General features: G+C 62.0%; 5 protein-coding genes and 1 pseudogene across 5 annotated transcripts in view; 3 read left to right on the top strand and 3 right to left on the bottom strand.

Annotated features, from left to right (window-relative positions):
• The window catches only part of GIGYF1 (GRB10 interacting GYF protein 1), a gene marked incomplete at its 3' end in the record, with an annotated part of 12,337 nt that extends 5,596 nt beyond the window's left edge, over positions 1–6,741 (bottom strand). Inside the window, 13 exon segments of the mRNA XM_065417350.1 lie at positions 1–68; positions 257–416; positions 818–963; positions 1,348–1,542; positions 1,675–1,798; positions 2,129–2,349; positions 2,635–2,847; positions 3,165–3,205; positions 3,291–3,399; positions 3,655–3,766; positions 4,559–4,654; positions 6,091–6,220; positions 6,698–6,741. The exon segment at positions 1–68 is cut by the window's left edge and continues 99 nt beyond it. Coding sequence (XP_065273422.1) covers positions 1–68; positions 257–416; positions 818–963; positions 1,348–1,542; positions 1,675–1,798; positions 2,129–2,349; positions 2,635–2,847; positions 3,165–3,205; positions 3,291–3,399; positions 3,655–3,766; positions 4,559–4,654; positions 6,091–6,220; positions 6,698–6,732 — 1,650 coding nt within the window.
• Positions 6,742–20,697: 13,956 nt separating this feature from the next.
• Positions 20,698–39,074, bottom strand: LOC135889481 (chloride channel protein ClC-Kb-like; annotated as a pseudogene).
• Positions 39,075–42,043: 2,969 nt separating this feature from the next.
• Positions 42,044–42,438, top strand: POP7 (POP7 homolog, ribonuclease P/MRP subunit). The gene is given in 2 exon segments (XM_065417397.1): positions 42,044–42,091; positions 42,094–42,438. Coding segments are annotated over 2 exon segments (393 nt in total).
• Positions 42,439–46,720: 4,282 nt separating this feature from the next.
• Positions 46,721–53,695, top strand: EPO (erythropoietin). The gene is made up of 5 exons (XM_065416908.1): positions 46,721–46,733; positions 50,457–50,587; positions 50,917–51,003; positions 51,169–51,333; positions 53,555–53,695. Exons 1-5 carry the CDS (start codon positions 46,721–46,723, stop codon positions 53,693–53,695), a joined length of 537 nt encoding a protein of 178 aa, XP_065272980.1.
• An 8,446-nt stretch (positions 53,696–62,141) lies between these two features.
• TFR2 (transferrin receptor 2) lies at positions 62,142–71,996 on the top strand. Its single transcript, XM_065417194.1, is given in 19 exon segments — positions 62,142–62,174; positions 62,768–62,861; positions 62,864–62,980; positions 63,484–63,703; positions 64,321–64,461; positions 64,579–64,690; positions 65,454–65,576; positions 65,688–65,804; positions 66,344–66,483; positions 66,861–67,033; positions 67,358–67,477; positions 67,771–67,853; positions 68,551–68,614; positions 69,204–69,271; positions 69,521–69,597; positions 70,240–70,324; positions 70,619–70,846; positions 71,204–71,344; positions 71,754–71,996. Coding segments are annotated over 19 exon segments (2,379 nt in total).
• A 2,156-nt stretch (positions 71,997–74,152) lies between these two features.
• Positions 74,153–99,664, bottom strand: LOC135889480 (phosphatidylinositol 4,5-bisphosphate 3-kinase catalytic subunit alpha isoform-like). The gene is made up of 21 exons (XM_065417348.1): positions 99,476–99,664; positions 99,085–99,247; positions 98,792–99,001; positions 97,769–98,019; positions 96,278–96,520; positions 95,817–95,902; positions 95,562–95,667; positions 95,157–95,309; positions 94,394–94,528; positions 93,986–94,110; positions 93,732–93,813; positions 93,427–93,591; positions 87,441–87,544; positions 87,036–87,207; positions 83,888–83,994; positions 83,560–83,681; positions 83,166–83,244; positions 76,690–76,860; positions 76,459–76,576; positions 76,171–76,322; positions 74,153–74,438 (listed from the first exon to the last, which is right to left on the bottom strand). The coding sequence occupies exons 1-21, from the start codon at positions 99,662–99,664 to the stop codon at positions 74,153–74,155; spliced, it is 3,219 nt and encodes a 1,072-aa protein (XP_065273420.1).
• Between the last annotated feature and the right edge of the window lie 40,381 nt (positions 99,665–140,045).

Genomic DNA, 140,045 nt, shown 5'->3' with positions numbered 1-140,045 from the left:
CACCAGGAGCGACATGGTGAAATAGCCGGCCTGGAACCACTCCGCCATCTCCTGCGTGGTGAAGGGCCCTGGGGGGGGGGGCACAAACAAGGGTGTTCATGCAGGGACCCCTCACCCGGCGCTGAAATGCAGCCACCTCTGGGGCGGGGCGGCCGGTTACCCAGGGACCCCTCGCCCCGCGGCCTCCTCTGGGGCGAGGCGGCCAGTTACCGAGGGACTCCCTGCCCTGATCCCCACACCCCAATCGGCCCCACACCTTGGATCTCCCCCTGAGGGTCCTTGTAGAACCACTTCATGGCGGCCTCGTGGGAGAGGGGCAGGGCGGCGGCCGTGTTGCGCGGCTCCTGGATGGCCTGGGTGAAGCACTCCTCGTCCATGGAGCTCTCCTGGAGCGAGGCCACCATCTTCTCTGCTTCCTGGGAGGGGGGGGGGGGGAAAACCGAGGTGAGACCGGGCCCTGGCCCCCCAAATCCAGGGCCACAGCCGGAGGGAGGGGGGGGGGCGGCAGATTGATGTCTGTGTGGCTCCCACCTTGAGCACAGGCCAGGAGTGGGGGGGGAGAGAACCCAGGAGTCCTGGCTCCCAGCCCCCCCTGCTCTAACCACCAGCCCCTACTCCCCTCCTAGAGCCAGGGAGAGAACCCAGGAGTCCTGGCTCCCAGCCCCGCTGCTCTAACCCACCAGCCCCAACTCCCCTCCCAGAGCCAGGGAGAGAACCCAGGAGTCCTGGCTCCCAGCCCCCCTGCTCGAACCCACCAGCTCCCACTCCCCTCCCAGAGCCGGGGAGAGAACCCAGGCGTACGGGCTCCCCCGCTCACCTGCTGAAGATGTTTCATCCCGTCGTCGTCCTCGGTGTCTCCGATGGAAAACTCAGTAGCAGCATTGGTGGTGGAGGAAGGGGAGGAGAGGGTGGAGACCGCGCCCGTGCTGAGCTGTGACGGGAGGCCCAGGATGCCTGAGTCCCCTGGAGAAGGAGGGAGGGGGTCACTACATGAATTCGTTACCCCTTTCCCCACCCCCCCAGGGCTCAGATCCCCCCCCCCCATAATACCACCCCCGCCTTGGTAGCCTTCGTGACGGCTCTGGGAGCTGTCATTTCAGGCTCTTGGCAGACACAGGTAGTCGGGCAGACGTTAGTAGGTTTCAGAGTGAACACCCTTCATGAAGGTACCCAGGAAGCGATTGTTTCAGGCTCTCAGCAGACTCAGGCAGCGCTCAGCTCCAGAGAAGCATTGCAGAGGGAACAATGCATTCTGGGATGGGGGAGACACAACCACCAGCCCACCCCCGCTGGTGGCTCAGGCCACGGGAGGGGGACCCCGCCCCCATCCCCCCGCCCGCTTGATACCTTCTGCAGCAGGCTTCGGCTCCTTGTCGCAGGTGCCGAGGGGCACGGTGGGGTCCGAGCCCCCCAGGAGGGCGCTCTCACATTCACTAGTGGCAGTGGCAACAGTAGCAGCAAAGGGGGGGCCCGACAGCCAGGGGGCGCCGGGCGGGGAACATCGCTTCTCCTCCGGGGCCATCGAGGGATCCTTCCAGGCCTCTGGAGAGAGAGAGAGAGAGAGAGAGAGAGAGAGAGAGAGAGAACGGGTTACCATCTGGGGGGTTGCCCCAATCCCCCCGCCCCCCCCACACCCAGGTGCAGTGGGGTCCCAAAGCCCCCTGCCCGCCTTACCTTTCTCGGGGGCCTCCTTCGAGCCGGGCTCGGCGTCCTCCTTCCCTTCCAACCTCTCGTCGTCTTCCTGCAACGGATGGAAGTCGAACACGTGCTCCTCAGGGATTGGCTCCTTGGGGCTCTTCTGTCAGAGAGGAAGAGGGGCTTGGGGGTCAGAGGTCAAGCCAGGACCCCCAAGTACATGGGGGGGGGGAAGCATCCCACCGTTCTGCCCACTCCCCCGCCCAGCTGACAGCAGGAGCTACCCCGGGGACAGGACTGGGAGCCAGGACTCCTGGGTTCTCTCCCTGGCTCTGGGAAGCGGATGGGGGCTGGTGGGTTAGAGCAGGGGGGGCTGGGAGCCAGGACTCCTGGGTTCTCTCCCCGGCTCTGGGAGGGGAGTGGGGGCTGGGAGCCAGGACTCCTGGGGTCTCTCCCCGGCTCTGGGAGGTTGGGGGTTCCGGGAGCCGGGTACCTTGAGGGGCATGAAGGCGCCGGAGGAGTCGAAGGTGCCCATCTCCTCGTCCTCGTCGTCCATGCACCACTCGGGCAGCCCGTCCTTGTCGTCCTCGAAGCTGTCGCTGCCCCGGTGCCGCCGCCCGCCCCGCTCCTCCTCCCGCTCCCGGAAGTCGAAGTCGAACTTGCGGCGCCGGCCCTCGGGGTGCTCCCGCCAGCCGGCCGAGCGGGGCGCACCATCTGGGGGGGGGCACATGCTGAGCGGGGGGAGCCGGGCTGCCTCGAGGCGTGCTCCCGGCCCAACCCACAGACTCACAACGGGGGCAGAACCTGCCCATGACCCGCCCCCAGCCTGCCCTCCTATGGTCCCGCCTACCACCCCACCATGGGGAGGGTCCCACGACAGGCCCCGCCCCCAGCCTGTCCTATGGCCCCACCTACCACCCCGTCATGAGGAGGTCCCCCACAGGCCCTGCCCACAATCCCCAGTGTCCCCCCCCTCACTCTGCCCATGGGGGGCCTCACCTGGGCTGGCCGACCGCCAGCGCTCACTCTCGCGCCGGGCCCCACTCAGCCGCCAGCTGCCCCCCGCGGCCGCCCCGGCGGGAGTGGGGCCGGCGCCCCCGCCCCCCTCCTCCTCCTCCTCCTGCTCCTCCCGCAGCGTCCGCCAGTTGTTGCTGTCCGAGCGGGCGTAGTCCTTGCGGGGGAGTGGAGCCCCCTCCTCGAAGGGAGCCCGGGCTGCGGGGGAGAGGCAATCAGTGGGGGGCCGGATCACGTGTCCGCTCCCCCCCCCCCCATCCAACCAGCAGGGGGTCAGCCCCGCCTACAGGGCAGCTGCTAAGGGAAGGGGAAGCCCCTCCGCCCACCAGCAGAGTACCTGGAAGAAGGGTAGCTCCCTGGGGGGGGGGGCAGAGCCCCCTCTTCCTCAAGGTGTCGGTGTTCTTGGGCATGACTGTGGGGACCCCCTCCTCCTCCAGTCCTAGGGTCCCCCAGGGTGTCCCCCTTACAGCCCCCCCCCCCAAATCTCTCCCCACAGGCAACCAGGAGCCACCTACTTCCGTCCCGCCGGGTCGGCTTCTCGAACCGCCGCTCGCCCCTGCCGGAGAGAGAAGGGGAGAGGTCAGAGCCTGGCCCCCCAGTCCCCACGGGTCCCCCCCCCAGCCCACGCCCCCCACACTCACCGGTCGTCCCAGCTCTGGCTGCGGTGGATCTCCCGGGCCCCGCGCCCGAACGCCCCCTCTGGCTCCTCCGGACTTCTTTGGTAAAACCCGCTCTCGCCTCGGCCCCGGCCTAGGGGAAATGAGCGCTGAGACCCTGGCTTGAAAATGGGGGGCTTCTCTGCCCCCCGCCCACGATCCCCCTGCCAGCGGGGGGGGGGGGGGGGGAAGAGCCAGGAACAGCCCCCCCGCCCCCAGTCCCCATTCACCCACCTGTGCCCCCCCCCAGTCCCCATTCACGGCCCCCCCTTATCGGTTCCTATTATCCCCGCGTCCCCATCCCCCACCAGATCTTGGGCCCCGGACCCCCAAATCTCCTCCTAGATACCTCGGCTCCGGGTACTGCCCCTCCCCCGGGAGACTCCAGCGGGAGCGGCTCCGCCTCCTTTTCCCATCAGCCTCAGCACCGCCACGCTGTTCACAGACATGGAGAAATTCCTCTGGAACAGAGCCGGGGGGCGGGTTAGCACACAGACATCACTAGATCCTGCCCCAGATCGGGGCTGGTACCCCCATGCCCCACCCCCCTGAGCCAGCCAGTCCCCGCCCTGGGGCTGGGTGGGAGCCGGCGCCCCCTAGAGGGGACAGACCCCTGCCCCATTCCCCGCCCCCCTGAGCCAGCCAGTCCCTGCCCTGGGGCCGGGTGGGAGCCAGCGCCCCCCAGAGGGGACAGGCCCCTGCCCCATTCCCCGCCCCCCTGAGCCAGCCAGTCCCCGCCCTGGGGCCGGGTGGGAGCCGACGCCCCCTAGAGGGGACAGGCCCCTGCCCCATTCCCCACCCCCCTGAGCCAGCCAGTCCCCGCCCTGGGGCCGGGTGGGAGCCGGTGCTCCCCAGAGGGGACAGGCCCCCTCCCCCCTGAGCCAGCCAGTGCCCGCCCTGGGGCCGGGTGGGAGCTGGCGCCCCCTAGAGGGGACAGGCCCCTGCCCCATTCCCCGCCCACCTGAGCCAGCCAGTCCCTGCCCTGGGGCTGGGTGGGAGCCGGCGCCCCCTAGAGGGGACAGGCCCCTGCCCCATTCCCTGCCCCCCGGAGACAGCCAGTCCCTGCCCTGGGGCTGGGTGGGAGCCGGCGCCCCCTAGAGGGAAAAGACTCCATGCCCCATCCCCAGGACTGCCCCTGGGGATCTCAGTCATAAGGGGGTGCTTTGTCTCTGCAGCCCCCCAATCTCTGTTGGGGGGGTGGGTTTGTGCAGCCCCTGGCACAAGCAGTGGGTGCCCCCACCCCACCCCACTACCTGCTCCTCCTCCGTTAGTGGGACCAGGGCCAGCGGCTGCAGTGGCTCTTCCTGGAGAATGGCAGCGAATTCCTTATCCTGGAGCTCCTCCGGGACCTGGGCGGGTGCGAAGAGAGCAGCTGGGGGGTGCGGCTGGGAGTGAACTTCCCCTGCCCTCCCTCCCCAACGGCAGGGTCACCCCCCCACCCTCCCAAGACACAAGGCTTTCACTTGGGGCACGCATACCCCTGCGAACCTCGAAGGGGGACCCCAGGGTCACACCAGGCGCCCTCATCCCGACCCATTCCGGGTCACCCCATTGGGCAGCCATAACCCCGCCCCCTGGTCACCTGACATCCCATGGGCCCTGGTGTATTTTACTCCGGAGGGAATTTCGCACCCCTGCGCATGCGCAGAATTTATGTCCCCCGCAGATTTCTTTGATTCCCTGCAGAAAAATGACTTTGACGGGGAAGCAAAGGGATGCCACAAGAGTGGTCATGTGACACACACACACACACCCCCAGCAGTACATTTCGGGTGCCCAGGGCAGGTGGCAGAGAGGCAAATCACTGTGGGGCAGGGGGCAGGACTGGGGACCCGGCTGGTGGCTCCTATCCTGCGCCATCTCAGCTGCTAGTCCTGGCTGGGCTAGTGAGGACGGGACTTCCTCTTTCCCTGCACGGCATCCGGGGCCGGGTCAGACCCACCTCAGATTTCTCCCCCGGCTGCAGGAAGCTCTGCAAACTCCCCACCCCCCCACTTCCTGCACCCATCGCTCCTCAACTGCAGGGGGAGGGATCCCTGTACAGGGAGCTGCTCCCCCGTCCGCCCAACCCCCGTGAATCCAGACCCCCTCATAGCCAGACCCTCACGGCGAGCCTCATCACCCCCCTACACTCAGAAACCCCGCCCGGATGAGCCCCACTCCCTCTGCATCTGGACCCCCCACTAAGCCCCCCACACCCAGACTCCCACACACACTCAGCCCCAACCACCTTCACCTGAACCCCCCCTGCAGAGCCCCATTACCACTGCACCCAGAACCCCCAACAAGCCCCTGTGCATCCAGATCCCCCACTGAGCCGCCCAGACTGCCCCACACAGAACCCTCTCAACCCCCATGCATCCCCCCCCCACTTGGCTCCTGCCTTGCTGAGCCTGCCTGCCCACACCTGACACAGAGGGGCAGGGCCCCGGGGTGTTTCTGGGGCCGGGCCGGTCCTTGCGCTGTGGCAGGGTCAGGTGCAGCCTCACCGCCGAGTCCGTGTCCCGGGGGGCGTGGGAGCTGCAGAGGGATCTCCCACCTCTGTGCAGCAAGTGGCCTGTGTTCCCCACTGCCAGGTTGGAGCCTCCACATTTATTTGCCAAATAAAATTTGCAGACTTTTTAAATATTGTGCGCAGAATTTTGATTTCTGGGGGCGCAGAATTTTTAATTTTTTGGGCGCAGAATGCCCTCAGGAGCAATACTCTGCAGCACCCCACTGGGCAGCCTTGCTCCGCCCCGTTGCCCGGCGTGCGGGAAGCCTCGGGGCATGGACACACACGCACCTTGTTCTCTTTGACATAAAGTGCTAGCATCTCTTCTCTGCCGTAGCGATAGTCCGCGAGCTTGTACTTTGGCATGGCAGGAGAGGGCGGGGGGGAGGCCACGCTGCCCCCACTGGACAGCGCGCGGAGCCTGGGGCGGGCGGGACAGACTGAGAGTCAGCGACGGGGCCAGGCTCCGCGGACACACGGCCACATACACAGAGCGAGGCCGCAAGGAGCCTTCAAGGGGGGCTTCAGGGTTAAGTTAGAATGAGCTAGAGTAGGGGGTGCGGGGAGCCAGGATTCCTGGGTTCTCTCCCCGGCTCTGGGAGGGGGGTGGGGGCTGGTGGGTTAGAGCAGGGGGGGCTGGGAGCCAGGACTCCTGGGTTCTCTCCCCGGCTCTGGGAGGGGAGTGGGGGCTGGTGGGTTAGAGCAGGGGGGGCTGGGAGCCAGGACTCCTGGGTTCTCTCCCAGTTTGGGGAGAGGGGTCTAGTAGCTTCATTATCACCTTCTTTGCCCCGAAGTTAAGGGCCAACCGGTGTTTGTGGATCTCTCTAGGGATCCCCGGCTTCCCGCCCCCCCAGGTCCCCCATTCTCTGGGCCCCGCCCCCCACCTCCTCACGCTCACCATTCCGGTCCAAAATTGAGTGTCTCGGCGGCCATCGCCCTCTGCGTGTGCGTTGGGTTTAGCTTCTGTTGTCCTATGACCTGGACGGCGAGGAAGGAAACCGGGCGATGAAAGGTGGGGTGTTCCCATCCCGTCGCTCTGGGCTCCCTGCCCCCCTGCCCTGACCTCTCACAGCCCCCCACTCCCCTTCCTTACCTGCTGGCTACCGCCCCACGCCCCTCACCGTGGGAGGCTCAGCCCACGGCGCTGAACCTGCAGCCAGGAGACAGAACCCGAGGGGCGCAGGGTTAGGATCAAGGACTATTCCCCCGCCCCCACTGTCTCTCCCTCCCCAGGCCTTCCCAGTGCAGATCAACTGTGGGTGGGGGCTCAGAAGGGGTGAGCCCCCCCCCTGCAGGAGGGGGAGTGCTGGAGGGGAAAAGGTAGGGGGGACTGTCAGCCACTCCCCATTGGCCCCCCAAAACACTGCTCCATTTCAGACATCTACCATTACCTAACCGATAAATAATTCTAGCCCATCCCCCCACTCCCCAACGTTACCCCCCAAATCCTCCATATGCCTCCCCCGGGAACCAGCTCCACAGTCTAGGCGATTGGGAGGGGTGGGGGGGCTGAGAGCCTGGATGCCTGGGTTCTCTCCCCTGCTCTGGGAGGGGAGTGGGGCTGGTGGGTTAGAGCAGGGGGGGCTGGGAGCCAGGACTCCTGGGTTCTCTCCCTGGCTGTGGGAGGGGAGTGGGGGCCGGTGGCTCAGAGCACGGGCGGCTGGGAGCCAGGACTCCTGGGTACTCTCCCCCCACACCCCAAGCATTTCTCACCCAGACGGCAGCGGCTTGTGGGTCCGAGCACGCTGGGGGCTGGGGGATTTCCGAGGGTGGGGGATCTGCAGGCACCCGTCTGTCCGGATTGCTAGCTGAGCACGGGTGCTGATGAGGCTGCTGGGCCTTTCTCCCCCCACGACAGAGTCGGAAGCCGGATTCACATTGGGAAGAGCTGCTGGGGGGAAGAGAGGGGGAGCATTAGTCCACACGGTGACGGATTGGGGGAGAACTGGCTTCAGACCCCTGTACCCTGCAGAGCGTGGCCCCCAGCACGTGGGATGGAGGCGATTCTCCAGTCAGCAGTATAGGGTATAGGACACACAGGGGAGCAATTCCCATCACAGCCACTGGAGGGCACAGGAACATAGAGCTTCCATAGTGCTGTCCTTTATGCAGGAAGTAAGGCAACGGGACTTTCCCCATCATCACCAATGGCTGGAGAGAGAACCCAGGAGTCCTGGTTCCTAGGACCCCTTGCTCTAACCCACCAGACCCCAAACCAGAACTGGGACTGGAAGCCAGGACTCCTGACTCCCTGCCACATGCTGATGCGGGTGCTGAGAGTTCCACAGGCTCTTTGGGACCAGAATGCCACGTCCGCCTCCCCCGGTGCCGTCAGAGACTCAGCTGGGCCCAGCCAGTCCAGCCCCGGGGGGGGAGAGGGGCGGGGGGGGGGGGGGGAAGGTTGCATAACACCCATGTCAAGATTGTGAGAAACCACAAAGGGCAAAGCAGCCAATCCTCTGGCAGGGCCACCGCCGAGAGCTAACGGACAAATGCCAAACCGTGGGGCGCTTAGGCAGAGCCGGGGAGAGAACACAGGAGTCCCGGCTCCCAGCCCCGCCCTGCTCTAACCACTACACTTCGCTCCACAACTCACAAACATCAGGTTCCTACCCCTTAGGCCAAGGCCTTTCGGAGGCAAAGCCCCCGGAGCGAGAACCCGACAGGAAACTGCCGCATCATTTTGAACCAGGGCGCCCCTCCCAACCACAGGCCTGGGGGGGCGATTTACCAGCCGGGGGGGTTGTAACCCAGCCAGGCGTTTGTGATACTTCAGCGAGGGGCCCCACCCCAGCCGAGAGCAAGGGATCTGCATTATTCCAGGCACCACGCAGACCCGCCAGACCAAAACAGAGAGAAGAAGCCTGCCTTTGCCTCCTTTGACTTGGGACAGGGTCTGTCTCTCGCCGTGTGTCTGGGCAGCGCCCGGCACGACGGGCCCTGATCCCAGCTGGGGCAGGGTCTGTCTCTCGCCGTGTGTCTGGGCAGCGCCTGGCACGATGGGGCCCTGATCCCAGCAGGGGCAGGGTCTGTCTCTCGCCGTGTGTCTGGGCAGCGCCCGGCACGACGGGGCCCTGATCCCAGCTGGGGCAGGGTCTGTCTCTCGCCGTGTGTCTGGGCAGCGCCCGGCACGACGGGCCCTGATCCCAGCTGGGGCAGGGTCTGTCTCTCGCCGTGTGTCTGGGCAGCGCCCGGCACGACGGGCCCTGATCCCAGCTGGGGCAGGGTCTGTCTCTCGCCGTGTGTCTGGGCAGCGCCTGGCACGACGGGGCCCTGATCCCAGCTGGGGCAGGGTCTGTCTCTCGCCTTGTGTCTGGGCAGCGCCCGGCACGACGGGCCCTGATCCCAGCTGGGGCAGGGTCTGTCTCTCGCCGTGTGTCTGGGCAGCGCCCGGCATGATGGGCCCTGATCCCAGCTGGGGCAGGGTCTGTCTCTCGCCCTGTCTCTGGGCAGTGCCCGGCACGACGGGCCCTAATCCCAGCTGGGGCAGGGTCTGTCTCTCGCCATGTGTCTGGGCAGCGCCCGGCACGACGGGGCCTGATCTCAGCTGGGGCAGGGTCTGTCTCTCGCCGTGTGTCTGGGCAGCACCCGGCACGACGGGCCCTGATCCCAGCTGGGGCAGGGTCTGTCTCTTGCCCTGTCTCTGGGCAGTGCCCGGCCCTATGGGGATTTGATTGGCTGGGGGTTCTAGGCACAACGGAGCACACAGAAATAATCCCAGAGCAGGGGCGTTCATGAGAATCGGACGCTGACCAAGAGGCCATTTCCGATCCCCATCAGGCTCAGATGCAAATAAAGCAGAGCACGGTTCCCAGTGACAGCTAAGCCGTATCAGACCATCCAAGTTGCATCAACTTCATTCTTCCCCAGCGAGATCTCAGGCCTGGTCTACACTACCCGCCTGAATCGGCGGGTAGAAATCGACCTCTCGGGGATCGATTTATCGCGTCCCGTCAGGACGCGACAATCGATCCCCGAATCGACGCTCTTACTCCACCAGCGAAGGTGGGAGTAAGAGCCGTCGACGGGAAGCCACGGAGGTCGATTTTGCCGCCGTCCTCACAGCGGGGTAAGTCGGCTACGATACGTCGAATTCAGCTACGCTATTCGCGTAGCTGAATTTGCGTATCTTAAATCAACCCCCCCCGTAGTGTAGATGTAGCCTCAGACTCGTCAACCCAAAGCCAGCGGCGCTCTGACTCTTTCCAGGAAGCTATTCTCCCAGGCACGCTGAAGTTACCCATGCTCAGCTCCCTCTCATCCAGCCCCGAAAGCCCCCTCTGACTTTTACTCACATTTAACAAACAGATTGTAATCTCCTGGGGGCAGGGACCTGGCACAATCGGGGCCACAGTCCCTGAGGTTAGCTGTGATACAGCCCCCAAACACACGAAACTTATCACAGTTAGAGGTCGTACCGGCTCCTTCTACAAAACGTGAAGACAGATACCCCCCGTCATCCCTCCCCGGCTCCAACCACCAGCCCCCACTCCCCTCCCAGAGCCGGGGAGAGAACCCACGAGTCCTGGCTCCCAGCCCCCACTGCTCTGATCCACCAACACCCACTCCTCTCCCAGAGCCGGGGAGAGAACCCAGGAGTCCTGGCTCCCAGCCCCCCCTGCTCTAACCACCAGCCCCCACTCCTCTCCCAGAGCCGGGGAGAGAACCCAGGAGTCCTGGCTCCCAGCCCCCCCTGCTCTAACCACCAGCCCCCACTCCCCTCCCAGAGCCGGGGAGAGAACCCACGAGTCCTGGCTCCCAGCCCCCACTGCTCTGATCCACCAACACCCACTCCTCTCCCAGAGCCGGGGAGAGAACCCAGGAGTCCTGGCTCCCAGCCCCCCCTGCTCTAACCACCAGCCCCCACTCCTCTCCCAGAGCCGGGGAGAGAATCCAGGAGTCCCGGCTCCCAGCCCCCCCTCCTCTGATCCACCAACCCCCACTCCTCTCCCAGAGCCGGGGAGAGAACCCAGGAGTCCCGGCTCCCAGCCCCCCCTGCTCTAACCCACCAGCCCCCACTCCCCTCCCAGAGCCGGGGAGAGAACCCAGGAGTCCTGGCTCCCAGCCCCCCCTGCTCTGACCCACCAGCCCCCACTCCCCTCCCAGAGCCGGGGAGAGAACCCAGGAGTCCTGGCTCACAGCCCCCCCTGCTCTGACCCACCAGTCCCCACTCCTCTCCCAGAGCCGGGGAGAGAACCCAGGAGTCCTGGCTCCCAGCCCCCCCTGCTCTAACCCACCAGCCCCCACTCCCCTCCCAGAGCCGGGGAGAAAACCCAGGAGTCCTGCCTCCCCGCCCTGCCCTAATGCAGTATGGCCCCCTCTCCATCTCGGTACAAGCTACAAAATAGATAGCCGAAGTTGTGAAAAGCAAGCGACGATTTTGGACCCCCCGACTTGTCTGATTTTCAGGGGATCAGTGCTCAGTGCCTTCAATCCAACTCCCACCCCCCCTTCCGATGTCTCAAGTCTGAAACAAACACACACACCCTTCCAAAAAAAATTCAGTCCCCAACAATCACCACATGGCTTTGGGGGACTCTGACATGTAACAGCTGCGTTAAACTCACGGAGACGTGAAGCCCAAGCATTATGCCCATCGCTGGCTGTTTTTAAATCAAGATGGGATGGTTTTGCTACACCTCAGACAGACAACGGACTCCGGGCCTTGGAGATGCTATTAATCTAGGCTGAGCTCCCAGAGAAGTGGGGAGGCAGATTTTTCTCCCCCCGCGTACAGCTTCGGTGAGACCAATCCTGCAATAATGTGTCCCGTCCTGGGGTCCACGTTTTGAAAAGGATGCGAAAGAACTGGGGACTTAATAGAGTCTATAAGGCCATGAATAATATACTCCCCACCACACACCAGTCAAGAGTCACGGGTCATAGACTCATAGACTTTAAGGTCAGAAGGGACCATTATGATCATCTAGTCTGACCTCCCGCATGATGCAGGCCACAAAATCTGACCCACCCACTCCTGGAATAATTCTCTCCCTTGACTCAGCTGCTGAAGTCCCCAAATCATGATTTAAAGACTTCAAGTCGCAGAGAATCCTCCAGCAAGCGACCCCTGCCCCATGCTGCGGAGGAAGGCGAAAAACCTCCAGGGCCTCTGCCAATCTACCCTGGAGGAAAATTCCTTCCCGACCCCAAATATGGCGATCAGCAGAACCCCGAACATGCGGGCAAGATTCTCCAGCCAGACCCACATTGACCATTGATACGAATTACCAGCGATGGCACGTTATTGACCTATTGACTAAAATCACGTTATCCCATCAAACCATCCCCTCCATAAACTTATCAAGCTTAATCTTAAAGCCAGAGAGGTCTTTCGCCCCCACTGTTTCCCTCGGAAGGCTATTCCAGAACTTCACCCCTCTGACGGTTAGAAACCGTCGTCTAATTTCAAGCCTAAACTTCCCGACGGCCAGTTTATATCCATTTGTTCTCGTGTCCTAGCCACGCAGATCGCAATATGGGGTGTACCTCCTCCAGCGCCTCGAACGCCCCAGTAACAGCTACGTGGGTGAAACCAGACAATCACTACGCTCTCCAAAGAGCTCACGGCAAAACATGAGAAAGGACAGCACCAGCCAGCCGTCACTCCGCATCTGACCACTCGGTCCCCTTCGGAAGACATGCCCGGGCACTTGAGTGGAGTTACGAATTTGATGCTAAAAACCATCGCCTCAGACACTGGTTTTAAGTCTCAATTTCCTCGCATCCCCGGCCGCCGGCTAACCCTTAATCCCATTTTAAGTGGCCTCTCGCAACATGGGTTAACCACTATTGCTCAACAATCTACCCCAAAACTCGGATGGAGCTCAGACGCTCCGGTTTCCTTCCCGGCCCAAAGTTGGTCCGATAAAAGATAGTCCAATCAAAGACGCTGTCTCACTCACCTTGACTCAATCGACGAACGCCCCCAAACTAGAGAATTTCAACCAGCCGCAAACCCAGAACTTTGGGCTGAATTAGAGTGGGTTTGGAAAGAAACCCAAGTTTTGGTTTCAAAGATCATAGACTCGTAGGACTGGAAGGGACCTCGAGAAGTCTCCAGTCCAGTCCCCTGCACTCAAGGCAGGACTAGGTATTATCTAGACCATCCCCCACAGGCATTTGTCCAGCCTGCTCTTAAAAATCCCCAATGATGGAGATTCTACAACCTCCCTGGGCAATTTATTCCAGTGCTTAACCCCCCTGACAGTTAGGAAGTTTTTCCTAATATCCAACCTAAACCGCCCTTGCTGCAATTTAAGCCCATTGCTTCTTGTCCTATCCTCAGAGGTTAAGGAGAACAATTTTTCTCCCTCCTCCTAGTAACAACCTTTTATGTTCTTGAAAACGGTGATCATGTCCCCTCCCAGTCTTCTCTTCTCCAGACTAAACAAACCCACGTTTTTCAATCTTCCCCTATCGCTCAAGTTTTCTAGACCATTCATCATTTTTGTTGCTCTTCTCTGCTCCAAGTAACGAAGGATCCCACCCCCCAGGTCTTTGGAATCATCTAGTCCGGAGAAACTCGGAGTTACGACACACCTCGTTTGGAACAGATTTGACAAAGTAGGAAATTGTTTCTGCGCTTGTTTCATTTAAATTAAGATGGTTAAAAGCACCACTTTTCTTCTGCACAGTAAAGTTTCAAAGCCGCAGGAAGGCAATGTTCCGTTGTAAACTTTTAAGAACAACCGGAACGTTTTGTTCAGAGTTACGAACAACCTCCGTTCCCCGAGGTGTTTGTAATCCTCATGTTCTCCTGTCCTCAGAGAGCCAAATTAGCGATCAACATTACCCAAACGAGCCACAGCGGTATGAATATATCATTTCATTTACTACAGTGCTATAGATTCATATTTAAACAGTATGATGGGGAAATCATGTTTATATATTCTCACAGCAAAACAGCTGACCAAGTATTATTTTATCAACTACCATTGGTCAACAACGTAGTAAAAAAGCATCCTGATTGGATAATAATTATATCACATCACATGCTGCAAAGAGGAGACACGTTATAAAGCCACTTGCAGCTCACGAGCGTCAGCCGGAGTATCACTGATTTAGTCTGACCATCTGGGTGACGCTGCCCGGAGAGTTAATTTCTGCTTGAGCAGAGCTCTACTAAAAATGTCCAAAGTAGCAATACAAACCAGGTAGTGATCCCAAGTCTAGCAAGACCTAAAGGCTGCCTAAACTCTAAGCTAACGGCAGCTCTGTAAAGTTAAAGCGCAAATCTATTCACCAGACCATAAAAACAACCCCGACTCCTCGTTCTATGTACGCAGGCTTGGATTTTTATCAGTAAATGCTGGTAAACATCAATTTCACCAGACACACGCAAACCTGAGAAAAAAAATATTTCCACTGATAACAGAAACGTACAGCCTGGCAAAGGAAGAAAAACGCTGCTTGAAAACTTACTAGAATTTGTCTGTTTTGACACGGGACGTCGACAATGTGTTCTAACGGTTAGAAACCTTTAACTTTTTGAATCTCGACATCTACTGTCATTAAATAACAATTTAATAATTTCCCCTCAACTGTGAATTTAAAAAAAAAAAAAAAAAAAAAAAATCAATAAAAATATTTTAAAATGCCCTAATATAAAAATCAATATTATCCATCAAAATTATAAAATAAAGTAAAAATTGAATTCTGCTCAGCCTATACAAACACCAAACGGTACAGACAAAGAGCACAGATGTGAATAGGTTCCAGGAAAGCAGATACACATTCAAATATACCCAATAGTTAATAAACAGGCTTGGATTTTTTAAAATAATTTTGACGGATGGTTTATTTTTAAGCATTATTTTGATTGCACAGTTGTGGTTTTAATCAATTTAAATGTTCACATTGGCAGGAAATTCAGAGGGGCCAGTCAGTCATTATTTAATTACCGCAGAGGGATATTCAAAAAGTTAAAGCTTTAGAACCGTTAAAACACATCATCAACGTCACACGTCAAACCCAACGTCAATTTCACAGGAGACACCCAACCCGCGGGAAAAAATATTTCCATGGAGAATTGAAATTCATGGACAAAGTAAGAAAAATGCTGCTTGAGAACTTCTTAGTTTGATTTAAGGACAAGTTCTCAAGCAGCGTTATCCTTACTTTGCCTGTCTGGAAATGTCAACTATCCATGGAAATATTTTTTCTATGGGTTGCGTGTGTCCCGTGAAATAGACAATGACAGATATTTATAATAGAAATTGAACTTTCCAAGCCTCTTAATAATAGTGCACGAACCTCTTGGCACGTTTAAAAAAAATAAACAGCCTTAACGCCAACCTATATCCCTGGCCCAATTCAAATACTCAGTTCACACAAGCGTACATAAGAACGGCCAGACTGGGTCAGACCAAAGGTCCGTCTAGCCAGTATCCAATGCCAGGTGCCCCAGAGGGAATGAACAGAACAGGGAATCATCAAGTGACCCATTGATGGACATATCCTCCATGAACTTCTCTAGTTCTTTTTTGAACCCTGTTATAATCTTGGCCTTCGCAACGTCCTCTGGCGAGGAGTCCCACAGGTTGACTGGTCGTCGCGTGAAGAAATACTACTTTGGTTTGTTTTCAACCCGCTGCCTGTTCATTTCATTGGGTGACCCCTAGTTCTTGTGTTATGAGAAGGAGTAAATAACACTTCCTTATCTACTTTCTCCACACCAGTCATGATTATATAGACCTCCATCATATCCACATCTGTGCTCCAAACCCAGCCTTCACTTTATCCCATCTCTGCTTCCCCCCACAACTGCCCCATCCAGCTCCCTCCCCCCCGCAACTAAACCCACCTCACTGTGGCACTACCATGACATTTTCAGCCATCACTTTGTTGACTCTGCCTACGTCAGTCGGGACCATCTACTACTCGGTGTTTGTACAGCACCACACGCAGAGTACCCAGGGCCAAGAGCGGGACCCTCTGAATAAAGACTAATTATGACGACCTATTCAATTTTACACCTCCATGAACTGAGGGTAAATTTCTTGACAACTTTAACTCAGAGCCCCCGACCCTTTTCACCCCCACCATCCCGCGTAAATTTCCACCACCCGAGCGAACACACGGACGCAGTTATAACACACGCGCCTCACGCCAACTCCACAGAGCATGAACTTTCAGGCACCTTAAAGCCGGGAGGGGTCATTACATCGTCTCGTCCGACCGGCCGCCTAGCACGGAGCAAAGAACGTTCGCCCCAGGAATCCTGCACCAAACCCACCATTTCCGCTTGAGATGCTGAGCGTATCTTTTAAAAAGACACACACACATCCCCCGATCCTGATTCAGACTCCAGGAGGTGGGTCATTGGGTCAGTTGCTCCAGTGAGTTAAATTTCCCGCCCCGGGACAAACCCACAACTTGTTTTGAGTCTGAATGTCTCTCCCCACATTAGAGCCCGGGATCAAGGAACCTCTTAAGCGTCTCTTGGATAACCCCGAACCCAGCCCCGATTCGGATTTGAAAATTGCATTTCCGGCCTCTCTGAGGGCAGCGAGATGACGACACTGAAATGCGGCGCCCGGAGCTGGGAGACCGAGCGCCAAGATCCAACCCCGACATTCTCCTGGTGGCCATGTCTGGATCCCCCCGGCTGTACAGAGCGGGAACAGAGCTAGCAGACCAGGCTGGCAGTTTTCAGGTGCCCCACTGGGGTCTGGTGGTTACACCCCCCTTGGACCATGCGTTGCTAGGAGACAGGCAGACGCTACGGCAGCAAAGCAGAGGCAGCATGAGCACAAGACCTCACACCGGCCAGGACTTCATCGGCTTTTTCAATCAACAGGACACAGGACCCTTCTGGCGCAGGTTTGTCCAGCGCCCGGTACAGAGGAAGTCAGGACCCCTGGGTCCCAGCTCCGCTGTCACCATCAACTATGTGATTGCTTTCCCATCACCGTGCCTCGGTTCCCCCCCCACACACACACACCCTTCATCTAGGCCAAGCTCTATGGGGCAGGGAACGGCGCTTTGCGCTCACGCAGCATCTGACACAACACCCTGCGTGTGTGTCCAGACAGTTACCTAGCACCGCTGTGGCCCGGAGGCTGCCCGCCCCAGACGCCGGAGTAGTGGGCGTAGTCAGACGGCAAGGGCACGAGGGACTACTGCAAACATCTAGGGAGAGCCCCTGCACACCCAGGCCTGAGAACTGCCCCAGCAGGCAGCCCTACAGTGGGCCTTTTAGGGGAATCCACGCCGATCCTGGGTCCGCTGTCCCAACACTTCATTACCTGCCCTGTCAAAAATTGACACCTTATTTCCAACGTGTGTTTCCCAACAATGAACCACCGCCGACCTGCCCGTCTGCACCCACAGCCAGACGCTTCTTTGACATCTTTCATTCCCTCCCGCAGCACCCACACCAGTGGGGGGTGTCTGTGCAGCGCCCGGCACAACAGGGGTGGGGGGGGCCCGATGTCTGATGCTTGGGTTATTTCAACTCCATTCGCGCCGCCATATTTTTTCAGTGCACCCCGCAACTATCGGGGGGGGGGGGGGAGGGGAGGCTGGAAATTCATCCAGGAGACAACACAGATCGAGGCAAAAAGGCTGAGGCCGGCTGGACCACCAGCTGTACAAGACGGGGAAAGAGCTCGACAACCCAGCCCACACACCTCCCATACATCCCCCCCCCCACACACACACACGCACACCCCATACATCCCTCCCCACACATCCCCCCCACACCCACACCCCCCACACATCCCCCCACACATCCCCCCACACCCACCCCATACATCCCCCCCACACCCCCACACCCCCCACACACACACCCACACATCCCCCACACACACACCCCGCACACACACACCCATACATTCCCCCCCCCACACACACACCCCATACATTCCCCCCCACACACACACACCCCATACATCCCCCCCCACATCCCCCGCACACACACACACACACACACCCCCATACATCCCCCCCCACACACACACCCCATACATCCCCCCCCACACACACACACACTGGGGTGTACCCCCCCCCCAGGGGGTAGCTAGAGAAAGCCCCCAATGCAGCCTGGGAAGGGGGCCTGGACAGCAAGAAATAAGAGGGCTTCAGAGGCACCCGCAATGAGCCCCTCTCCCAAGCTGCCCCCCACCCCCAGTTCTGGGGCAAGTGGGGTAACCAGAGAGGTCCGACAGAGCCACGCGGGGGACCCAAGCGGGGACAGGGGGAGGGGGGTCCAGGGGACCAACGCACATCGACAGGGGCGCGGGGAAGGGGGGGGGTCTCCGCAGCTCACCAGGGGGTGCAGAAAAGCGGGCTCCTGGGCAGAGCAAACCCCCCCACACCCCCACTTCCAAGGGGCATTTCCCCGGGGGGGGGGAGCAGCTGCATGTGCCCAAACAGCCCCACCCCAGGATTCACACCCTGCTCCCCAGCTGCACCCCCCCACCCGCAGGGTCTTGTGGGGGGGCCAGGGAGCATTCAGTGTGTGGTGGGGGGGGCTGCCCCCCAAAAAGCCACCCCCACCTCTTCCAGGGGCCTCCCCACCACGGGGGACCCCCCCACACACACAGACCCCGAGGGGGGGTCACACCGAGGGCTGAGCCCCCCATACCCGGGGGGAGGAGGCTTTTCTGTGGGGGGAGGGGAGAGAAGCTGGGGACCCCCTGGGGGCAATGGGGGGGGCGAACTCCCCCTCCCCCCACCAGCGCTGGGCAGGGAGAGGGAGGGGCTGTTGGGCCTACGGGGCGCCCCGCGACGTCTCCATGGCAACGGGGCGCCGGGCCCGGCGCGCGGGAGTGGGGGAGGGGGGATCCCGCGGGGGGGGAGGGGCCCGGCTCGCGGGGGGGTCTCACCGCGGCGCCCGGCTCGGGGGGGCGGGGCCTGGCGGGGGGCGGGGCCGGGGGGGCCCTGGCCGCGGGGGGGGGCTCCGGGTCTCTCGCCGCTTCCGCCGCCGCCGCCGCCGCCTCCTCTCGCCGCTTGTTTGTGTTTGTACCAAGATGGCGGCGCTGCGCCGCGTCACGTGACGGGGGAGCCCGGGGACCGCGGGGGGAGGCCGCGGCGGAGGGGTCACATGACGGGGGAGAAACCACCGCCCGGCTCGCGTGACGCACGCACGCGCGCGCGTCTCCAAAGCGAGGCTGCGGCAGGACGGGGGGCGGGGCCGCCCTCACACACACACCCCCAACCGCCGCCTGTCGCGCGCGTGCGCCCTTCCGCGTGAGGTGTCCCCGCCCCGCGCCGCCACGACCACGTGACGGGGAACGGCCTTCGCCCTCCCGCGAGAGCCTCCCTCACTGCGGGGCTCGGGTCACGTGACATCCCCCCGCTCCCCACAAAATGGTGGTTCCCGCCTCCTGGGCTGCGGGAGACCGCGACGTCATTGCCCCCATACGGGTGACGTCACCGCCTCGCACGGTGATGCCATTGTCACACTGTGATGTCACCGCAGGAACAGATGATGTCACCATCTGGCCCTGTGCTGCCACCGTGTCACGCTGCAAGGCCATTGCATCAGCAGATGATGTCGCCATACGGCCCTGTGATGTCATAATGTCACTCCATAATGTCAGGGCATTGAGCTGGTCCTCCAGCCCCAATAGCCCTCACCACCCCCCATGATGCCATCATAATGACATTAGGGCGCAGTGTGAGGCCATGATGTCACCATGATCTCATTAGGTTCCTCAGTGACAACACAGCCTTACATCTTCTGCCATGTTGTCACCACATGCAGCAGCGATGTCATTGCAACACAAAATGACATCACCGGCCCCTTCTGACCAGGGACAGCCCCCAGCAGGACATCAATAGGCTGTGATGTCACCGCGCTATGCTGTCAGGTCATGGCCTCAGCCCACAGCATCACTGTGTGCCCTATGATGTCATCAGGGAACAACGTGAATTCCCATGATGCACCAGTGACTTGGCATATCACGCAAGGATGTCATCATCATACATCCGGGCACCGTGATGACCACGTGCTTCACCACGACGCTGCGGCCTCGCCTGCTGGCAGAGGGGAACTGGCTCCTGCCATCACAGCTCCACGTTCACCTCCTCCCGAGACAGCCCACTCCCCTCCCAGAGCCGGGGAGAGAACCCAGGAGTCCTGGCTCCCAGCCCCCCTGCTCTAACCCACCAGCCCCCACTCCCCTCCCAGAGCTGGGGAGAGAACCCAGGAGTCCTGGCTCCCAGCCCCCCCTGCTCTAACCCACCAGCCCCCACTCCCCTCCCAGAGCCGGGGAGAGAACCCAGGAGTCCTGGCTCCCAGCCCCCCTGCTCTAACCACCAGCCCCCACTCCCTTCCCAGAGCCGGGGAGAGAACCCAAGCGTCCTGGCTCCCAGCCCCCCCTGCTCTAACCCATCAGCCCCCACTCCCCTCCCAGAGCCAGGAGAGAACCCAGGCATCCTGGCTCCCACCACCCCCTGCTCTAACCCACCAGCCCCCACTCCCCTCCCAGAGCCAGGAGAGAACCCAGGCGTCCTGGCTCCCACCACCCCCTGCTCTAACCACCAGCCCCCACTCCCCTCCCAGAGCCAGGAGAGAACCCAAGCGTCCTGGCTCCCAGCCCCCCCTGCTCTAACCCACCAGCCCCCACTCCCCTCCCAGAGCCGGGGAGAGAACCCAGGCGTCCTGGCTCCCAGCCCCCCCTGCTCTAACCCACCAGCCCCCTAGAAAAATGGGAGAGGGGAATAAAAAACACAGACACAAAATGTAACCCGTTTTTTACTGGGTGATTGGGAGGGTTCAGGGGGGGCAGCTCCAGAAAACGGGGTTAATAATTTAGGGGTCACTGGGGGGGTATTGGAGCTGGGACGCGGGGGGTGAGAGAGAAAAGACGGGGCACTGGGGGGGGCTTTCTCTCCCCTGCCCCCCCTCACGATCCGGGTTTGGGGGGAGGCCGGATGCTCCGATCCCTGCTAGGCCGAGGCTCCGTTGGGGTCTGGGTCCCCCTCGCGTTGCCCCCCGTTGTGGGGCTGGCGCCTGACGAAGGTGCCCTTGACCGACCCCTCCACCGCGGCTTTGAGCTGTGTGGGGGGGGCAGAGATAGCGCGTGAGGAACACCCCCGCCCCCAAATCTCTGAGCCCGCCCGCCCCCAATTTGATCCGCGACCCCCACCTGCTGCCCCCGCCTCCTTCCTCAACTTCCCTGAACCCCAATGCTCCCCCTGTGACCCCTACATCCTCCCTGACCCCAGATCCCCCAGGATCTCCCCACACGCCCTCTCTGACGCCACTGTGACCCCCATGTCTTCCCTGACCCCCCCCCCGATTCCCGGCATGACCCCCCTGATCCCCGGCATGACCCCACGAGCTCCCTGCCCCCCGACCCCGTGACCCCTCTGATCTGCTTGATGACCTGTGCACCCCATCCCACGCCCCCCCATGCGCCCCATCTCCCCCCCACCCTACCTCTCGGAGGCTCACCACCCCGACCAGCCGGCCCACATTGGTGACATAGGCCGTCCGCAGGCCCAGCAAGTTGAAAAGGTCGTAGCACTGTGTGTGGGGGGGGGGCAGAGAAACGGGGGGGCAGACGTCAAACCAAGGGGGGCGGATATTGGGGGGAGCGGCTCAGAATCAGGGTTGGGGCTCAGGGGTCGGGACATGGCCATGGAGGGCACCCAGGAGTGGGGGGGGCGGGACATGGACCATAATGATATGCAAATGAGCCCCACCCCATTGCAGCCGCTAATTGAGGTGCAAAGGTCTTGTTACCACATTGCATATGCAAACATATGCAAACCCGGGCTGCAAATGAGCAGGTCGGGCTAATTGCATATTCAAATTCATCTGCAACTCCTCCCGCGCTAATTCTATATGCAAATTACCCTACCAGCCCCTCTGCCCCTAATTGCACATGCAAACTGATGTGCCAACGCCTCGCACTCTAATTGCCCATGCAAATTTACCCAAACCCCTTAATTGCATATGCAAATCTCTATCAACATGAAGAAGGAATTACCCCCAAGCGAATGCAAATGAGCGGCTGGCAGATTTGCAGACGTCATTTTACCTAATTGCTCTGCCCCGAGTGTGCTGCTGATGCCAGCAATGGCCCTATTTGCATATGCAAATTCATGCCAATCAGAGGTCTGCTCAAGCCCGCCCAGCCAGTCCAGAGGTGGCACCCAGACTCGGGTCCTGGCAGGAGATTCCCGGGTCCCAGAATCCCTTGCGCCACCTCCGGCCCTGCGCTGGCTGCAAAGCATGCTGGGAAGAAGCTCCCCTGCAGCTACCTCCCAGCATCCTTTGCGCCCGCCGCCGGCATGCAAAGCATGCTGGGAAGGCAGAGCGAAGGGCGAACGAGCGATATGGGGGGACCCCCCCCGCACCCCGAGGCACCCACCTGGTAGAGGGTCTCCTTCTCCAGCAGGCGGTAGGGGGCCGGGTCAATGGGCAGCTCCTCCAGCCGGACCGGCTCCTGCAGCTGCTGGCACTCCCAGTCCTCCACCTGCAGCCGGAGCAAAGCATCCTGGGAAAGATCCACCCGGCTTGGGTCCTCCTAGAGTCATCGGCGCCAGCCCCCACCAGGCAGCAGGCGCAAAGCATCCTGGGAAATATCCGCCCTGCTCTGGCCCCCTCCCCGGGGGTCCCTCCCAGAATCCTAAGGGCCAGCCCCCGCCAAGCAGCTGGCGCAAAGCATCCTGGGAAATATCCGCCCTGCTCTGCTCCCGCCCTCAGGGTTCCTCCCAGAGTCCTTTGCATCAGCTCATGCCAAGCAGCTGGCGCAAAGCATTCTGGGAACACCCCAACAAGGACATGGGATGGGAAGCTGCCTCCCAGTCTGACCCTCGATAGTCTGGAGGGGGGGCCACTCTGAACCCCAATAGCCTGGGGCCGCCGCCCCCCATATGGGGGAGATTGGAGACACCCCCCGGCCCCTTCAATCGCCCTGCAGACTGGGGGATGGCTGGGGGGGTCACGGCCCCCCCACCCGGGCACCTAGCCCTGACATACCAAGTGACGCACGTCCTTCATCTTGACAGACAGCTGGGTGCCTCGCTCCTGGGGAAGGGGGGGGGGCACAGATCAGCTCCCGCAGCATCACCATTGGGGGGTCCCCCAGTCCCCCCCGCCACAATCCATGGACCTCCCCTTCCCTGACCCCCACTCCCAGCCACATGCCTCCACCAATGGGTCCCCCTGCTCCCCTCCAGCCCCCCATCAATGCATCCTCCCAGCCCCCACTGCACCCTCCCAAACGGGGGCCCCCCTCCCCGCCACCCCTGCCCCCGGCACCTCCTCCTTGGATGTCTCCCAGTCGCCCGGCTCAGCAGAAACCTTCGGCGCTTCTGGGAAAGAGAGAGACACACGGGGTGGGGGCAAGTCAGATCGCGCCCCCCCCCAGCCTCTCACGCTCCCCCGCCATCCCAGACCGTCCCCCCCAGACTCCATGTGCCCCCCGCCCCATAACGCCCCCGTCCTGCTCACCTGGTTTCTCCTCTGGGGTCCCCGGAGCTCCGTCTTCCCCCAGCAGCTGCAAGGGAAAGTCACCAAGTCAACCCCCCGGCCCCTCGCCTGGCACTGAGATGAGCCACCTCTGGGGGGGGGCGGCCGGTTACCCGGGGACCCCTCGCCCGGTGCTGAGATGCGCCCACCTCTGGGGCGGGGCGGCTGGTGACCCGGGGACCCCTCGCCCAGCGCTGAGATGCAGCCACCTCTGGGGCGGGGCGGCTGGTTACATAGGGACCCCTCGCCCAGCGCTGAGATGCGCCCACCTCTGGGGCGGGCGGCAGATGAGACTCGGGTTGGGTGGGGCTGTTCGCCTCGGACTGGCTGAGCAGATACTGGAATCGCTTCTCCGTGCTCAGCTGCTCAGACAGCAGCTTGGCCAGATGCTTCCTCCGGATGGAGCCCAGCAAGATCCTGGACTCCTGCAAACAAGACGGGGGGGTTAATGGGGCAGGGACCTGTCCCCTCTAGGGGGGCGCCGGCTCCCACCCAGCCCCAGGGCAGGCACTGGCTGGCTCGGGGGGCGGGGAATGGGGCAGGGACCTGTCCCCTCTAGGGGGCGCCGGCTCCCACCCAGCCCCAGGGCGGGGACTGGCTGGCTCAGGGGGGCGGGGAATGGGGCAGGGGCCTGTCCCCTCTAGGGGGCGCCGGCTCCCACCCAGCCCCAGGGCAGGCACTGGCTGGCTCGGGGGGCGGGGAATGGGGCAGGGGCCTGTCCCCTCTAGGGGGCGCCGGCTCCCACCCGGCCCCAGGGCGGGGACTGGCTGGCTCAGGGGGGCAGGGAATGGGGCAGGGGCCTGTCTCCTCTAGGGGGCGCCGGCTCCCACCCGGCCCCCAGGGCGGGGCACTGGCTGGCTCAGGGGGGCGGGGAATGGGGCAGCGGCCTGTCCCCTGTAGGGGGCGCCGGCTCCCACCCGGCCCCAGGGCGGGGACTGGCTGGCTCAGGGGGGCGGGGAATGGGGCAGCGGCCTGTCCCCTGTAGGGGGCACTGGCTCCCACCCGGCCCCAGGGCGGGGACTGGCTGGCTCAGGGGGGCCACACTGACCTTGGGAATCCACCAGGGGGAACTGTTTGAGGCTGGAGGCCTTCAGCAGGACCCCGCACGTCCTTGAACCTGCAGCCCCGGGGGCAGGTATTTGAGGTCCGTGACCATGAAATCCTCCGCGTAGATGTCATGGGCCCTGGTGTGAGGTGGGGGGGAGGGTTAAAGCCGGAGAGAGAACCCAGGAGTCCTGGCTTCCAGCCCCCCAACTCTAACCCACCAGCCCCCACTCCCCTCCCAGAGCCGGGGAGAGAACCCAGGAGTCCTGGCTCCCAGCCCCCTTGCTCTAACCCACCAGCCCCCACTCCCCTCCCAGAGCCGGGAGAGAACCCAGGAGTCCTGGCTCCCAGCCCCCCCTGCTCTGACCCACCAGTCCCCCCCTCCCCTCCCAGAGCCGGGGAGAGAAACCAGGAGTCCTCGCTCCCAGCCCCCCCTGCTCTGACCCACCAGTCCCCCCTCCCCTCCCCGGAGCCGGGGAGAGAACCCAGGCATCCTGGCTTCCTGTCCCCCCGTCTTGGGCGGGACCCCATCGTCCGGGGCGCACCCGCTCTGCCCCACGCCCAGCTTGGGGAGGTAGGGCAGCTGCTTAGCGATGATGATGCCGTCAAAGAAGGAGGCCTGGAGCCGCTGGCTCAGCCCGTTGGCCACCAGCACCGCGATGAGCACGGGCAGGACGTGGGACATCTGCCCGGTCAGCTCGAACACCAGCAGTGCCGTCGACAGCGTGTGGGTCACCGCGCCCGAGTAGGCTGCCGCGCCTGGGGGGAGGGGACGGAGGGGTAAGTCCCTCGGAGCCGTAACGCCCCCCCGCCGAGCCCCCCGGCCTCCTACGACAAAGTGGGAATGCCCCCCGAGTCCTGACTGGCTTTGCAGGGAGCAGTTCCAGAGCATCTCCCTGGGGACCCTGTGACAACTGGTGGCAGCCGTGGGATAAAACTGCACAGTCGGGGTTCCTCCGGGAAACCGTGGGGAGCCGAGAGCAGACAGGCCCACTTCGTCACCCCGCCTGCCGAGCCCCCCCGGTCCCCGCCGAGCCCCCCGATGCCCCCCACAGTGGCTCGTACCGGCCAGGGCGTAGGCCGCGGGGCCGATGGCGATACGGGTCCCATCGGAGACGATCCCCTCGGGAAAAACCTTGGCCATGATCTCCCCATAGAGCCGGCCCAGCCCCGCACCTGTGGACAGAGAGCCCCCCCCCCCCGGGGTTAGACGGAGACCCCGGCCAGACCCCCCAAGCCCATCCCGGGATATGGCCAGGGGCTGGGAGCCAGGACTCCTGGGTTCTCTCCCCGGCTCTGGGAGGGGAGTGGGGGCTGGTGGGTTAGAGTGGGGGGGGGGGGCTGGGAGCCCGGACGCCTGGGTTCTCTCCCCGGCTCTATCAGGGAAGTGGGGGCTGGTGGGTTAGAGCGGGGGGGGGGGGCTGGGAGCCCGGACGCCTGGGGTCTCTCCCCGGCTCTAGCAGGGAAGTGGGGGCTGGTGGGTTAGAGCGGGGGGGGGGGGGGGACACTGGGAGCCCGACGCCTGGGTTCTCACCGTAGACGAAGACGGGCAGGAAGTAGCCGGCGGGGACGACCATGGTGGTGGCGAGGAGCAGCATGAAGAACTGGGGAGGAGGGATGAGCGAATGAAACAGCCCCCTCTCTCCGGCCCCCCCTCACCTCCCCGACACCTGGTCCCCCCGCCAGGGCCCGGCAGCCAGCAGCGGGCGCCAGACACCAGCTGCACCCCCCCGGCCCCCCCACCTTGGCGAGCAGGAAGAAGCTGAGGAGGAGAGGCGGGGGTGGGTCCACTGGAGCCAGGGATCCGCGTAGGAGGGGTGGGGGGGCTGGCGGGGTGGCGTTCAGCCCCCCCAGCTCCGCCCGCCCCCAGGTGCAGTTGTTGAAGAAAGTCTCCAGCAGCTCCTTCATGGTCAGCTTGGGAGGGGAACACAGAGCAAGGGGGGGTGAGATGGGGAAGTGGGGGGGGATCCCGGCCGGGGGGGGGATGAGACAGGGAAGCGGGGGGGGGCTCCCAGACGGGGGGATCCAGATGGGGGGGTTGGGGGGGAGGTGGGGAAGTGGGGGGGGGGGAGGGGGGGGAGACGGGGAAGTGGGGGGGGGATCCCGGCCGGGGGGGGCGGGGGAGGGGAGGCGAGGGGAGGGGGGATCATGGCCAGGGGAGGGGAGGGAAGGGGGGGTGAGATGGGGAAGTGGGGGGAATCCCGGCCGGGATCCCCCCTCCCCTCCCCTCCCCTCCCGCAGCTCACCCCGGCCAGGATCCCTTTGTATCAAAGCCTCATGTAGACACTTTGCATGGCCCTTGGTATAATGTTATAGCCCCTAAGGATAGAATAAGAGAGAAGAAAAATGTCTTTTTGCTGGAGTAGAACAAGATCCCCCTCCCTCTCAATCAATTGCCGCGTTGAATGACGGAGGGGTGGATGAGCCAGGCGGGGAAGCAGCACCTCCAGACAGCCTCAGCCGGTGGAGGGGGCTGGGAGCCGGAGCCAAGGACAATCAAGTGGGCTCACTCTATCAAAGAAACGGAGGAACCACCCGCTCAGCATCCTATACAGCAAACAGGAGAACATCAGAAAGGAGCTCTCCAACCTGGCGCCTCTCATAAACAACCAGCCCTCCACACAAACGGACTTCGCTAAAACCAGGCAGGAGATCTACATTCCACACTTCACCGCTCTACACAGGAGAAAGGACCGTAAGCTGTCTAAACTCCTACCTGCCACATGGGGCCACAACAGCGGTACCCCTAACTCACCCAGCAATATCGTCAATTTATCCAGCTACACTCAGCCCGGCAGAAGAGTCTGTCCTATCTCGGGGACTCTCTTTCTGCCCCAGCACCCCCACAAACATGATACAGTTCTGCGGTGATCTGGAAGCCTACTTTCGCCGCCTCCGACTCAAAGAATACTTTCAGGATAACACTGAACAGCGCACTGATACACAGATACCCTCCCACCAACAGCACAGGAAGCACATGGACTCCTCCTGGGGGTCGAAATGACAGTCTAGACCTATACATAGAATGCTTCCGCCGACGTGCACGGGCAGAAATTGTGGAAAAACAACATCGCTTGCCTCATAACCTAAGTCGTGCAGAATGCAATGCCATCCACAGCCTCAGAGACAACCCTGACATTATCATCAAAGAGGCTGATAAAGGAGGTGCTGTTGTCATCATGAACAGGTCTGACTACCAGAAGGAGGCTGCCAGACAACTCTCCAATACCAAATTCTACAGGCCACTTTCCTCAGATCCCACTGAGGAATACACTAAGGGCAGGTCTACACTAACCCCCCAATTCGAACTAAGGTACACAACTTCAGCTACGTGAATAACGTAGCTGAAGTTCGAAGTACCTTAGTTCGATCTTACCTCGGTCCACACGCGGCAGGCAGGCTCCCCCGTCGACTCCGCGGTACTCCTCTCGCCAAGAAGGAGTACCGCAGTCGACGGCGAGCACTTCCGGGTTCGACTTATCGCGTCCAGACAAGACGCGATAAGTCGAACCCAGAAGTTCGATCGCTCGCTGCCGAACTACCGGGTAAGTGTAGGCCTACCCTTAGAAACTGCACCATCTACTCAGGACACTCCCTACACTAACACCAGGACAAATCAACATACCCTTAGAGCCCCGACCGGGGTTATTCTATCTACTACCCAAGATCCACAAACCCAGAAACCCTGGACGCTCCATCATCTCGGGCATTGGCACTCTCACTGAAGGACTGTCTGGATATGTGGACTCCCTACTCAGACGCTACGCCACCAGCACTCCCAGCTATCTTCGTGACACCACAGATTTCCTGAGAAAACTACAATGCATTGGTGACCTCCCAGGAAACACCATCCTAGCCACCATGGATGTAGAGGCTCTCTACACAAACATCCCACACACAGATGGAATACAAGCTGTCAGGAACAGTATCCCTGATGATGCCACAGCACAACTGGCTGCTGAGCTCTGTGACTTTATCCTCACGCACAATTATTTCAAATTTGGTGACAATATATACCTCCAGACCAGTGCACCGCTATGGGCACCCGCATGGCCCCACAATATGCCAACATCTTTATGGCTGACCTGGAACAACGCTTCCTCAGCTCTCGTCCACTCACGCCCCTTCTCTACCTACGCTACATTGATGACATCTTCATCATCTGGACCCATGGGAAGGAGACCCTAGAAGAATTCCACCACGATTTCAACAGCTTCCACCCCACCGTCAACCTCAGCCTGGACCAATCTACACGGGAGGTCCACTTCCTAGACACCACCGTACAAATAAGCGATGGCCACGTTAACACCATCCTATACCGAAAACCCACCAACCCGCTACGCCTACCTTCATGCCTCCAGCTTCCACCCCGGACACACCACACGATCCATCGTCTACAGCCAAGCACTGAGGTACAATCGCATCTGCTCCAACCCCTCAGATAGAGACCAACGCCTACAAAATCTTCACCAAGCATTCTCAAAACTACGATAACCGCATGAGGCAATAAGGAAACAGATCAACAGAGCCAGACGTGTACCCAGAAGCCTCCTGCTGCAAGACAAGCCCAAAAAAGAAACCAACAGAACTCCACTGGCCATCACCTACAGTCCTCAGCTTAAACCTCTCCAACGCATCATCAGTGATCTACAACCCATCCTGGACAATGATACCCCTCGAACTCTTTCACAGACCTTGGGAGGCTAGGCCAGTCCTCGCCCACAGACAAACCCGCCAACCTTAAGCATATTCTCACCAGTAACTCCACACCGCACCATAACAACTCTAACTCAGGAACCAATCCATGCAACAAACCTCGATGCCAACTCTGCCCACATATCTACACCAGCAACACCATCCACAGGACCTAACCAGATCAGCTACACCATCACCGGTTCATTCACCTGCACGTCCACCAATGTTATATATGCCATCATGTGCCAGCAATGCCCCTCTGCTATGTACATTGGCCAAACTGGACAGTCACTACGCAAGAGGATAAATGGACACAAGTCAGATATCAGGAATGGCAATATACAAAAACCTGTAGGAGAACACTTCAACCTCCCTGGCCACACAATAGCAGATGTAAAGGTAGCCATCTTACAGCAAAAAACTTCAGGACCAGACTCCAAAGAGAAACTGCTGAGCTCCAGTTCATTTGCAAATTTGACACCATCAGATCAGGATTAAACAAAGACTGTGAATGGCTATCCAACTACAGAAGCAGTTTCTCCTCCCTTGGTGTTCACACCTCAACTGCTAGCAGAGCACCTCACCCTCCCTGATTGAACTAACCTCGTTATCTCTAGCCTGACTCACTCTTGCTTGCATATTTATACCTGCCTCTGGAAATTTCCACTACATGCATCCGACGAAGTGGGTATTCACCCCACGAAAGCTCATGCTCCAATACGTCTGTTAGTCTATAAGGTGCCACAGGACTCTTTGCTGCTTTTACAGATCCAGACTAACACGGCTGCCCCTCTGATGCATAAAGACAAGCAGACATACTGACGGCCTCGGGGGTTAGGAGCCAGCACCTTCTTTTGGAAACACCCTCTTTGCAGCAGTGGGACAACACCCAGAGACAAGCAGCACAAAGGACCAACGGACACAGACGCAGAGTTTGGAGCTGGTGCAGATTTGCAGGAGAGGGAAGCTGCTATAAAAGTGAGGTGTCTCGCACAGGACCCCGGGTCTCGTCTTGTCAACATGGAGCATTGATCCGGATCGGCAGAAGCCCGGCTCCACCCCTCCCCATCTAACTCACCTGGCCAGTGCAGTTAAGGGAGCAGCTAGTTGGTAACAACAAGAAGACGGAGTGTGCTTGTGTGTGTATGTGTGTGTGAGTGTACTATATATAGATATCATATGCATATGATACAGTGTTAATGAATACATGTATTACTAATAAATGTGGCGTTTTGCCTTATTCCCCCGAAAAGATCCTGTGCAGTACTTTAAGTACAACAGAGGGGAGGGGAGGCGGGATCCTGAGCCGGGGGGCGGGGGGTGTGAGATGGGGAAGTGGCGGGGGGGATCCTGGCCGGGGGGAGGGGAGGGGGGGGAGATGGGGAAGTGGGGGAGATCCCGGCCGGGGGGATCCTGCCGGGGGGCGGGGGAGGGGAGGGGGGACTCACCCGCGCCCCCAGGTACTGCCCCAGCCCGTGGGGGAAGGTGACGCTTGCCAGCACCAGGGAGACCAGCCCAGCATGGAGGATTTTGCTGCCGGGGGGGGGGGGAGAAAATGGGGGAGATGGTAACTGAAGGGGGGGGCGAAGGGGGAGTAAGGGGAGATGGAGGGCTGGGGAGGGGCCTGGCACTGGGAGATGGGGGGGCTGGGGGAGGGGGGCTCTGGGGGAGACAGGGTGAGATGGGGGGCCTGGCTTTGGGGGGGCTGGGGGAGAGATGGGGGGCTGGGGGAGGCAGGGGACTCTGGGGGGGAGATGGGGGGCTGGGGGAGGCGGGGGACTCTGGGGGGGCTCTGGGGGAGACGGAGGACTGGGGGGAGGCGGGGGACTCTGGGGAGGCTCTGGGGGAGATGGGGGGCTGGGGGAGATGGGGGGCTCTGGGGGGCTGGGGGGGAGATGGGGGGCTGGGGGCTCTGGGGGGCTGGGGGGTGAGCCAGAGGAGCCAGGGGTGGGGGTCAAGCCAGTGGGTCTGTAAGGGCCGGGGGCCCAGCAGGTCCGACTAGGGACCGGGGGGGGGGGGGCAGAGGGAGCTCTGGTCTTCAGGAGGCTTGAGCGTGGGGGGCGGGGATCTGGGGGGTGCCGTGGGGGGCTCAGGGTGCCCCCCGCCAGCGGGGCAGGGGTCTCCGAGGGTTGAGGCCAGGCTGCCGGCTCTGGGCCGCCCAATGGAGGGCGCCGGGGAGGGCCCCGGGGGGCAGGAGCCAGGGCAGGCTTTGGAGGGTCCGGGGGGGTCACTCACTTGCGGCCCAGCAGGCGCCGGGGCAGTGGCCGGTTCTGCAGGGCCAGCAGCAGGTTGCGGTGGCAGAAGAGGTAGACGCAGCAGAGAGCCCCACACAGTGCCCTGCGGGGACAGCGTCAGGCAAACCCAGGCGTCCGGGCCCCACCCCCAACCACGACACCCCCCTCCCAGAGCTGGGAGAGAACCCAGGAGTCCGGGCCCCACTCCCACCCACGACACCCCCCTCCCAGAGCCGGGAGAGAACCCAGGAGTCCGGGCCCCGCCCTCACCCACGACACCCCCCTCCCAGAGCCGGGGAGAGAACCCAGGAGTCCTGGCTCCCAGCCCCCCCTGCTCTAACCGCCAGCCCCCACTCGCCTCCCACAGCCGGGGAGAGAACCCAGGAGTCCTGGCTCCCAACCCCCCCTGCTCTGACCCACCAGCCTCCACTCCCCTCCCAGAGCCGGGGAGAGAACCCAGGAGTCCTGGCTCCCAGCCCCCCCTGCTCTAACCGCCAGCCCCCACTCGCCTCCCACAGCCGGGGAGAGAACCCAGGAGTCCTGGCTCCCAGGCCCCCTGCTCTGACCCACCAGCCTCCACTCCCCTCCCAGAGCCGGGGAGAGAACCCAGGAGTCCTGGCTCCCAGCCCCACCTGCTCTAACCGCCAGCCCCCACTCGCCTCCCACAGCCGGGGAGAGAACCCAGGAGTCCTGGCTCCCACCCACCCTGCTCTAACCGCCAGCCCCCACTCGCCTCCCAGAGCCGGGGAGAGAACCCAGGAGTCCTGGCTCCCAGCCCCCCCGGCTCTAACCCACCAGCCCCCGACTCCCCTCCCAGAGCCGGGGAGAGAACCCAGGAGTCCTGGCTCCCAGCCCTCTGCCTATCCCCGGCTACCTGGGCTGGGGCGGAGCTAGCAGGCGGGGGCGGAGCCTGGCCGGCGGGGGCGGAGCCAGCAGGCGGGGGATCTCGGGGTCCCCCCACTCACCCCAGCAGGGCGAACGAGAGCAGCTCGGGCAGGTCGAAGGGGAACTCGACGCGCCAGCTGGTGCTGAAGAGAACGGCCACCGTCTCTGGGAGGCACCAGGGGGGGACGGTTAGTCTGGGGGGCCGGGTCCCCCATCTTCCCCGCCCGGCCCTCAGCCCCTAAAGCCCTGCGATGCGGGGCCTGCCCTCATCCCCCATTTCCCACCCCCCCAACCCTCTGCCCCCAGATCTCCCCCCACTGCCCTCCCCTGCACCCCATTTCCCCAGCCCCCCCAACCCTCTGCCCCCAGATCTCCCCCCACTGCCCTCCCCTGCACCCCATTTCCCCAGCCCCCCAACCCTCTGCCCCCAGATCTCCCCCCACTGCCCCTCCCCATCCCCCATTTCCCCAGCCCCCCCAACCCTCTGCCCCCAGATCTCCCCCTGCCCTCTGCCCTCATCCCCATTTCCCCAGCCCCCCAACCCTCTGCCCCCAGATCTCCCCCCACTGCCCCTCCCCATCCCCCATTTCCCCAGCCCCCCCAACCCTCTGCCCCCAGATCTCCCCCCACTGCCCTCCCCTGCACCCCATTTCCCCAGCCCCCCAACCCTCTGCCCCCAGATCTCCCCCCACTGCCCCTCCCCATCCCCATTTCCCCAGCCCCCCCAACCCTCTGCCCCCAGATCTCCCCCCACTGCCCTCCCCATCCCCCATTTCCCCAGCCCCCCCAACCCTCTGCCCCCAGATCTCCCCCCACTGCCCTCGCCCTGCACCCCATTTCCCCAGCCCCCCACAACCCTCTAACCCCATATCTCCCCCACACTGCCCCCTGTCCTCATCCCCCATTTCCTCAGCCCCCCCCAACCCTCTCCCCCCAGATCTCCCCCCACTGCCCTCCCCTGCACCCCATTTCCCCAGCCCCCCAAAACCCTCTTACTCCAGATCTCCCCCCACTGCCCTCCCCTGCACCCCATTTCCCCAGCCCCCCACAACCCTCTCCCCCCAGATCTCCCCCTCCCCATCCCCCATTTCCCCAGCCCCCCCAACCCTCTGCCCCCAGATCTCCCCCCACTGCCCTCCCCTGCACCCCATTTCCCAGCCCCCCAACCCTCTCCCCCCAGATCTCCCCCCACTGCCCTCCCCTGCACCCCATTTCCCCAGCCCCCCAAAACCCTCTTACTCCAGATCTCCCCCTCCCCATCCCCCATATCTCCAGCCCCCCCAACCCTCTGCCCCCAGATCTCCCCCCACTGCCCTCCCCTGCACCCCATTTCCCCAGCCCCCCAACCCTCTCCCCCCAGATCTCCCCCTCCCCATCCCCCATTTCCCCAGCCCCCCAACCCTCTGGCCCCCAGATCTCCCCCACTGCCCTCCCCTGCACCCCATTTCCCAGCCCCCCAACCCTCTCCCCCCAGATCTCCCCCCACTGCCCTCCCCTGCACCCCATTTCCCCAGCCCCCCCAACCCTCTGCCCCAGATCTCCCCCTCCCCATCCCCCATATCTCCAGCCCCCCCCAACCCTCTGCCCCAGATCTCCCCCCACTGCCCTCCCCTGCACCCCATTCCCAGCCCCCCCAACCCTCTCCCCCCAGATCTCCCCTCCCCATCCCCCATTTCCCCAGCCCCCCCAACCCTTCTGCCCCCAGATCTCCCCTCCCCATCCCCCATATCTCCAGCCCCCCAACCCTCTGACCCCAGATCTCCCCCACTGCCCCCTGCCCTCATCCCCCATTTCCCCAGCCCCCCCAACCCTCTCACTCCAGATCTCCCCCCACTGCCCTCCCCTGCACCCCATTTCCCCAGCCCCCCCAAACCCTCTCCCCCCAGATCTCCCCCTCCCCATCCCCCATTTCTCCAGCCCCCCCAACCCTCTGCCCCCAGATCTCCCCCCACTGCCCCTCCCCTGCACCCCATTTCCCCAGCCCCCCCAACCCTCTCACTCCAGATCTCCCCCACTGCCCTCCCCTTGCACCCCATTTCCCCAGCCCCCCCAAACCCTCTCCCCCAGATCTCCCCCTCCCCATCCCCCATTTCTCCAGCCCCCCCAACCCTCTGCCCCCAGATCTCCCCCCACTGCCCTCCCCTGCACCCCATTTCCCCAGCCCCCCCAACCCTCTCCCCCCAGATCTCCCCCCACTGCCCCTCCCCTGCACCCCATTTCCCCAGCCCCCCCAACCCTCTCACTCCAGCTCTCCCCCTCCCCAGCCCCCATTTCTCCAGCCCCCCCAAACCCTCTAACCCCATATCTCCCCCTCCCATCCCCCATTTCTCCAGCCCTCCACAACCCCCTGCCCCCAGATCTCCCCCCACTGCCCTCCCCTGCACCCCATTTCCCCAGCCCCCCAACCCTCTCCCCCCAGATCTCCCCCTCCCCATCCCCCATTTCTCCAGCCCCCCCAACCCTCTGCCCCCAGATCTCCCCCCACTGCCCTCCCCTGCACCCCCATTTCCCCAGCCCCCCCAACCCTCTCCCCCCAGATCTCCCCCTCCCCATCCCCCATTTCTCCAGCCCTCCACAACCCTCTCACTCCAGATCTCCCCCCACTGCCCCTCCCCTGCACCCCATTTTCCCAGCCCCCCAAAACCCTCTTACTCCAGCTCTCCCCCTCCCCATCCCCCATTTCTCCAGCCCCCCACAACCCTCTGCCCCCAGATCTCCCCCCACTGCCCCTCCCCTGCACCCCATTTCCCCAGCCCCCCCAACCCTCTCACTCCAGATCTCCCCATCCCCCATTTCTCCAGCCCCCCAACCCTCTCCCCCCAGATCTCCCCCTCCCCATCCCCCATTTCCCCAGCCCCCCAACCCTCTCACTCCAGATCTCCCCCCACTGCCCCTCCCTGCACCCCATTTCCCCAGCCCCCCCAACCCTCTCACTCCAGATCTCCCCCTCCCCATCCCCCATTTCCCCAGCCCCCCCAACCCTCTCACTCCAGATCTCCCCCCACTGCCCTCCCCTGCACCCCCCATTTCTCCAGCCCCCCCAAACCCTCTAACCCCATATCTCCCCCACTGCCCCCTCCCCTGCACCCCATATCTCCAGCCCCCCACAACCCTCTCCCCCCAGATCTCCCCCCACTGCCCCTCCCCTGCACCCCATTTCCCCAGCCCCCCAACCCTCTCCCCCCAGATCTCCCCCTCCCCATCCCCCATTTCCCAGCCCCCCAACCCTCTCCCCCAGATCTCCCCTTCCCCATCCCCCATTTCCCAGCCCCCCAGCCCTCTCCCCCAGCGCTCCCGGCCCCCCGTACCGCTCTCGCCGTGGTAGCAGGGGCAGCAGCCGGAAGGTGAGGGCGGCGCAGGTGGCGGAGAAGAAGCCGCGCCAGTAATCGCGCAGCGCGAAGTGCGTCCCGGTCGCCTCCACGGAGAACAGCACCCCTGGGGGGCGGGGGAATCAGCCGGGAACCGGGCCCCCTGCAAGCCCCCCACACGCCCTCCTCGGGCCCCCCTCCCCTGAGCCCCCCACGTGCCCCACACCGACCACCCACGGGCCCATCATGCATCCCCAGTCCTCCCCATGTGCCCCGAGGTCCCCCCCATGCACCCCCGTCCTCCCCCCATGCCCCCGGGTTCCCCATGCCCCCGGGTCCCCCATGCACCCCCAGATCTCCACCTGCGCCCCCCGATTCCCCATGCACCCCAGACCTGCCCCCGGGTCCCCCCCATGCACCCCCGTCCTCCCCCCATGCCCCCGGGTCCCCCCGTGCACTCCCCAGACCTCCCCCTGTGCCCCCCCAACCACCATCTGCCCCCAGTCATCTCTGGGGAGAACAGCACCCCTGGGCGGCGTGGGGGGCGCCGGGAACCAGCCCCCCCGATCCCCTTCCCCCCCCTGCGGTGCCCCCCGAACCGTCTCCCTCCCCACCCCCCCTTTCTCTGCCCCTCCCCCTGGCCCCGCGAGCGCTTTGGGGTCACTCACCCCCCACGGGGCCACGAAGCAGCAGGCCACCCCCACGGCCGCCCCAGCCACCAACATCTCGTACTTGCGGGCCGGGTTCTGGGGGGCAGAGATCTGGGGGTGAGCGGTGGGGGGGTGCTGGGGGCCGGGGTGGGGATTGGGGCAGTTTGGGGGCTGGAGAGGAGGAGGGGGCAGCTCGGGAGTGGGGGAGGGGCCAGGGGAAGTTCGGGGGGGCGCAGGGGAAGTTCGGGGGGGGCGGGGACAGCTCGGAGGTGGGGGAGGGGCCGGGGAGGGGGAGGGGCCAGGGGAAGTTCGGGGGGGGGCAGGGGCAGCTCGGGGTGGGGGCGGGACCGGGGAGGGGGAGGGGCCAGGGGGAGTTGGGGGGGCTGGGGACACCCCCAGACTCACCTCCTTGGTCCCAGCGACTCGAACCATCACGCGGCAAGCTGGGTGGCCAGGATCGTGGCCATGTGAACGAAGGGGCCCTGGGGAGAGAGCCGGGGTCACCGCGGCCACCCCAGATCCCCCCCAATCCCCAGCCCCCCCGATCTGCCCAACTCCCCCCAGATCCCCAGCCCCCCCGATCACCCCAGATCCCCCAATCCCCAGCCCCCCAGATCCCCCCAGATCTCCCTGATCCCCAGCCCTCCAGATCCCCCTAACACACCCAGCCCCCACCTCCCAGATCCCTACCCCCCCAATGACCCAACCCAGAGATCCCAGCCCCCCAAATACCCCCAGACCCTGACCCCCAGCTCCCCACCTCCACGCACACTCCCCATCCCCCAGATCCCCCTAAAACACCCACCTCCCAGATCTCCGCCCCCTCAATCCCCCATCCCCAGAGACCTAATCCCCCCAACTCCCCCAAATACCCCCAGCCTCTGACCCCCAGCCCCTCCCAAAGGACCCCCCCACTCACCACTTTGCCCAGGAAGATGGTGCTGCCTGCTCCCAGGGTGCAGATCACCCCGACCAGCTTGGCCAGGCCAGTTCGCAGGGTGAAGAACTCGCTCAGCACGACTCCCCGGAGCGTCACCTTCAGCTCGGGGATCCCGGAGCCTGGGAGGGGGGACGCGTGAGAGCCCCCCACAGCCCTGGGATGGGGGACCCCGCAGTCACACACCCCACGGCCCCAAGGACCCCAAGTTCCCAGCCCCCCACGGCCCGGGGATGGGGGATCCCGCGTTTACATCCCCCCACGGCCCTGGGGATTGGGAACCCCATGTTCCCAGACCCCCACAGCCCAGGAGATGGGGGATCCCACGTTCACAGCCCCCCAAATCCCCCTTCCCCCAGGATCTCGGGGCTGTGGCGGGGTAGGGGGACCCGGGCCCTACCTGCAGCCTGCGGCGAGATGTATTTGGCGACTCCGGCCGAGACCATCATGAGCCCCGTGTGGTAGAGGACCCAGGAGAAATACTGCAGGGCCCGGTACCCCTCCAGCGCGTCGTACACCCACAGGTTGGCTGGGGGGCGACAGGGGGGGTTAGGGCAGGGATCCCGCCCCCTGCGTCCCCCCTTGGACCGGCGCCGTATGTGGGGTTCTATGGAGGGCTGGGGATCTGGGGTGGGGGGGCGTGACTGGGGGGGGCAAATGCAGCGGGGCGTTTAGCGTCTCACAGGGGACCTCAAATCCTGTCTCCCTTGGGCTGCCCCTGCCAGCAATTCCCAGGGCTCTGGGACCCTGGGGGGAGGGAGACTGGGGATCGGGGGGGCTGGGGATCGGGGGGTTGTGGGGGCACCTCGCTGGAACTTGGAGATGATGACGTCGAGGCCGAAGCTGATGGTCGCCATGCAGATGCCCAAGAGGAAGAGGAAGATCCAATCCTCGCCCAGCTTCAGGATCTGGGAGCGGACGGACAGACCCAGCGCTGCAAGAGAGACGGACGGAGGGTGCCCCTCAATCCCGACCCACAGCCCCTGCCAGCCCAGCCCCCCGCCCCAGCTCTGCCGGTGCCCCTCACTCCCGACCCGCAGCCCCTGCCAGCCCAGCCCCCCCCCGCCCCAGCTCTGCCGGTGCCCCTCACTCCCGACCCGCAGTCCCCTGCTAGCCCGGCCCTGCCCCCCCCAGCTCTGCCGGGGCCCCTCACTCCCGACCCGCAGCCCCTGCTAGCCCAGCCCTGCCCCCCCCAGCTCTGCCGGTGCCCCTCACTCCCGACCCGCAGCCCCTGCTAGCCCGGCCCTGCCCCCCAGCTCTGCCAGTGCCCCTCACTCCCGACCCGCAGCCCCTGCCAGCCCAGCCCTGCCCCCCCCCCAGCTCTGCCGGTGCCCCTCACTCCCGACCCGCAGCCCCCTGCTAGCCCGGCCCTGCCCCCCCCAGCCCAGCCGGTGCCCCTCACTCCCGACCCGCAGCCCCTGCCAGCCCAGCCCTGCCCCCCCAGCCCAGCCGGTGCCCCTCACTCCCGACCCGCAGCCCACTTGCTGCGGGATCCCCTCCCTCTCCCTGCCCCCCCCCCCCCCCCAGTCATGTCCAGGTGCGGAAAATCCTTGAGGCAGCTGCTGTCCTTGACCCCGGGGCCGATCCGTGTTCGTGTCACACGCTCACCGTGTGATGAGAGGACCGGGGGGTGGGGGGGGAGGTGAAGGGAACCCAAACCCCAACCGGCCCCAGCCTGAATCCCAGGCCCTGTCCATGAACAACCAGCCCTGTTTATACCCCAAACACAGACTGTAACAATGTGATTCCCTCCCGGCCCGGAGCCCTGGGCTCCCCCTTCCCCCAGCCCTGCCGGTGCCCCTCACTCCCAACCCACAGCCCCTGCTAGCCCAGCCCTGCCGGTGCCCCTCACTCCCGACCCACAGCCCCCCCCAGCTCTGCCGGTGCCCCTCACTCCCGACCCGCAGCCCCCTTACGTTTCAGCGCCTGTATCACTCTTTGCACAGCCTTGCGCCCCCTCGGCCGCTGGTCTCTGCCGAACAGCTTCTGGTACGTCTCCCCGAGCAGCTCACTGTCCAGCTGCTGCCCCTGGGGCCCCGGCCCCCCAACTCCCTCCTTGGGCTCCCCCTTCCTTGAGTTGCACAGCCCCATGGCCCTGCCTGGCTCCACTGGCTGGCCCCCATCCCCTCTCCCTAGGGTTTATAGCCCCCATCAGCCCTGCCCCACCCTGGGGGGAGCGGAACCAGCTGCCTGGAGCCAGGGACACCGGTCTGGGCCGGGCAAAGACAGGCGGGGGGCGGGGGCAGGCAGAAAGAGAGAGTGTGGGGAGATTAGAGGGTGGGTGTGGGGCCAGACAGACAGGTAGACAGGTAGATAGATGGGGGATGGGTGTGGGGGGAGAGGGGGGGGAACAGGGTTGGGGATAGATAGATAGATAGATAGATAGATAGATAGATAGATAGATAGAGGGGGTGGATATAGATAGATAGATAGAGGGGGTGGATATAGATAGATGGATAGATAGATAGAGGGGGTGGATGGGGATAGATAGATAGATAGATAGATAGATAGATAGATAGATAGATAGATAGATAGATAGATAGATGTGGTGGATGGGGATAGATAGATAGATAGATAGATAGATAGATAGATAGATAGATAGAGGGGGTGGATGGGGATAGAGAGAGAGAGAGAGAGAGAGAGAGAGAGAGAGAGAGAGATGGGGTGGATGGGGATAGATAGATAGAGAGAGAGATAGATAGAGGGGGGTGGATGGGGATAGATAGATAGATAGATAGATGGGGTGGATGGGGACGGATAGATCACAGGGTGGGGGTGGCAATGGATGGCTAGACACCTGTGTCTAGGGACGTGCAGTGTCACTGTAGCCAGGTGGGTCCCCGGGGTGAGATAAGATCTTTTCTTGGACCAACGTCTGTTGGCCTGGGGACGGAGAGACAGAGGCAGATTCTCTGCCAAGGCTACCGGCTCCGATCTGGCCCGAGGGCCGGGCACTGGCGGCTCTGCTCCGGGGAGCGAGGCGGGGGTGGGGGAGTTAGGGGCTCGTGCCTGGGCTTTGCAAAGCTTCAGGGCGTCCCCCTCCCCAGTCCCCACCCTGCTGTTGTGACAACAAACCCAGGGGAAGGGCCCCCAGATGTCCGGAGCCTGTGGGAGACACCTCTCCCTGGGGCACCAGATACCAGGCGGGGGCTGGGAGCCAGGACTCCTGGGTTCTCTCCCCAGCTCTGGGAGGGGAGTGGGGGCTGGTGGGTTAGAGAAGGGGGGGCTGGGAGCCAGGACTCCTGGGTTCTCTCCCCGGCTCTGGGTTATGGATTAACATGGGGGGGGGGGGTAGGTGAAGGGCTGGGCTGGGTCCAAGGCGAACTTTGACTCCCGGGAGCGAAGGCATCCCCAACAGGTGGAAAAATAAACTGGGCATGAAACTTCCAGGTGTCTCTGTCCTTGCGGGGGTGTGGAAACTGGAAAGTGCCCCCCCACACACACACTCTATAGGATGGAAAGAATGTCAAGGCCCCTCCTCAGCCCTGGAATTCGGGGTGGGCGGGGGACAGACAGACACTGCCTGGGGCTGGGGGCTGGAATAGTCCAGGGAGGGACCCGTGGGGCAGGGGCTTCGTTCCCTTACTGACCTTTTCCCCCAGGTCCCCTTTCTCCTGCCCCCAGCCCCATTTCCCCCTCCCCCTCAACCTCCCTGTGGCCCATCTCCCCTCAACCTGCTGGGACCCCAACCCCTGGGGCTCCCCCTCTTCTGGGCCCCCCTCTTCCCAGTAGCCCCCCAATTTCCCCAGTCTTCTCCCCCTAACCTCCCTTGCCCCCATCTCCCTCTAACCCCCCAGGCTCCCCCATTCTCCTGTAACCCCCCAGGGCCCCATCTCTCCCCTTAGCTCACCCTACTGCCTCCAGGGCCCCCCATCTCCCCCTAACCCCTGGACTCCTCCCCCTCTGCTCCCTCCGGGGCCCCCCCATCCCTCCCTAACCCCCAGGCTCCCCCCCTCCGCACATTCTCCCTTAGCTCCTCCTTCCTCCGGGGACCCCCATCTTGCCTAACCCTCCCGTGGGGCCCCGTCCCCATAACCCATCCACGCGCGCTCCAGGCGGGTTGTATGAACGTTCCATGCGCGCTCCGGGCGGGCTGTATGAACGTTCCACGCGCGCTCCGGGCGGAGCGGGGGAAGTTGTATGAACGTTCCACGCGCGCTCCGGGCGGGGCGGGGGAAGTTGCATGAACGTTCCACGCGCGCTCTCGGCGGGTTGTATTAACGTTGCATGCGCGCTCCGGGCGGGGGCGGAGTCGGAAGCGGAAGCGGCGGCTCGGCCTGCGCTGGGGACACGGGGAGGTGAGTGCGGGGCCGGGGAGCGGGGTCACAAGGGGATCCTCGGTGGGGGCGGGGTGTCCTTCGGAGCGCTGTGGGGTAAGGGGGGGAGTTGGGGGCAGGAGGGGAGGGGGGCCTCGTGGGGCTAAGGGAGGGGACTCTGGGTGGGGGTGGGTGATTGGGGGGCAGGGGGATGATTGGCCTGGAGGGGAGTCCGGGGGGGGGGGCTGGTGATGTTCTGGGGGGGCTGGAGGGAGGTCTGGGGGGGCTGGTGATGTTCTGGGGGGGCTGGAGGGAGGTCTGGGGGGGCTGGAGGGAGGTCTGGGGGGGCTGGTGATGTTCTGGGGGGGCTGGAGGAGGGGGGCTGGTGATGTTCTGGGGGGCTGGAGGGAGGTCTGGGGGGGCTGGTGATGTTCTGGGGGGCTGGAGGGAGGTCCATGGGGGGCTGGTGATGTTCTGGGGGGCTGGAGGGAGGTCTGGGGGGGCTGGTGATGTTCTGGGGGGCTGGAGGGAGGTCCATGGGGGGCTGGTGATGTTCTGGGGGGCTGGAGGGGGGTCCGGGGGGGCTGGAGGGAGGTCCATGGGGGGCTGGTGATGTTCCGGGGGGCTGGAGGGGGGGTCCAGGGGGGCTGGTGATGTTCCGGGGGGGGCTGGGGGACGTCGGGAGCAGGGGGAGGTGGGGGCAGCTGAGAGGGGCGGTGGCTCAGGCGCCCGGGAGGCCGGATTCGGGGGACCGTGGGGGGCAGGCGGCCCTGGACTCCCCCCTCTCTCCCCCCCCCCAGACCCATGGCGGAGCCGGCGCCCCCCGCGGCGGAGCTGGCCCTGCGGCGCCGCCCTGCCCCCCCCGCCTGCCGCGGCGCCCGGGCGACGTCTACGTCAACATGCAGACGGATTTCAAGGCGCAGCTGAGCCGGTGCCAGAAGCTGCTGGGCCCCGGCGGCGGCTGCGCCGAGATCTGCATCCACGGGCTGGGCCTGGCCATCAACCGGGCCATCAACATCGCCCTGCAGCTCCAGGCGGGCGGCGCCGGCGCCCTGCGGCTCGCCGCCAACACTTCCACCGTGCCGCTGGCCGATGGGCTGGAGCCCCAGGGCGACGAGGACGGGCGCCCGCCCCTCGCCCGGGCCCGCAACAACTCTGCCATCCACATCCGGGTGTGCCGGGCTGCGCCCCCGCCCTGAGGGAGCCTGGCCCCGGACACCCCTGTCCCAGCGCGGAGCCGGTCCCCAGAGCTTGGTCCCCGAGCACGGAGCCGGTCCCTGGAGCCTGGCCCCCCAGCATGGAGCCTGTTCCCAGAAACACCTGTCCCAGCACGGAGCCAGTCCCTGGACCCTGGTCCCCTGGTACGGAGCCTGCTTTGGCGCCCCAGGACAGAGCCGTGGCACGTAGACACCCCCGGAGCCTGCCCCCACTGGCACAGAGCTGACCCCCCGGATCCCCTCCACTGGCACAGAGCCACCCCCAAGCACACCTGTCTGGCTATGTTTATATGGGGGGGGACGGGACTTGGACCTTTAACCCCTTTCTGGACCACTGCCCACCCATCCGCTCCTCTCCTCCCCACACCCAACGAAGACTGAACACCTCCCCGAATTGGACGCTGGAGCCCGAGGGGACGCAGATGGGGGGGTGGGATTCTGACTTTGGGGTGATGGGGGGCTGGGGAAAGGGCCCCCCCCCGTCCTTGCCGGAACCTGGCTCATGGCCTCCATCTGTTGGATTGAACAATAAAAGTGACCAGCGGCTCGGTCAGCATGGACTTGTCCCATGGGCCCCCGTGTGACATCACTTGGGGGGCACTGGCTTGCTGAGGGGGGCAGGAAATGGGGCAGGGGCCTGTCCCCTCTAGGGGGCGCCAGTTCCCACACAGCCCCAGCGCGGGGACTGGCTGGCTCAGGGGGGCCGGGAATGGGGGAGGGGCCTGTCCCTCCTAGAGGCTGGTGGCTCTAGCAATTGCCGGGGGGGCGGGCCGGGCCCTTCCTAACCACATGAAACGAGCCTCTGAACCCACATCCCCCGCGGCGGGGTATAAAGCGGGGTGTCCTGACAGCAGCTCTCTCTAATCGGCCGCCCTGCCCCAGAGGTGGGCGCATCTCAGCGCCGAGCGAGGGGTCCCTGTGTAAAACCCCCCAGACTCGGGCAATGAGGTAGAAATTCCCAGAGTAACAATCTAGATACAGTGACAGATCTGAGCACAGAACCCAGGAGTCCCGGCTCCCAGCCCCCCCTGCTCTGACCCACCAGCCCCCACTCCCTTCCCAGAGCCGGGGAGAGAACCCAGGAGTCCTAGCTCCGTGCCCCCCCCTGCTCTAACCCAGCAGCCCCCACTCCCCTCCCAGAGCCGGGGAGAGAACCCAGGAGTCCTAGCTCCGTGCCCCCCCTGCTCTAACCCACCAGCCCCGCACTCCCCTCCCAGAGCCGGGCAGAGAACCCAGGCGTCCTGGCTCCCAGCCCGACCCCCCCGGGCGCTGGCTGCGCGTGCCAGTCACACCTGGCGCGGGCTCTGCCCGTCTCTCCAGGCTGATCTTGGCAGCCCATGTGGGGCCGTGGGCTCCCTGTCCGGTGCTGGATCGTGGGCAGAGTGGGGATCAGGGGGGCTGGGCTGGGGGGGCCCAGGCAGGGCCGGCGCTTGCCCTCTCTGCCCTTTGCCCCGCTGCCCCCCGGTTGATGAATGACCGGCTCTGGCGCCGGGGCCCGGCTCTGTTTGCCGACAGCTCCGGGGTCGATGGCCCTGGCAGCCCCGCGGCCTCGCTCCCTGCAGCCCAGCACGTATCACCCGCTGTTATCCTTGGCCCGGGCCCAGCGCGGGACAGCGCCTGCAGCCGCTGGGGGGGTCCTGCCACGGCCTCCCCTGGCCCCCACCCCACGCATGAGACGAGCTTCACGGGGGCTCAGCCCAGCCAGGATTCCTGGGTTCTCTCCCCGGCTCTGGGAGGGGAGGGGGGGCTGGTGGGTTAGAGCAGGGGGGGCTGGGAGCCAGGACTCCTGGGTTCTCTCCCCGGCTCTGGGAGGGGAGTGGGGGCTGGTGGGTCAGAGCAGGGGGGGCTGGGAGCCAGGACTCCTGGGTTCTCTCCCCGGCTCTGGGAGGGGAGTGGGGGCTGGTGGGTTAGAGCAACGGGGGCTGGGAGCCAGGACTCCTGGGTTCTCTCCCCGGCTCTGGGAGGGGAGGGGGCTCTGGTGGGTTGGAGCAGGGGGGACTGGGAGCCAGAACTCCTGGGTTCTCTCCCCCGTTCTGGGAGGGGAGTGGGGGCTGGTGGGTCAGAGCAGGGGGGGTTCGGAGCCAGGACTCCTGGGTTCTCCCCGAGCTGGGGGAGCAGTGTCCAGGGGGTACTACACCATCCAAGCTGCGGTGATGGGTCCCTGCCTCCCCAAATGCTCAGAGCGACCCCCACGTGGGGCTGTGGGGAGCTGGATGGGGGGCGTTTCTAGGGGTCGCTCTCCCCATCCGTGCCATTCCGACTTGGTAGGTTCTGTTCCACCTCTCGAAATATCCCGGCGGGAATTTCCCATCCTGTCCTAAGCTGTTACGCACGGCTCTGTCCCACCAGCCCTCCGCCCCGCCCCAGAGGTGGCTGCATCTCAGCGCCGGGCGAGGCGTCCCTGTATAACGGGCCACCCCGCCCCAGAGGTGGCTGCGTCTCAGCGCCGGGCGAGGGCTCACGCACCCGGCCGGTGAGACAGACGCCTGGAGCCGCTGGACAGCGTCAGAGTCTCGCAGACAATCAGGTCCCCATTGTTAGCGGCTTCCTCCCGCCTGGACATGATGGAAAATGAAGCGCTTGGTCCCTGCGGCTTCTCCAGGCAGCCCGACGCCTCCGCAGCCCGAACCCCGGGTCGGAGACGCTCCCCAGGGCGGGGACGGACGAACATCTGCCCCTGCGGGGACCCCCAGCCCCGGCCTACGTGTAGCCTTCCAGGTCATCTGAACCAGGGCCTGAGAGTGAACCCAGGAGTCCTGGCTCCCAGCTCCCCTGCTCCAACCCACCAGCCCCCACTGCCGTCCCAGAGCCGGGGAGAGAACCCAGGAGTCCGATGATTTTAAGATCTATATTCCTTGCCCCGCCGCCCAGCCCCAGCTCTGCCGGTGCCGCTCACTCCCGACCCGCAGCCCCTGCCAGCCCAGCCCAGCGGAAGTCCTCAGAAGCCGGACAGGTGTTTGTTCCAGAGGCTTCTCGGCAGCTCGTCGGGGTTGTGTTTTCACATGGCCCAAGAGCTGGGAACAAAGCACCCATGCCAGAGAGATGTCGGGGAGCCCGCTGGCCATGTGCCGAGCTCGGCCCTGCCACACCCTGCATGGCACTCGGCCCCACCCCGCCCCCACCCGACTGGGGCAGAGAACCCAGGAGTCCTGGCTCCCATCCCCCCTGCTCTAACCCACCAGCCCCCACTCCCCTCCCAGAGCCAGGGAGAGAACCCAGGAGTCCTGGCTCCCAGCCCCCCCTGCTCTAACCCACCAGCCCCCACTCCCCTCCCAGAGACGGGGAGAGAACCAGGAGTCCTGGCTCCCAGCCCCCCCTGCTCTAACCACCAGCCCCCACTCCCCTCCCAGAGCTGGGGAGAGAACCCAGGAGTCCTCGCTCCCAGCCCCCCCTGCTCTAACCCACCAGCCCCCACTTCCCTCCCAGAGCCGGGGAGAGAACCCAGGAGTCCTGGATCCAAGCCCCCCCTGCTCTAACCACCAGCCCCCACTCCCCTCCCAGAGACGGGGAGAGAACCAAGGAGTCCTGGCTCCAAGCCCCCCCTGCTCTAACCCACCAGCCCCCACTCCCTGCCCAGAGGGCTGGGAGCCCGGACTCCTGGGTTCTCTCCCCGGCTCTGGGAGGGGAGTGGGGGATGGTGGTTAGAGGACGGGGGGAACCAGGACTCCTGGCTTCTCCCCCACTCTCACAAACCACACCCTAGCTCCTGACACCCGGGGGGGGGACGGGACTGACAGCTGTCACTCCAAGCCCAGGGGCGGGGGATGGGTCAGGCCTTTGGCCTCCCCCCCATGCGCCAGGCGACCTCGGGCCTCTAACCTGTCGCTGCCTCGTGGCGCCGGGCCAGGAGCCGACGTGCGGCCGCCCGCATGGCGCTTTCCTCGAAGACGCTGCCTCTGGCGGGGGCCTGAGGAAACCCCCCGGCTTCCTGCCCTCCCCCCGCCCCCCCCAAGCCCGGTCTGTAAAGCGCCCGGCTCGGGCCACAGCCCCCCGGCACATTCCTGGAGCCGGCCAGGCTCCCGCGACCTCGGGACGCAGAGTTCGGATGAAACATTAACTCCCAGCTGCGCTGCCTGGCCCTGCGGAGACACAGAGCGGCCGGGAGCCGGCCAGGGGCCGGGGGGCGCTTGGCCTGGGGCCGGATCTGCGCTGGCGATGCCCCCTCCGGAGTAGCCGGGACGGCCGGGGCCCGCGGCCTCGTCGATTTCACGCCGGGATGGGAGCCCGGGGCCCCCACTAGGCCGTGAGGCGATGCAGACTGGATATGGGGAGATCTGGTGAGTAACCGTGACCTGGACGCCTGGGTCCTGCCCCACAGCAAGGGAGACGGGGACGGGGGGGGTCTCATTCACTGGAGGTTCACTAAAGATGCACCCTCCCCCCCCCAAAAAAAAGGGATAACGGGGAAAGGCCCCAGATCCCAGATCCCCGAGCCAGCCGGGACCCCCGTTCTGAGGCTGGATAGGAGGCAGCGCCCCCTAGAGGGGACCGTTCCCGTGCCCCATTCCCCTCCGGCCCACCTCACTCACTTTGGGTCAGGCTGCAGAGTGCCAGGACTAACATGTATGGGGTCGGGGACTGGGATACAGAGCCGGGGAGAGAACCCAGGAGTCCTGGCTCCCAGCCCCCCCTGCTCTAACCCACCAGCCCCCACTCCCCTCCCAGAGCCGGGGAGAGAACCCAGGAGTCCTGGCTCCCAGCCCACCCGCTCTAACCCACCAGCCCCCACTCCCCTCCCAGAGCCAGGGAGAGAACCCAGGAGTCCTGGCTCCCAGCCCCCCCTGCTCTAACCTGCCAGCCCCCACTCCCCTCCCAGAGCCAGGGAAAGAACCCAGGAGTCCTGATTCACCCTACATACCCCTGTGTGTAGATCTGTGCGATGCAATGGACCGGGCGGGGAGGGGGCTGTGGGGCAGGGTTGGAGGATTGTGGATGGAGACAGATGCATGGAAAGAGGTGGGGGCCACGCGGACCGTGGAGAGCTATAGGAGAACGTCAGGGGTCCACGCCCCCGACCCACAGCCAGGGCCCCACTCCGGGTAGCCGCCTGGGGGGGTCCAGCCACAGAGCTGGGGGCGCCTAGTGGCTGACGCCGCTCGATGAGCAGAAGCTCTCCGAAAAGCGGCTAACGCAGGAGCATTTCAGACACGTCACCCGGTCCAGCCGCGGGCACAGGACCCTTTACTGGCAGCGCCGGCTGGGAAATCTGAGTCAGAAGGAGTAGCCGGAGGAGCTCGGCAATGGTCAGGGAGGCGAGGCCGTTTCAGGAAGACGTGGGGCTCTGAAGCGGGAGAGGTCTTGCCCGCCCGTCCCGGAGATCTTTAAGTAAAGACCAAACAGGAGGCGATTTGAGAGATGAGAGATCGGGGAAGGGGTCTCCCCGCGAGCTCCCCAACGCGTGCTGGCTCTGAGCGCCGGATCCGAGAGCCTCCTTTGATCTACGGGGCAACCGTATTCCTCCGTCCATCCGGCGTGAAGCTGAAACAGGCGTCTTTCTGCGGCCGATGACCAAAGACGGAGGCCTGCGGGATACAGGAAGTCAGAGCTGATGGTCTCGGCGGTTCCTTCTCCAACCAGCAACGCCGGGGAGGTTCAAACCAGCCACCAATAACCACCACCCCTGATTTTGCTGCCGAATTAGCTGGCGTCCAGAACAGAGATAAACCTCATCCTACCACGGAGGCGGACGCTTGGGATGGAAAAATACATGACAGAAGGCAGAGAAGGGAGCTCATCCCGATTCTGGACACTGTGTCCTGCAGATGCTCCTGTCAACTATTACCGGCTTTTGGGGAGCCGTCCCCCAATGCCCCCTGCTGGTCTGACAATCCACACGCGCGCTCCTGGTGAGGACCCGCAACGCCGACGCAAGCAGCAAGGTGTAGAAGCACGCTGAAGAGACGTAATTACTGCCACAGCTGTAGGTCGACGTAAGTTAGGTCAACCTCATTTGGTAGCGTAGACATGGCCCAAGACAGTAGAAGACTTCTCCCTCTCCAAAGCCTATATCACGAGAAGACCTCTTGGGACTTCAGTTACGGCTAATATTCGTCTTGTCTTTGCGAGCCAAACCCAACAACCAAGAGGAAGCAGCAGGATGCGGGTTAGATCTCCGCCCTTATGCGGGAATTGGTCGCGTTGGGAGAATGGTGGAAGACGTCAATGGGAAAACCAAGTGACGAGACAAACGGGGATGACAAGAGGCAAGCCTACCAGGAGCGCCATGAAGAGATGGAAGATCTAGAAAGCACAGTGAGGAGCCAGTCTTGGGGGGGGGGCGGTTCTGTTGGCAAAGAGGGACGTTAAAGGGTTTGCCACTAGAGCCTACGGGAGTACCCTCACCAACCTACCGGAGATCCTCTGCGAGGTTCATTTGAGCTTGAATCAAGAGCGAAGGACGTCTTCTCTAGGATTGTCCAAGTCTATCCTACCACCAAGAGCCATCGATGCTCATAACCCCGCGGGAAAAGATCTGCTCCTGCACCAAAAGCGTCCTCAAAAACCCACCGCTCGTGGGACGAATCAGGGAGCAGAAAGCGCATGAGGGAGGTGACCGAGAACTTGTTCAGAGACAGAAGAGACAAGTTACACCTCCTCTTGGGAGGATACAATAAGTGCAGGACTTGAAAAACAAGGAGACAGGCCCATCATGAAAGGAGATGGGTTCCGGCTATGGATTTTGCTCCACATCAAGTGTTTCATAGTTGTGGAGAATTTTCACCTTACGTTCGTTTCACGGGCGGGTTTGTCTGAATTCGCTCTCCCCCGATCGCGGCACCGCCACTGATCGGCTCCTCGGGAATATCCGAGCTGGCGGTTCGGTGGGGCCCGATTGAAGGTCTCCTCCCCGCATCACGGGGGCAGGAGCTGGGAAGGGGGGATGCTGGAGTTTCCACTGGGACCGCGGGGAAGAGGCAATGCCTCTGGCCCGTGGCGAGCTGGTAGAATTAGCAGGTGGCTGATGGCGACTGAGACGGACGGGGCGAGTTACAGGGAACAGTGGGAGGAGACAGCACTGCCGGGAGGGAGCGGAGCTCATAGACAGGGGGGTGGGGGATGGATGGATGGATAGAGGGGTGGGGGGTTGATGGATGGATGGATGGATGGAGGAAATGTAGAGGGATGGAGGAGATGGATGGTGGGGTGTGTGGGTGTGGGGGGGGATGGATGGATGGTTGGAGGGATGGATGGATAGAGGGAGGGTGGATGGATGGAAGGATGGAGGAGTGCGGGGTGGACGAATGGATGGATAGAGGGAGGGAGTGTAGAGGGATGGAGGGGTGTGGGGGGGATGGATGGATGGAGGATGGAAGGAGGGTGTGTGTAGGGATGGAGGGTGGGACGGATGAGTGTGGGATTGACAGATGGAGGGTGGATGGAGGGAGTGTGTAGGGATGGAGGATAGGGATGCTGGGGTGTGGGGGAAATGGATGGATGGATGGATGGATAGTGGGGTGGGAGATGGATGTATAGAGAAGTGGGGGGATGGATGGATGGAGGGAGTGTAGAGGGATGGAGGAGATGGATAGAGGGGTGTGTAGGGATGGAGGAGAGGGATGGTGCGGTGTGGGGGAAATGGATGGATGGATAGTGGGGTGGGGGATGGATGGATGGATAGAGAAGTGGGGGGATGGATGGATGGAGGGGTGTGTAGGGATGGAGGAGAGGGATGGTGCGGTGTGGGGGAAATGGATGGATGCATGGATGGATAGTGGGGTGGGGGATGGATGGATAGAGAAGTGGGGGGATGGATGGATGGAGGGGTGTGTAGGGATGGAGGAGAGGGATTGTGCAGTGTGGGGGAAATGGCTGGATGGATGGATAGTGGGGTGGGGGATGGATGGATAGAGAAGTGGGGGGATGGATGGATGGATAGAGAAGTGGGGGGATGGATGGATGGAGCGGTGTGTAGGGATGGAGGAGAGGGATGGTGCGGTGTGGGGGAAATGGCTGGATGGTTGGAGGGGTCCCTCTGGCTCACAACCCTCTCCCCACCCCAGAGCTGTGTGCTTTGCTGTTGTTACTGCTGGGACTCGCTGCACTAACTCGCCCCTCCCCACTGCACCCCATCTGCGACACCCGAGTCATGGAGAAATTCATCAAGGAGGCCAGAGACACTGAGAACGCCGTGGTATGTCCCCAACCACGCCAGCCCCTAGCGCCGGGTGAAGGGTCCCTGGGTAACCAGCCGTCCCGCCCCAGAGATGGGCGCATCTCAGCACTGGGCGAGGGGTCCCCGTGTAACCGGCTGCCCCGCCTCAGAGGTGGCTGCATCTCAGTGCCGGGCGTGGGGTCCCTGTAACCAGCCGCCCTGCCCCAGAGGTGGGCGCATCTCAGTGCCGGGCGAGGGGTCCCTGGGTAACCAGCCGCCCCGCCCCAGAGGTGGGCGCATCTCAGCGCCGGGCGAGGGGTCCCCAGAGAACCAGCTCCAGGGTGTCAGGTGATTTGGTCTCTTTACAGGAAGGTTGTACAAATTCTTGCAACTTATCAGAAGTTCTCACGGTGCCCGACACGAAGGTTAATTTTAATGAGTGGAAGAAAATGGACGTAAGTCTGAACGGGGCCTGGGGGAGGTCTGACCCGGGAGGTGGCTGGGGGGGGAGGGTCCGGGGGTCTGACCTGGGGGGGACCTGGGGTTGAGGGGCCAGGGGACTGACCTGGGGGTGCTGGGCTGGGGGAGCCCGGGGGTCTGACCCTGCCCTCCCTCCCCAGAGACAGACGCAGGCGGCGGAGGTGTGGGGGGGGCAGGCCCTCCTCTCAGCCGCGGTGCTCCGGGCCCGGGACCTGGTCCCCGACCCCTCCCTGAACCAGCAGCTCGGGCGCACCTACAGCAACCTGCGCAGCGTCACCCAGATCCTGCGCAGCCACAACGCCCAGGTGAGGGGCACCGGGGGCAGGGACGGGACAAGGGCGGGGAGGACACAATGACGGATGGATGCTGTGGGTGATGGAGAGATGGACAGATGGATGGACGGATTCATTGGGTGGGACGGACAGATGGATGGACGGATAGGCAGATGGATGTATGGGGTGGGATTATTGGATGGATGGATGGATGGATGGATGGATGGATGGATGGATGGATAGTTGTGTACAGGGATGGATGGACGGACAGATGGATGGATGGATGAGTGGGTAGGACGATGGAAGAACGGATGGATGGATGGCTGTGTTTGGGGATGGATGGATGGACGGACGGACGGATGGATGGATGGCTGTGTTTGGGGATGGATGGATGGACGGACGGACGGATGGATGGCTGTGTTTGGGGATGGATGCATGGACGGACAGATGGATGGATGGACGGGTGGATAGCTGTGTTTGGGGATGGATGGATGGACGGATGGATAGCTGTGTATGGGGATGGATGGATGGATGGATGGATGGATGGCTGTGTTTGGGGATGGATGGATGGATGGATGGATGGATGGATGGATGGATGGATGGATGGATGGATAGCTGTGTTTGGGGATGGATAGATGGATGGATGGATGTGTTTGGGGATGGATAGATGGATGGATGGCTGTGTTTGGGGATGGATGGATGGATGGATGGATGGATGGATGTGTTTGGGGATGGATGGATGGATGGATGGATGGACGGATGGCTGTGTTTGGGGATGGATGGATGGATGGATGGATGGATGGATGGATGGATGTGTTTGGGGATGGATGGATGGATGGATGTGTTTGGGGATGGATGGATGGATGGATAGCTGTGTTTGGGGATGGATGGATGGATGGATGGATGGATAGCTGTGTTTGGGGATGGATAGATGGATGGATGGATGTGTTTGGGGATGGATAGATGGATGGATGGCTGTGTTTGGGGATGGATGGATGGACGGACGGACGGATGGATGGATGGCTGTGTTTGGGGATGGATGGATGGACGGACGGACGGATGGATGGCTGGCTGTGTTTGGGGATGGATGCATGGACGGACAGATGGATGGATGGACGGGTGGATAGCTGTGTTTGGGGATGGATGGATGGACGGATGGATAGCTGTGTATGGGGATGGATGAATGGATGTGTATGGGGATGGATGGATGGATGGATGGATGGATGGATGGATGGATGGACGGATGGCTGTGTTTGGGGATGGATGGATGGATGGATGTGTTTGGGGATCGATGGATGGATGGATGGATGGATGGATAGCTGTGTTTGGGGATGGATGGATGGATGGATGGATGGATGGATAGCTGTGTTTGGGGATGGATAGATGGATGGATGGATGTGTTTGGGGATGGATAGATGGATGGATGGCTGTGTTTGGGGATGGATGGATGGATGGATGGATGTGTTTGGGGATGGATGGATGGATGGATGGATGGATGGATAGCTGTGCATGGGGATAGATGGATGGATGTGTATGGGGATGGATGGATGGATGGATGGATGGACGGATGGCTATGTTTGGGGATGGATGGATGGATGGATGGATAGATGTGTTTGGGGATGGATGGATGGATGGATAGCTGTGTTTGGGGATGGATGGATGGATGGATGGATGGATGGATGGATGGATAGCTGTGTTTGGGGATGGATAGATGGATGGATGGCTGTGTTTGGGGATGGATGGATGGATGGATGGATGTGTTTGGGGATGGATGGATGGATGGATGGATGGATAGCTGTGTTTGGGGATGGATGGATGGATGGATGGATAGCTGTGTTTGGGGATGGATAGATGGATGGATGGCTGTGTTTGGGGATGGATGGATGGATGGATGGATGGATGTGTTTGGGGATGGATGGCTGTGCATGGGGATAGATGGATGGATGGATGGATGGATGGATGGCTGTGTTTGGGGATGGATGGATGGATGGATGGATGGATGTGTTTGGGGATGGATGGATGGATGGATGGATAGCTGTGTTTGGGGATGGATGGAGGAATGGATGGATGGATGGATGTGTGGATGGACGGATGGAGGGATGGATGGACAGATGGAGGGACGGATGGATGGGTGGATGGACGGACAGACGAATTTGTGGAGCGGGACAGAGCAGTGTGGGGGGATTGGGGGACAGAGGGGTAAATATCCCCCGTAAAAGTGCCCCCTCTAACCACACACCCCTGTCTCCCCCAGGTGGAGCCGGCCCTGCCCCCTGCCCCGCCCCCCACCCTCAGCATCCGGACTCTGGCCAAACTCCTCAACGTCCACTCCAACTTCCTGCGGGGGCGGGTCAAGCTGTTCCTGACGGACGCCTGCCGACCCAATGCCAGGTGAGGGGCTCCTGCCCCGCCCCGACCGCCACAGCACTCCGCCCCTCCCCCCTTGGAACCTTCATGGCGGCAGATGATTGACAGCCGCCAATCATCCACCCACCGGACAGCAGACATGGAGCCTCGGGAAAACCTCGCTTGGTGATTGACAGCTGTCAATCATCCTGGAGTCATGGAAGAAAACCTGATCCTCTTGGCAGCGACGGGGGGTTTAAACATTGATGGGTGACTGACAGCTGTCAATCACCCCAAGCCAGAATGCCTGGACTGTCGCCAGCACATCAGCGGAGAAATACGGGGATGATTGACAGCTGCCAATCATCCTGCGTTTGGTTTTTGGACTCCCGCATGAATAAAGTGGTGGAGGACGAGAATATTGCCACAGGGCAGCTAATGGAAGATTGACAGCTGTCAATCATCCTAGACTGCGCGGAGACAGAGCAGCTGTCCTGGAAGAGGAGAGAGAACTAACGGATTGACGCACGTCACCCGGCCCCGAGCCTGGCACAGACTTCGCTGCCGCTCCAGACACGCATCTCAGCACCAGGCGAGGGGTCCCTTGGTAACCGGCCGCTCCGTCCCAGAGGTGGCCGCATCCCAGCGCCGGGCGAGGGGTCCCCGTGTAACCGGCCGCCCCGCCCCAGAGGTGGCCGCATCCCAGCGCCGGGCGAGGGGTCCCCGTGTAACCGGCCGCCCCGCCCCAGAGGTGGGCGCATCCCAGCGCCGGGCGAGGGGTCCCCGTGTAACCGGCTGCCCCTCCCCAGAGGTGGCCGCATCTCAGCGCCGGGCGAGGGGTCCCTGGGTAACCAGCCGCCCCGCCCCAGAGGTGGCCACGTCTCAGTGCCGGGCGAGGGGTCCCTGGGTAACCGGCCGCCCCGCCCCAGAGGTGGCCGCATCTCAGGGCCGGGAGAGGGGTCCCTGAGTAACCGGCCACCCCGCCCCAGAGGTGGGCGCATCCCAGCGCCGGGCGAGGGGTCCCCGTGTAACCGGCTGCCCCTCCCCAGAGGTGGCCGCATCTCAGCGCCGGGCGAGGGGTCCCTGGGTAACCAGCCGCCCCGCCCCAGAGGTGGCCACGTCTCAGCGCCGGGCGAGGGGTCCCTGGGTAACCGGCCGCCCCGCCCCAGAGGAGGCCACATCTCAGCGCCGGGCGAGGGGTCCCTGAGTAACCAGCCGCCCCGCCCCAGAGGAGGCCACATCTCAGCGCCGGGCGAGGGGTCCCTGGGTAACCAGCCGCCCCGCCCCAGAGGTGGCCACGTCTCAGCGCCGGGCGAGGGGTCCCTGGGTAACCGGCCGCCCCGCCCCAGAGGTGGGCGCATCTCAGGGCCGGGCGAGGGGTCCCTGGGTAACCGGCCGCCCCGCCCCAGAGGAGGCCACATCTCAGCGCCGGGCGAGGGGTCCGTGAGTAACCAGCCGCCCCGCCCCAGAGGAGGCCACATCTCAGCGCCGGGCGAGGGGTCCCTGGGTAACCAGCCGCCCTGCCCCAGAGGTGGCCACGTCTCAGCGCCGGGCGAGGGGTCCCTGGGTAACCGGCCGCCCCGCCCCAGAGGTGGGCGCATCTCAGCGCCGGGTGAGGGGACCATGGGGACTGGACTTGCAGGCAGGCATCGCTGATGGCTGCCGATCCCCCGGATGCAAATCTCCGCTGCAGTGTTTGAAAGGGCGACGCGGCCAGAGACTCAGAGGCGGCCGACGCGCTGGGGGCCCGGGCCACAGAGTTTATATTTGATATTAAGTTAAGGTGGAAACGATTTTGTGTCTCTCTCATCTCTGCTAAGGGAGGGAGAGGATGGGGCAGGGGCCTGTCCCCTCTAGGGGGCGCCAGCTCCCACCTGGCCCCAGGGCGGGGACTGCCTGGGAGCCAGGACTCCTGGGTTCTCTCCCTGGCTCTGGGAGGGGAGTGGGGGCTGGTGGGTTAGAGCAGGGGGGCTGGGAGCCAGGACTCCTGGGTTCTCTCCCCGGCGCTGGGAGGGGAGTGGGGGCTGGTGGGTTAGAGCAGGGGGGGCTGGGAGCCAGGACTCCTGGGTTCTCTCCCCGGCTCTGGGAGGGGAGTGGGGGCTGGTGGGTTAGAGCAGGGGGGCTGGGAGCCAGGACTCCTGGGTTCTCTCCCCGGCGCTGGGAGGGGAGTGGGGGCTGGTGGGTTAGAGCAGGGGGGGCTGGGAGCCAGGACTCCTGGGTTCTCTCCCCGGCTCTGGGAGGGGAGTGGGGGCTGGTGGGTCAGAGCAGGGGGCTGGGAGCCAGGACGCCTGGGTTCTGTCCCATGGTATGACCCATTGTATTGACACAGGAACGGTTTCAGTTTCAATTCCCCCACATACACATAGGATCAAAGCTAAGGACTTGGGGTAGCGGTAGGATTTTGGGGGGTGGCTAGAAACTGCCGAGACCCTGGACCATGAACAACGCAGGGGAGGGAGTGTTAATGGGGCGGGAGACCTTGGGGGCGGCAGCCCTCCCCTCCCCCCATCCCCAAGCTAGGGAGGGGGAATTCGGGGCAAGGAATGAAAACTGGGGCTGTCTCCAAAACACAGGCCCCTCCCCCACAGCGCCCCCTAGCGCCGCCCTGGGGCCAGCCCCGTCTGCCAGGGGAGAGCGCCCCCTGCTGAGCCCCCCGCCCCGCTCCCTGCCCCACAGCGCCCCCTAGCGCCGCATCAGGCCAGGATCCAGGCCCTGTTTGTTTTTCACAAGGCAGAGCCTTTATAAGACCCCAGACTTGGTGGCACCTGGCGGGGGTGGGGGGGGAGGGTCTGCCAGGAAACCCTCACCCTTGTCTCAGGCCCCGCCCCTCTTAACCCTTCCCTGCCTGAGCCCCCTGCATGAGCAGTGACAATCGGAGAGGGCAAAGTACGAGTCCTAAGGGGGGGATTAATAAAAACTGCCCCCCCCACATACACACCCCAGAGGTGGCTGCATCTCAGCGCCAGGCGAGGGGACCCTGGGTAACCAGCCGCCCCACCCCAGAGGTGGGCGCATCTCAGCGCCGGGCAAGGGGTCCCCGTGTAACCGGCCACCCCGCCCCAGAGGTGGCCGCATCTCAGCGCCGGGCGAGGGGTCCCCGTGTAACCGGCCGCTCCGCCCCAGAGGTGGCCGCATCTCAGCGCCGGGCGAGGGGTCCCCGTGTAACCGGCCACCCCGCCCCAGAGGTGGCCGCATCTCAGCGCCGGGCGAGGGGACCCTGGGTAACCAGCCGCCCCACCCCAGAGGTGGGCGCATCTCATCGCCGGGCAAGGAGTCCCCGTGTAACCGGCCACCCCGCCCCAGAGGTGGCCGCATCTAAGTGCCGGGCGAGGGGTCCCCTTGTAACCGGCTGCCCCGCCCCAGAGGTGGCCACATATCAGCGCCGGGCGAGGGGTCCCTGTGTAACCAGTCGTCCCGCCCCAGAGGTGGGCGCATCCCAGCGCCGGGCGAGGGGTCCCCGTGTAACCGGCTGCCCCGCCCCAGAGGTGGCCGCATCTCAGCGCCGGGCGAGGGGTCCCTGGGTAACCAGCCGCCCCGCCCCAGAGGTGGCCACATCTCAGCGCCGGGCGAGGGGTCCCTGGGTAACTGGCTGCCCCACCCCAGAGGTGGCCACATCTCAGCGCCAGGCGAGGGGTCCCTGGGTAACCGGCCGCCCCGCCCCAGAGGTGGCCACGTCTCAGTGCCGGGCGAGGGGTCGCTGGGTAACCGGCCGCCCCGCCCCAGAGGTGGGCGCATCTCAGCGCCGGGCGAGGGGACCATGGGGACTGGACTTGCAGGCAGGCATCGCTGATGGCTGCCGATCCCCCGGATGCAAATCTCCGCTGCAGTGTTTGAAAGGGCGACGCGGCCAGAGACTCAGAGGCGGCCGACGCGCTGGGGGCCCGGGCCACAGAGTTTATATTTGATATTAAGTTAAGGTGGAAACGATTTTGTGTCTCTCTCATCTCTGCTAAGGGAGGGAGAGGATGGGGCAGGGGCCTGTCCCCTCTAGGGGGCGCCAGCTCCCACCTGGCCCCAGGGCGGGGACTGCCTGGGAGCCAGGACTCCTGGGTTCTCTCCCTGGCTCTGGGAGGGGAGCGGGGGCTGGTGGGTCAGAGCAGGGGGGGCTGGGAGCCAGGACTCCTGGGTTCTCTCCCCGGCTCGGGGAGGGGAGTGGGGGCTGGTGGGTTAGAGCGGGGGGGCTGGGAGCCAGGACTCCTGGGTTCTCTCCCCGGCTCTGGGAGGGGAGTGGGCGCTGGTGGGTTAGAGCAGGGGGGGCTGGGAGCCAGGACTCCTGGGTTCTCTCCCCGGCTCTGGGAGGGGAGTGGGGGCTGGTGGGTCAGAGCAGGGGGCTGGGAGCCAGGACGCCTGGGTTCTGACCCATGGTATGACCCATTGTATTGACACAGGAACGGTTTCAGTTTCAATTCCCCCACATACACATAGGATCAAAGCTAAGGACTTGGGGTAGCGGTAGGATTTTGGGGGGTGGCTAGAAACTGCCGAGACCCTGGACCATGAACAACGCAGGGGAGGGAGTGCTAATGGGGCGGGAGACCTTGGGGGGGGCAGCCCTCCCCTCCCCCCATCCCCAAGCTAGGGAGGGGTTCGGGACAAGGAATGAAAACTGGGGCTGTCTCCAAAACACAGGCCCCTCCCCCACAGCGCCCCCTAGCGCTGCCCTGGGGCCAGCCCCGTCTGCCAGGGGAGAGCGCCCCCTGCTGAGCCCCCCGCCCCGCTCCCTGCCCCACAGCGCCCCCTAGCGCCGCATCAGGCCAGGATCCAGGCCCTGTTTGTTTTTCACAAGGCAGAGCCTTTATAAGACCCCAGACTTGGTGGCACCTGGCGGGGGTGGGGGGGGGAGGGTCTGCCAGGAAACCCTCACCCTTGTCTCAGGCCCCGCCCCTCTTAACCCTTCCCTGCCTGAGCCCCCTGCATGAGCAGTGACAATCGGAGAGGGCAAAGTACGAGTCCTAAGGGGGGGATTAATAAAAACTGCCCCCCCCACATACACACCCCAGAGGTGGCTGCATCTCAACGCCGGGCGAGGGGTCCCCGTGTAACCGGCCGCCCCACCCCAGAGGTGGCCGCATCTCAGCCATGGGATTTTATTCCGTGCTCCGATGCCCTCTACAGGCCACAGACAGGAACATAGAGAGCGACAACCGGAAACTTCCTTCATCCTTCTCCTTTTCCCACAGCACGGAGCCCCAAAGTACCCCCCAGCCTGCCAGTCCTTGCCTGATGCCGCTTAGAGGGGACAGGCCTCCCGCCCCATTCCCCGCCCCCCTGAGCCAGCCAGTCCCCGCCCTGGGGCCGGGTGGGAGCCGGCGCCCCCTAGAGGGGACAGGTCCCTGCCCCATTCCCCGCCCCCCTGAGCCAGCCAGTCCCCGCCCTGGGGCCGGGTGGGAGCCGGCGCCCCCTAGAGGGGACAGGTCCCTGCCCCATTCCCCGCCCCCCTGAGCCAGCCAGTCCCTGCCCTGGGGCCGGGTGGGAGCCGGCGCCCCCTAGAGGGGACAGACCCCTGCCCCCCTGAGCCAGCCAGTCCCCGTCCTGGGGCCGGGTGGGAGCCGGCGCCCCCTAGAGGGGACAGGCCCCTGCCCCATTCCCCGCCCCCCTGAGCCAGCCAGTCCCCTGAGCTGGACAGCTGCTGGGGCCACAGCACCCCCTAGGCCCGGTGAGCGTTGGGGCTGCGAGGGGAGATCCCCACCCCGTTCCCGGCAGCACAGGGCCCCCTGGCGTCACGCTGGCGGGGCCCAGGCAGGGCGGGGGGGGGCTGGACGTGGGTCCTGGCGGGGGAGGGGGGCTGGGTGTCACCGGCGGGTGGGTGGGAGCCCGGATTTGTATCAGACACAAACAGCAGCTTGTCAGCACCCGGCACCGGCTCCGTGAGTGTCCCTGGGGGGAGGGGGAGGGGGGGGCCTGTGAGAACCCCATAAACCCCCCACAGCGGCCGGTCCTAGCCCAGCCAGGGGACTTATGTTTTTCAATGGGCTGTGGGTTGAGAGTGAGGGGCCCCGGCGGGAATAGGGGGGGCTGTGGGTCTGGAGTGACGGGCACTGGCAGAGCTGGGGGGGGGACAGGTGCTGCGGGTCGGGAGTGAGGGGCACCGGCAGAGCTGGGTGGGAGGGGCAGGGCCGGGCTAGCAGGGGCTGTGGGTCTGGAGTGAGGGGCACCGGCAGAGCTGGGGGGGGGCAGGGCCGGGCTGGCAGGGGCTGTGGGTCGGGAGTGAGGGGCACCGGCAGAGCTGGGGGGGGGCAGGGCTGGGCTAGCAGGGGCTGCAGGTCGGGAGTGAGGGGCACCGGCAGAGCTGGGGGGGGCAGGGCCGGGCTGGCAGGGGCTGTGGGTCGGGAGTGAGGGGCACCGGCAGAGCTGGGGGGGCAGGGCTGGGCTAGCAGGGGCTGCGGGTCGGGAGTGAGGGGCACCGGCAGAGCTGGGGGGGGGGCAGGGCTGGGCTAGCGGGGGCTGTGGGTCGGGAGTGAGGGGCACCGGCAGAGCTGGGGGGGGCAGGGCTGGGCTGGCAGGGGCTGTGGGTCGGGAGTGAGGGGCACCGGCAGAGCTGGGGGGGGGCAGGGCTGGGCTGGCAGGGGCTGTGGGTCGGGAGTGAGGGGCACCGGCAGAGCTGGGGGGGCAGGGCTGGGCTGGCAGGGGCTGGGGGTCGGGAGTGAGGGGCACTGGCGGAGCTGGGGGGGGGGCAGGGCCGGGCTGGCAGGGGCTGGGGGTCGGGAGTGAGGGGCACTGGCGGAGCTGGGGGGGGGGGCAGGGCCGGGCTGGCAGGGGCTGGGGGTCGGGAGTGAGGGGCCCTGGCGGAGCCGGGGGGGGGCAGGGCCGGGCTGTCAGGGGCTGGGGGTCGGGAGTGAGGGGCCCTGGCGGAGCTGGGGGGGGGGGCAGGGCCGGGCTGGCAGGGGCTGGGGGTCGGGAGTGAGGGGCCCTGGCGGAGCCGGGGGGGGGGCGGTGTGTACGTGACTCTGGGGGACGCGCTATCAGTCCCAGCCCCGCCCTTATCACCCCAGCCAGACTCTGGCCCATCCCAGCCCTGGGGCCCCCCGAGCCAGCACTCAGGGCCTGGGACCTTCTGGTCCAGCCTCCCCTCCCCTGTGCTCCCCTGGGGGGACAGAGGTTGTGGATTCCCCCCCCCCCCCCGCCAATTCCAGGTGCCCTCCCCACCCAATCGCCCCCAAGCTCCCCCCCAGCCCCCTTTCTGTCCGTCCCCCCCCATATCTCAGCTTGTGTGATCTGGGTGTGGGGGCGGGGGGGGGGCTAAGCCGAGGGGCTCTGCCCCCTGGCCATGGGGCCCGGCCCCCGCTCTGCCCCTTAGTGACCCCGGCAGCCCGGCGCCAGGCAGGCAAATCAATACGTGCCAGCAGCCTTTGCCCCCGGGCCGCCGGGACAAACATTTGGTAACCACGCCCCCCCCCGCCCCCCAGCCTTGCCGGTGCCCCTCACTCCCGACCCGCAGCCCCTGCCAGCCCAGCCCTGCCCCCCCCCCAGCTCTGCCGGTGCCCCTCACTCCCAACCCGCAGCCCCTGCTAGCCCAGTCCTGCCCCCCCAGCTCTGCCGGTGCCCCTCACTCCCGACCCGCAGCCCCTGCTAGCCCAGTCTGCCCCCCCAGCTCTGCCGGTGCCCCTCACTCCCGACCCGCAGCCCCTGCTAGCCCAGTCCTGCCCCCCTCCCCAGCTCTGCCGGTGCCCCTCACTCCCGACCCGCAGCCCCTGCTAGCCCAGCCCTGCCCCCCCCCCAGCTCTGCCGGTGCCCCTCACTCCCGACCCGCAGCCCCCTGCTAGCCCAGCCCTGCCCCCCCCCCAGCCTTGCCGGTGCCCCTCACTCCCGACCCGCAGCCCCTGCTAGCCCAGCCCTGCCCCCCCCCCAGCTCTGCCGGTGCCCCTCACTCCCGACCCGCAGCCCCAGCTAGCCCAGTCCTGCCCCCCCCCCCCCAGCTCTGCCGGTGCCCCTCACTCCCGACCCGCAGCCCCTGCTAGCCCAGCCCTGCCCCCCCCCCAGCTCTGCCGGTGCCCCTCACTCCCGACCCGCAGCCCCTGCCAGCCCAGCCCTGCCCCCCCCCCAGCCTTGCCGGTGCCCCTCACTCCCGACCCGCAGCCCCTGCTAGCCCAGCCCTGCCCCCCCCCCAGCTCTGCCGGTGCCCCTCACTCCCGACCCGCAGCCCCTGCCAGCCCTGCCCCCCCCCCCAGCTCTGCCGGTGCCCCTCACTCCCGACCCGCAGCCCCTGCTAGCCCAGCCCTGCCCCCCCCAGCTCTGCCGGTGCCCCTCACTCCCGACCCGCAGCCCCTGCTAGCCCAGTCCTGCCCCCCTCCCAGCTCTGCCGGTGCCCCTCACTCCCGACCCGCAGCCCCTGCTAGCCCAGTCCTGCCCCCCTCCCCAGCTCTGCCGGTGCCCCTCACTCCTGACTCACGGCCCCCTGCTGTTCGGGGGGGGGGCAGATAAAGGGGAACCCTCCTGGCTCCTCTCTGACCGGCCCCCGGGGCCCATCTCTCTCCCCAGGACGCGAGGAGGCTGCAATGGAGACGCTGAGATCCCTGCTCCGCCGTGCGGTAAGGCCGGGGTTCGAATCCTCCCCAACCGTCCACACCCCCCGGCACCCCCCACTCCCGACCCGCAGCCCCCAGCTCTGCCGGTGCCCTCACTCCCGATCCGCAGCCCCCCAGCCCAGCCCCGCCCCCCCCAGCCCTGCCGGTGCCCCTCACTCCCGACCCGCAGCCCCCCAGCCCAGCCCTGCCCCCCCCAGCCCAGCCGGTGCCCCTCACTCCCGACCCGCAGCCCCTGCTAGCCCAGCCCTGCCCCCCCCAGCTCAGCCGGTGCCCCTCACTCCCGACCCACAGCCCCTGCTAGCCCAGCCCTGCCCCCCCAGCTCAGCCGGTACCCCTCACTCCCGACCCGCAGTCCCCCAGCCCAGCCCTGCCCCCGCCAGCCCTTCCGGTGCCCCTCACTCCTGACCCGCAGCCCCTACTAGCCCGGCCCTGCCCCCCCCAGCTCTGCCGGTGCCCCTCACTCCCAACCCGCAGCCCCCCCCAGCTCTGCCGGTGCCCCTCACTCCCGACCCGCAGCCCCCCCAGCCCAGTCCTGCCCCCCCCAGCTCTGCCGGTGCCCCTCACTCTCAACCCACAGCCCCCCGTCTCTCCCGCAGGGCAGCAAGCGGCCCGGCCGACGCTCCTACACCATCTACCGGAACGTGGAGGGGCCGGGCGGGGAGGGGGCCGGGGGCCTGGAGCTGAAGATGGCCGAGGGGAGGAGCAGACGCTGGCCGGGGACATGGCCGCCCTGGTGACCCCCGGCCCGCGGGACCGGACCAAGGCCCTGACCTATGTGGTGCTCAGCGCCCTGCTCATCTTCACCGTGGGTAAGCTCCGCCCCCCGGCCCGACAGCCCCACCCCCTGACCCAGAGCCCCGCCCCCTGCCTGACAGTCCTGCCCCCTGGACAGATAGCCTCGCCTCTGGCTCAGAGCTCTGCCCCCTGGCCCAACAGCTCCGCCCCCTGCTCTGCTGTCCCACCCCCTGGCCCAGAGCTCCGCCGCCTTCCCGACAGCCCCGCCCTCTGACCTGACCGCCCTGCCCCCTGGACAGACAGCCCCGCCCCTGGCTCAGAACCCCGCCCCCTGGCCCAACAGCTCCGCCCCCTGGCCTGACAGCCCTGCCCTCTGGGCCGGAGCCCCGCCCTCTGGACTGAAAACCCCTGAAGCCCCCCTCGGCTCATGGCCCCGCCTCATGGGCTCACGGCGCTGTCTCCCGGACTGACAGGCCCCGCCCCTTCACAGACAGCTCCGCCTACTGCCCGCTAGCCCCGCCGCCTCCCCCGTGCCCATGCCCCCCTGACATGCCCACACCCGTCTCCCCCCGTGCAGCGTTCCTGCTGGGCTACGTGGCCCTGCGGGGCAGCTGCCCATCGTGCGCGGGGCTACGGGGCGACCTGCTGGCCGTGGTGAGCGACGAGGGGGTGGCTGAGGAGTTGCCGGGCCCGGGGCCCCCCCAGTTGCCGGGCCCGGGGCCCCCCCTCTACTGGGGCGACCTGAAGGAAATGTTCCAGAAATACCTGCGGGAGGAGAGCATCGAGAGCACCCTCCGGTGAGCCCCCCGAGAGCCCCCCAGAACTCCCCCAGAGCCCCCGAGAACCCCCCGGCCCCCAGAGCCCCCCGAGAGCTCCCCAGACCCCCCAGCCCGAGCCCCCCAGAGCCTCCAGAGAGCCCCCCACACACCCCCAGAGATCCCCCTCCCCATGGGGACCCCAGCCCCCCCCCGAGAACCCCCAGCCCCCTGGAGTCCCCCCGGCCCACCCAGAGCCCCCCGAGAGCCCCCTGGCCCCCCAGAGCTCTGCTGAGAGCCCCCCGGTCCCCCAGATCCTCCTGCCCCCCAGAGATCCTCCTCCCTACAGGGACCCCCCTGCCCCACGGGGCTCCCCCCGCACCCCATCAGAAGCCCGCCCCACAGATTTCCCCCCCAACACCCAGAGCCACCCTTCACCCCCCCTTCTCTGAGCCCCCCACAGAGACCCCAAATCCCCCTCTGCCATCCTAGCCCCCCGCATCTGCCATCCCTCCTCAGAGACCCCCCCCTTCAAAAACACCGGGGACCCCCCTCCCCAATTCACCCAGCACGGCTAGAGGGGTGGAGGTTCGGGGGGGGGTCGTGTGGCCCCAGCTGCCGCCTGACCCCTCCCCTCTGCTCTTCCCCCCCCCGCCCAGGTGGGTGAGCGAGGGCCCCCACCGCCCCGGCTCGCCCCGCATGGACGCCCTGACCCACAGGGTGCTGGAGAGTTTCACGTCCTACGGGCTGGACCGGGCCTGGACCGACACCCACTACGTGGGGCTGCAGCGTCCGGACAGGTCTGACCGGGGGGTCGGGGGGGGGGGGGGAGATGGGGCGTGAGGAGGGGGGAGGAGGCGCCCAGGGGCAAAGGGGGGGCCGGGCTGGCTGATCTCTGACCCCCCCCTCGCCCCCAGGCTGAACCCCAACTTCCTGCATCAGCTGGACCTGCAAGGGGGGGTCCTGGAGAAACTGCTCCTGGAGGACCCCGAGATATACTGCCCCTACAGCGCCCCCGGCAACGCCACGGTAACGCCCCCGGCAATGCCCCGCCTCCCCCGGGTCCTGCCCCTACAGCGCCCCCGGCAACGCCATGGTAACGCCCCCAGGTCCTGCCCCTACAGCGCCCCCGGCAACGCCACGGTAAACGCCCTCCGGCAACGCCCCTTCTCCCCCGGGTCCTGCCCTTACAGCGCCCCCGGCAACGCCACGGTAACGTCCCCCGGCAACGCCCCGCCTCCCCCGGGTACTACCCCTACAGCGCCCCCGGCAACGCCACGGTAACACCCCCCGGCAATGCCATGGTAAAGCCCCCAGGTCCTGCCCCTACAGCGCCTCCGGCAACGCCACGGTAACGCTCCCCGGCAACGCCATGGTAATGCCCCCGGGTCCTGCCCCTACAGCACCCCCGGCAACGCCACAGTAACGCCCCCCGGCAACGCCTCTCCTCCCTCAGTCCTGCCCCTACAGCGCCCCCGGCAACGCCACAGTAACGCCCCCCGGCAACGCCCCTTCTCACCCGGGTCTTGCCCCTACAGCGCCCCCGGCAACGCCACGGTAACGCCCCCCGGCAACGCCCCGCCTCCCCCGGGTACTACCCCTACAGCGCCCCCGGCAACGCCATGGTAACGCTCCCCAGCAACACCACGGTAATGCCTCCGCCCCCCCTCCTCCCATCCTGCCCCCCATCCCCACTTTGGAGCCTCCCCAGCCCTCTCCCTGCTCCTGGGGGTGCTGCTTTCGGGGGGCGTCTGCCCCCGCCCACGCTCTCCCCACCTATCTGTCTCCCCAGGGGGGGCTGGTCTACGCCAACTACGGGCGCCAGGAGGATTTCAACATCCTGGGACAGCAGGGAGTGAACCCCCGGGGCCACCTCGTCATCGTCAGGGTGGGAGAGATCAGCTACGCGGAGAAGGTGAGCCCGGATGCCTGGGTTCTCTCCCCGGCTCTGGGAGTGGAGTGGGGGCTGGTGGGTGAGAGCAGGGGGCTGGGAGCCAGGACTCCTGGGTTCTCTCCTTTCCTCCAGGTGGCGAACGCAGATGCTGCCCAGGCCCGGGGGGTGCTGATCTACCCTGACCCCTGGGACATCCCCCAGGATCCGCGGAAAGCGGGGCTGTCCCAGAACCGGGCGGTTTATGGACACGTGAGTGCCGGCGCGGGGGGGAGGGCGAGGGGGGATCTGCATGGGACGTGGTGGGTGAGGGGATGGGGGGGCCGCTTGCCCTGGGACATCGATCCCCGTTAAGCTAACGGAGCGACTGATTCAGGCCCCGATTAATAACGAATTGAAGGGGTGTTTCACGTAGTTCAGGCCCGTCCCGGTGTTTGCGCCACAGGGATCCCTTCACGCTAAGAAGCTCTCTCTCTAACGAGCTGACTGAGCCGCCGTTCACGGGCCTCGGACTCCCGCCCGCGTCCAAATCGGTCCCGCCCCGGTGAGCTCGAACGTTAACCCGGGCTTCAACCAAACGAAAGGGCTTCAAAACTGGCTAGCTGATAGATGTCCAGACGTACCTGGAGCCGGGCACGCTCTGCAGCGGGTGGGGGGTCGGTTCCTGGGGGGCGCGTCTTCCCCGTCTCTCTCCACGACCTGGAAGCAAAGGAATCGAGCTCAGTGGGGCAGGGAGCAGATGGGGAAGGCCTGACCTCCGTCCCTCACCCGCTGTCTCTGCCCCCCCACAGGTTCACATGGGGACCGGCGACCCCTACACCCCCGGCTTCCCTTCCTTCAACCACACCCAGTTCCCCCCAATCCAGTCCTCAGGGCTGCCCCGCATCCCGGTCCACCCCATCAGCGCCAGCACGGCCGCCCGCCTCCTCGGGTAAGCGGGGAGCCAGGACGCCTGGGTTCCCTCCCCAGCTCTGGGAAGGGAGTGGGGGCTGGTGGGTCGGAGCAGGGGGGGCTGGGAGACAGGACTCCTGGGTTCTCTCCTCGGCTCTGGGAGGGGAGTGGGGGCTGGTGGGCTAGAGCGGGGGGGGCTGGGAGCCAGGACTCCTGGGTTCTCTCCCCGGCTCTGGGAGGGGAGTGGGGGCTGGTGGGTTAGAGCAGGGGGGGCTGGGAGCCAGGACTCCTGGGTTCTCTCCCCGGTTCTGGGAGGGGAGTGGGGGCTGGTGGGCTAGAGCGGGGGGGCTGGGAGCCAGGACTCCTGGGTTCTCTCCCCGGCTCTGGGAGGGTCTGATCCCCTCTCCCCTCCGCTAGTAAGCTGACAGGGCTGGCCGCCCCACGGGACTGGAAGGGCCGCCTGGCAGACATCCCGTATCACCTTGGGCCCGGGGACCCAGGCGTCCGGGTGCACCTCCAGGTGAACAACGTGAAGACTCCGACCATGATCAGTAATGTCTTCGGCTGCATCGAGGGGCGATTTGAACCGGGTGAGGCTGGGAGAGGGGACGGAGTGAGAGGGGGGTGTCTCTGTGGGGTGGGGTGGAGAGCGGGGGGGAGAATTGATGGGGGGGACAGGAAGGGGGCTGGGTTGGGTGTGTGGGTTGTAGTGGGGTGGGCGCCTGGGAATGGGGGGGCCACAGAGAGGTGGGGGGATGGGGTGGGGGCAGTGGGGCAGAGAGAGAGGTGGGGGGTGTGGGCCTGGGGGAGCTGTGTGGGGACTAGGAGGGGAGGCGTGTGGGATGGGGGGATGGGGCTGTCGAGGCGGGGTCTCCTTTCCCCCTAATCTTGACTCCTCCCCCCCCGCCCCACAGATCACTACGTGATCATCGGGGCTCAGCGGGACTCTCTGGGCCCGGGGGCGGCCGGCTCGGGCGTGGGCACGGCCCTCCTGCTCGAGTTAGCCCGGACCTTCTCCGCCATGGTGCGCAACGGTAAGGGGGCGGGGCTGTCACCAGGTGGGGCAGGGGGCGGGGTTAGCTGAGGGGGGCGGGGCCGGTCCCTCCCTGGAACACCCCTCCCCTGTCATTCCCTCAGTGGCCACTGGGTGGGGACCTCGCTCCCGCCAAGAGCAGAGAGGGGAATATTCATCAGCTTGTCGAAAAAGATGGCCGCCTTAAAGGGGTGAGATCAAAGTTCCCCAGGGACCTCAGGACTCCTGGGTTCTCGGGACTGGAGGGGGGCGGGAGCTGCCCCCCGTCCCACATCCGTCCATTTCCCTTCCCAGGCTTCCAGCTCCGACGCACCCTGCTCTTCGCTAGCTGGGACGCGGAAGACTTTGGCCGGGTCGGCTCCACCGAATGGCTAGAGGTAACCCGGACGCCTGGGTCCCCGCTGCGGGGCTGTGGGGGGGAGGGGGTTCTACCTACAGGGGCCCACCAGTCCCGTCCCCTCCCCCAGCCAAGAGCTCTAGGAGGGGAATGGGGGGGGTTAGAGCAGGGGGGGCTGGGAGCCAGGACTCCTGGGTTCTCTCCCCGGCTCTGGGAGGGGAGTGGGGGCTGGTGGGTTAGAGCGGGGGGCTGGGAGACAGGACGCCTGGGTTCTCTCCCCGGCGCTGGGAGGGGAGCGGGAGCAGGTGGGTTAGAGCAGGGGGGGCTGGGAGACAGGACTCCTGGGTTCTCTCCCCGGCGCTGGGAGGGGAGCGGGAGCAGGTGGGTTAGAGCAGGGGGGGCTGGGAGACAGGACTCCTGGGTTCTCTCCCCGGCTCTGGGAGGGGAGTGGGGGCTGGTGGGTTAGAGCAGGGGGGGCTGGGAGACAGGACTCCTGGGTTCTCTCCCCGGCTCTGGGAGGGGAGTGGGGGCTGGTGGGTTAGAGCCGGGGGGGGGGAGGGGGGGGGCTGGGAGCCAGGACTCCTGGGTTCTCTCCCTGGCCGTCAGGAGGCTCTGGGCTCCCCCTGGTGGTAAGAGTGGGGAATAGCAGCTACCGTCACTGATGAAATGGGGGGGCTGCTTACTTTGGACCCCCCACAACTTACCCCCCCTCCCCCCAAACCTCCCGTCCTGACCAGGGGTATCTCAGCATGCTGCACCTCAAAGCCGTGGCCTACATCAGTCTGGACAACGCTGTGCTAGGTACGTGACTGGGGGCCCGCACTCCTGGGTTCTCTCCCCGGCTTTGGGAGGGGAGTGGGGGCTGGTGGGTTAGCGCAGGGGGGGCTGGGAGCCCGGACACCTGGGTTCTCTCCCCGGCTCTGGGAGGGGAGTGGGGGCTGGTGGGTCAGAGCAGGGGGGCTGGGAGCCCGGACTCCTGGGTTCTCTCCCCGGCTCTGGAGTGCAGTGGGGGCTGGTGGGTTAGAGGACGGGGGGCTGGGAGCCAGGACGCCTGGGTTCTCTCCCGGGCTCTGGGAGGGGAGTGGGGGCTGGTGGGTTAGAGCAGGGGGGGCCGGGAGCCTGGACACCTGGGTTCTCTCCCCGGCTCTCGGAGAGGAGTGGGGGCTGGTGGGTTAGAGGAGGCACTGTCTGCCTCAGTTTCCCCCTCTCTATTATAAACCTAACTCTATGAAGGTCCATGGGAGGGGGTCACTCTGAGCTTGGGGCTCAGCCCTCAGTGGATGGGGGAAGGGCATGTCAGCCCCCCCAAATTGGGGGGAATCGAGATTCCACCACTGGACCCCCGCCACCCCCACCCTGACCGGTTTCTCTCCCCTCCGCTGAACCTCAGGCGATGACAAATTCTACGCCAAGACCAGCCCCTTGCTGACCAGCCTCATTGAGAGTGTTCTCAAACAGGTGAGGGGCAGCCCCGGATGCCTGGGTTCTCTCTCCGGCTCTGGGAGGGGAGTGGGGGCTGGTGGGTCAGAGCAGGGGGGGCTGGGAGCCAGGATGCCTGGGTTCTCTCCCTGGCTCTGGGAGGGGAGTGGGGGCTGGGGGGGGTTCAGAGCAGGGGTCAAAGGTCATCAGGCCATATTGGCCCCTCTGAGGGTGGAAGGTCGTGGGTTAGAGTTCAAAGGTCACCTGTGACTCCTCCCCCCCCGGCAGGTTGACAGCCCGAACCGCAGCAGCCAGACCCTCTACGAGCAGGTGACGTTCCCGGATCGGCGCTGGGCCAGCGAGGTGTAAGTGGGGCACAGCCTGTGGGGCAACGGCGACCCTTCACCTCTGACCTGTCACCTCCGACCCCTTCCCGTACCCAGCAGTGACCCTTCACCTCTGATCCCTGCCCTTTCAGTCTTGACCCTCCCCAGTGGTGACCCTTCACCTCTGACCTTAAATACTCTCTACCTTTGCTGACCCCCTCACCTTTGACTCTGGTCCCACCCCCTTTTCACGCTGACCCCGCCCACGCGCCGGAGCCGCCCCGGAGCCTCTGCCCCCCGTAACGGCGCAGGACTCACCCCGCTGGTCGCTCTGGGGATTGGCTCCGTTGGGCTCCGGGGCGCCCCCTGGGGGTCGTGTCTTGCGCGTTGGCCAGGGACCAGGCAGCAAGGGTGCAAAATCGGGCCGGGGGTGGAAGACAAAGCCCCGAATATCTGGACCTCCGGTCACCCCACCTGGGCCTGCCCCACACTGCTCCCTGGGTGCCGTCCGCCTCCCCTGCTGGGCCGCTCCGTCTAGCTGGGCTGCCCCCGCCCGTCTGGCCCCTAACGAGCTCTGGGGAAGGTTTTGGGGGGGCAGGCCTGGGTGGGACAATGGGGGAACGCCCAATCTCAGCACCCCCCCTTCTCCCTGACTCTGATCCTGCCTCCTGCCCCCCCCAGGATCCGGCCCCTCTCCATGGACAGCAGCGCCTACCCCTTTACTGCCTTCGCGGGGGTCCCGGCCGTGGAGTTCTCCTTCGTCGAGGTGAGAGCCCCTGGCAGGGTGCCCCCCAGCCGGGTCAGCGCCCCTCACTCCCGACCCGCAGCCCCCTGCCAGCCCAGCCCTGCCGGTGCCCCTCACTCCCGACCCGCAGCCCCTGCTAGCCCGGCCCTGCCCCCCCCAGCTCTGCCGGTGCCCCTCACTCCCGACCCGCAGCCCCCTGCCAGCCCAGCCCTGCCGGTGCCCCTCACTCCCGACCCACAGCCCCCTGCCAACCCAGCCCTGCCGGTGCCCCTCACTCCCGACCCGCAGCCCTCCCGGTTTACCCTGTCCCCGCAGGACGCCCGCCCCTACCCGTTCCTGCACACCCAGGACGACACCTACGAGAACCTGAACGGGATGCTCTTCGGGCGGCTGCCAGCCGTGGCTAAGTCCGTGGCCGAGGTCGTGGGGCAGCTGCTGATCCGCCTGACCCACGACCACCTGGTGCCGCTGGACTTCGGTGCCTACGGAGACGTCCTGCTGCAGCGGATTGCGGAGTTCAACCCCTACAGCAGCGAGCTCAAGGTAGGGGGTTGGGGGCGGGGATCCAGCCCCACAGCCGCCCCCAGGGGGATCCGGGGCTCGACTGATCTCCCCGGCTCTGGGAACGGAGTGGGGGCTGGGGGATTAGAGCAGGGGGGGGGCTGGGAGCCAGGACTCCTGGGTTCTCTCCCCGGCTCTGGGAAGGGAGTGGGGGCTGGTGGGTTAGAGCAGGGGGGCTGGGAGCCAGGACGCCTGGGTTCTCTCCCCAGCCCTGGGAGGAGAGTGGGGGCACAGATCCGGGAGCGTGGAAGTTGGGGGGTGGGAAGGCCCCATGGAGGGACAGGGGCTGGGTTGCATTCCTCCCCCCCATTGATCCCTGTCCCCCCCCCCGCCCCACAGAGCCGCGGCCTGACCCTGCAGTGGCTGTACTCGGCCCGGGGCGACTACACGCGGGCAGCCGAGAAGCTGCGCCAGGACATCTACAGCTCGGAGGAGAAGAACGAACGGCTCAACCGCATGCACAACGTCCGCATCATGAGGGTGAGCCTGGGGGGCCTGGGGGATTCTGCATTGTCCCGCAGCTCCCCTCCCCCCCTGCATGCACCTCCCCAGCCCCGCTGCCTGCCGTTAGCCGGGAACATGCGCCTTTGAACTGCGCGGACGCATGCAATTACCTGCCGCATGCATTGGCGCATGCATCGGGCCGGGCCTAGGTCAGCGCATGCATCGGACCTGGGCCGCATCGGCGCATCCATCGGACCTGGCCCACGTCGGCGCATCCATCGGACCTGGCCCGCGTCGGCGCATGCATCGGACCTGGCCCGGGTCGGCGCATGCATCGGGCCGGGGCCGGGTCGGCGCATGCCCGCCTGCTGCCTCTTGCCTGCGTCCCCTGCTGCATTTGTGGAGGTCGGACTCTGCTAAGCACTCCTCCTTCTTCCCCCGCCAGGTGGAGTTCTACTTCCTGTCCCCCTACGCAGCGGCTACGGAGACCCCCTTCCGGCACGTGCTGCTCGGGCGGGGGCCCCACACGCTGCGGGCGCTGCTGGAGCACCTGTGGCTGCTGCGGGAGGCCCCCGGGCGCTTCGACGAGGGGCGGTTCCGGCACCAGCTGGCCCTGGCCACCTGGACCCTTCAGGGGGCAGCCAATGCCCTGAGCGGGGAGGTCTGGGACGTCGACATCAACTTCTGAGCCCCCCGCCCCGGCACCCCACTCCCCCGGGTGCCCCCGATGGCTTCCCTCCCCCCATCCCCCGGATCACCCCGTCCGGCCTCCCTCCGGGGCCTCACCCCACTGAACCCCCAAATATCCCCCCGTGTGCAGCCCTCCCCCCAAATCTCTGCCCCCCCCCTGCACTCCCCTTCCTTGTCTCCACCTCCCCCCCAGAGGGACCCTGTGTTTCTCCTACACCCCCAGATATGCACCCCTTTCCCTGCCCCCCCCAGCCCTGCTGCCCCCCCCCATTAATTTATCAGTGGCAGCGCCCACTATAAATGGTTTCGTTTATTGCTAGGCGATAGATTTAATTTAACCCTTTGTCGGAAGCACCAGCTTCTATAGCCCCCCCCTCCCCCCGTGACCAATGGACAGGCAGCATCGCCGGGAACCAATCACAGGCCGGCTCCCCAACATGGTCCCGCCCCACCCCCAGTACCCCCAAAAAATCCATCACCAGCTGCAGCCTTGGGCACCAGGACTCCTGGGTTCTCTCCCCGGCTCTGGGAGGGGAGGGGGGGCTGGTGGGTTAGAGCAGGGGGGCTGGGAGCCAGGACTCCTGGGTTCTCTCCCCGGCTCTGGGAGGGGAGGGGGGGCTGGTGGGTTAGGGGGGGGGCTGGGAGCCAGGACTCCTGGGTTCTCTCCCCGGCTCTGAGAGGGGAGTGGGGGCTGGTGGGTTAGAGCGGGGGGGCTGGGAGCCAGGACTCCTGGGTTCTCTCCCTGGCTCTGGGAGAGATGGGGGGGGCTGGTGGGTCAGAGCAGGGGGGGCTGGGAGCCAGGACTCCTGGGTTCTCTCCCCGGCTCTGGGAGGGGAGGGGGGGCTGGTGGGTTAGGGGGGGGGGGGGATGGGAGCCCGGACGCCTGGGTTCTCTCCCCGGCTCTGGAAGGGGAGGGGGGGCTGGTGGGTTAGAGCAGGGGGGGCTGGGAGCCCGGACGCCTGGGTTCCTTCTCTACCTTATTTCCCCCTGCCCTAATGTGGGGGGGGGTCCCCTTGGGCCAGGGCCAGCTTGGCAGGTCCCCCCCCCCAGAGCCTGAAAGCTCAATACAAATGGATGCTGCAGCTGCCTTTGTCTATTTCCAGGGGCCCCCAGCCCCTGAACCCCCCCCAGCCCCCAGGTTTCCTTGGCTCAGGGGGGCGGGGAATGGGGCAGGGGCCTGTCCCCTCTGGTACCAGCCCCCATGTGCAGAGCTCACTGGGGCAGGGCCCCCTCCACCCCCAAACTTCGGGGCTACTTTGGGCTTCTTTAAAAATTGTATTTTTGCACCACCAACAAAAAAATTCTCCAGGCAAAAAATGTCAAGTATCTGCCCCCCCCCCCCCCGGCCCAGCAGATTGGGGGGAGGGGCAGGATTCAAGTATCAGAAGGGGGGGGCTGGGTGCTTAGGTGCATTGGAAGATTTCGGGGGGGGGACGAGCTGTTGCCCCCTCAAAAACGGGGGCTAAATGCCCTTTACTGTCCCCCCCCCGATTCCCAAGGGGGTCAGAGGTCAAAGGGGCCGGACCCCCCCCCCAAACAGCAGGTATCTCTGGGTGGGGGTCCCTGAGGAGGAGCCTAAGTGTGCTGGCTCCGCCCCTCTCAGTGCAGTCCCCGCCCCACAGGGGGAGGGGCTTAAGGCTCTCTGGCTTCTGACCTTCCCTCAAGGGGAGGGGCATAATGGATTTGACACCCCCCCACCTCACTTCCTCCTATGAAAAGGGTGGAGCTGGAAGGGGCCCCCCCTGCCCCCGCCCTCACCTGGATGCACCCAAAAGGGGAGGGGCACATGTCCCGGCTCCCCTCTCTCAGGCCCCGCCCTAGGGGGAGGGGCTTCAGTGCTTGGCCACACCCTCTGCGTGTCATGGGCCTGAGACTCTACGCCCACCCCCCACCCCAGGATGGGAGGGGGTTCTTCCCAAGGGGGCGGGGCTTAGGGGGAGGAGCAAGAGAGCCTGAGCAAGGAGGGCGGGGCCTGTGCTCCTGGGACACGCCCCCCCAAGGGGGAGAGACCCTGCCCCCCGCCCCTGTGTCGCTCATGGTCCAGCCCCCTCCGGGATGGGAGGGGCTTACGGACACAGTTTCAGCCACACTGACCAGGAGGAAAGGGCGGGGCCTAGAGCGGTGGGTGGGGCCTAGAGCAGTGGGCGGGAGCCCTCAGTCGTGCCCGGCCTCGCTCAGGGGCATGTGGCGGATGGTGTGGAAGATCCAGTCCATCTTGGTGGTCCAGCCACCGTGGTGGGCCTCATTCATCTGCTTCGTGAAGTACTCGAGCGCCTCTGGCTCGGCCTTGTCGAGCGCCAGCGTCTTGCGCAGGTAGGCGATGTCGTCGAACGACTGCAGCTCCGGCAGCCCCGAGCTCAGCATCAGCGAGAACAGGCTGATCAGCAGGTTGGCGTGTTGCCTGATGGCAAGGTACGCCGCGTAGCACATCTCCTGGAACCTGCCGGGCGCAGCGCGGGGTCAGCACCCCGGGGGCCCCAACCCAGCTGGGGGAGCTGGGGGGTCAGAGCGGGGGGGGGGCTGGGAGCCAGGACTCCTGGGTTCTCTCCCGGCTCTGGAGGGGAGGGGGGGCTGGGAGCCAGGACTCCTGGGTTCTCTCCCCAGCTCTGGGAGGGGAGGGGGGGCTGGGAGCCAGGACTCCTGGGTTCTCTCCCCAGCACAGGGAGGGAAGGGGGGGCTGGTGGGTTAGAGCAGGAGGGGGCTGTGACATTACTGACATAATCTGGGACCATATAGAACATCGTGGCAACCAAAGTCCTGTAATGGCACCAAATCTTGTATAAAGGGGGTCAAATGAGGTGTCTAAGACAAGGTTATGGTTGGCTGGTTATGATTATGCTGTCTGTACGTGTGTATCAATTTTGTAGTTGAAGTTGTGAATATTGGCTCTATACTGTCTGTATTGCAAACTTATGCTCTGCTTCTGGGAAACACCCCAGACAAGTTGGTGTTAGCTCTGCCTAGCCTGCTTGATGGCCCATTAAGGCCCATCAGCTACACAACTGACCCATTGAGAGAAGGCAGATACGCCTTGTGATTCAGCAAAGTACGCAGGGACTGGCCCATGTGACTCCAGACTCCCTTTTGCTGTAATTTTCCACAGTAAGGACAAAGAGGTGTTCTTACACCTGGAGGAGACTATAAAAGGCTGATGCCTCGTCTCCATCTGGTCTTCAATCCTGCTTCTCACCTCTGGAGGGACTTTGCTACAAACTGAAGCTCTGAACAAAGGACTGAAGGAATGGGGATGTTCCAGAGACTTGATTTGAACCTGCAATTTAATCCATCCCGGCTACAAGCCTGAACCAAGAACTTTGCCGTCACTGTATGTAACTGATTCCATGTAACCAACTCTAGCTCTCATCTCTATCTTCTTCCTTTTATGAATAAACCTTTCGATCTTAGATTCTAAAGGATCGGCAACAGCGTGATTTGTGGGTAAGATCTGACTTGTCTATTGACCTGGGTCTGGGGCTTGATCCTTTGGGATCGGGAGAACCTTTTTCTTTTACTGGGGTATTGGTTTTCATAACCATTCGTCCCCATAACGAGTGGCACTGGTGGTGATACTGGGAAACTGGAGTGTCTGAGGAAATTGCTTGTGTGACTTGTGGTTAGCCAGTGGAGTGAGACCAAAGTCCTCTCCGTCTGGCTGGTTTGGTTTGCCTTAGAGGCGGAAAAAACCCCCAGCCTTGGGCTGTAACTGCCCTGTTTGAGCAATTTATCCTAAATTGGCACTCTCAGTTGGGTTCCGCCAGAACTGCATCGTTACAGGGGGTGGGAGCCAGGACTCCTGGGTTTTCTCCCTGGCTCCGGGAGGGGAGTGGGGGCTGGTGGGTTAGAGCAGGGGGGGCTGGGAGCCAGGACTCCTGGGTTCTCTCCCCGGCTCTGGGAGGGGAGTGGGGGCCGGTGGGTTAGAGCAGGGGGGCTGGGAGCCAGGACTCCTGGGTTCTCTCCCCGGCTCTGGGAGGGGAGTGGGGGCCGGTGGGTTAGAGCAGGGGGGGCTGGGAGCCAGGACTCCTGGGTTCTCTCCCCGGCTCTGGGAGGGGAGTGGGGGCTGGGAGCCAGGACTCCTGGGTTCTCTCCCCGGCTCTGGGAGGGGAGTGGGGGCTGGGAGCCAGGACTCCTAGGTTCTCTCTCCGGCTCTGGGAGGGGGGCAGGAGGGGCCTCACCTCTCGAACTCCTTGGTCTTGGTGCTCTCCTGCACCCCTTTGCTGATGACGAGCAGGAAGTCCTGCGTGAGGACGAAAGGAACCCGCTCCCGCTTGTAGCCAAATTTCTTCTTCTTGTGGTCCAGGAAGTGGCCGAAGTCGATGTGGAAGAGCTGGGAGAAGGGTGGGGTCGGACGATGAATGGGACACGGGGCCTGTTGCCTCTAGGGGGCGCCGGCTCCCACCCGGCCGCAGGGCGGGGACTGGCTGGCTCAGGAGGGCAGGGAAGGGGGTGTGGGGGGGTCTCACCTGCCCGTCGTCCTTCACCATGATGTTGCTGTTGTGCCGGTCGCCGATGCCCAGGATGAAGGTGGCCACGCAGTACCCGGCGCACGAGCGGGTGAACAGGTCGATGGCGTTGTCATAACTGAATCAGAGCACCTGGAGTGAGTTGCCTCCCCTGACCCGCCTCTACCCAGCTCCCCACCCCACAGCACCCCCATCCTGCCCCCCAGGCCGGAGCCCCGGACCCAGCCTGACCTGTCCCCCTTGTTCTTGTCCTTCAGCCAGTGGTGCAGGGTGTGGCTGTTAAACTGGAGCGCCCCCTTCAGGCCGCCCTTGCACTGGATCTGCATGATGGTGTGCGAGCTCTTCACCACCTCGATCAGCCCCACACAGTCCCCGATGGACAGGCAGCCGTAGGGCAGCATCCTGGGGGCAGAGGAGGGAGGATTAGGCAGGGACCCCCCTCGCCCGGCGCGGAGATGCGGCCACCTCTGGGGCGGGGCGGCCGGTTACCCAGGGACCCCTCGCCCAGCGCTGAGATGCAGCCACCTCTGGGGCGGGGCGGCTGGTTACACGGTGTAACGGAGCAGGGAGCGGGGCAGATTTGACCTGGGAATGTTGCAGGGGGGGGTTGCATCGGGGATGGGAGACTTCCCTGGAAGGAAGCTACCTGAGCTGTAACCTGAGCCAGGAGGGGGGTTGGGAGAAGTAACACCTTTTGCCTGGGAGACTGAACAAAGGAGGGAGGGGCTGCTAGGGAAGAAAGGAGTTTGGTCTTCGGAGGGCTAGGCTGGGTGGTGCAACGCAGGGAACCCCAAGCTGGGGTCTAAGCTCCCTGAACCTCCCAGAAGGGCCTAATTGAGGGGTTCTGGTCGTACCTACACGCTCTGCTTGAGACTGTATTCCTGTCATCTAATAAACCTTCTGTTTTACTGGCTGGTTGAAAGTCACAGTCGATCTCAGGAAGAGGGGTGCGGGGCCCTAACTCCCCCTTACTCCGTGACAACTGGTGGCAGCGGTGGGATCTACTGCACCCCGTGGACGGCGCTTCCTGCAGTAAGTGACTGGGGAGAAGTAAAACGAAGGGGGATTGACGGGGACCAGGCGTGCTGAGGAGTCAGAGAGAGACGGTTATCACCCCTGGGAGTGTGTGACCAGCGAGAAGGACTTTTGCAGTAACAGGGTCCCCCGGGGGATCGCAGCGAGTGGTCCCAGGGGCGGAGGAGTCTGCAGCTCGACCCTGGCAGAGAGGTGGTGACCTCGAGAAGGGCTGGCACACTAGGGGTCTCCCTGGAAACTGTGGGGAGCGGTGAGCACACAGGCCTGTGAGTAGCCAGCAGGAAGATGTATGCCAAGCGGCTTAAGAGCGACCTGGTGGAGCTGTGCAAGCAGAGGGGGGTGTGCATTGGGAAGCTCACCAAAGAACAGCTCATTGCCCAGCTGGAGAAGGGAGATAGCGCGAATGAACCGATCCCTGTCTCTGAGGGAAGCAGCCTGGCAGATGCAGCGCAGGCCCCAGTGTCTGTCCCAGCTGGGAGTGGTCAGCCGGCTGCTGAGGGCTTCCCGAGACCCCTCCTTCCTATGCCTAGGGGAAGGGTGGGGAGGAGCCTAGCAAATACCGAGGGCGCCGTGACCCCCCCGGCCAGCAGGGGATCCTCCCGGCAACGCTCGCCGGCCAGCAGGGGATCCTCCCGGCCACGCGCAGCATCCGTGGAGCGGAATGGGCTGGAATGGGAGATAGAGCTAAAACTGAGAGAGCTGGAGGATCGTGAACACCAGAGACAGCATGAAGAGAAATTGAGGCAGCATGAACGGGAGGAGAATGAGAGACAGAGGCATCATGAACTGGAGCTGGCGAGGCTGAAGGGCCGCGAGCCCCCGGCTGCGGTGAGTGAGGGGGGACCCAGGACTGTACGGAGCTTTGATAAGTGCATCCTGGCCCCACGTAAGGAGGGGGAGGACATGGATGACTTCCTGGATGCCTTTGAGACGGCCTGCGAGCTGCACCAGGTTCATCCTGCAGACAGACTCCGGGTTCTCACCCCCTTACTGGACCCCAAAGCCGTGGCCTTGTACCGCCAACTGGAAGAGGCGGAAAAAGGGGACTATGAACTGCTACGTGAGTTTGGGCTGACTTCTGAGATGTACCGGGAAAGGTTCCGGAGTCAGGATAAAACCCCGGAGATCTCATATCTGCAACTAGCCGTCCGCATGGAAGGATACGCCAGCAAGTGGGCTGCTGGGGCCCAGACAAAGGAGGACCTGGTTAAACTGCTGGTACTGGAGCAACTGTATGAGCGGTGCCCATCCGACCTGAGGCTGTGGTTGAGGGACAAAAAACCAGAGAACCCGCGACATGCAGGCCGGCTGGCCGATGAGTTTGTGAAGAGCCGGTCAGGGGCTGGCAGGGAGGAGTCCCAAAGGAGCAGGCCCGCCGCGATGCAGAAAGAGAGTCACCCGGGTACCTCCCAAAGGGGGAATATGGGGAATCCCCTCCCAAAAGGAATGCCCAGCGTCAGGGACAACCGACCGGCTCGAGGGGACCCACGGGACATGAGCTGCTATTACTGCGGCCGAAGAGGCCACATTCGGGCCCAGTGCCCCAAGCTCAAGGACAGACTGAGCAGACCGAACCCACACCGGATTAACTTGGTAGAGGCCCAGACGGACGAGGGGCCGGCTTTCCAGGCAAGGGGGGCTGGCAGCTTATCAACTGCTCAAGAGAGAGAAGGGTCTCAGGCCAGCTTCTCTGGGGGGCCGGATGCTCCGGACTCAAAGTTCTCCGTTTACAGGGTGGGCGCGGGGCTGCCCCTGCGGAGCGAGTGCCTTGTCCCCCTGGAGGTGGATGGGAAGGAAGTTTATGAATACTGGGACACAGGCGCAGAGGTGACACTGGCCCGGCCCGAGGTGGTGGCCCCAGATCGGGTGGTGCCCAACGCCTTCCTGACCCTGACAGGGGTGGGCGGGACCCCATTCAAGGTTCCCGTGGCGAGGGTACACCTGAAATGGGGGGCCAAGGAGGGCCCCAAGGACGTGGGAGTGCACCACCATTTGCCCACTGAGGTGTTGATGGGGGGGGACCTAGAGGACTGGCCAAGCAACCCCCAGACCGCCTTAGTCGTGACCCGTAGCCAGAGCCGGCGAGGGGCACTACGCCCTGACCTTGGGAAGGATGTCACATCGGAGGCACAGAACCCTACCCTGGTGGGGAGGGAACACCCAAGGACAAGGCTCGGGGTGGCTGTGGCTTCTGACCCAGCCGACGAGAGGGAGCAGGTTCCCGTCCCTTCCCCAGCTGCCGAGTTCCAGGCCGAGTTGCAGAAGGACCCCTCCCTGCGGAAGCTAAGGGACCTGGCTGACCTCAGTGTGGTACAGACCATGATGAGAGGTTGCAAGGAGAGGTTCCTGTGGGAGAAGGGATTCCTATACCGAGAGTGGGCTCCCCCAGGGGAAGTGGAGTCCTGGGGGGTCAGGAGGCAGCTGGTTGTTCCCCAGAAGTTTCGTCACAAGCTACTGCACCTGGCCCATGACATCCCTCTCGCAGGGCACCAGGGAATCCGGCGCACCAGGCAGAGGCTGCTACAGAACTTTTACTGGCCTGGGGTCTTTACCAACGTCCGACAGTACTGCCGATTCTGTGACCCCTGTCAGAGGGTGGGGAAGGCCCCGGACAAGGGGAAAGCGGCTTTGAGACCTTTGCCCATCATAGAGGAGCCTTTCCAGAAGGTGGCCATGGACATAGTGAGACCTCTCAGCAAGACGACCCGATCAGGGAAGAAATACATTCTGGTGGTGGTAGATTTCGCCACCCGCTACCCCGAGGCAGTGCCCTTATCGTCCATCGAGGCAGACACTGTGGCAGATGCGCTGCTGACCATTTTCAGCCGAGTGGGGTTCCCCAAGGAAGTCCTGACGGACCAAGGGTCCAACTTCATGTCGGCCTTACTCCGGTGCTTGTGGGAGAAATGTGGGGTTCGGCACAACTGGGCCTCGGCGTATCACCCCCAATCCAACGGGCTGGTGGAGAGGTTCAATGGGACGCTAAAAATGATGCTGAAAACATTTATGAATCAGCACCCGCAGGACTGGGACAAGTATTTACCTCACCTGCTGTTCGCGTACCGGGAGGTACCCCAGGAGTCTACCGGGTTTTCACCTTTCGAACTGTTATATGGAAGGCGGGTAAGGGGGCCCCTGGACCTGATGAGAGCCGAATGGGAGGGGAAGGCCACTCCCGATGGAGAGTCGGTGGTGGAGTATGTCCTGACCTTCCGGGAACGACTTGCCGAGCTCATGGGCCTGGCCAGGGAGAATCTGGCCAGAGCCCAGAGGAAGCAGAAGGTCTGGTATGACCGCACAGCACGGGCCCGCGCCTTCGCCACTGGGGACCAGGTGATGGTCCTCATCCCCGTGAGGAAAAACAAACTCCAGGCCGCCTGGGAAGGGCCCTTCAAGGTCGTCAAGCAACTAAACGAGGTAAACTATGTGGTGGAGCTGTCGAACCGGGCACACCACCACCGGGTGTACCATGTGAATATGATGAAGCCATATTACGACAGGGGGAATGTGGTGTTGGCTGTGTGTGGACACTGGGAGGGGCAGGGAGATGACCCTTTGGTAGATCTATTCCCTGGGACAAGAGCTGGTTCCCCCCTGGAAGCAATTCCCCTCTCTGACCAGCTGACCCCGGCCCAGCAAGCTGAGATCGGAGGGGTGCTGCATCTGTACCAACAGCTGTTTTCCAACCAGCCTGGACGCACTAATCTGACTGTCCACCAGGTGCAGACAGGATCGCACCCGCCTATAAAATGCCCCCCCTTCCGGGTCACAGGGAAAACTGCTCAGGACCTGGAAAGAGAGGTCAATGACATGCTGGCTTTGGGGGTGATCCAGCCGTCTTCCAGCCCTTGGGCCTCGCCGGTGGTGCTGGTCCCCAAAAAGGACGGGTCGATCCGGTTCTGTGTGGACTATCGCAAGCTCAATGCCATCACTGTAGCCGATGCCTACCCCATGCCCAGGCCTGACGAGCTCCTAGACAAGCTGGGAGGCGCTCGGTACCTTACCACCATGGATCTTACAAAGGGCTACTGGCAAGTGCCGCTGGATGCCGATGCCAGGCTGAAATCGGCCTTTATCACCCCTCTGGGGCTCTATGAGTTCCTGACCCTGCCTTTCGGCCTCAAGGGAGCGCCGGCCACCTTCCAGCGCCTGGTGGATCAGCTACTGAGGGGGATGGAGAGTTTTGCCGTGGCGTATATTGACGACATCTGCGTCTTTAGCCAGACCTGGGAGGACCATGTGTCCCAGGTTAGACAAGTGCTGGACCGACTCCAGGAGGCTGGGCTGACCGTAAAACCGGAGAAGTGCAAGGTGGGGATGGCTGAAGTATCCTACCTAGGCCACCGGGTGGGGAGCGGCTGCCTAAAGCCAGAACCGGCCAAAGTGGAGGTGATCAGAGACTGGCCCGCCCCGCAAACCAAAAAGCAGGTCCAGGCCTTTATTGGGATGGCGGGGTACTATCGAAGGGTCGTGCCCCACTTTAGCTCCATAGCCGCCCCCATCACTGAGCTGTGCAAGAAGGGGAAGCCAGACAAGGTGGTCTGGACCGAGGAGTGCCAGGGGGCTCTCCAGGAGCTGAAGGAGGCTCTGGTCAGTGGCCCAGTTCTAGCAAACCCAGACTTTGACAAGCCCTTTATGGTGTTCACCGACGCCTCAGACACGGGACTGGGGGCGGTGTTAATGCAGGAGGATGAAAAGGGGGAGAGACACCCCATCGTGTACCTGAGCAAGAAGTTGCTACCTCGGGAGCAGAACTACGCGGCTATTGAGAAGGAATGCCTGGCCATGGTGTGGGCCCTCAAGAAACTAGAGCCATATCTCTTTGGGCGACACTTCACCGTGCACACCGACCACTCTCCCCTGACCTGGCTGCACCAGATGAAAGGAGCCAACGCCAAGCTCCTGAGGTGGAGCCTGCTCCTGCAGGATTATGACATGGACGTGGTCCATGTAAAGGGAAGTGCCAACCTAATAGTGGATGCGTTGTCCCGGAGAGGGGGCCCTGAACTTCCCCAGGTCACTGGGCAGAGTGACCCCGCTCAGTTCAGTCTCGAAGGGGGGAGAGATGTAACGGAGCAGGGAGCGGGGCAGATTTGACCTGGGAATGTTGCAGGGGGGGGTTGCATCGGGGATGGGAGACTTCCCTGGAAGGAAGCTACCTGAGCTGTAACCTGAGCCAGGAGGGGGGTTGGGAGAAGTAACACCTTCTGCCTGGGAGACTGAACAAAGGAGGGAGGGGCTGCTAGGGAAGAAAGGAGTTTGGTCTTCAGAGGGCTAGGCTGGGTGGTGCAACGCAGGGAACCCCAAGCTGGGGTCTAAGCTCCCTGAACCTCCCAGAAGGGCCTAATTGAGGGGTTCTGGTCGTACCTACACGCTCTGCTTGAGACTGTATTCCTGTCATCTAATAAACCTTCTGTTTTACTGGCTGGTTGAAAGTCACAGTCGATCTCAGGAAGAGGGGTGCGGGGCCCTAACTCCCCCTTACTCCGTGACACACGGGAACCCCTCGCCCGGCGCTGAGATGCAGCCACCTCTGGGGCGGGGCGGCCGGTTACACGGGGACCCCTCGCCCGGCGCTGAGATCCGGCCACCTTTCCCAGTGACCCCCCCACAAATCCCATTCCCCCCCCCCCCCAGCAGAGCAGTGACGCAGGTTCTCCCCCCCCCGGTACCGAAGGTCCAGTCCTTGGTTCTGCCACATGTTCTCCATGATCCGGATAATTTGCAGCGTCAGCATGTCCTGCCGGAGATCTACAGCCAGAGACGGACAGACGCACGTCAGCAGCGCCCCTCACTCCCGACCCGCAGCCCCCTGCTCTCCCAGCCCTGCCCCCCCCCAGCTCTGCCGGTGCCCCTCACTCCTGACCTGCAGCCCCCCCATCCCAGTCCTGCCCCCCCCAGCCCTGCCGGTGCCCCTCACTCCCGATCCGCAGCCCCTGCTAGCCCAGCCCTGCCCCCCCCAGCTCTGCCGGTGCCCCTCACTCCTGACCTGCAGCCCCCCCATCCCAGTCCTGCCCCCCCCAGCCCTGCCGGTGCCCCTCACTCCCGACCCGCAGCCCCCCTCACCATCCCCGTTCTTGAAGATGATCTCATGGTTGGTGAAGAGCAGCTCCGACATGATGTCCGGATTCTCCCAGTTCAGCCAGAGCGGCCGCTTGGCCGACGACATGATCCTGCATTCGTCCAGCCTGCGAGGTGGGGAGATCTGTCAGGGAGAGAACCCAGGCGTCCGGGCTCCCAGCCCCCCCTGCTCTAACCCACCAGCCCCCACTCCCCTCCCAGAGCCGGGGAGAGAACCCAGGAGTCCTGGCTCCCAGCCCCCCCTGCTCTAACCACTAGCCCCCGCTGCCCTCCCAGAGCCGGGCATGGGACCCAGGCGTCCTGCGGGCCTCACCGGACGTTGCCCAGCTGGTGGACAGGGTTCAGGGGGCAGATGAAGCCCTGCAGAGCTTCCATGTAATCCGGGCGTCTCATCTGCTCCACCAGGAACTTCATCTGCATCTGGGGGAGACGGGGGGGCGGGTAAGAACCCAGGGCACAGCCCCACTCCTCCCCCACCCCGGGGCAGAGGGGAGCTCCAGGATCCTGCTGGGGGGGGGGGGGTCACAGATGTGTCCGGGGGAGAGGGGCAGGGAGGCAGACACGGGGCGGTGGCGGGTGGCGGGAGCGAGGGGCACCGTGGGACGTGACGAGGGTGATATAATATCTCGTTGGAAGAGTTAATTAACTCCCAGCCTGAGCTGAGCCTCGTTAGGAAGATCTGTAAATGGACGGAGCTTGGACATGCAGCCGGCGTCGGAGGCAGAAGGGGAGCGGTTTGTGCCGGGCTTGGGATGGCAGCAAACACGTCTTGGCTCTTAATGCGGCTGCGATGCAAAGCTCGAAAAAGGAATCTCACGATTGATGGTGATACTGGCGTGAACGAGTGTTACGGTCTCTTTGGAGGTCGTGGGTGTGCCGAAGTGGGAGGGGGGGGTCTTGTTTTTCCATGTTTTCCAGTGGGTTGCATGCGGAGGGGGTGGGACTCAGTTTCCCTGGGTGTTACAGGTTTAACGAGGGAGGGGAGAGGGAGTTTGTTGGTACAGAGGACCAGAGAGGGAACTTGGGACCCCAGCCAGTGGCCTGGAGGATGGAGACTCCAGCGACGGGTGACCTGACGACCTGGAGACCCCGCTCAGGAGTCGCAGCCGGTTCTGGCCAGTGGGAGGACAATGGGCTGCGGTGAGAGGACCCCCGTGACCGGACCAGAGGGGCCAGGGGACAGAAGAGGGGAGAGGAGGCCCAGGCGACCCTGTTTACGACCCTGTTTCCCTGGAGAGAAGACAATGGACAGAGGGGGCCTGGGGCCGGGGGTATCAGATGCCCAGCTGGGAAGCAGGGGGGCTGGAGAGGGGGGCAGGCAGAGCCCCCCTGGATGCAGGGTGACTGGAATGTGCTGGGCTGAAGGAGGCCAGGCCTGAGGCCGGAGAGTTTCCTGTGCTAGGTTCAGTCGCTCAATAAAACTCCTGTTTTATGCTGGCTGAGAGTCGCTCCGGGCTAGAGAACAGAGGGAGTGGAGGCCCTGGGGGTCCCGAGCGAGGGGACTCCCTGAGGGGGCCCACGGCAGAGACAGACGTGCTAAGGCTCTGAGAGGTGCGGCTCCAGGAGGGACCCCCGAGAAGGGCTGTCGCACTGAAAGGGGCATCCCCCACGGACCGCATGGGGCCAAGAGTGGGCACGATCTGTGAGTCCGTGACAGTCCGTGACAGCGGTAACCGGGATCTGCACTGCTAATGGATTAATTACCCCATGCTAATTGCCAGGATGGTTGGGAGACAGAAGATGAAGCTTATTCGCTCAGGCCGAGATGCTGCTGGAAATGTGTAAAAACCCCGGGACATGATCCTGCTGCATCTCTGAGTAGGGTGACCAGATGTCCTGGTTTTATAGGGACCGTCCCGATATTCGGGGCTTTTTCTTATATAGGCTCCGATTACCCCCCCCCCCCCCCCATATCTCCGATTGGCTTCAGGTTTCAAGAGGGGGAAACCCTGAGCCACAAGGATTGAGATCCCCAGTCACTGACCGGAGTCGCCCTGAACACGGACATTGGACTGTAACCTCTGGACTGTTTCTAAAAGGACTTTTGGCAACTATAAATTAATCTCCGCGACGTATCTGGACCTCAAGAATTGAATTCACGTCTGTCTGGAGATTGATCTTTGAACCAATTCTCTCTTCTCTTTTTAAATACATGTTAGTTTAGTTGACAAGAATTGGCTCTAAGTGTGGATTTGGGGTAAGATCTAAGTTATCATTGGACCTGGGTGTGTGGCTGATCCTTTGGGATCGGAAGAACCTTTTCTTGTATATGATAAGATCAGATTTTCAGGAATCATCATTGTGACGAAGTGGGACTGTTCTTAATGTTTTCCTCAGTTTCCCCTTTGCAGTTCTTAAGTATCTAGGGGGTGGGATAAGGGTGTATGGTTGCTGCAGAGCAAAGGGCCAGGGTACATAAATGCCCGACACTCTGTCTCCTAGCAACTGATGGCCTGGGCCCCTCCTCTGCAAAGGTGCCAAGTCAAGGTGTTGGAGACAAAGGGATCAGGTGACCTCCTGGCCTGGGAAAGAGACAAAGCCCAGAGGAGGAGGGGCTGGACGGGGGTTTGGAGCTAGCTGGGGACGGGAAGGGAGGGCAGACGGGGGTCTGCCTCGCTGGGCCCCAGAATGGACCCGGCGGAGGGGTCCCGTTTGCTGGACCTACAAGTTCTGTTTTAGACCGTGTTCCTGTCGTCTAATAAACCTCTGTTTTACTGGCTGGCTGAGAGTCACGTCTGACTGTGAAGTGGGGGTGCAGAACCCTTTGGCTCCCCCAGGACCCCGCCTGGGCGGACTCGCTGTGGGAAGCGCACGGAGGGGCATATGCCGAATGCTCCCAGGTGAGAGCCAGGAGGTGAAGCCGTGTGAGCTTCTTGCCCTGAAGACAGTCTGCTCCGAGGGAGAGGAGGCTCCCCAGAGTCCTGACTGGCTTTGTGGGGAGCAGTTCCAGAGCATCGCCCGGGGACTCCGTGACAATCATCGTATCTGAAGTGTGTCTGGACGGAGGCCGGGCACTTTAAGGGAATTGCGATGTTTGGGCGTCTGAGTAACCAGGGAGGTAATATAGAGGCTGTTTTGGGCTGTTTTGGTAAATCTAAGTATTGGAAGATCCACCAGCGTTTGGGGTTTGTCTGCCCCGTTCTGTTTGTAGGTCACCCTGATTGAGTGACCCATGGGGACCATCATCACACTGCGGGTCAGGAGTGAGGGGCACCGGGGGGGGTTGTGGGTCGGGAGTGAGGGGCGCCGGCCGGGCGGAGGGGCCGCGGGTCGGGGGTGAGGGGCACCGGCCGGGCGGAGGGGCCGCGGGTCGGGCGTGAGGGGCGCCGTACGGGCGGAGGGGCCGCGGGTCGGGCGTGAGGGGCGCCGGCCGGGCGGAGGGGCCGCGGGTCGGGCGTGAGGGGCGCCGGACGGGCGGAGGGACCGCGGGTCGGGCGTGAGGGGCGCCGGCCGGGCGGTACCTTCGGGGTGTCGTCTCTCTTCTCCTGCCGCAGGGTGTCCGTCAGGTTGATGAGTTTCTCCATCGCCTCCACCTGCCGGTTGAGGTGTTTCAGGTACATCCCGCAGCCCCGGCAGAACGCCTCCAGCATCAGCCCGAACCGCCGGCTCACCGTCCTGCTGTGCATCTCCGACCTGCGGGGGGCACCACAGGCACGTGGCCCCTCACTCCCGACCCGCAGCCCCTCCACCCGGCCGGTGCCCCTCACTCCCGACCCGCAGCCCCTCCACCCGGCCAGCGCCCCTCACTCCCGACCCGCAGCCCCTCCGCCCGGCCGGCGCCCTCACTCCGGACCCGCAGCCCCCCCTGACCGGCCGGTGCCCCTCACTCCCGACCCGCAGCCCCTGCCAGGAATCGGGCCCCTCACTTGAGGTGCCAGAAGTAGAAGTGGCCGATGCGCTGGTTGGTCAGAGCCTTGCGGAGCAGGAACCGGGCCAGCGGGTTGTCCAGGTATTGCTCGTACTTCAGAACCTGCAGGGGAGACAGACAGCCAGGCTCAGCCGCACGGACCCCTCCCGGCCTGCGGGGGGCGCTGGGCCACAGGGGGCAGGGCCAGGGGTTGCCAGGGCCGTGGGGTGCGGGACAGGGGGGCGGCCAGGGGTTGCCAGGGGCACAGACGGGGGTTGCCAGGGGCCGCGGGGGGCGGGATGGGGGCACGGCCGGGGGTTGCCAGGGGCCGCAGGGGCTGGGTGGGACGGGGGCACGGCCAGGGGTTGCCAGGGGCCGCAGGGGGCGGGATGGGGGCATGGCCGGGGGTTGCCAGGGGCGGCAGGGGGCAGGACAGGGGTGCGGCCGGGGGTTGCCAGGGGCCGTGGGGGGTGTGATGAAGTGGGACTGTTCTTAATGTTTTTTCTGAATACTGTGTGGGTGCCTCAGTTTCCCCTATGCAGTTCTTAAGTATCTAGGTGGTGGGATAAGGGTGTATGGTTGCTGCAGAGCAAAGGGCCAGGGTACATAAATGCCCAACACTGTCTCCTAGCAACTGATGGCCTGGGCCCCTCCTCTGCAAAGGTGCCACCTGAAGGTGTTGGAGACAAAGGGATCAGGTGACCTCCTGGCCTGGGAAAGAGACAAAGCCCAGAGAAGGAGGGGCTGGACGGGGGTTGGAATTTGGAGCTAGCTGGGGACGGGAAGGGAGGGCAGACAGGGGTCTGCCTCGCTGGGCCCCAGAATGGACCCGGCCGAGGGGTCCCGTTCGCTGGACCGACAAGCTCTGTTTTAGACCGTGTTCCTGTCGTCTAATAAACCTCTGTTTTATGGCTGGCTGAGAGTCACGTCTGACTGCAAAGTGGGGGGTGCAGAACCCTTTGGCTTCCCCAGGACGCCGCCGGGGCGGACTCGCTGTGGGAAGCGCACGGAGGGGCATATGCCGAATGCTCCCAGGAGAGACCCAGGAGGTGAAGCCGTGTGAGCTGCTTGTCCTGAAGTCGGTCTGCTCCGAGGGAGAGGAGGCTCCCCAGAGTCCTGACTGGCTTTGTGGGGAGCAGTTCCAGAGCATCGCCCGGGGACTCCGTGACAACTGGTGGCAGAGGTGGGATGTACGGCACCCCGTGAATGGCACTTCTTGCAGTAAGTGATTGGGGAGCAGTAAAACAGAGGGGGGACGGTTTCAGGGGGCGATTAACCCCTAGGAGTGTGTGACCAGCGAGAAGGACTGTTGGAGTAATGGGGTTCCCCTGAGGACTGCAGCGAGCAGTCTCAGGGCGGAGGAGCTTGCCGCCTGATCCTGGGAGATAGAAGGACGTTTGCAGTAACAGGGTTCCCCTGGGGATTGCAGCGAGCGGTCCCGGTGTGGAGGAGTCTGAAGCTCGACCCTGGCAAAGAGGTGGTGACCACGAGAAGGGCTGGCATACTAGGGGTTCTTCCTGGAAACCGTGCGGGAGCTGAGAGCACACGGGCCTCTGAGTCCAAAGCAACTTGGGATCAGCGGAGTGATGGCCTATCACCATCTCCTCAAGAAGGACATTGTGATCCTGTGCAAAGAGAGGGTTATGCATTGGGAAGTTCACCGAGGCCCAGTTAATCGTGCAGCTGGAGGATGAGGACCGCTCTAAGGAGCAGATTCCTGACCCAGACGGGGCTACAAGAGGATCTGGGAGCAGCTGGAGCAGTAGCCAGGCGTCCCCAAGACTCCTGTCCCCGACCAGACAGGGGTCTTCATGATCGGGTTCCCCATCAGGGGATCAGAGACGGTTGGGACTGGAGCGGAGTCCGAGAGAGCGAGAGGACCGTGAGAGAGAGCAAGAGCCCGAGGAAAAGCTGCAGGAGAAGCAGCAGCAGCATGGACTGGCGATGGTGGAGCGGAGAGGCATAGGGGACTCCCCAGGGGTGAGTGGGGATAGACCCCGGGGTGCCAGTTCTGCAGGGAATCTCGACACTAAATTGCTGCCCCTGGTTAAGGAGGGGAGGATGTGGATGCCCACCACACGGCCTTCGAGCAGGCTGGGGATTTGAACCAGGGGGACCCTGCGGAAAAGCCCCGGTGTCTAGCCCCCTTGCTGGGTCCCAAGGCCATAGACGCTGTCAGCCAGATGGGTGGGGTGGTGGACAGGCTCCCACTCCTGGCCCCGGCCTATACGTCTGCGTGGAGTCTCCTGGGCTCAGGCCCCTCGGACCCCCAGTGGCAGCGGAAGGTGGCGGTCAATGGGGAGACCTGCCTGGGGTGGCGAGACCCTGGGACAGAGAGAACTGTTGTCGGGCCCCGGGTGGTGCAGCCGCAGATGCTGAGGGGCTGTGTGACCTGGGTGAAGGTCCCCGGGATGAAGGCCCTCGCCCTGCCTATGGCCCAGATCCCTGTGCAGACCCAAGAGGGGTCGGGCTGGCTGGTCATTGGGGCTCTCCAGGATATCGGCTGTGAGGTCCTGTTCGGGGGTGACTGTGTCTCTTTGGGACAAGATCCAGGCCCCGCTCCTGTAACAGCCGAGGTTTTGAATTTGAATCCAGGGAACCAATTGGCTAAGAGGGAAATGGTCAGTGAAAATGCAAATGACCTGGCTGGCAGGAGGGAGGGGCTGCTGGGCTCAGGGTACCTGCCTGCCTGTAACCAGACCCCTGGGGCTGAGTGGGAGGGAGAGATGCTCCCCGCGCCCCTGCACACCGGAGAGGGGGCTCATGCTGGCTCTGATGCTGTGACCAGAGCAGAGAGCTCGCTGCCTGCCCCCACTGGGACAGCAAGGGCAGCGCTGAGCACGGTGGGAACTGAGACCCCAGCTGAGTGGGGGGACACCCAGACAGGGCAGGTCGGCTGCCAACCAGGCTTGCCTGGTCCAGACGTGCTGCTGGGAAGTGATTAGACAGCAGGGAGGGAGCTACCAGGGACAGGGCTCAGAGGGGCTGTGACCCCAGGCCCAGCCAGCGAGAGGGAGCAGGTCCCACTCCCTTCCCCAGCAGCTGAATTCCAGACCGAGCTGCAGAGGGATCCCTCCTTGGAGAAGCTGAGGGAACTTGCTGGCCACAGCGCTGCAAACCCCCTTGGGGACGGCTGCAGGGACAGAGTCCTGTGGGAGAAGGGATTCCTGTACCAGGAATGGGCTCCCCAAGGGGAAGTAGAACTGGGGGGAATCGGGAGGCAGCTGGTGGTGCCCCAGGAATCCACAGGGTTCTTCCCGTTCGAGCTGCTGGATGGGAGGAGAGTGAGGGGACCCCTGGACCTGAAAAGGGAGGATTGGGAGGAGAAGGGGGAGGACCCCCTGGTGGATCTCTTCCCTGAGGTGGGAGCCAATCTCCCCATCAGGTGTTCCCCATTCAGAGTCACTGGGAAAGTAGCCCAGAACCTGGAGAGAGAGGTCAAGGACATGCTGGCTTTAGATGTGATCCAGCCGTTCAACAGCCCATGGGCCTCACCGGTGGGGCTGGTCCCCAAGGAAGACAGGATGATCTGGTTGTGCGGGGACTATTGGAAGCTTAAAGCCATCACCGTGTCCGATGCCCACCCCACGCCTAGGCCTGGGGAGATTCTAGACAAGCTGAGGGGGATGGAGGACTTGGCCCTGGCGTACCTCGATGACATTTGTGTCTTTAGCCAGACCTGGGAGTAACAGGTGTCCCAGGTGAAGAGGGGGCTGGGCTGCCTCAAGGAGGTGGGACTGACGGTAAAAGCTGGAAAGTGTAAGGTGGGGACGACAGAGGTGTTGTATCTGGGCCACAAGGTGGGGAGCGGCTACCCAAGCCCAGAGCTGGCCAAGGTCAAGATGGGGGCTCTTAACCAAGAGAGCCCGAATCGCAGCCCTCCAGACCAACGTGCTGGGAGAAGACCCAGTCCCAGTTTGAACCCCAGAGGTATTGGGGTGGCAAAAGGGCACGGGGCACATAAACCTTCCCACATGCGGCCTGCGAGTGCCATCAAGCGCACTCGAACTAAGGGAGGGCACGAAACTGGACGGGCCTGGTGTAACTCCCACCAAGCAATGGGAGAGATGCTGGGGCGTCCATGGGAATGTTGGTGGGTTCGAACTTCCCCAGGTCACTGGCTGCAGTGACCCCGCTCAGTTCGGTCTCGAAGGGGGGAGAGATGTGACGAAGTGGGACTGTTCTTAATGTTTTCCTCAGTTTCCCCTATGCAGTTCTTAAGTCTCTAGGGGGTGGGATAAGGGTGTATGGTTGCTGCAGAGCAAAGGGCCAGGGTACATAAATGCCCGACACTCTGTCTCCTAGCAACTGATGGCCTGGGCCCCTCCTCTGCAAAGGTGCCAACTGAAGGTGTTGGAGACAAAGGGATCAGGTGACCTCCTGGCCTGGGAAAGAGACAAAGCCCAGAGGAGGAGGGGCTGGACGGGGGTTGGAATTTGGAGCTAGCTGGGGACGGGAAGGGAGGGCAGACGGGGGTCTGCCTCGCTGGGCCCCAGAATGGACCCGGCCGAGGGGTCCCGTTCGCTGGACCAACAAGCTCTGTTTTAGACCGTGTTCCTGTCGTCTAATAAACCTCTGTTTTACTGGCTGGCTGAGAGTCACGTCTGACTGTGAAGTGGGGGCTGCAGAACCCTCTGGCTTCCCCGGGACCCCGCCTGGGCGGACTCGCTGTGGGAAGCGCACGGAGGGGCATATGCCGAATGCTCCCAGGAGAGACCCAGGAGGTGAAGCCGTGTGAGCGTCTTGCCCTGAAGACAGTCTGCTCCGAGGGAGAGGAGGCTCCCCAGAGTCCTGACTGGCTTTTTGGGGAGCAGTTCCAGAGCATCGCCCGGGGACTCCGTGACAGGGGGCGGGACAGGGGGCGCGGCCGGGGGTTGCCAGGGGACGGGGGCGCGGCCAGGGGTTGCCAGGGGCCGCAGGGGCTGGGTGGGACGGAGGCACGGCCAGGGGTTGCCAGGGGCGGCAGGGGGCGGGATGGGGGCATGGCTGGGGGTTGCCAGGGGCGGCAGGGGGCAGGGCAGGGGCACAGGCGGGGGTTGCCGGGGGGCGGGACAGGGGGGCGGCCAGGGGTTGCCAGGGGCACAGGCGGGGGTTGCCAGGGGCTGCGGGGGGTGGTACGGGGGCACGGCCGGGAGTTCCCAGGGGCCGCAGGGGCTGGGTGGGACGGGGGCGCGGCCAGGAGTTGCCAGGGGCCACAGGGGGTGGGTGGGACGGGGGCGCGGCCAGGGGTTGCCAGAGGGGGCAGGGTAGGGCAGGGGCACAGCCAGGGGTTGCCAGGGGCCGTGGGGGGTGGGACGGGGGCGGCCAGGGGTTGCCAGGGGCCGCGGGGGGCGGGACAGGGGGGCGGCCAGGGGTTGCCAGGGGCCGCGGGGGGCGGGACAGGGGGGCGGCCAGGGGTTGCCAGGGGCCGCGGGGGCTGGGTGGGATGGGGGCGCGGCCGGGGGTTGCCAGGGGCCATGGGGGGCGGGACAGGGGGGTGGCCAGGGGTTGCCAGGGGCCATGGGGGGCGGGCCAGGGGTTGCCAGGGGCCATGGGGGGCGGGCCAGGGGGGTGGCCAGGGGTCATGGGGGGCGGGACAGAGGGGTGGCCAGGGGTTGCCAGGGGCACAGGCGGGGGTTGCCAGGGGCCGCGGGGGGCGGGAAGGGGGCGCGGCCGGGGGTTGCCAGGGGCCGCAGGGGGACGGGGGTGCAGCCAGGGGTTGCCAGGGGCCGTGGGGGGCGGCCAGGGGTTGCCAGGGGCATAGGTGGGGGTTGCCAGGGGCCGCGGGGGGCGGGACGGGGGCGCGGCCGGGGGTTGCCAGGGGCCGCAGGGGCTGGGGGAGACAGGCGCGCGGCCAGGGGTTGCCAGGGGCACAGGCGGGGGTTGCCAGGGGCTGCGGGGGGCAGGACGGGGGCACGGCCGTGGGTTGCCACAGGCCGCAGGGGGTGGGTGGGCCGGGGGCGCGGCCAGGGGTTGCCAGGGCCGCAGGGGGCAGGACGGGGGTTGCCGGGGCGGCGCGGCGGGACCTGGACCAGCTGGATGAGGTATTGGCTCAGCTTGTCATCCGTCAGCCCCTGCGCCAGGCACTTGAGGGCGAAGTCCCGCACGCGGGGGTCAGGGAAGTTGCAGTCCAGCAGCTCCATGGACAGCTCCGGCGCGATGAGGGGCCACTCCCGCAGCAGGCAGTACATCTGCGGGGGGGCGGGAGAGACACAGGCTGGCGGGGCCGGCGGAACTCCCCGCCACTGTGCGCAGAGAGCGCCAAACCGCTCCCGCCCACCCCCCAGGGCTCTGATCCGGCTGAGGGGGAGCCCGGGGGGGTCCCAGGTACCTGAGCAACCTCGTCCCGCGAATTCCACTTGACGGACAGCAGCAGCTTGGGCAGCGTCTCTGGGATGTTGATACAGTAATGGCTGCAACGAGAGGGGGGGGCGTCTGAGGTGTGCCCCAACCCCCTGCTCAGCCCCCCACCACATGGGGGAGAGAACCCAGGAGTCCTGGCTCCCAGCCCCCCCTGCTCTAACCCACCTGCCCCCACTCCCCTCCCAGCACCAGGGAGAGAACCCAGGCGTCCGGGCTGCCTACCGGTGCCTCCAGAGGAAGTCTTTCTCCTGCTCAGTGATCTCCGACAGGGGGTCACGGTGGCAGATGCTACGAAGCTGCTCCAGTTCGTTCTCCTGCAGGCTGCTGTCCCGGGCCAGGCGGTTGCTCTGCAGGGAAACGGGGGGGGTGTCCCCCAAAACATCCAGTGTCCTCAGTCCCCATCCTGGGGCCGGACGGGAGCCGGCGCCCCCTAGAGGGGACAGGCCCCTGCCCCATTCCCCGCCCCCCTGAGCCAGCCAGTCCCCGCCCTGGGGCCGGGTGGGAGCCGGCGCCCCCTAGAGGGGACAGGCCCCTGCCCCATTCCCCGCCCCCCTGAGCCAGCCAGTCCCTGCCCTGGGGCCGGGTGGGAGCCGGCGCCCCCCTCAGGGGAAGGACCCCCCCCCCCCTTACCAGCCCCGTGAGGCAGCAGTTGAGGCCCAGCTCCCGTGACATGCTCCGGTTCGCGTGATCCTCGATTTGTGCCTCGTCGGCGAATTTCACCGCGTGGCTGAACCAGGTGAATTCGAGCTCCAGGCAGGGGGTCTCCTGGTGGGGGGAGGTGGGGGGTGAAAAGGGGGTCAGAATCCTAGGCACCTCCAACCCCATACAAAGGGGACTCCCAGCCCCCAGCAAAGCACCCCAAAAACCATGTGCTCAGACCCTTCCAATTTATGTAGGCCCTACAATAACACGCAAGAGGGCCATGTGGATCTATTACTGTAGCACTTATTACATAGCTTTATGTAATAGATCATGCCGGCCCTGTGTTTTTACATAGGCCCTACCTTAATAGCCAGATCATGCCGGCCCTGTGTATTTACGTAGGCCCTACTGTGATGTCTGGGAGACCGCACCACTGAGGCAAGTTTACGGTTTCACAGCAGATGTTTCTAAGCGCTTAGGTTGATCTTTTTGGCCTGGTGCGTTTTGAGTAGGCCCTACCATAACAGCCAGCTGCCACCTCCGGGCGGGGGGTGGGGGGGGAAAGAGAAGTCGGCTGCAATACCACGAGAGGGGCTTACGGCTGCCGAGAGGCGAGGAGGGGGTTCATAGCCAGATACCCCACTGGGGTACGGGATGGGACAGAGAGGGGACCCAGGGCTGGGGTAGCAGGGGCTGCGGGTCGGGAGTGAGGGGCACCGGCAGAGCTGGGGGGAAGCAGGAAAACACTCACCTTGTTGGGGTTCGAGCCCCCCACACCGATGGGGTTCAGTAAGTCCTCCAGGCCGTGGGGCACCGGCCACAGGTTGAGTGCCATCTTCCCAGCCACCAAGGTATCTTTGTAATCAAAGAGATTGACGTTCCCCCACGCCAGGGGGCAGTGCTCCTGCCGGGGGGGGGGGACAGAGACCATGGGGGGTCACAGCCAGCCTGCCCCCCATTTCCCGCCCCCCGGAGCCAGCCAGTCCCCTCCCCGGGGAGGAGCCGGCGCCCCCTAGAGGGGACAGGCCCCTGCCCCATTCCCCGCCCCCCTGAGCCAGCCAGTCCCTGTCCTGGGGCCGGGTGGGAGCTGGCGCCCCCTAGAGGGGACAGGCCCCTGCCCCATTCCCCGCCCCCCGGAGCCAGCCAGCCCCCCCACCTCTTTGGCCCCCTTGCGGCCCTTGACGGAGCAGATGGAGAGGCAGAGGCGGGCGGCGCGGGGCAGGTCTGCGAGGTACATGTCGTAGGAGAGCCATTCGTTCCACCTGGGGGAGAGGGACACAGGTTGGGGTCGCCGGCGGCGGGCAGGGGGAGCCCCCCAGCCTGCTCCCGGTGGCCCCGCAGCAGGGCGCTGGGGCCAGGGCAGAGTGCAGAGGGAGAGCACCCCCCACTGAGCCCCCGCCCTGCCCGCTACCTGGGGTTGGAGCAGGGAACGCGCTGGGTGTTGACGTTGTCGCAGAGGGGCTCCCCGCCATGGTAAATCCCCGTCCGCACGTAGATCTGGGAAAAGGGAGAGAAAGAGCCATCATGCCAGGGGACCCAGGCGTCCGGGCTCCCAGCCCCCCCCCCCCCGCTCTAACCACCAGCCCCCACTCCCCTCCCAGCGCCGGGGAGAGAACCCAGGAGTCCTGGCTCCCAGCCCCCCCTGCTCTAACCCACCAGCCCCCACTGCCCTCCCAGAGCCGGGGAGAGAACCCAGGAGTCCTGGCTCCCAGCCCCCCCTGCTCTAACCCACCAGCCCCCACTGCCCTCCCAGAGCCGGGGAGAGAACCCAGGAGTCCTGGCTCCCAGCCCCCCCACCCCGCTCTGACCCACCAGCCCCCACTCCCCTCCCAGAGCCAGGCGAGAACCCAGGCATCCGGGCCCCGGCCTCGCCTTGTCGATGTCACGGATGTTGACGTTGACGTAGGTGGCACACAGCACGCTGATGCGCAGCAGGCTGGGCACGGACCAGAGGGACTTGGCGGGTGGGTCCCCGTTGGCGTGGGCGCAGGGCCCGGTCCGGCGGGCATAGGAGGGCAGCAGGAAGACGTTGGCCGGCAGCTGGCTGTACAGACTCTCCTTGGACATGAGCATGAGGTGGGGCAGGCGCCCCACGGCGATGCAGTTCCTCATGTACTGTGGCGGAGAGAGAGAGAGAGAGAGCGCGTTTCCGCGGAGAGCCGTGGCCGGGCCGGGGGGCGCAGAGCCCAGCTGGGGGTCCCATGCCGAGGGTGTGGGTCCCAGGGCGAAGCCGGGGGTCCCAGGGCCCCTCACCTTCTACTGGCTGAGCGGGCCAGGGGCCCCAGGGTGGAGCTGGGGGGGGGGGGTCGCAGGGCGGGCCGGGGGCCCCAGGGCGGGTGGAGCGGGGAGCCGGGCCCCTCACCGTGTACTGGCTGAGCGGGCCGGGGGCCCCAGGGTGGAGCCAGGGGGGGTCACAGGGCGGGCCGGGGGCCCCAGGGTGGGTGGAGTGGGGGCCCCGGGCCCCTCACCTTGTAATGGCTGAGCGGGCCGGGGGCCCCAGGGCGGAGCCGGGGGGGGTGTCGCAGGACGGGCGGAGTGGGGGCCCCGGGCCCCTCACCTTGTACTGGCTGAGCGGGCCGGGGGCCCCAGGGTGGAGCCATGGGGGGTCACAGGGCGGGTGGAGCGGGGAGCCGGGCCCCTCACCTTGTACTGGCTGAGCGGGCCGGGGGCCCGAGGGCGGAGCCGGGGGGGGGGGGTCGCAGGGCGGGCGGAGTGGGGGCCCCGGGCCCCTCACCTTGTACTGGCTGAGCGGGCCGGGGGCCCCAGGGCGGAGCCGGGGGGGGTGTCGCAGGACGGGCGGAGTGGGGGCCCCGGGCCCCTCACCTTGTACTGGCTGAGCGGGCTGGGGGCCCCAGGGTGGAGCCAGGGGGGGTCACAGGGCGGGCCGGGGGCCCCAGGGCGGGTGGAGCGGGGAGCCGGGCCCCTCACCTTGTACTGGCTGAGTGGGCCGGGGGCCCCAGGGTGGAGCCAGGGGGGGTCACAGGGCGGGCCGGGGGCCCCAGGGCGGGTGGAGCGGGGAGCCGGGCCCCTCACCTTGTACTGGCTGAGTGGGCCGGGGGCCCCAGGGCGGAGCCGGGGGGGGTGTCGCAGGACGGGCGGAGTGGGGGCCCCGGGCCCCTCACCTTGTACTGGCTGAGCGGGCCGGGGGCCCCAGGGCGGAGCCGGGGGGGGTGTCGCAGGGCGGGCGGAGTGGGGGCCCCGGGCCCCTCACCTTGTACTGGCTGAGCGGGCCGGGGGCCCGAGGGCGGAGCCGGGGGGGGGGTCGCAGGGCGGGCGGAGTGGGGGCCCCGGGCCCCTCACCTTGTACTGGCTGAGCGGGCCGGGGGCCCCAGGGCGGGTGGAGCGGGGAGCCGGGCCCCTCACCTTGTACTGGCTGAGCGGACACTCGTGCAGCAGGTACTCGTCGGCGCCGCACACCTTGAGCAGGTACTGGCCCCGGTACTCCTGCAGGCAGCGCTGCAGCTGCGCGGGTGCCAGGTGCATGCTGCGGCTCCGCTTGCGGATGGCGTCGGCGATGAGCTGCGCGGGCAGCGCGTCGTGCGGCGCCTGCAGCGTGTACTTCTGCTTGTCCAGGTGCGGGGCCACGATCACCCACACGGCCACCATCAGCCGGCCTGGGGCGGGGGACAGCGAAACTTGGGGGTCGCCCTATGCCCCCCGCCCCAGACCCGCCTCCTCCACCCCATGGGATCCAGACACCGCCCCCACCCTGGGACCGCCCCTGCCCCACTGCCCACACCTCCCACTTGCCTCTGCCCCATGGTGCTCAGATCACACAGCCCCCCTCCTGCTGCCCCACGGCACACAGACCCCCAGGGCATGCACAGACTCCCTTTCCCCCCGCCCCACAGCGCACAGACCCCCAGGGAGCACAGGACCCCTTCCCCCCGCCCCACGGCACGCAGATCCCCAGGGCAGCACGGGACCCCTTCCCCCCGCCCCACAGCGCACAGACCCCCAGGGAGCACAGGACCCCTTCCCCACGGCACGCAGACCCCCAGGGGAGCACAGGACCCCTTCCCCACGCCCCACGGCACGCAGACCCCCAGGGCAGCACAGGACCCCTTCCCCCCGCCCCACGGCGCGCAGATCCCCAGGGAGCACAGGACCCCTTCCCCCCGCCCCACGGCACGCAGATCCCCAGGGCAGCACGGGACCCCTTCCCCCCGCCCCACAGCGCACAGACCCCCAGGGAGCACAGGACCCCTTCCCCACGACACGCAGACCCCCAGGGGAGCACAGGACCCCTTCCCCACGCCCCACGGCACGCAGACCCCCAGCGAGCACGGGACCCCTTCCCCCCGCCCCACGGCGCGCAGACCCCCAGGGAGCACGGGACCCCTTCCCCCCGCCCCACGGCGCACAGACCCCCACGGAGCACCTCACCCTTGTCCAGCTTGTTGTAGACGTGTTTGGGCAGATCGGGGCTGGACTCCACGTTCGGGGGGTAGACGTAGAGGGCCTGGCTGTGGGGCCCGCCGGCCTCCCGCGTCTCCACGGCCTCACGGCACACGGCCAGGATGGAGCGGCGGAAGTCCTGCACCTCGGGGTCCTTCACCAGCTCGAACTCGCATATGGGCATCCCGATGGCGAAGCCTGGGAGGGCAGGATGAGGGGGCTGAGACCAGACGGAGCCCCCCTCCGCCCCCCACCCCACATCTAGGCCCGGCCCCGCTCACCGATCTCCCGGTTGAGGATTTTCTCTTCCCGGTTCCCGACCGGCTCGATGACCTTGAGGATGGGCTGGAAGAGCCGCAGGTCGCAGAGCCGCCGGGACTCATCGAAAAACTCCTCGCGCTCGGCCTCCTGGGTCACCCCCACGAAGATGTAGGAGGATTCATCCTGGGGCAGGGAGGGCACAGACGCTGCGATCCGAACCCCCACGGGTCAGCCCCCTCCCAGAGCCGGGGAAAGAACCCAGGAGTCCTGGCTCCCAGCCCCCCCTGCTCTAACCCACCAGCCCCCACTCCCCTCCCAGCGCCGGGGAGAGAACCCAGGAGTCCGGGCTCCCAGCCCCCCTGCTCAGACCCCGCCCCCCCTCCAGGGATGGGACCCAGGCGTCCAGCTCACCTGCAGCAGGTGGAAGAGGGGGTATTTCCGGGCCTCTCGGAAGAGCTCGTGTTTGATGCCCAGCAGCGCGGCCTCGCGCAGACACTCCAGGGTGACCAGGATGCCGTTGGGGAGGCAGCAATCCACCATGATCCGGGGGGGCATGAGGTGCAGCCCCCACAGCTCCCCGGACGACGGCCGCGGGGGCATGGCTGCACCGAGGGACCCCTGGCCCTACTAGAGATCCAGCCCGGGAGTCAGGCGTCCGGGCCACCTGCGGAGAAAGCGGACATGCCCCTCACTCCCGACCCGCAGCCCTCCCAGCTCCGCCAGCGCCCCTCACTCCCGTCCCGCAGCCCCCCAGCTCCGCCAGCGCCCCTCACTCCCAACCCCCAGCCCCCCTAGCCCCGCCGGCGCCCCTCACTCCCAACCCGCAGCCCCCCCAGCTCCGCCAGCGCCCCTCACTCCCGTCCCGCAGCCCCCCCAGCTCCGCCAGCGCCCCTCACTCCCGTCCCGCAGCCCCCCCAACCCCGCCGGCTCCCCTCACTCCCGACCCTCAGCCCCCCTAGCCCCGCCGGCACCCCTCACTCCTGACCCACAGCCCCCCCAGCTCCGCCGGTGCCCTCACTCCCGTCCCGCAGCCCTCACAGCCCCCCTCACTCCCAACCCCCAGCCCCCCTAGCCCCGCTGGCGCCCCTCACTCCCGACCCGCAGCCCCCCCAGCTCCGCTGGCTCCCCTCACTCCCGACCCGCAGCCCCCAGGCCTGTGTTCCCCCTGCCAGCTCTCCTGATTCCCCTCAATCCTGACATGATGAGAGACAGACCCTGCCCCAGCTGGGATCAGGCCCCGTCGTGCCAGGCGCTGCCCAGACACACGGCAAGAGACAGACCCTGCCCCAGCTGAGATCAGGCCCCATCGTGCCGGGTGCTGCCCAGACACACAGCGAGCGACAGACCCTGCCCCAGCTGAGATCAGGCCCCGTCGTGCCGGGCGCTGCCCAGACACACGGCGAGAGACAGACCCTGCCCCAGCTGAGATCAGGCCCCGTCGTGCCGGGCGCTGCCCAGACACACGGCGAGAGACAGACCCTGCCCCAGCTGGGATCAGGGCCCCGTCGTGCCAGGCGCTGCCCAGACACACGGCGAGAGACAGACCCTGCCCCAGCTGAGATCAGGGCCCTGTTGTGCCCGGCACTCGGAGCAGAGAAGCTGAAACTTCCCGGCAAGCGGCAAGATCCGTCCAAGAGGAGACAGAAATTCCCCAGACCGCCCCTTTTATTGTATAAATGCCACCCCCTCCAAACGCCTTCTGGTTAACCCTTCACATCCCCGGAGCCTACCACCCCTTCTGGCGGGATCACGCCCGGGAACCGCTGCGGGATCATTCCTGCTGACTCCTGCCTCAGTTTCCCCCAGCAGTAAAATGGGCGTAATAGCACCTTTCTCTGGGCGGACTGGGCAGGGCCTCTCTCTCGGTGTCTCTGCAGCATGGGGCACAATGGGGGGCCCCTAATCTAGGTTGGGGGGAATCTTTGTAGCACCCGACACAAGGAGGAGGGGAGGTCCCCAGTCTGCCTCCGGGCCTGTCGGCAGTGCTGAGAGGTGTCTGAATTCCTCTGCCCTTGTCGGAGACCCAAAAGCCGGAGAGAAGCAGGAAGTACGAATGACCGGAGAGAGACAGAAGATGAAAATCGCTGCTTGAGACACCTCCCCCCCCCCGCCCCGTTCCCAACCGAGATCAGGGCCCCCCGTTGTGCTCGGCCGCTGCAGACCCTCGCCACCCGCTGACTCAGATCAGGGCCCCCAGTGTGCTGGGTGGACACCTAGAGTCCCCACCCCTGTGAGCTCAGCACAAAGGGGGTTGGGGAGGGGGGGGCAAAGAGACATGCCCAAGGTCACCCCGACAGCTCAGTGGCGGAGGAGAAGGAGGCATGGTGGTGGCGGGGGGGAACCAATACTTTTTGAATCCCAATGAGCCCAGGCCCTTCGTATCTGTCAGCAGCTCCCAGGTGACAGCATCCTGGCCTCCCCGCATCCCCTACCCCCTTCGAAACCAGCTCCCAGCACCGAAAGGGGGAAACCCCACGCCAGCCTGCACTGGATTGAGCCCACAAATCCCCCCCCTTTTCTTCCCCCGCAGACCTGCGTTTTGTTTCGTTCTGCTCAGGGAGCGCAGGAAAAAGTGGGGAGAGGGGAGCCTGTCTTTCTGATCTCCCTAGAAGTTCCTGAGGGCTTTTCTCCCCCCGCCACCCCACCCCAGAGCGGGGGGACCCCGGCTACTTACATGCTGTGTGCCTTTAGTGGGTTTTCTCTTGCGACACTGACCGACGCCACAGCCAGAAGGGGGAGGAAAAAAACAAAAACAAAACAGGATTTTTAGTCCCTGAACTGAACAATTCAAGCCCCCAACGCCAAACCATCCGCACCCCCCCAGCAGCTAGAGCCAGGAGGAGAGAAGACAGAGAGACATTGCTCTGTGCCAGATCCGTTTGGCTTCCCCCTACACGTTTCCTCCCCTGCTTCTCTCTCTGCTCAGAGTGGGAAAAGCTTTTGCAGGCAGTATCCGGGCATGGGAAGGCAGGAATTTCCGCTAGATTCACACTCGCACAGCTGAGGAGGGCTCACTGAAAAATGGCACCATCATATCAGACCACTCTGCAGCCAGAAAGATACAGCCAGGACTGGGGCCGGGGGGCTAGGGCCAGGGTGGCAAATCTGTATGAGGATCGGGAGGGGGCAGAGGAGAGATATGCCTAAGACTAGCTATATAAGGGTACAAAGAAAGATAGAGAGAGGATGTGACGGGAGCTAAAGCTAGATAATTTGATTGATCGGTTAGATACAGAGGCATGTCTGGGGAAAGAGAGGTTGATTAGCTAGAGGAAAATATAAGGGGATAGATACACCTCTACCCCGATATAACGCGGTAAAGCAGTGCTCCGGGGGGGCGGGGCTGCGCACTCCGGCGGCTCAAAGCAAGTTCGATATAACGCGGTAAGATTTTTTGGCTCCCGAGGACAGCGTTATATCGAGGTAGAGGTGTATGTGTATAGGGACACCTATGGATCTAGAGCGTGCTTCATAAAAACAATTGAACTCAGGACATTCTAGGTGGCAATCTTAATGAAGGTGGACAAAGAGTTAGTAACTGAAGTGGGGAAATCCTGAGAACGTTGCAGAATAGGTACCTGGCCACACAGGGGATGTTGTACGTGGGGATGGATGACTCAACACAGGAGCGTATATAGGGATAGGTGGATAAATAGACCGGCGTGAAGGTGGGGTGGATGGATGGATCGATGCCGATTGAGGGCGATTCATTTGGGGGGGGAAATTTAAAAAATAAGGAAATTCCCTGACTAAAATCTTCGTTACACGTGGGTTAAGATTTCGACAAATGAAAAAGAGAACAATATAGTTTTGATAGAGGAGAAACAAGTTGTTGTTTTTCTGAAAGAGAGGAAGTTCCCAGGCCAAAAAAAAAAGCATTAAACTGGAGTTAAAGGTGAGAGAGAGAGAGAGATACAGGTGTGTGTGGGCAGAGGTGGATGGAGAAAGGGGTGTATTGGGGGATGGAAGGAGAGGTGTCTATGGGGGACAGATTGAGGGAGGGAGAGGAATGGATGGATGGCAAGATGAGCAGATATGGGAATGGATGGTTGGATAGATGGAAGGGTGTGGCTGGAGATGGATGGGGGGGTGGATGGAGGAGTGGATGGGGATAGATGAAATGAAATGAAATAGGCAGCAGGTTTAAAACAAACAAAAGGAAGTATTTTTTCACACAACGCACAGTCAACCTGTGGAACTCTTTGCCAGACGACGTTGCGAAGGCCAAGACTATAACGGGGTTCAAAAAAGAACTAGATAAGTTCATGGAGAACGGGTCCATCAATGGCTATTAGCCAGGCTGGACAGGGATGGTGTCCCTAGCCTCTGTTTGCCAGAAGCTGGGAATGGGCGACAGGGGATAGGTCACTGGATGATTCCCTGTTCTGTTCATTCCCTCTGGGGTACCTGGCATTGGCCACCGTCAGAAAATAGGACACTGGGCAAGATGGACCTTTGGTCTGACCCAGTCTGGCCATTCTTATGTTCTATGGATGCAGGGATGGATAGCTGTGTTTGGGGATGGATGCATAGAAGGGTATGGATGGGGATGGATGGAAGGGTGTGTATGGGGATGGGTGGATAGAGGGGTGTGCGTGGCGATGGATGGATGGGTGGATAGAGGGTGTGTGTAGGGATGGGTGGATAGAGGTGGTGTGTGGGGATGGATGGATGGATGGATGGATGGATGGATGGATGGAAAGAGGAGTGTGTACGGGAATGGGTGGATAGAGGGGTGTGTATGGGGATGGATGGATGGGTGGCTAGAGGGGTGTGTATGAGGATGGATGGAAGGAAGGGTGTGTATGGGGATAGGTGGATAGAGGGGGTGTGTGGGGAAGGATGGATGGATAGAGAGGTGTGTATGGGGATGGGTGGATAGAGGGGTGTGTATGGGGATGGGTGGATAGAGGGGTATGTATGGGGATGGGTGGATGGATGGATGGATAGATAGAGGGGTGTGTATGGGGATGGGTGGAGAGAGGGGTGTGTATGGGGATGGATGGATGGGTGGATAGAGGGGGTGTGTAGGGGGATGGATGGATGGATGGATAGAGGGGTGTGTAGGGGGATGGATGGATGGATGGATGGATGGATGGGTGGATAGAGGGATATGTAAGGGGATGGGTGGATGGATGGGTGGATAGAGGGAGTGTGTATGGGGATGGATGGGTGGATGGGTGGACAGAGGGGAGGTGTATGGGGATGGATGGATGGGTGGACAGAGGGGTGTGTACGGGGATGGATGGATGGATGGACAGAGGGGTGTGTACGGGGATGGATGGATGGATGGGTGGACAAAGGGGTGTGTATGCGGATGGATGGATGGACAGAGGGGTCTGTATGGGGATGGGGGGACAGAAGGGTGTGTATGGGGATGGATGGATGGATGGATAGAGGGGGGGGTGTGGGGATGGGTGGACAGAGGAGTGTGTATGGGGATGGGTGGGCAGAGGGGTGTGTATGGGGATGGATGGACAGAGGGGTGTGTATGGGGATGGATAGATGGGTGGATAGAGGGGAGGTGTATGGGGATGGATGGATGGATGGACAGAGGGGTGTGTATGGGGATGGATAGGTGGACAGAGAGGTGTGTATGGGGATGGATGGGTGGACAGAGAGGTGTGTATGGGGATGGATGGATGGATGGGTGGATAGAGGGGGAGTGTATGGGGATGGATGGATGGATGGATGGGTGGATAGAGGGTGAGTGTATGGGGATGGATGGATGGACAGAGGGGTGTGTATGGGGATGGATGGATGGATAGAGGGGTGTGTGTGGGGATGGGTGGACAGAGGAGTGTGTATGGGGATGGGTAGGCAGAGGGGTGTGTATGGGGATGGATAGAAGGGTGGATAGAGGGGTGTGTATGGGGATGGATGGAGAGAGGGGTGTGTTTGGGGATGGATGGATGGATGGATGGGTGGATAGAGGGAGTGTGTATGGGGATGGGTGGATAGAGGAGTGTGTATGGGGATGGATGGACAGAGGGGTGTCTATGGGGATGGATGGATGGATGGATGGATGGATGGGTGGATAGAGGGAGTGTGTATGGGGATGGGTGGATGGATGGGTGGATAGAGGGGTGTGTATGGGGATGGACGGATGGATGGATGGGTGGGTGGGTGGGTAGAGGGTGTGTGTATGGGGATGGATGGGTGGACAGAGGGGTGTGTATGGGGATGGATGGATGGGTGGATAGAGGGGGTGTGTATGGGGATGGATGGACGTATGGATAGAGGGGTGTGTATGGGGATGGGTGGACAGAGGGGTGTGTATGGGGATGGGTGGACAGGTGGATAGAGGGGTGTGTATGGGGCTGGATGGGTGGACAGGTGGATAGAGGGGTGTGTATGGGGCTGGATGGGTGGATAGAGGGGTGTGTATGGGACTGGATGGATGGATAGAGGGAGTATGTACGGGGATGGGTGGACAGAGGGGTGTGTATGGGGATGGATGGATGGACAGAGGGGTGTGTATGGGGATGGATGGATGGACAGAGGGGTGTGTATCGGGATGGATGGATGGATGGATGGATGGATGGATGGATAGAGGGGTGTGTGTGGGGATGGGTGGATGGGTGGATAGAGGGGTGTGTATGGGGATGGATGGAGAGAGGGGTGTGTATGGGGATGGGTGAACAGAGGGGTGTGTATGGGGATGGATGGATGGATGGATGGATGGATAGAGGGTGTTTGTATGGGGATGGATGGATGGACAGAGGGGTGTGTATGGGGATCGGTGGACAGAGGGGTGTCTATGGGGATGGATGGATGGATGGGTGGATAGAGGGAGTGTGTATGGGAATGGATGGATGGATGGATGGATGGATGGATGGATGGATGGATGGACAGAGGGGTGTGTATGGGGATGGGTGGATGGATGGGTGGATAGAGGGGGTGTGTATGGGGATGGATGGAGAGAGGGGTGTGTATGGGGATGGATGGATGGATGAATGGGTGGATAGAGGGAGTGTGTATGGGGATGGATGGATGGGTAGATAGAGGGGAGTGTATGGGGATGGATGGAGAGAGGGGTGTGTATGGGGATGGATGGATGGATGGGTGGGTGGATAGAGGGTGTGTGTATGGGGATGGATGGATGGATGGATAGATAGAGGGTGTGTGTATGGGGATGGATGGATGGGTGGATAGAGGGTGTGTGTATGGGGATGGGAGAACAGAGGGGTGTGTATGGGGATGGATGGATGGATGGATGGATGGATGGATGGAAGGATGGATGGATGGATAGAGGGAGTGTGTATGGGTATGGATGGATGGGTGGATAGAGGGTGTCTGTATGGGGATGGGTAAACAGAGGGGTGTGTATGGGGATAGATGGATGGATGGATGGATGGAGGGTGTGTGTATGGGGATGGATGGATGGATGGATAGATAGAGGGGGTGTGAATGGGGATGGATGGATGGATGGATGGATGGATGGATGGATGGGTGGATTGAGGGAGTGTGTATGGGGATGGATGGATGGACAGAGGGGTGTGAATGGGGATGGGTGGATGGAAGGGGGGGTGGATAGAGGGGGTGTGTATGGGGATGGATGGGTGGACAGAGGGGTGTGTATGGGGATGGATGGGTGGATAGAGGGGTGTGTATGGGGATGGGTGGATAGAGGGGGTATGTATGGGGATGGATGGATGGAGGGGGTGTGTATGGGGATGGGTGGACAGAGGGGTGTGTATGGGGATGGATGGATGGGTGGATAGAGGGGTGTGTATGGGGATGGGTGGACAGAAGGGTGTGTATGGGGATGGATGGATGGTTGGGTGGAAAGAGGGGTGTGTATGGGGCTGGATGGGTGGATAGAGGGGTGTGTATGGGGCTGGATGGGTGGATAGAGGGGTGTGTATGGGGCTGGCTGGATGGATAGAGGGGTGTATATGGGGCTGGATGGATGGATAGAGGGGTGTGTATGGGAATGGATGGATGGATGGATGGATGGATGGATGGATGGATGGATGGATTGATGGACAGAGGGGTGTGTATGTGGATGGGTGGATGGATGGGTGGATAGAGGGGGTGTGTATGGGGATGGGTGGACAGAGGGAGTGTGTATGGGGATGGGTGGAAATAGGGAGTGTGTATGGGGAGGGATGGGTGGACATAGGGAGTGTGTATGGGGATGGCTGGATGGATGGGTGGACATAGGGAGTGTATATGGGGATGGCTGGATGGATGGGTGGACAGAGGGGTGTGCATGGGGATGGATGGATGGGTGTACAGAGGGGTGTGTATGGAGATGGATGGATGGATGGATAGAGGGGTGTGTACGGGGATGGGTGCACAGAGGGGTGTGTATGGGGATGGATGGATGCATGGGTGGACAGAGGGGTGTGTATGGGGATGGGTGGACAGACGGGTGTGTATGGGGATGGATGGATGGATGGATGGATGGAGGGGGTGTGTATGGGGATGGATGGATGGATGGATGGAGGGGGTGTGTATGGGGATGGATGGATGGATGGAGGGGGTGTGTATGGGGATGGGTGGACAGAGGGGTGTGTATGGGGATGGATGGATGGATGGGTGGGTGGACAGAGGGGTGTGTATGAGGATGGATGGATGGATGGATGGGTGGGTGGACAGAGGGGTGTGTAATTGGGTGGATGGGTGGACAGAGGGGTGTGTATGGGGATGGATGGGTGGATGGGTGGACAGAGGGGTGTGTATGGGGATGGGAGGATAGAGGGGAGGTGTATGGGGATGGATGGATGGATGGATGGATGGACAGAGGGGTGTGTATGGAGATGGGTGGACAGAGGGGAGGTCTATGGGGATGGATGGATGGATGGATGGATGCACAGAGGGGTGTGTATGGGGATGGGTGGACAGAGGGGAGGTGTATGGGGATGGATGGATGGATGGATGGACAGAGGGGTGTGTATGGGGATGGGTGGACAGAGGGGTGTGTATGGGGATGGATGGATGGTGGACAGAGGGTGTGTGTATGGGAATGGGTGGACAGAGGGGTGTGTATGGGGATGGATGGATAGATGGGTGGACAGAGGGTGTGTGTATGGGGATGGGTGGACAGAGGGGCGTGTATGGGGATGGATGGATGGATGGATGGATCTACAGAGGGGCGTGTATGGGGATGGGTGGATGGGTTGGTGGACAGAGGGGTGTGTATGGGGATGGGTGGACAGAGGGGCGTGTATGGGGATGGATGGATGGATGGATGGATGGATCTACAGAGGGGCGTGTATGGGGATGGGTGGACAGAGGGGCGTGTATGGGGATGGGTGGACAGAGGGGCGTATATGGGGATGGATGGATGGATGGATGGATCTACAGAGGGGCGTGTATGGGGATGGGTGGATGGATGGGTGGACAGAGGGGTGTGTATGGGGATGGGTGGATGATGGGTGGGTGGATAGAGGGTGTGTGTATGGGGATGGATGGGTGGACAGAGGGGTGTGTATGGGGATGGGTGGATGGATAGAGGGTGTGTGTATGGGGATGGATGGAGAGAGGGGTGTGTATGGGGATGGATGGATGGATGGATGGGTGGACAGAGGGGAGTGTATGGGGATGGATTAAGAGAGGGGTGTGTATGGGGATGGATGGATGGATGGAGGGATGGAGGGATAGAGGGAGTGTGTATGGGGATGGATGGATGGATGGATGGACGGGTGGATAGAGGGGTGTGTATGGGGATGGATGGACAGAGAGGTGTGTATGGGGATGGGTGGATGGATGGGTGGGTGGATAGAGGGTGTGTGTATGGGGATGGATGGGTGGACAGAGGGGTGTGTATGGGGATGGGTGGATGGATAGAGGGTGTGTGTATGGGGATGGATGGAGAGAGGGGTGTGTATGGGGATGGATGGATGGATGGATGGGTGGACAGAGGGGAGTGTATGGGGATGGATTGAGAGAGGGGTGTGTATGGGGATGGATGGATGGATGGATGGATGGAGGGATGGAGGGATAGAGGGAGTGTGTATGGGGATGGATGGATGGACGGGTGGATAGAGGGGTGTGTATGGGGATGGGTGGACAGAGGTGTGTGTGAGGATGGGTGGATGGATAGAGGGGTGTGTATGGGGATGGATGGATGGATGGATGGATGGATGGATGGATAGAGGGAGTGTGTATGGGGATGGATGGGTGGATAGAGGGGTGTGTATGGGGATGGATGGATGGAGGGGGTGTGTATGGGGATGGATGGAAGGATGGATGGATGGATGGATCTACAGAGGGGCGTGTATGGGGATGGGTGGATGGATGGGTGGACAGAGGGGTGTGTATGGGGATGGGTGGACAGAGGGGTGTGTATGGGGATGGGTGGACAGAGGGGTGTGTATGGGGATGGATAGATGGGTGGATAGAGGGGAGGTGTATGGGGATGGATGGATGGATGGATGGACAGAGGGGTGTGTATGGGGATGGATGGGTGGACAGAGAGGTGTGTATGGGGATGGATGGGTGGACAGAGGGAGTGTGTATGGGGATGGATGGATGGATAGAGGGGTGTGTATGGGGATGGATGGATGGAGGGGGTGTGTATGGGGATGGATGGATGGATGGAGGGGGTGTGTATTGGGATGGGTGGACAGAGGGGTGTGTATGGGGATGGATGGATGGATGGGTGGGTGGGTGGACAGAGGGGTGTGTATGAGGATGGATGGATGGATGGATGGGTGGGTGGACAAGGGGTGTGTAATTGGGTGGATGGGTGGACGGCGGGGTATGTATGGGGATGGATGGGTGGATGGATGGGTGGACAGAGGGGAGTGTATGGGGATGGATTGAGAGAGGGGTGTGTATGGGGATGGATGGATGGATGGATGGATGGAGGGATGGAGGGATAGAGGGAGTGTGTATGGGGATGGATGGATGGACGGGTGGATAGAGGGGTGTGTATGGGGATGGGTGGACAGAGGTGTGTGTGAGGATGGGTGGATGGATAGAGGGGTGTGTATGGGGATGGATGGATGGATGGATGGATGGATGGATGGATGGATAGAGGGAGTGTGTATGGGGATGGATGGGTGGATAGAGGGGTGTGTATGGGGATGGATGGATGGAGGGGGTGTGTATGGGGATGGATGGAAGGATGGATGGATGGATGGATCTACAGAGGGGCGTGTATGGGGATGGGTGGATGGATGGGTGGACAGAGGGGTGTGTATGGGGATGGGTGGACAGAGGGGTGTGTATGGGGATGGGTGGACAGAGGGGTGTGTATGGGGATGGATAGATGGGTGGATAGAGGGGAGGTGTATGGGGATGGATGGATGGATGGATGGATGGACAGAGGGGTGTGTATGGGGATGGATGGGTGGACAGAGAGGTGTGTATGGGGATGGATGGGTGGACAGAGGGAGTGTGTATGGGGATGGATGGATGGATAGAGGGGTGTGTATGGGGATGGATGGATGGAGGGGGTGTGTATGGGGATGGATGGATGGATGGAGGGGGTGTGTATTGGGATGGGTGGACAGAGGGGTGTGTATGGGGATGGATGGATGGATGGGTGGGTGGGTGGACAGAGGGGTGTGTATGAGGATGGATGGATGGATGGATGGGTGGGTGGACAAGGGGTGTGTAATTGGGTGGATGGGTGGACGGCGGGGTATGTATGGGGATGGATGGGTGGATGGGTGGACAGAGGGGTGTGTATGGGGATGGATGGGTGGACAGCGGGGTGTGTATGGGGATGGGAGGATAGAGGGGAGGTGTATGGGGATGGATGGATGGACAGAGGGGTGGGTATGGGGATGGGTGGACAGAGGGGAGGTGTATGGGGATGGATGGATGGATGGACAGAGGGGTGTGTATGGGGATGGGTGGACAGAGGGGAGGTGTATGGGGATGGATGGATGGATGGATGGATGGATGACAGACAGAGGGGTGTGTATGGGGATGGGTGGGTGGACAGCGGGGTGTGTATGGGGATGGGAGGATAGAGGGGAGGTGTATGGGGATGGATGGATGGACAGAGGGGTGGGTATGGGGATGGGTGGACAGAGGGGAGGTGTATGGGGATGGATGGATGGATGGACAGAGGGGTGTGTATGGGGATGGGTGGACAGAGGGGAGGTGTATGGGGATGGATGGATGGATGGATGACAGACAGAGGGGTGTGTATGGGGATGGGTGGACAGAGGGTTGTGTATGGGGATGGATGGATGGATAGGTGGACAGAGGGGTGTGTATGGGAATGGGTGGACAGAGGGGTGTGTATGGGGATGGATGGATGGGTGGACAGAGGGGTGTGTATGGGGATGGATGGAAGGATGGATGGATGGATGGATCTACAGAGGGGCGTGTATGGGGATGGGTGGATGGATGGGTGGACAGAGGGGTGTGTATGGGGATGGGTGGACAGAGGGGTGTGTATGGGGATGGGTGGACAGAGGGGTGTGTATGGGGATGGGTGGACAGAGGGGTGTGTATGGGGATGGATAGATGGGTGGATAGAGGGGAGGTGTATGGGGATGGATGGATGGATGGATGGACAGAGGGGTGTGTATGGGGATGGATGGGTGGACAGAGAGGTGTGTATGGGGATGGATGGGTGGACAGAGGGGTGTGTATGGGGATGGATGGATGGATAGAGGGGTGTGTGTGGGGATGGGTGGACAGAGGAGTGTGTATGGGGATGGATGGATGGATAGAGGGGTGTGTATGGGGATGGATGGATGGATGGATGGATGGATGGATGGGTGGAGAGAGGGGGAGTGTATGGGGATGGATGGATGGACAGAGGGGTGTGTATGGGGATGGATGGATGGATAGAGGGGTGTGTGTGGGGATGGGTGGACAGAGGAGTGTGTATGGGGATGGGTAGGCAGAGGGGTGTGTATGGGGATGGATGGAAGGGTGGATAGAGGGGTGTGTATGGGGATGGATGGAGAGAGGGGTGTGTTTGTGGATGGATGGATGGATGGGTGGATAGAGGGAGTGTGTATAGGGATGGGTGGATAGAGGAGTGTGTATGGGGATGGATGGATGGATGGGTGGGTGGGTGGGTAGAGGGTGTGTGTATGGGGATGGATGGGTGGACAGAGGGGTGTGTATGGGGATGGATGGATGGGCGGATAGAGGGGGTGTGTATGGGGATGGATGGACGTATGGATAGAGGGGTGTGTATGGGGATGGGTGGACAGAGGGGTGTGTATGGGGATGGATAGATGGGTGGATAGAGGGGAGGTGTATGGGGATGGATGGATGGATGGATGGACAGAGGGGTGTGTATGGGGATGGATGGGTGGACAGAGAGGTGTGTATGGGGATGGATGGATGGATGGGTGGATAGAGGGGGAGTGTATGGGGATGGATGGATGGACAGAGGGGTGTGTATGGGGATGGATGGATGGATAGAGGGGTGTGTGTGGGGATGGGTGGACAGAGGAGTGTGTATGGGGATGGGTAGGCAGAGGGGTGTGTATGGGGATGGATGGAAGGGTGGATAGAGGGGTGTGTATGGGGATGGATGGAGAGAGGGGTGTGTTTGGGGATGGATGGATGGATGGATGGGTGGATAGAGGGAGTGTGTATGGGGATGGGTGGTTAGAGGAGTGTGTATGGGGATGGATGGACAGAGGGGTGTCTATGGGGATGGATGGATGGATGGATGGATGGATGGATGGATGGATGGATAGAGGGAGTGTGTATGGGGATGGGTGGATGGATGGGTGGATACAGGGGTGTGTATGGGGATGGATGGATGGATGGGTGGGTGGGTGGGTAGAGGGTGTGTGTATGGGGATGGATGGGTGGACAGAGGGGTGTGTATGGGGATGGATGGATGGGCGGATAGAGGGGGTGTGTATGGGGATGGAAGGACGTATGGATAGAGGGGTGTGTATGGGGATGGGTGGACAGAGGGGTGTGTATGGGGATGGGTGGACGGGTGGATAGAGGGGTGTGTATGGGCCTGGATGGGTGGACAGGTGGATAGAGGGGTGTGTATGGGGCTGGATGGGTGGATAGAGGGATGTGTATGGGACTGGATGGATGGATAGAGGGGTGTGTATGGGGATGGATGGATGGACAGAGGGGTGTGTATGGGGATGGATGGATGGATGCATGGATGGATGGATGGATGGATGGATAGATAGAGGGGTGTGTGTGGGGATGGGTGGATAGAGGGGTGTATATGGGGATGGATGGAGAGAGGGGTGTGTATGGGGATGGGTGAACAGAGGGGTGTGTATGGGGATGGGTGGATGGATGGGTGGTTAGAGGGGTGTGTATGGGGATCGGTGGACAGAGGGGTGTGTATGGGGATGGGTGGATGGATGGGTGGTTAGAGGGGTGTGTATGGGGATGGATGGACAGAGGGGTGTCTATGGGGATGGATGGATGGATGGGTGGATAGAGGGAGTGTGTATGGGAATGGGATGGATGGATGGACAGAAGGGTGTGTATGGGGATGGGTGGATGGATGGGTGGATAGAGGGGGTGGGTATGGGGATGGATGGAGAGAGGGGTGTGTATGGGGATGGATGGATGGATGAATGGGTGGCTAGAGGGAGTGTGTATGGGGATGGATGGATGAGTGGATAGAGGGCAGTGTATGGGGATGGATGGAGAGAGGGGTGTGTATGGGGATGGATGGATGGATGGATGGATGGATGGATAGAGGGTGTGTGTATGGGGATGGATGGATGGATGGATAGATAGAGGGTGTGTGTCTGGGGATGGATGGATGGGTGGATAGAGGGTGTGTGTATGGGGATGGGTGAACAGAGGGGTGTGTATGGGGATGGATGGATGGATGGAGGGAGTGTGTATAGGTATGGATGGATGGGTGGATAGAGGGTGTCTGTATGGGGATGGGTGAACTGAGGGGTGTGTATGGGGATGGATGGATGGACGGATGGATGGAGGGTGTGTGTATGGGGATGGATGGATGGATGGATAGATAGAGGGGGGGTGTATGGGGATGGATGGATGGATGGATGGATGGATGGATGGATGGATGGATTGAGGGAGTGTGTATGGGGATGGATGGATGGACAGAGGGGTGTGAATGGGGATGGGTGGATGGACAGAGGGGTGTGTATAGAGATGGATGGATGGGTGGATGGAGGGGTGTGTATGGGGATGGGTGGATAGAGGGGGTGTGTATGGGGATGGATGGATAGAGGGTGTGTGTATGGGGATGGATGGATGGAGGGGGTGTGTATGGGGATCGGTGGACAGAGGGGTGTGTATGGGGATGGATGGATGGGTGGATAGAGGGGTGTGTATGGGGATGGATGGACAGAAGGGTGTGTATGGGGATGGATGGATGGGTGGGTGGAAAGAGGGGTGTGTATGGGGCTGGACGGGTGGATAGAGGGGTGTGTATGGGGCTGGACGGGTGGATAGAGGGGTGTGTATGGGGCTGGATGGGTGGATAGAGGGGTGTGTATGGGGCTGGATGGATGGATAGAGGGGTGTATATGGGGCTGGCTGGATGGATAGAGGGGTGTGTATGGGACTGGATGGATGGATGGGTGGGTGGGTGGATATAGGGTGTGTGTAAGGGGATGGATGGGTGGACAGAGGGGTGTGTATGTGGATGGGTGGATGGATGGGTGGATAGAAGGGGTGTGTATGGGGATGGGTGGACAGAGGGAGTGTGTATGGGGATGGGTGGAAATAGGGAGTGTGTATGGGGAGGGATGGGTGGACATAGGGAGTGTGTATGGGGATGGCTGGATGGATGGGTGGACATAGGGAGTGTGTATGGGGATGGCTGGATAGATGGGTGGACATAGGGAGTGTGTATGGGGATGGCTGGATGGATGGGTGGACAGAGGGGTGTGCATGGGGATGTATGGATGGGTGTACAGAGGGGTGTGTATGGGGATGGATGGATGGATAGAGGGGTGTGTACGGGGATGGGTGCACAGAGGGGTGTGTATGGGGATGGATGGATGCATGGGTGGACAGAGGGGTGTGTATGGGGATGGGTGGACAGACGGGTGTTTATGGGGATGGATGGATGGATGGATGGATGGATGGATGGATGGATGGATGGATGGAGGGGGTGTGTATGGGGATGGATGGATGGATGGATGGAGGGGGTGTGTATGGGGATGGATGGATGGATGGAGGGGGTGTGTATTGGGATGGGTGACAGAGGGGTGTGTATGGGGATGGATGGATCTATGGGTGGGTGGACAGAGGGGTGTGTATGAGGATGGATGGATGGATGGATGGGTGGGTGGACAGAGGGGTGCGTAATTGGGTGGATGGGTGGACAGAGGGGTGTGTATGGGGATGGGAGGATAGAGGGGAGGTGTATGGGGATGGATGGATGGATGGATGGATGGACAGAGGGGTGTGTATGGAGATGGGTGGACAGAGGGGAGGTCTATGGGGATGGATGGATGGATGGATGGATGGATGGACAGAGGGGTGTGTATGGGGATGGGTGGACAGAGGGGAGGTGTATGGGGATGGATGGATGGATGGATGGATGGATGGAGGGGGTGTGTATGGGGATGGATGGATGGATGGATGGAGGGGGTGTGTATGGGGATGGATGGATGGATGGATGGATGGATGGAGGGGGTGTGTATGGGGATGGATGGATGGATGGAGGGGGTGTGTATTGGGATGGGTGGACAGAGGGGTATGTATGGGGATGGATGGATCTATGGGTGGGTGGACAGAGGGGTGTGTATGAGGATGGATGGATGGATGGATGGATGGGTGGGTGGACAGAGGGGTGCGTAATTGGGTGGATGGGTGGACAGAGGGGTGTGTATGGGGATGGATGGGTGGATGGGTGGACAGAGGGGTGTGTATAGGGATGGGAGGATAGAGGGGAGGTGTATGGGGATGGATGGATGGATGGATGGATGGATGGATGGATGGATGGATGGACAGAGGGGTGTGTATGGAGATGGGTGGACAGAGGGGAGGTCTATGGGGATGGATGGATGGATGGATGGATGGACAGAGGGGTGTGTATGGGGATGGGTGGACAGAGGGGAGGTGTATGGGGATGGATGAATGGATGGATGGATGGATGGACAGAGGGGTGTGTATGGAGATGGGTGGACAGAGGGGAGGTCTATGGGGATGGATGGGTGGATGGATGGATGGATGGACAGAGCGGTGTGTATGGGGATGGGTGGACAGAGGGGTGTGTATGGGGATGGATGGATGGGTGGACAGAGGGTGTGTGTATGGGAATGGGTGGACAGAGGGGTGTGTATGGGGATGGATGGATGGATGGGTGGACAGAGGGTGTGTGAATGGGGATGGATGGACAGAGGGGTGTGTATGGGGATGGATGGATGGGTGGATAGAGGGGTGTGTATGGGGATGGGTGGACAGAAGGGTGTGTATGGGGATGGATGGATGGTTGGGTGGAAAGAGGGGTGTGTATGGGGCTGGATGGGTGGATAGAGGGGTGTGTATGGGGCTGGATGGGTGGATAGAGGGGTGTGTATGGGGCTGGCTGGATGGATAGAGGGGTGTATATGGGGCTGGATGGATGGATAGAGGGGTGTGTATGGGAATGGATGGATGGATGGATGGATGGATGGATGGATGGATGGATTGATGGACAGAGGGGTGTGTATGTGGATGGGTGGATGGATGGGTGGATAGAGGGGGTGTGTATGGGGATGGGTGGACAGAGGGAGTGTGTATGGGGATGGGTGGAAATAGGGAGTGTGTATGGGGAGGGATGGGTGGACATAGGGAGTGTGTATGGGGATGGCTGGATGGATGGGTGGACATAGGGAGTGTATATGGGGATGGCTGGATGGATGGGTGGACAGAGAGGTGTTTATGGGGATGGCTGGATGGATGGGTGGACAGAGGGGTGTGCATGGGGATGGATGGATGGGTGTACAGAGGGGTGTGTATGGAGATGGATGGATGGATGGATAGAGGGGTGTGTACGGGGATGGGTGCACAGAGGGGTGTGTATGGGGATGGATGGATGCATGGGTGGACAGAGGGGTGTGTATGGGGATGGGTGGACAGACGGGTGTGTATGGGGATGGATGGATGGATGGATGGATGGAGGGGGTGTGTATGGGGATGGATGGATGGATGGATGGAGGGGGTGTGTATGGGGATGGATGGATGGATGGAGGGGGTGTGTATGGGGATGGATGGATGGGTGGATAGAGGGGGTGTGTATGGGGATGGGTGGATGGATGGATAGAGGGGGTGTGTATGGGGATGGATGGATGGAGGGGTGTGTATGGGGATGGGTGGACAGAGGGGTGTGTATGGGGATGGATGGATGGATGGGTGGGTGGACAGAGGGGTGTGTATGAGGATGGATGGATGGATGGATGGGTGGGTGGACAGAGGGGTGTGTAATTGGGTGGATGGGTGGACAGAGGGGTGTGTATGGGGATGGATGGGTGGATGGGTGGACAGAGGGGTGTGTATGGGGATGGGAGGATAGAGGGGAGGTGTATGGGGATGGATGGATGGATGGATGGACAGAGGGGTGTGTATGGGGATGGGTGGACAGACGGGTGTGTATGGGGATGGATGGATGGATGGATGGATGGAGGGGGTGTGTATGGGGATGGATGGATGGATGGATGGAGGGGGTGTGTATGGGGATGGATGGATGGATGGAGGGGGTGTGTATGGGGATGGATGGATGGGTGGATAGAGGGGGTGTGTATGGGGATGGGTGGATGGATGGATAGAGGGGGTGTGTATGGGGATGGATGGATGGAGGGGTGTGTATGGGGATGGGTGGACAGAGGGGTGTGTATGGGGATGGATGGATGGATGGGTGGGTGGACAGAGGGGTGTGTATGAGGATGGATGGATGGATGGATGGGTGGGTGGACAGAGGGGTGTGTAATTGGGTGGATGGGTGGACAGAGGGGTGTGTATGGGGATGGATGGGTGGATGGGTGGACAGAGGGGTGTGTATGGGGATGGGAGGATAGAGGGGAGGTGTATGGGGATGGATGGATGGATGGATGGATGGATGGAGGGGGTGTGTATGGGGATGGATGGATGGATGGATGGAGGGGGTGTGTATGGGGATGGATGGATGGATGGAGGGGGTGTGTATGGGGATGGATGGATGGGTGGATAGAGGGGGTGTGTATGGGGATGGGTGGATGGATGGATAGAGGGGGTGTGTATGGGGATGGATGGATGGAGGGGTGTGTATGGGGATGGGTGGACAGAGGGGTGTGTATGGGGATGGATGGATGGATGGGTGGGTGGACAGAGGGGTGTGTATGAGGATGGATGGATGGATGGATGGGTGGGTGGACAGAGGGGTGTGTAATTGGGTGGATGGGTGGACAGAGGGGTGTGTATGGGGATGGATGGGTGGATGGGTGGACAGAGGGGTGTGTATGGGGATGGGAGGATAGAGGGGAGGTGTATGGGGATGGATGGATGGATGGATGGACAGAGGGGTGTGTATGGAGATGGGTGGACAGAGGGGAGGTCTATGGGGATGGATGGATGGATGGATGGATGCACAGAGGGGTGTGTATGGGGATGGGTGGACAGAGGGGAGGTGTATGGGGATGGATGGATGGATGGATGGACAGAGGGGTGTGTATGGGGATGGGTGGACAGAGGGGTGTGTATGGGGATGGATGGATGGTGGACAGAGGGTGTGTGTATGGGAATGGGTGGACAGAGGGGTGTGTATGGGGATGGATGGATAGATGGGTGGACAGAGGGTGTGTGTATGGGGATGGGTGGACAGAGGGGCGTGTATGGGGATGGATGGATGGATGGATGGATCTACAGAGGGGCGTGTATGGGGATGGGTGGATGGGTTGGTGGACAGAGGGGTGTGTATGGGGATGGGTGGACAGAGGGGCGTGTATGGGGATGGATGGATGGATGGATGGATGGATGGATCTACAGAGGGGCGTGTATGGGGATGGGTGGACAGAGGGGCGTGTATGGGGATGGGTGGACAGAGGGGCGTATATGGGGATGGATGGATGGATGGATGGATCTACAGAGTGGCGTGTATGGGGATGGGTGGATGGATGGGTGGACAGAGGGGTGTGTATGGGGATGGGTGGATGATGGGTGGATAGAGGGAGTGTGTATGGGGATGGATGGACAGAGAGGTGTGTATGGGGATGGGTGGATGGATGGGTGGGTGGATAGAGGGTGTGTGTATGGGGATGGATGGGTGGACAGAGGGGTGTGTATGGGGATGGGTGGATGGATAGAGGGTGTGTGTATGGGGATGGATGGAGAGAGGGGTGTGTATGGGGATGGATGGATGGATGGGTGGACAGAGGGGAGTGTATGGGGATGGATTGAGAGAGGGGTGTGTATGGGGATGGATGGATGGATGGATGGAGGGATGGAGGGATAGAGGGAGTGTGTATGGGGATGGATGGATGGATGGATGGACGGGTGGATAGAGGGTTGTGTATGGGGATGGGTGGACAGAGGTGTGTGTGAGGATGGGTGGATGGATAGAGGGGTGTGTATGGGGATGGATGGATGGATGGATGGATGGATGGAAGGATAGAGGGAGTGTGTATGGGGATGGATGGGTGGATAGAGGGGTGTGTATGGGGATGGATGGATGGAGGGGGTGTGTATGGGGATGGATGGATGGATGGAGGGGGTGTGTATTGGGATGGGTGGACAGAGGGGTGTGTATGGGGATGGATGGATGGATGGGTGGGTGGGTGGACAGAGGGGTGTGTATGAGGATGGATGGATGGATGGATGGGTGGGTGGACAAGGGGTGTGTAATTGGGTGGATGGGTGGACGGCGGGGTATGTATGGGGATGGATGGGTGGATGGGTGGACAGAGGGGTGTGTATGGGGATGGATGGGTGGACAGCGGGGTGTGTATGGGGATGGGAGGATAGAGGGGAGGTGTATGGGGATGGATGGATGGACAGAGGGGTGGGTATGGGGATGGGTGGACAGAGGGGAGGTGTATGGGGATGGATGGATGGATGGACAGAGGGGTGTGTATGGGGATGGGTGGACAGAGGGGAGGTGTATGGGGATGGATGGATGGATGGATGGATGACAGACAGAGGGGTGTGTATGGGGATGGGTGGACAGAGGGGAGGTGTATGGGGATGGATGGATGGATGGATGACAGACAGAGGGGTGTGTATGGGGATGGGTGGACAGAGGGTTGTGTATGGGGATGGATGGATGGATAGGTGGACAGAGGGGTGTGTATGGGAATGGGTGGACAGAGGGGTGTGTATGGGGATGGATGGATGGGTGGACAGAGGGGTGTGTATGGGGATGGATGGAAGGATGGATGGATGGATGGATCTACAGAGGGGCGTGTATGGGGATGGGTGGATGGATGGGTGGACAGAGGGGTGTGTATGGGGATGGGTGGACAGAGGGGTGTGTATGGGGATGGGTGGACAGAGGGGTGTGTATGGGGATGGATAGATGGGTGGATAGAGGGGAGGTGTATGGGGATGGATGGATGGATGGATGGACAGAGGGGTGTGTATGGGGATGGATAGGTGGACAGAGAGGTGTGTATGGGGATGGATGGGTGGACAGAGGGGTGTGTATGGGGATGGATGGATGGATAGAGGGGTGTGTGTGGGGATGGGTGGACAGAGGAGTGTGTATGGGGATGGATGGATGGATAGAGGGGTGTGTATGGGGATGGATGGATGGATGGATGGATGGATGGATGGGTGGAGAGAGGGGGAGTGTATGGGGATGGATGGATGGACAGAGGGGTGTGTATGGGGATGGATGGATGGATAGAGGGGTGTGTGTGGGGATGGGTGGACAGAGGAGTGTGTATGGGGATGGGTAGGCAGAGGGGTGTGTATGGGGATGGATGGAAGGGTGGATAGAGGGGTGTGTATGGGGATGGATGGAGAGAGGGGTGTGTTTGTGGATGGATGGATGGATGGATGGATGGATGGGTGGATAGAGGGAGTGTGTATAGGGATGGGTGGATAGAGGAGTGTGTATGGGGATGGATGGATGGATGGGTGGGTGGGTGGGTAGAGGGTGTGTGTATGGGGATGGATGGGTGGACAGAGGGGTGTGTATGGGGATGGATGGATGGGCGGATAGAGGGGGTGTGTATGGGGATGGATGGACGTATGGATAGAGGGGTGTGTATGGGGATGGGTGGACAGAGGGGTGTGTATGGGGATGGATAGATGGGTGGATAGAGGGGAGGTGTATGGGGATGGATGGATGGATGGATGGACAGAGGGGTGTGTATGGGGATGGATGGGTGGACAGAGAGGTGTGTATGGGGATGGATGGATGGATGGGTGGATAGAGGGGGAGTGTATGGGGATGGATGGATGGACAGAGGGGTGTGTATGGGGATGGATGGATGGATAGAGGGGTGTGTGTGGGGATGGGTGGACAGAGGAGTGTGTATGGGGATGGGTAGGCAGAGGGGTGTGTATGGGGATGGATGGAAGGGTGGATAGAGGGGTGTGTATGGGGATGGATGGAGAGAGGGGTGTGTTTGGGGATGGATGGATGGATGGATGGGTGGATAGAGGGAGTGTGTATGGGGATGGGTGGTTAGAGGAGTGTGTATGGGGATGGATGGACAGAGGGGTGTCTATGGGGATGGATGGATGGATGGATGGATAGAGGGAGTGTGTATGGGGATGGGTGGATGGATGGGTGGAAAGAGGGGTGTGTATGGGGATGGATGGGTGGATGGGTGGACAGAGGGGTGTGTATGGGGATGGATGGGTGGATGGGTGGACAGAGGGGTGTGTATGGGGATGGGAGGATAGAGGGGAGGTGTATGGGGATGGATGGATGGATGGATGGATGGAGGGGGTGTGTATGGGGATGGATGGATGGATGGATGGAGGGGGTGTGTATGGGGATGGATGGATGGATGGAGGGGGTGTGTATGGGGATGGATGGATGGGTGGATAGAGGGGGTGTGTATGGGGATGGGTGGATGGATGGATAGAGGGGGTGTGTATGGGGATGGATGGATGGAGGGGTGTGTATGGGGATGGGTGGACAGAGGGGTGTGTATGGGGATGGATGGATGGATGGGTGGGTGGACAGAGGGGTGTGTATGAGGATGGATGGATGGATGGATGGGTGGGTGGACAGAGGGGTGTGTAATTGGGTGGATGGGTGGACAGAGGGGTGTGTATGGGGATGGATGGGTGGATGGGTGGACAGAGGGGTGTGTATGGGGATGGGAGGATAGAGGGGAGGTGTATGGGGATGGATGGATGGATGGATGGACAGAGGGGTGTGTATGGAGATGGGTGGACAGAGGGGAGGTCTATGGGGATGGATGGATGGATGGATGGATGCACAGAGGGGTGTGTATGGGGATGGGTGGACAGAGGGGAGGTGTATGGGGATGGATGGATGGATGGATGGACAGAGGGGTGTGTATGGGGATGGGTGGACAGAGGGGTGTGTATGGGGATGGATGGATGGTGGACAGAGGGTGTGTGTATGGGAATGGGTGGACAGAGGGGTGTGTATGGGGATGGATGGATAGATGGGTGGACAGAGGGTGTGTGTATGGGGATGGGTGGACAGAGGGGCGTGTATGGGGATGGATGGATGGATGGATGGATCTACAGAGGGGCGTGTATGGGGATGGGTGGATGGGTTGGTGGACAGAGGGGTGTGTATGGGGATGGGTGGACAGAGGGGCGTGTATGGGGATGGATGGATGGATGGATGGATGGATCTACAGAGGGGCGTGTATGGGGATGGGTGGACAGAGGGGCGTGTATGGGGATGGGTGGACAGAGGGGCGTATATGGGGATGGATGGATGGATGGATGGATCTACAGAGGGGCGTGTATGGGGATGGGTGGATGGATGGGTGGACAGAGGGGTGTGTATGGGGATGGGTGGATGATGGGTGGATAGAGGGAGTGTGTATGGGGATGGATGGACAGAGAGGTGTGTATGGGGATGGGTGGATGGATGGGTGGGTGGATAGAGGGTGTGTGTATGGGGATGGATGGGTGGACAGAGGGGTGTGTATGGGGATGGGTGGATGGATAGAGGGTGTGTGTATGGGGATGGATGGAGAGAGGGGTGTGTATGGGGATGGATGGATGGATGGATGGGTGGACAGAGGGGAGTGTATGGGGATGGATTGAGAGAGGGGTGTGTATGGGGATGGATGGATGGATGGATGGAGGGATGGAGGGATAGAGGGAGTGTGTATGGGGATGGATGGATGGATGGATGGACGGGTGGATAGAGGGGTGTGTATGGGGATGGGTGGACAGAGGTGTGTGTGAGGATGGGTGGATGGATAGAGGGGTGTGTATGGGGATGGATGGATGGATGGATGGATGGATGGAAGGATAGAGGGAGTGTGTATGGGGATGGATGGGTGGATAGAGGGGTGTGTATGGGGATGGATGGATGGAGGGGGTGTGTATGGGGATGGATGGATGGATGGAGGGGGTGTGTATTGGGATGGGTGGACAGAGGGGTGTGTATGGGGATGGATGGATGGATGGGTGGGTGGGTGGACAGAGGGGTGTGTATGAGGATGGATGGATGGATGGATGGGTGGGTGGACAAGGGGTGTGTAATTGGGTGGATGGGTGGACGGCGGGGTATGTATGGGGATGGATGGGTGGATGGGTGGACAGAGGGGTGTGTATGGGGATGGATGGGTGGACAGCGGGGTGTGTATGGGGATGGGAGGATAGAGGGGAGGTGTATGGGGATGGATGGATGGACAGAGGGGTGGGTATGGGGATGGGTGGACAGAGGGGAGGTGTATGGGGATGGATGGATGGATGGACAGAGGGGTGTGTATGGGGATGGGTGGACAGAGGGGAGGTGTATGGGGATGGATGGATGGATGGATGGATGACAGACAGAGGGGTGTGTATGGGGATGGGTGGACAGAGGGGAGGTGTATGGGGATGGATGGATGGATGGATGACAGACAGAGGGGTGTGTATGGGGATGGGTGGACAGAGGGTTGTGTATGGGGATGGATGGATGGATAGGTGGACAGAGGGGTGTGTATGGGAATGGGTGGACAGAGGGGTGTGTATGGGGATGGATGGATGGGTGGACAGAGGGGTGTGTATGGGGATGGATGGAAGGATGGATGGATGGATGGATCTACAGAGGGGCGTGTATGGGGATGGGTGGATGGATGGGTGGACAGAGGGGTGTGTATGGGGATGGGTGGACAGAGGGGTGTGTATGGGGATGGGTGGACAGAGGGGTGTGTATGGGGATGGATAGATGGGTGGATAGAGGGGAGGTGTATGGGGATGGATGGATGGATGGATGGACAGAGGGGTGTGTATGGGGATGGATAGGTGGACAGAGAGGTGTGTATGGGGATGGATGGGTGGACAGAGGGGTGTGTATGGGGATGGATGGATGGATAGAGGGGTGTGTGTGGGGATGGGTGGACAGAGGAGTGTGTATGGGGATGGATGGATGGATAGAGGGGTGTGTATGGGGATGGATGGATGGATGGATGGATGGATGGGTGGAGAGAGGGGGAGTGTATGGGGATGGATGGATGGACAGAGGGGTGTGTATGGGGATGGATGGATGGATAGAGGGGTGTGTGTGGGGATGGGTGGACAGAGGAGTGTGTATGGGGATGGGTAGGCAGAGGGGTGTGTATGGGGATGGATGGAAGGGTGGATAGAGGGGTGTGTATGGGGATGGATGGAGAGAGGGGTGTGTTTGTGGATGGATGGATGGATGGATGGATGGGTGGATAGAGGGAGTGTGTATAGGGATGGGTGGATAGAGGAGTGTGTATGGGGATGGATGGATGGATGGGTGGGTGGGTGGGTAGAGGGTGTGTGTATGGGGATGGATGGGTGGACAGAGGGGTGTGTATGGGGATGGATGGATGGGCGGATAGAGGGGGTGTGTATGGGGATGGATGGACGTATGGATAGAGGGGTGTGTATGGGGATGGGTGGACAGAGGGGTGTGTATGGGGATGGATAGATGGGTGGATAGAGGGGAGGTGTATGGGGATGGATGGATGGATGGATGGACAGAGGGGTGTGTATGGGGATGGATGGGTGGACAGAGAGGTGTGTATGGGGATGGATGGATGGATGGGTGGATAGAGGGGGAGTGTATGGGGATGGATGGATGGACAGAGGGGTGTGTATGGGGATGGATGGATGGATAGAGGGGTGTGTGTGGGGATGGGTGGACAGAGGAGTGTGTATGGGGATGGGTAGGCAGAGGGGTGTGTATGGGGATGGATGGAAGGGTGGATAGAGGGGTGTGTATGGGGATGGATGGAGAGAGGGGTGTGTTTGGGGATGGATGGATGGATGGATGGGTGGATAGAGGGAGTGTGTATGGGGATGGGTGGTTAGAGGAGTGTGTATGGGGATGGATGGACAGAGGGGTGTCTATGGGGATGGATGGATGGATGGATGGATAGAGGGAGTGTGTATGGGGATGGGTGGATGGATGGGTGGAAAGAGGGGTGTGTATGGGGATGGATGGATGGATGGGTGGGTGGGTGGGTAGAGGGTGTGTGTATGGGGATGGATGGGTGGACAGAGGGGTGTGTATGGGGATGGATGGATGGGCGGATAGAGGGGGTGTGTATGGGGATGGAAGGACGTATGGATAGAGGGGTGTGTATGGGGATGGGTGGACAGAGGGGTGTGTATGGGGATGGGTGGACGGGTGGATAGAGGGGTGTGTATGGGCCTGGATGGGTGGACAGGTGGATAGAGGGGTGTGTATGGGGCTGGATGGGTGGATAGAGGGATGTGTATGGGACTGGATGGATGGACAGAGGGGTGTGTATGGGGATGGATGGATGGACAGAGGGGTGTGTATGGGGATGGATGGATGGACAGAGGGGTGTGTATGGGGATGGATGGATGGATGGATGGATGGATGGATGGATGGATGGATGGATGGATGGATAGAGGGGTGTGTGTGGGGATGGGTGGATAGAGGGGTGTATATGGGGATGGATGGAGAGAGGGGTGTGTATGGGGATGGGTGAACAGAGGGGTGTGTATGGGGATGGGTGGATGGATGGGTGGTTAGAGGGGTGTGTATGGGGATCGGTGGACAGAGGGGTGTGTATGGGGATGGGTGGATGGATGGGTGGTTAGAGGGGTGTGTATGGGGATGGATGGACAGAGGGGTGTCTATGGGGATGGATGGATGGATGGGTGGATAGAGGGAGTGTGTATGGGAATGGGATGGATGGATGGACAGAAGGGTGTGTATGGGGATGGGTGGATGGATGGGTGGATAGAGGGGGTGGGTATGGGGATGGATGGAGAGAGGGGTGTGTATGGGGATGGATGGATGGATGAATGGGTGGCTAGAGGGAGTGTGTATGGGGATGGATGGATGAGTGGATAGAGGGCAGTGTATGGGGATGGATGGAGAGAGGGGTGTGTATGGGGATGGATGGATGGATGGATGGATGGATGGATGGATGGATGGATAGAGGGTGTGTGTATGGGGATGGATGGATGGATGGATAGATAGAGGGTGTGTGTCTGGGGATGGATGGATGGGTGTATAGAGGGTGTGTGTATGGGGATGGGTGAACAGAGGGGTGTGTATGGGGATGGATGGATGGATGGAGGGAGTGTGTATGGGTATGGATGGATGGGTGGATAGAGGGTGTCTGTATGGGGATGGGTGAACTGAGGGGTGTGTATGGGGATGGATGGATGGACGGATGGATGGAGGGTGTGTGTATGGGGATGGATGGATGGATGGATAGATAGAGGGGGGGTGTATGGGGATGGATGGATGGATGGATGGATGGATTGAGGGAGTGTGTATGGGGATGGATGGATGGACAGAGGGGTGTGAATGGGGATGGGTGGATGGACAGAGGGGTGTGTATAGAGATGGATGGATGGGTGGATGGAGGGGTGTGTATGGGGATGGGTGGATAGAGGGGGTGTGTATGGGGATGGATGGATAGAGGGTGTGTGTATGGGGATGGATGGATGGAGGGGGTGTGTATGGGGATCGGTGGACAGAGGGGTGTGTATGGGGATGGATGGATGGGTGGATAGAGGGGTGTGTATGGGGATGGATGGACAGAAGGGTGTGTATGGGGATGGATGGATGGGTGGGTGGAAAGAGGGGTGTGTATGGGGCTGGATGGGTGGATAGAGGGGTGTGTATGGGGCTGGACGGGTGGATAGAGGGGTGTGTATGGGGATGGATGGGTGGATAGAGGGGTGTGTATGGGGCTGGATGGATGGATAGAGGGGTGTATATGGGGCTGGCTGGATGGATAGAGGGGTGTGTATGGGACTGGATGGATGGATGGGTGGGTGGGTGGATATAGGGTGTGTGTAAGGGGATGGATGGGTGGACAGAGGGGTGTGTATGTGGATGGGTGGATGGATGGGTGGATAGAAGGGGTGTGTATGGGGATGGGTGGACAGAGGGAGTGTGTATGGGGATGGGTGGAAATAGGGAGTGTGTATGGGGAGGGATGGGTGGACATAGGGAGTGTGTATGGGGATGGCTGGATGGATGGGTGGACATAGGGAGTGTGTATGGGGATGGCTGGATGGATGGGTGGACATAGGGAGTGTGTATGGGGATGGCTGGATGGATGGGTGGACAGAGGGGTGTGCATGGGGATGGATGGATGGGTGTACAGAGGGGTGTGTATGGGGATGGATGGATGGATAGAGGGGTGTGTACGGGGATGGGTGCACAGAGGGGTGTGTATGGGGATGGATGGATGCATGGGTGGACAGAGGGGTGTGTATGGGGATGGGTGGACAGACGGGTGTGTATGGGGATGGATGGATGGATGGATGGATGGATGGATGGATGGAGGGGGTGTGTATGGGGATGGATGGATGGATGGATGGATGGAGGGGGTGTGTATGGGGATGGATGGATGGATGGAGGGGGTGTGTATTGGGATGGGTGACAGAGGGGTGTGTATGGGGATGGATGGATCTATGGGTGGGTGGACAGAGGGGTGTGTATGAGGATGGATGGATGGATGGATGGGTGGGTGGACAGAGGGGTGCGTAATTGGGTGGATGGGTGGACAGAGGGGTGTGTATGGGGATGGGAGGATAGAGGGGAGGTGTATGGGGATGGATGGATGGATGGATGGATGGACAGAGGGGTGTGTATGGAGATGGGTGGACAGAGGGGAGGTCTATGGGGATGGATGGATGGATGGATGGATGGACAGAGGGGTGTGTATGGGGATGGGTGGACAGAGGGGAGGTGTATGGGGATGGATGGATGGATGGATGGATGGATGGATGGATGGAGGGGGTGTGTATGGGGATGGATGGATGGATGGATGGATGGATGGAGGGGGTGTGTATGGGGATGGATGGATGGATGGAGGGGGTGTGTATTGGGATGGGTGGACAGAGGGGTGTGTATGGGGATGGATGGATCTATGGGTGGGTGGACAGAGGGGTGTGTATGAGGATGGATGGATGGATGGATGGATGGGTGGGTGGACAGAGGGGTGCGTAATTGGGTGGATGGGTGGACAGAGGGGTGTGTATGGGGATGGATGGGTGGATGGGTGGACAGAGGGGTGTGTATAGGGATGGGAGGATAGAGGGGAGGTGTATGGGGATGGATGGATGGATGGATGGATGGATGGATGGATGGATGGATGGACAGAGGGGTGTGTATGGAGATGGGTGGACAGAGGGGAGGTCTATGGGGATGGATGGATGGATGGATGGATGGACAGAGGGGTGTGTATGGGGATGGGTGGACAGAGGGGAGGTGTATGGGGATGGATGAATGGATGGATGGATGGATGGACAGAGGGGTGTGTATGGAGATGGGTGGACAGAGGGGAGGTCTATGGGGATGGATGGATGGATGGATGGATGGATGGATGGACAGAGCGGTGTGTATGGGGATGGGTGGACAGAGGGGTGTGTATGGGGATGGATGGATGGGTGGACAGAGGGTGTGTGTATGGGAATGGGTGGACAGAGGGGTGTGTATGGGGATGGATGGATGGATGGGTGGACAGAGGGTGTGTGAATGGGGATGGATGGACAGAGGGGCGTGTATGGGGATGGATGGATGGATGGATGGATGGATGGATCTACAGAGGGGCGTGTATAGGGATGGGTGGATGGGTGGGTGGACAGAGGGGTGTGTATGGGGATGGGTGGACAGAGGGGCGTGTATGGGGATGGATGGATGGATGGATGGATCTACAGAGGGGCGTGTATGGGGATGGGTGGACAGAGGGGCGTGTATGGGGATGGGTGGACAGAGGGGCGTGTATGGGGATGGATGGATGGATGGATGGATCTACAGAGGGGCGTGTATGGGGATGGGTGGATGGATGGGTGGACAGAGGGGTGTGTATGGGGATGGGTGGACAGAGGGGTGTGTATGGGTATGGATAGATGGGTGGATAGAGGGGAGGTGTATGGGTATGGATAGATGGGTGGATAGAGGGGAGGTGTATGGGGATGGATGGATGGAGGGACAGAGGGGTGTGTATGGGGATGGATGGGTGGACAGAGAGGTGTGTATGGGGATGGATGGGTGGACAGAGAGGTGTGTATGGGGATGGATGGATGGACAGAGAGGTGTGTATGGGGATGGATGGGTGGACAGAGGGGTGTGTATGGGGATGGATGGATGGGTGGATAGAGGGGAGGTGTATGGGGATGGATGGATGGATGGACAGAGGGGTGTGTATGGGGATGGATGGGTGGACAGAGGGGTGTGTTTGGGGATGGATGGATGGGTGGATAGAGGGGAGGTGAATGGGGATGGATGGATGGACAGAGGGGTCTGTATGGGGATGGATGGGTGGACAGAGAGGTGTGTATGGGGATGGATGGGTGGACAGAGGGGTGTTGTCATAACTATAAAAGGAAGGGTAACAGCTCTCTGTGTACAGTACTAAAATCCCTCCTGGTCAGAGACTCCAAAATCCTTTTACCTGTAAAGGGTTAAGAAGCTCGGGTAACCTGGCTAACACCTGACCCAGAGGACCAATGAGGGGACAAAATACTTTCAAATCTTGGGGGGGGAAAGGCTTTTGTGTGTGTCCTTTGTTTAAGGGGTTGTTCGCTCTTGGGACTGAGAGGGACCAGACATCAATCCAGGTTCTCCCCATCTTTCTAAACAAGTCTCTCTTATTTCAAAATTGTAAGTAAAAGCCAGGCAAGGCGTCTTAGATTTACTTTGTTTTCTCAACTTGTAAATGTACCTTTTACCAAAGTGCTTATCTTGTTTGCTATACTTTGAACCTAAAACAGAGGGAATTCCTCTAAGCTCTTTAAGTTTAATTACCCTGTAAAGTTATTTTCCATACTAATTTTGCAGAGATGATTTTTACCTTTTGCTTTAATTAAAAGCCTTCTTTTTAAGAACCTGATTGATTTCTCCTTGTTTTAAGATCCAAAGGGGGTTTGGATCTGTATTCACCAGAAGTTGGTGAAAGGAAGGAGGGGGGAAGGGTCAATTTCTCCTTGTTTAAGATCCAAGCAGTTTGGATCTGTATTCACCAGGGAATTGGTGAAAGGTTTCTCAAGGCTTCCCAGGGAGGGAATTCTTAAAATGGTGGCAGCGGACCAAAGCTAAGCTGGTAAATAAGCTTAGCAGTTTTCATGCAGGCCCCTACATTTGTACCCTAAAGTTCAAAGTGGGGATACAGCCTTGACATGGTGGCACAGCGGTGGGATCGTTTTAAACCCAAAAGCCAGTAAGAGATTTTTTTTTTCCTTCTAGCTGCTTGGAGAGCAGAGCTGAAGTTAGATGCATATCTTATCTCTCCTTGCCTGAAGGCAGAGGTGTTAAGTTTTTTTAACAAGGTCCTTTGTTAAGAGAAGGGTTCAATTAATGAGCAAACAACTGGTAAAGATAATTTACAAGCTGAATTGTGTTTTTTTTTCTTTTTTACATCCTCGGAAGTAGCTAGTTAGAAACTCTCTGTTAACTCAGCAGCACTCAGCAGGAGCCTGAGCTAAATACATCCCAGTTTCAGTCAACTGCAGAGGGTGAGACCCAGCACAAGAAAACCAGGAAAATGACTACCAGTGAAGCAGCTAGCAAACTAGAACTGGCCAGACTAGAAGCAGAAGAAAATGAGAAAAAACATCAGAGACTACTTCAAATTAAAAAACTCGAGGAGAAAGCCAAACAGGAGGCCCATGAAAGAGAAGAAAAAGCCAAACAGGAGGCCCATGAAAGAGAGGAGAAAGCCAAAGAGGAGGCCCATGAAAGAGAGGAGAAAGCCAAAGAGGAGGCCCACAAAAGAGAGATGGAGCTGGAAAAAGCCAAAGAGGAGGCGAGAGAAAAAGAAAGGAAGCATGAACTGGAAGCAGCAAGTGCTAAGCAGGATGCATCAGACCATCCTAACAATTCCTCTCCAAGTACCACTTCCCATCCCAGGAAATTCCCCACCTACAAGGCAGGCGATGATACTGAGGCCTTCTTAAAAATTTTTGAAAGGGCCTGCCTTGGATACGACATCCCTCCAACCCAGTACATGGTAGAGCTGAGGCCGCAGCTCAGTGGACCCTTAGCAGAAGTGGCGGCTGAAATGCCTAAGGAACACATGAACAGTTATGAACTTTTTAAAAACAAGGCCAGACTCAGAATGGGGCTAACACCCGAGCATGCCCGTCGGCGGTTCAGAGCCCTAAGGTGGAAACCAGATGTGTCATTTACCCGGCATGCCTACCACATTGACAAAAATTGTGATGCCTGGGTATCAGGAGCAAATGTTAAATCTCTGGAAGATCTGCTTTCCCTAGTAAAAATGGAGCAGTTTTTAGAGGGTGTTCCTGAGGAAATAGAAAGGTACATCCTAGATGGGAAGCCCAAAACTGTAACCGAGGCGGGGGAGATTGGAGCCAAATGGGTGGAGGTGACAGAAAAGAAAAAAACTAGTAGCAGTTGGAGCGAATATCAGAAGGGGCAAACCGAAACAAAACCTTATCACCGGGGACAACCCAAGGCCCCACCCACATCCCAAGGGAAACCCCAGACGCCTTCTCACCCCACCACACCAGTCTCCATCAACCAACATCGCCCCGGTGATACCTTAGCAGGGCGATGTTTTAAATGTAATGAACTGGGGCATATAAAGGCTCACTGCCCCAAGAACCCCAACCGATTACAGTTCATTACACCCCAATCACACCAAAGAACCCCAGACCCAGATGCCTCTCTCATACCCTCGGAGCGAAGGGAAACCTTGAGAGTGGGCGGAAAGAAGGTTATCGCTTGGAGGGACACTGGGGCACAAGTGTCAACTATTCACCAATCCCTAGTGGACCCCAAACTCATCAACCCGGAGGCTACAGTGACAATTCAACCCTTCGTGTCACAGTCTGTAACCTTGCCTACAGCCAAGTTGCATGTCCAGTACAAGGGCTGGTCAGGAATGTGGACTTTTGCAGTCTATGACAATTATCCCATTCCCATGCTACTGGGGGAAGACTTGGCTAACCATGTGAAGCTAGCCAAGAGGGTGGGAATAGTCACCCGCAGCCAGGCTAAGCAAGCTTTCACCCCCATCCCTGTTCCTGAGCCGTCCACCAGGAACCCGTCTGTGTTACCGAAGACCCAAACACAGGTGGTGGAACCGGATCCCCTGCCAACGACTGCAACAGCCGTAGTGGATCCAATCCCAGAGACCCAGCCAAAGCCAGTCCCAGAACCGGAACTGGCAACGCAACCAGCACCAGAACCATTGCCAGCACTGAGTCCAGCGCTTGCAACCCCGTCTACAACTCCAATGCCAGAGGGCACCAGCGAGCCTAAACTGGCGGAAGCAGCAGATAACCCTACCCAAGAGGCTCAGCCAGAGCCTGAAATACCACATAGTGCACCAGCGGACAGCGGTTCACAGTCAATGGAAAAAGCCCCAGCACCTGCATCGCTTCCAGAGGGACCAAGCCCCAGTCCACCGTCCAAGGAGGAACTGATGTCTCCAGCATCAAGGGAACAGTTCCAGGCCGAGCAGGAAGCAGATGACAGCCTTCAAAAAGCTTGGGCGGCGGCACGGAGCACCCCACCGCCTCTCAGCTCTTCTAACCGATCCCGGTTTGTTGTAGAAAAAGGACTTTTATACAAGGAAACTCTTTCTGGTGGGCACCAGGAAAACTGGCATCCTCAAAGACAGTTGGTAGTTCCCACTAAGTATCGGGTAAAGCTCTTGAGCTTAGCCCATGATCATCCCAGTGGCCATTCTGGGGTGAACAGAACCAAAGACCGGTTGGGGAAGTCCTTCCACTGGGAGGGAATGGGCAAGGACGTTGCTAATTATGTCCGGTCTTGTGAGGTGTGCCAACGAGTGGGAAAGCCCCAAGACCAGGTTAAAGCCCCTCTCCAGCCACTACCCATAATTGAGGTCCCATTTCAGCAAGTAGCTGTGAATATTCTGGGTCCTTTCCCAAAGAAAACACCCAGAGAAAAGCAGTACGTACTGACTTTCATGGATTTTGCTACCCGATGGCCGGAAGCTGTACCCTTAAGCAACACCAAGACTAAAAGTGTGTGCCAGGCATTAGCAAACATTTTTGCCAGGGTAGGGTGGCCCTCCGACATACTTACAGATTCGGGAACTAATTTCCTGGCAGGGAACATGAAAAACCTGTGGAAAGCTCATGGGGTGAATCACTTGGTTGCCACCCCTCATCACCATCAAACCAATGGTCTGGTGGAGAGGTTTAATGGAACTTTGGGGGCCATGATACGTAAATTCGTAAATAAACACTCCAATAATTGGGACCTAGTGTTGCAGCAGTTGCTTTTTGCCTACAGGGCTGTACCACATCCCAGTTTAGGGTTTTCACCATTTGAACTTGTGTATGGCCGCAAGGTTAAGGGGCCATTACAGTTGGTGAAGCAGCAATGGGAGGGGTTTACGCCTTCTCCAGGAACTAACATTCTAGACTTTGTAAGCAACCTACAAAACACCCTCCGACACTCTTTAGCCCTTGCTAAAGAAAACCTAAAGGATGCTCAGGAAGAGCAAAAGGCCTGGTATGATAAACATTCCAGAGAACGGTCCTTCAAAGTAGGAGACCAAGTCATGGTCTTAAAGGCGCTCCAGGCCCATAAAATGGAAGCGTCGTGGGAAGGACCATTCACGGTCCAGGAGCGCCTAGGAGCTGTTAACTATCTCATAGCCTCCCCCACCTCCAACATAAAGCCTAAGGTATACCATGTTAATTCTCTTAAGCCCTTTTATTCTAAAGAATTAAACGTTTGCCAGTTTACAGCCCAGGAAACTGATGACGCGGAGTGGCCTGCAGGTGTCTACTATGAAGAAAAAAGGAATGGTGGCGTGGAAGAGGTGAACCTCTCCACGACCCTGGGACGTCTGCAGCGACAGCAAATAAAGGAGCTGTGCACAAGCTTTGCACCGATTTTCTCAGCCACTCCAGGGCGGACCGAACGGGCATACCACTCCATTAACACAGGTAATGCTCACCCAATTAGAACCCCACCCTACCGGGAGTCACCTCATGCCCAAGCGGCTATACAAAGGGAGATCCAGGACATGCTACAGATGGGTATAATCCGCCCCTCTACCAGTGCATGGGCATCTCCAGTGGTTCTAGTTCCCAAACCAGATGGGGAAATACGCTTTTGCGTGGACTACCGTAAGCTAAATGCTGTAACTCGTCCTAACAACTATCCAATGCCACGCACAGATGAGCTATTGAAAAAATTGGGACATGCCCAATTCATCTCTACTTTAAACTTAACCAAAGGGTACTGGCAAGTACCACTAGATAAACCCGCTAAGGAAAGGTCAGCCTTCGTCACCCAGGCAGGGGTGTATAAATTCAATGTACTCCCTTTCGGGTTGCGAAATGCACCCGCCACCTTCCAAAAACTTGTAGATGGTCTCCTAGCAGAATTGGAAGAATCTGCAGTTGCCTACCTCAATAATGTGGCCATTTTTTCTGATTCATGGACAGAACACCTAAAGCACCTAAAAAAAGTCTTCAAGCGCATCCGGCAGGCAGGACTAACTGTTAAGGCTAAAAAGTGTCAAATAGGCCAAAACAGAGTGACGTACCTGGGGCACCAGGTGGGTCAAGGAACTATAAATCCCCTACAGGCCAAAGTGGATGCTATCCAAAAGTGGCCGGTTCCAAAGTCAAAAAAACAGGTCCAATCCTTCTTAGGCTTGGCCGGATATTATAGGCGATTTGTACCACACTACAGCCAAATCGCCGCCCCGCTGACAGACCTAACCAGAAAGAAACAGCCAAATGCAGTTCAGTGGACTGATAAGTGTCAAAAGGCCTTTAACCAGCTTAAGGCAACACTCATGTCTGACCCTGTGCTAAGGGCCCCAAACTTTGACAAACCGTTCCTAGTAACCACAGATGCTTCCAAGCGAGGCGTGGGAGCAGTTTTAATGCAGGAAGGACCAAATCAAGAATTCCATCCTGTCGTGTTTCTCAGCAAGAAACTGTCTGAGAGGGAAAGCCACTGGTCAATCAGCAAAAAGGAATGCTACGCCATTGTGTACGCGCTAAAAAAGCTACGCCCATATGTTTGGGGACGGCGTTTCCAACTACAAACAGACCATGCTGCGCTACAGTGGCTTCATACCGCCAAGGAAAATAACAAAAAACTTCTTCGGTAAAGTTTAGCTCTCCAAAATTTTGATTTTAAAATACAACACATTTCGGAAGCTTCTAACAAAGTGGCTGATGCACTCTCCCGGGAAAGTTTCCCAGAGTTAACTGGTTAACAATTGTTTTTGGAATAAAACATATTGTTAGTTTTTATATAATCAGTAGTATGTCTAAAGGTACGTGTGTCTTATTAACTCTGTTTTCTCCTAGAGCTCCAGGAAAGAAATCACAGCCAGTGTGGAACCAAACGTCCAACACTATCTGTGATTTGGGGGGCGTGTCATAACTATAAAAGGAAGGGTAACAGCTCTCTGTGTACAGTACTAAAATCCCTCCTGGTCAGAGACTCCAAAATCCTTTTACCTGTAAAGGGTTAAGAAGCTCGGGTAACCTGGCTAACACCTGACCCAGAGGACCAATGAGGGGACAAAATACTTTCAAATCTTGGGGGGGGAAAGGCTTTTGTGTGTGTCCTTTGTTTAAGGGGTTGTTCGCTCTTGGGACTGAGAGGGACCAGACATCAATCCAGGTTCTCCCCATCTTTCTAAACAAGTCTCTCTTATTTCAAAATTGTAAGTAAAAGCCAGGCAAGGCGTCTTAGATTTACTTTGTTTTCTCAACTTGTAAATGTACCTTTTACCAAAGTGCTTATCTTGTTTGCTATACTTTGAACCTAAAACAGAGGGAATTCCTCTAAGCTCTTTAAGTTTAATTACCCTGTAAAGTTATTTTCCATACTAATTTTGCAGAGATGATTTTTACCTTTTGCTTTAATTAAAAGCCTTCTTTTTAAGAACCTGATTGATTTCTCCTTGTTTTAAGATCCAAAGGGGGTTTGGATCTGTATTCACCAGAAGTTGGTGAAAGGAAGGAGGGGGGAAGGGTCAATTTCTCCTTGTTTAAGATCCAAGCAGTTTGGATCTGTATTCACCAGGGAATTGGTGAAAGGTTTCTCAAGGCTTCCCAGGGAGGAAATTCTTAAAATGGTGGCAGCGGACCAAAGCTAAGCTGGTAAATAAGCTTAGCAGTTTTCATGCAGGCCCCTACATTTGTACCCTAAAGTTCAAAGTGGGGATACAGCCTTGACAGGTGTGTATGGGGATGGATGGATGGATGGACAGAGGGGAGGTGTATGGGGATGGATGGATGGGTGGATAGAGGGGAGGTGTATGGGGATGGATGGATGGGTGGATGATTGGACAGAGGGGTGTGTATGGGGATGGGTGGATAGAGGGGTGTGTATGGGGATGGGTGGATGGATGGATGGATGGACAGAGGGGTGTGTATGGGGATGGGTGGACAGAGGGGTGTGTATGGGGATGGGTGGATGGATGGATGGATGGACAGAGGGGTGTGTATGGGGATGGGTGGACGGACAGAGCGGTGTGTATGGGGATGGGTGGATAGAGGGGAGGTGTATGGGGATGGATGGATGGGTGGACAGAGGGGAGGTGTATGAGGATGGATGGATGGATGGGTGGACAGAGGGGTGTGTATGGGGATGGGTGGATAGAGGGGTGTGTATGGGGATGGGTGGATGGATGGATGGATGGATGGATGGACAGAGGGGTGTGTATGGGGATGGGTGGACGGACAGAGGGGTGTGTATGGGGATGGATGGACGGACAGAGGGGTGTGTATGGGGATGGATGGACGGGTGGATAGAGGGGAGGTGTATGGGGATGGATGGATGGGTGGATAGAGGGGAGGTGTATGGGGATGGATGGATGGGTGGATAGAGGGGAGGTGTATGGGGATGGATGGATGGGTGGATGGATGGATGGATGGAGGGGGTGTGTATGGGGATGGGTGGACAGAGGGGTGTGTATGGGGATGGATGGGTGGACAGAGGGGTGTGTATGGGGATGGATGGATGGGTGGATAGAGGGGAGGTGAACGGGGATGGATGGATGGATGGACAGAGGGGTCTGTATGGGGATGGATGGATGGATGGACAGAGAGGTGTGTATGGGGATGGATGGGTGGACAGAGGGGTGTGTATGGGGATGGATGGATGGATGGAGAGAGGGGAGGTGTATGGGGATGGATGGATGGGTGGATAGAGGGGTGGTGTATGGGGATGGATGGATGGGTGGATGATTGGACAGAGGGGTGTGTATGGGGATGGGTGGATAGAGGGGTGTGTATGGGGATGGGTGGATGGATGGATGGACAGAGGGGTGTGTATGGGGATGGGTGGACGGACAGAGGGGTGTGTATGGGGATGGATGGATGGGTGGATAGAGGGGAGGTGTATGGGGATGGATGGATGGGTGGACAGAGGGGAGGTGTATGGGGATGGATGGATGGGTGGACAGAGGGGTGTGTATGGGGATGGGTGGATAGAGGGGTGTGTATGGGGATGGGTGGATGGATGGATGGATGGATGGATGGATGGATGGATGGATGGACAGAGGGGTGTGTATGGGGATGGGTGGACGGACAGAGGGGTGTGTATGGGGATGGATGGACGGACAGAGGGGTGTGTATGGGGATGGATGGACGGGTGGATAGAGGGGAGGTGTATGGGGATGGATGGGTGGATAGAGGGGAGGTGTATGGGGATGGATGGATGGGTGGACAGAGGGGTGTGTATGGGGATGGGTGGACAGAGGGGTGTATATGGGGATGGGTGGACAGAGGGGTGTGTATGGGGATGGATGGATGGATGGGTGGACAGAGGGGTGTGTATGGGGATGGGTGGACAGAGGGGTGTGCATGGGGATGGGTGGACAGAGGGGTGTGTATGGGGATGGATGGATGGATGGGTGGATAGAGGGGTGTGTATGGGGATGGATGGACAGAGGGGTGTCTATGGGGATGGATGGATGGATGGATGGACAGAGGGGTGTGTATGGGGATAGATGGATGGATGGGTGGGTGGGTGGATAGACGGTGTGTGTATGGGGATGGATGGGTGGACAGAGGGGTGTGTATGGGGTTGGGTGGATGGATGGGTGGATAGAGGGGGTGTGTGTGGGGATGGATGGAGAGAGGGGTGTGTATGGGGATGGATGGATGGGTGGATAGAGGGTGTGTGTATGGGGATGGATGGGTGGACAGAGGGGTGTGTATGGGGATGGGTGGATGGATGGGTGGATAGAGGGGGTGTGTATGGGGATGGATGGAGAGAGGGGTGTGTATGGGGATGGATGGATGGATGGATGGATGGATGGGTGGATAGATAGAGGGGGTGTGTATGGGGATGGATGGATGGGTGGATAAAGGTTGTGTGTATGGGGATGGGAGAACAGAGGGGTGTGTATGGGGATGGATGGATGGATGGATAGAGGGTGTGTGTATGGGGATGGATGGATGGGTGGATAGAGGGTGTGTGTATGGGGATGGATGGATGGATGGATGGATAGAGGGTGTGTGTATGGGGATGGATGGATGGATGGATGGATAGAGGGTGTGTGTATGGGGATGGATGGATGGATGGATGGATAGATAGAGGGGGTGTGTATGGGGATGGATGGATGGGTGGATAGAGGGAGTGTGTATTGGGATGGATGGATGGGTGGATAAAGGGTGTGTGTATGGGGATGGGTGAACAGAGGGGTGTGTATGGGGATGGATGGATGGATGGATAGAGGGAGTGTGTATGGGGATGGATGGATGGGTGGATAGAGGGTGTGTATGGGGATGGATGGATGGGTGGACAGAGGGGTGTGTATGGGGATGGGTGGACAGAGGGGTGTGTATGGGGATGGATGGATGGATGGATGGATGGATGGATGGGTGGACAGAGGGGTGTGTATGGGGATGGGTGGACAGAGGGGTGTGCATGGGGATGGGTGGACAGAGGGGTGTGTATGGGGATGGATGGATGGATGGGTGGATAGACGGAGTGTGTATGGGGATGGATGGATGGATGGATGGATGGACAGAGGGGTGTGTATGGGGATAGATGGATGGATGGGTGGGTGGGTGGATAGAGGGTGTGTGTATGGGGATGGATGGGTGGACAGAGGGGTGTGTATGGGGATGGGTGGATGGATGGGTGGATAGAGGGGGTGTGTATGGGGATGGGTGGATGGATGGGTGGATAGAGGGGGTGTGTATGGGGATGGATGGAGAGAGGGGTGTGTATGGGGATGGATGGATGGGTGGATAGAGGGTGTGTGTATGGGGATGGATGGGTGGACAGAGGGGTGTGTTTGGGGATGGGTGGATGGATGGGTGGATAGAGGGGGTGTGTATGGGGATGGATGGAGAGAGGGGTGTGTATGGGAATGGATGGATGGATGGATGGATGAATTGGTGGATAGAGGGAGTGTGTATGGGGATGGATGGATGGGTGGATAGAGGGGAGTGTATGGGGATGGATGGAGAGAGGGGTGTGTATGGGGATGGATGGGTGGGTGGATAAAGGTTGTGTGTATGGGGATGGGAGAACAGAGGGGTGTGTATGGGGATGGATGGATGGATGGATGGATAGAGGGTGTGT

The sequence above is a fragment of the Emys orbicularis genome, chromosome 15, assembly GCF_028017835.1.
Source record: "Emys orbicularis isolate rEmyOrb1 chromosome 15, rEmyOrb1.hap1, whole genome shotgun sequence".
Taxonomy (NCBI): domain Eukaryota; kingdom Metazoa; phylum Chordata; order Testudines; family Emydidae; genus Emys; species Emys orbicularis.
This window is presented reverse-complemented; position numbering and strand designations above follow the sequence as displayed.

Coding starts and splice junctions, on each gene's coding strand:
- EPO (XM_065416908.1), top strand. Junction 50,588..50,916: donor GAGACACTGAGAACGCCGTG/GTATGTCCCCAA, acceptor GTCTCTTTACAG/GAAGGTTGTACAAATTCTTG. Junction 51,334..53,554: donor TGCGCAGCCACAACGCCCAG/GTGAGGGGCACC, acceptor TGTCTCCCCCAG/GTGGAGCCGGCCCTGCCCCC.
- LOC135889480 (XM_065417348.1), bottom strand. CDS start 99,664: ATGCCCCCGCGGCCGTCGTCCGGGGAGCTGTGGGGGCTGCACCTCATG. Junction 95,310..95,561: donor GCCGCAAGGGGGCCAAAGAG/GTGGGGGGGCTG, acceptor CCCCCCCGGCAG/GAGCACTGCCCCCTGGCGTG. Junction 74,439..76,170: donor AAGACCAAGGAGTTCGAGAG/GTGAGGCCCCTC, acceptor TGCGCCCGGCAG/GTTCCAGGAGATGTGCTACG.